The sequence below is a fragment of the Pezoporus flaviventris genome, unplaced genomic scaffold (genome assembly GCF_033815535.1).
Source record: "Pezoporus flaviventris isolate CSIRO_AGI_PZ_B2104156 unplaced genomic scaffold, CSIRO_AGI_Pfla_v1 ptg000007l, whole genome shotgun sequence".
Lineage (NCBI taxonomy): Eukaryota > Metazoa > Chordata > Aves > Psittaciformes > Psittacidae > Pezoporus > Pezoporus flaviventris.
The window spans coordinates 13,932,656-14,076,834 of NW_026892555.1; the positions used below are offsets into that span (position 1 = coordinate 13,932,656).

The 144,179-nt window shown below is 40.4% G+C and overlaps 1 protein-coding gene across 1 annotated transcript; it reads left to right on the top strand.

The window, feature by feature from the left end:
* Positions 1 to 9,928: 9,928 nt before the first annotated feature.
* EIF3H (eukaryotic translation initiation factor 3 subunit H) lies at positions 9,929 to 95,346 on the top strand. Its single transcript, XM_061447835.1, has 8 exons — positions 9,929 to 10,086; positions 30,060 to 30,216; positions 78,100 to 78,267; positions 79,770 to 79,869; positions 81,246 to 81,395; positions 89,818 to 89,938; positions 92,463 to 92,595; positions 95,086 to 95,346. The coding sequence occupies exons 1-8, from the start codon at positions 9,967 to 9,969 to the stop codon at positions 95,181 to 95,183; spliced, it is 1,047 nt and encodes a 348-aa protein (XP_061303819.1). The 5' UTR covers positions 9,929 to 9,966; the 3' UTR covers positions 95,184 to 95,346.
* The last annotated feature ends 48,833 nt before the right edge of the window (positions 95,347 to 144,179 follow it).

A 144,179-nucleotide genomic window follows, 5' to 3' on the forward strand; every position in this document is an offset into this window, starting at 1 on the left:
CAGGTGACTTCTCACATGCCCTTAACTCCCTACACTCACCAGCACACCCGCATTAGACATCAGCATGGCCCCTCGGTCTGTCTGATACCCATGTCTGGACCTTGGGTTCCTGAACTCCTGCTAACTGTCTTGGCCAACTTAAGTCTGCTAATGGATTACACATCCACAGGATTAAAGTCACTGGGGAAAGATAACTAATTAAGGAGGGTAACTAATTAAGAAAGGGGCTTAATAAGAAGACAGGATAGGCTGCTGTGCTCAGGCAGAGAGCTCAGCCAGGCAACTGTACTGACTGCTGCCGGCTCGTATGTGAGACTCCCTCCACCCCATTTTCCCACTCATCCTCCTAGATCCACCCTGGTCCTTCCCTACCTTTGGCCAGTTCCGTGTACATTCCATACAAAGTTTTGCATAGTCCCACAAGCCCATGCAGATATCCCAGAAAATGTTTTGCACAGTTCCATCTGCCTCCTCAAATACTCGCAATAATTGTGTTTCCCCCTTCTGACCAGAGACAAAGCCTGGTTGACCCCTTCAGGGTGGCTTTCTGGGCATCTTCTTTAATGGCCTGGAGAGTTCTGCTCTTCACTCTTGTCTTTGTTACCACCTGCTTATCTGGCAAGTTTTGTGTGTTTAATATATCACTTCCTTTCTCATTTCTAATTTCTTTCATACTGAATAGTCTTTAACCAGATGACTTAATGAACCAAATGCTCTCATATTCCACATACTCTTACAGAAACTGTCTGTAGCACAGCAAAGCTTGTCATAAAGCTCAGAGAAAGATACATTTTTGAAATTACTTGTTATTATATTTTTAATGAATTCATTTTCATCATGTGGCTGCACCATTAAAAGACTTTGGGGTTTTTTTTAAGCGAGCATTTTTTTGAAGAACGAAGAAACCACTTGCATTATCAGCAGATTGCCTGCCAGCAGTGTCACTGTGGAAGTGAGCTCAAGGAGGCGTGGAAGTTGTTGAAGCACCACTTTTGTTAATGTGACTTGTTTTTTCCAAAGGTATTTGAACTGGGGAGCTTCTTTTTCTCAAACAGAAGTCCTTGATTGCTGCTGGACAGGATACAGGTCTAGGGTTCAGTTCTGACCTAACAAAACTATTCCTCTGACTTTATCCATAATGTGAATACCTTGTGTGTAAATATACAGTATTTATGGAAAGGTGTCACTGAAGGAGACCTTCTGTATATCCAAAGTGGGAGGAAAGCTTCATGCTGCACTTCTCATACCTGCACAGAGATAAGCCAGGCACTACAAGAACTTGGGCTTCCCCAGTCACACTGCACATGAAACCAGCTCCAGCAGAGTATAGCTGTTTGCAGAGAAGACTGTCTCTTGGCCTGTGAGTTCAGCTCTGTTTTTGAGATGCTAGGTGATGCAGAAGTAGAATTAAGTAACATGAAATTGCTGTGACATGTGGATTACTTGAAGTGAAAGCCGTTCTTTATCAAGAGCTTTGATGAAGGCCTGGTAACAAAAATTTCCCTTAATAGCTGGCACTTGGTAAATGCTTGTAGCTTGGCAAGAAAAACATCTCAGCTCTCGATTATCCCAAAGTTGTCCTCTGTCAGACCTTTTTAATCTGAATGTGTTGCTTTTGGCCAAATCTTATGCTCTGTGGTTATCTGCAAAAAGTCTTAGCACCAGACACACTTAAATTTGAAAAAATGAACTGATTTAAAAAGAAGGGTAGGGTTTTCAATTACAAGATTTGGAAACAAACGCATAATAAACACAAGACAGTAACACCCCGTTAGAGTGTGTCTCAAAATACTTTTCTAGGTGTAGTTTTGAAATTTTCTGAGCTATGTACAGGCCACAGAAGCATTTAATATGCTAAATTATATTTGTCAGAATGTTTATTGTTCATTGCTGCCCCTTCCTTTCATTGTCTGGTTTTGAGCTTTTGAATTTTAGCCTTCACCATGTATGTTCATCTTTTACAGCACCTGCTTTTCTGGCATCTCTTAAGAATGTGGCAGCTGAATGTATAATGAACATGGCTGTGACAAGCTCTGTTCTTTATGGATTGGTATGAACTCAGCAGGTGAGAATTTTGTATGTGATAAAGCTTTCTGCACCTTTCTGGCTCTCCTGTTATCATACTCCTTAGTTAGAAAATTACTCCTGGCTTAAATACCATAACTGCCCATCACAGTATGTCCCATAATAACTATCTTTTAAATTGTATATTGTAAGAAGAACACATTTAATGTAGAGGTTACGATGCTTAGTTTTGCTACACACTGGTGGCTTTTATGGGTAAGAAATAGAATACAGGAGATACCTATACAGGCTTTTAAGTGACTGCTTATAGTAGCAAATACTTTGAGATTTGCAGGCAACTTCAGCTTTCTTACTAGAGCTGAAATAAATTATAGGGCTGAAAATAATCAGTGGGATTCTCAAATGTTATACCAGCTTTTCTCTCTTTTTTGTCCTCAAGGACAAAATTCACATGAATGATGAACAAAATGAGATCTTACCTAATTTAACTAAATCTTTTCTCTTGCTGAATAAACACACTGATACACATTATTTAGTTTATGCAGCATTTTTGGTTGATGCAGCTCTAAGAAACGCATGTTAAACAACTGGTTTCATGCTGCTGTAAGGACACACAATGGCACTCTTTAGGAGCAGTCTTTCCTCCCTGCACTGTTCATCAAGATCTGCACTCGTTAGTTGCCATCTGCACATGTAACATGCTGCAGTACTGCTCCCTCTGTACTTGCAGAGCTTGTAGAAGCTCCTGAGTGATGCAAGAGTGCCATAATCTAGGAAAATAGGAAGTATTTGCAGAGTTCCCAGGACTGGAATTGTAATTTCAATCTGGGGAGTGGGAAGAACACAGAAGACATCTTGCCAAACACTGATTATGTGGTAGTTGATGTGCTAGGTAGATAGAGGGGAAGAATGGAGTGATGCTTCACATCTTGTCTCCTATTATGCCTATGGAAGTATCTGTATTGTGTTTTTGTGGCAAGGTTTTGGTAGTGGGGGGCCACAGGGGTGGCTGTTGTGAGATGTCCGACAGAGCCAGTATCAGGCAGCTTCAAAACAGACCCGCTCATGGCCAAGGTTGAGCCCATCAGCAACAGGGGTAGATCCTTTGGGATAACTTAGTTGAGAAGGGAGAAAAACTGCTGTGCAGCATCAGCTGGAAGAGAGGAGTGAGAATATGTGAGAGCAAGAGCTCTGCAGACGCTAGATCAGTGCAGAAGGAGATCAGGAGGGGCAGAAGGTGCTCCAGGTGCTGGAGCAGATACTTCCTGTAGCCTGTGGTGCAGCCCGTGGTGCAGCCCATGGTGAGGCAGGCTGTGCCCCAGCAGCCGGTGGAGGTCCATGGAGAGGAGATCTCCACCTGCAGCCTGGGGAGGACCCCACGCTGGAGCAGGCAGATGCCCAAAGAAGGCTGTGACCCCATGGGCAGCCCACGCTGGAGCAGGTTCCTGGCAGGACTTGTGGCCTCGCTGGAGAGAGGAGCCCATGCTGGAGCAGGTTTGCGGCAGGAGCTGTGACCCTGCAGGAGACCTGCGTTGAAGCAGTCTGTTCCTGAAGGACTGCACCCCATGGAAGGGACCCACACTGGAGCAGCCTATTCAGGAAGGATGCACCCCATGGAAGGGACCGATGCTGGAGCAGTCTGTTCCTGAAGGACTGCACCCCCACTCCCTGTCCCCCTGTGCCACTAGGGGAGGAGGCAGAGAAAATCAGGAGAGAAGTTGAGCCTAGGAAGAAGGGAGGGTGGGAGGAAGGGGGAAGGTGTTTTAAGATCAGATTTTATTTCTCATTACCCTGCTCTAATTTGATTGGTATTAAATGAAACTGATTTCTGCAAGTCAAGTCTGTTTTGCCTGTGACAGTAACTGGTGAGTGATCTCTCCCTGTCCTTATTTCTCTCCCCTGTCCAGCTGAGGAGAGCAGTGACAGAGCAGCTTCAGTGGGCACCTGGCATCCAAGGTCAACCCACCACACTAGCCATTGCTTTTTTTTGAACAGAACATCCCTCTCCCCCTTTTAATATTTCTAAGTAAATATATCAGGTCTATTTTAGTTCTTTTAAACAACTACATGGTTTTACTTTGGAGATCACAGGAAGAAGACAAAACGGTTTGGATTTTTGGTATGCTTACTTTATTTGTTTCCTCTTTTCTTGTTCTCCTTAGAGAAGGTTGTTATATTCAGCATGTGATATATTCTTGATGATTGTGCATCATCAAGAATCAGAAGGTGCATTAGTTGATAATGAAGATAAGGCTGAACAAATTGACATCAAAAGAAAAATGACATGGGAAGCTATCTCTGACAAGGAATTAACTTCATGGCCAACATTCTGATTTGTGCAAGAGAATTCAGTTCAGTAGCCTGAGATGTGTCTTTTGTGTCTTTACACCCTTTCACTGATTTCAGGGAGAAGTCAGTTAACTGGGAATAGACAAGTGGAATCTTTACACTGTAGTGATAAAATGATAATCTACTCTCTATGCTTACGTAATTTTCTAACTTGATACTATAGGAAGAGACTGGCTTTGCTTAAAAGCATACCATAACTTTGGGCAAATAACTTTTCTTAGAAGTTTCACAGGCCAAAATTAGCACTTAAAATGCCAGTCTTTTTCATCAAATGCATTTTCAATTAGGCAATTTTATTGTAGTTCCTCTTTTTTTTTTGTGCCAGTTAGTTGTATCCTGAAGGTTTTGACGTGCCGCAGTAAATGATCCATTAATAATAAAAATACCTATAAGCACCAGGAATGTAAAAAGAGTGGATAAACTACAAACATGCATTGGAAAACAGTTACTGAAGAAAGCCATGAAAAAGTTAAGCACTGGAAAAAAACAAGCCCACCCTTCCCATGAGGAGAGCTTACATTTTTAAGTATCTCCTTCATGTGCAGAAATACCTTATTATGATACTGTCCAGGATACCTGTTCCATTTTTTAATATAATGCTTTTACATGTAGTCAAGCAATTGCTAAAAGGTTGCCTGTCTCAGTGCATGGCTGAAACCACGCATGGCCTCTGAAACCTCCATTCTTAACAGAAAAGAAATTGAATTTTCCAAGCTCACATTCTGGTCCTGTAGCTACTTTATTGCATTTGATGTTTGTCCCTGGGGGTTTTTCTATGCTGTTGCAGCTCCCACCTTTACCATTCTTCTATCACTCCCGCACCTTATTACTTTCTTATTTCAAATAAAAGAAAAACCAAAACCATAAAACCAGTCTCCTCACTTTGATTCTCTTGAAGAAAATTAGAAAAAAATGTGGAACGGAATTCAGTATTGGAACCAGTAACTTCCAAAATCACAATTAGCCTCATGAGAAATACTAGTAGTTAAAAAGACTTTGGCACAAAATGCCTGCAGTTATGTAGCCTGATCTTATATCCTCACATTGAGCTCCTCTGTGGAAAGTAGGATGGATGCAGTGGATGAAAGCACTGGATGAATATTTGACACTTCAGAAGATTATTATTTATCAGTAAAACAGAATGTTGTATGTGCTGTAGAAAGAAGTGCGCAAAGGGCCTTACTTTAGTGACTTGCATTTGATGATCAGTGGTATCTGAACACAGTGGGTGTACAGTGTGACCTCATTTATAAGGAAGGACCTTTGCTAACGTGGGTTGATAGGCCAGGGGATATTTCATTTCCTTTTGGCTAACAGTGCTGTGGTCAGCAGAACACAAATGGCTGAGATCCTTGAATAACACAAGGCTTACACAGAACACTGCTTCCTGAAGCTGTAGTGAGTATTAGGAATTGCCTGTGCAGGGCACACTGCTACTGAAGATGATCACAGTTAACAGTTGTATATAGTTATTCAAGTGTGCACTTAGCAAAACTGTCTGCTGGAGAGACCTGAGGGTTCCTGTTATATCTTCTTCTGACCCCCTTGTTTTTGGGGCATAGACGCACAAAAGAAATAAAAGAATGAGTATTTAAGAGATTGCATCTGTTCCATTGCTTCTGAAATGTGATGCACAAGTCTTCTCACTATCATTCTGTTTTCTCTCCATCCTGTGCAATGGGAGTGAACAAGAAGTGAAATAGGGGCTTGGCTATGGGCTGGGGTCAGTCCACCACATACCTTCACAGATAAACACAGGGACCTTGTTATCAAGACTTTCACTCTCCCTATGGGATATGAGAGTGGGATGTGAGAGGCTACTATTAAAGATATCCTGTGAATAAGAAAGTAATTTCAAAAGGAGCAAAGAGGCCATGCCATGTGTGGAATCACACAGAGTAAGCTTTTTACTCGAACACAGGGATTAAGTACAGCCTTGTATTCACTATCACAGTATCACAGTATGCTAGAGATTGGAAGGGACCTCAAAAGATCATCTAGTCCAATACCCCTGCCGGAGCAGGAACACCTAGATAATGTTACACAGGAATGTGTCCAGGCGGGTTTTGAATGTCTCCAGGGAAGGAGACTCCACAACCTCCCTGGGCAGCCTGTTCCAGTGTTCCGTCACCCTCACTGAGAAGAAGTTTCTTCTCAAGTTTAAGTGGAACCTCTTGTGTTCCAGTTTGTACCCATTACCCCTTGTCCTAGCATTGTTTGCCACTGAGTAGAGCCTGGCTCCATCCTTGTGACACTCCCCCTTTATATATTTATAGACACTAATAAGGTCACCCCTCAGTCTCCTCTTCTCTGAACTATAAGGACCCAGCTCCCTCAGTCTTTCCTCATAAGGGAGATGCTCCACTCCCTTAATCATCTTCATTGCCCTGCGCTGGACTCTCTCCAGCAGCTCCCTGTCCTTCTTGAACTGAGGGGCCCAGAACTGGACACAATATTCCAGATGCGGTCTCACCAGGGCAGAGTAGAGGGAAAGGAGGACCTCTCTCGACCTACTAACCACCCCCCTTCTAATACACCCCAGGATGCCATTGGCCTTCTTAGCCACAAGGGCACAGTGTTGGCTCATGGTCATCCTGTCATCCACTAGGACCCCCAGGTCCCTCTCCCCTACACTGCTCTCTAACAGGTCGTTCCCCAACCTGTACTGGAACCTGGGGCTGTTCCTGCCCAGATGCAGGACTCTACACTTTCCCTTGTTATATTTCATCAAGTTATTCCCTGCCCAACTCTCCAGCCTGTCCAGGTCTCGCTGGATGGCAGCACAGCCTTCTGGCGTGTCAGCCACCCACTATAGTTCCCCCAAACACTATAGTTGCCCAAAACACAAGCCTTACTTTACACAGAAAAGATACTAGATTCTTGCTTCGTTTTTAAGCAATGCACCTGCCTGCTGAACCAGAATAGGTACACTGCATGTAATGGCACCTGGAAAAATGTCAGTGACACATTCATATGGCAATGGGCCACATGCCTGTGTTTCTTGCTGTTTGAAAGTTTAAGCCTGAATATTTCATCTCTTTGAGAAAACTGAACTTTTCTGAGCCTGACACTTGTAAGGGCGTGGGATATTACAAAGGCAATTTAAAGTTTGTGTTAGGAGAATCTGCTGCCACTGGAGTTTTGGAGATTATTTTACTGGAAACAGTTTTTTTTTGTAGATAATTAATGTTGGTTTAGGCAGCTGTAGTTATTACTGCAAGTCTGCATTTGGGGCGGTCTGTCTCAGTGCAAGTAGAGACTGTTATATGTGTATCCTAAGTGATTCTTTCCTATTCCTCTACACTTTGTGATAATAAAATTAAGGTATTCATTATGGTTAGAAATATTTGGAATTGCTGAGAGGGTAGGGAGGAAAAACACAGAATTAAGACATGAGCCATTTACCAAGTGGTAACAAGTCACTGCAGGTTAGCCCATCTCACGGTAACTATTCATGTGCATGGTCTTAGCCTGCAGCATACACAAACAAAATTCAAGTTGGTTTAGCCCTTAAGGTAAAGACAGTCTGACAATTTGGAAGGGATTACATCTTTGAACCCTCAATCAGACGATTTCCACTTAGCAACACTAGTTCTGCTCATAGCACTGACATGGAGCAGCGCACTGTGGAGGGAAATAACACATCTCAGTTACAGCAAGCTTTTTACTTAGGCAGATCTTGGGAGTAAAAGGGTTTTGTTTGGCTCCAGCTGTCTTTTTAGAGTATAATTTAAAAATGATTAATGGAGTTTGTGTGCTGCTTGAATTTTTAAAGTATTTTGATGGAATTCTTCAGTTTTGTGGTTTTCCGGAGTAGCTTGGGCAATGCTCTTAAAATTCTTCAGTCTGACATCCTTTTTATGGCCTCCTTTTCAAGAATTCAGTATTTTCAATGCTGAATTTCTGTACGACCTCTTGCCTACAGTGATCTGTTGAGTTCTGTAAAGTAGAAAGTTGGTATTTGTGTTTTGTCTTTCATGTTAATAATAATTAACCAAATTCACTGAATTATTCTGGCAGTGCATTAAGTAATGTGAGCCCTGTGCCAGTCCCTTGAATAGGGCTATTTTGGGTGCCCACAGCAACCTCTTTGAGCATGCTGATGTTCTGTGCTGTAGCTACTTGTTGGTTTGGGATTTTTTCCCCATCTCTTTTAAAATTACATTGAGTTTCTGTTCAAAAGCTGATAGGCAGGAATAGTGTATCACATTGGTCTGTCTCATTCCTTTTATCCCTATTTCATTCCTTTTCAGATATCAAAGAATTTGCCAGTGGTAAAGCATTGTGCATTTACAGACAGAAGGTTATGTTTTTTTTCTATTTAAATACCTTTCAGCAGTATCTTCGAAGCAGCCCACAGATCTCCAGTTGAAAACCACTGTATTACCATAATACTGTTTCCTAATCTTATTTTTCTTTAATTAAAGCTATTTGATCATATTTGTAAATTAAAATATGTAAATAACAGAAAAGTGAAATACTAACGTTGAATCAAGCAACTGTGTTCTCTAGAAAAACTTCAAAAGGCAGTGATGGGCTGGGGGGGGAGTGCAGCATTAACTCATGGAAACCCGCCAAGGGTAGGACTCAAGTTTGCAACACAAACATGATGGCAAAGCTCACTGACCACAGCATGCTGCCCTGAAACTTGGGGTTGTTACTGCATCTGCCTCCCTCCAAACTTACGTTTCACATCAGTGCCCTAATCCTGTTGCATATGCACACTTCAGTCCGTTTGGGGCACAAGGCATGTCTGACATCAGCTATGCTGCAATTCCGAACTTTCCCTTCAATTTCCATTTGACTTCCCCCCTGCCCCCCTCCCCCGGGAAAATGAAAGTGGGATATATCTCATAGAATTATAGAATCACAAAATGGTTTGGGTTGGAAGGGACCTTAAAGCTCATCCAGTTCTAACCCACTGCCACAGGCAGGGACACCTCATGCTAGACCATGCTGCTCCAAGCAGTGCCTCACCACCCTCATAGTGAAGAATGTCGGCCTTACCATCTATCGTAAGTCTCCCCTCTGTCAATTTAAAGCCATTTCTTCTTGTCCTGTCACTACCAGCCTCTGTCAAAAGCCCCTCTCCAGATTTCTTGGTGGCTCCTTTAGGTACTGAGAGCTGCTCTAAGCTCTCCCCAGAGCCTTCTGTTCTCCAGGTTGAACAACCCCAACTCTCTCAGCTTGTTTTTAGGCTGAGGCCCTCTGATCATCTTCGTGGCCTCCTCTGGGCTCACTCCAACAGCACACGGCAGTGTGCTTTTTTAAAGGTAAAACCCAACACTCTTAGATCTGTTCTCTCCTGGAAATGTTTCTCTGTACTGAGCTGGTTCATAAGGCGCCAATGCTCCGTGAGCTGAGCCTCCCTCAGCCCTGACAGCAAACCCTCTCTGCAACCACTCTCTGCAACCACTCTGACCCCGAAGCATGGCGGTGATGCACATGCCCGCGAAGACCTGAACCGCCACGGGACGCCATGAAACTTCCACTCCGCGTTTCCGCCCGGAGCCGTTACCCATCGGACCGCCGCGGCCGCGCCGCCGCTTCCGGTGTTTCGCTTTTTTCTTTCCGGTCGGTGCGAGGGGAAAGATGGCGTCGCGCAAGGAGAGCTCCGGGGCTGCCGGCAGCGGGTTCGGCGCCTCGAAAGGCAAAGGCAAGGCCGCCGCCCCGGGTGACTCGGCCGTCAAGCAAGTGCAGATAGACGGGCTGGTGAGCGGAGGGGTCGGGGCGGCTGCTGGCGGAGGGCGGGCGGGGAGGGGCGGCCGCGTGGAGCCGCCGGCGGAGCTGCCTCCGTGTGTGGGGCGGTGCCGCGGCCGGGAGCCGTGTCCGTTCTGGGGCTGGGGCTGCACTGGCTTCCCGAGGGGCAGGAGCGGTTCCGTAGAGTCACAGAGTGGTTTGGGTTGGAAGGGGCCTTCAAGATCATCCAGTTCCAACCTCCTGTCACGAGCAGGGACACTTTCCACTAGAGCAGGTTGCTTCAAGCCCCGTCCAGCCTGGCCTTGAACACTGCCAGGGATGGGGCAGCCGCAGTTTCTGTGGGCATCCTGTGCCAGTGTCTCACCACCCTCACAATTTCGCCCTCCTCTCAATCTTCCTGACTCATGCTCATCTCTGGGGAGGGAAGCAACTTGCACCCTTCAGCAAGTGAAGGCTGGGTCAGGGCAGAAAAGAATTGCTTTTAAATATTCCCTTTCATTTTTCAGTTCCACTGCTGTGGTGCCTAGATGTTCTCTTTCGGGGTTTCATACACCAAGCTGGTGAAAGCTACACAGGTGTAAGAGATGGCGAGCATAGTGGGTTTTCCCCTTATCTGTTGCACTTTTTCCCTTCTTTGTGCTGCCCACAACTATTTTGTTTTCTTAATAAACAAACTGACGAATGGACTTAGCAGAGAATGGGGGCACCCTAATAAAGGCAGTCCATGCAGACTTTTAATGGAAGAGTGTCTGCTAAACTTGATTCTTGGCTTTGCTGCTGTCTCTTTGTGTTAGTATACATCTTATGCAGTTGGTAATGTTCATAATGACACAGAGTGGGAAAAGACATGGCTACTTAAACTTCTTAAGGGTAGAAGCATTGTTTGTTGCCTCATTATTTTTGGCAAGTGTCACCAGAACACTGTCCAGCTGAAGCATGAAGGAGAATGGATATACTGGTGATGAGAAGGAAGAGCATAATTTTGAGTGAAGCTTTGAAGCTTGCTTGGCATTTATTAGTCATAGTCCACAGTCATTATCCTGGAGTTACACAGTATAGTAAATACTTGTGAAGAGGAAGAATAACTTACTTATGTGTAGTTGTTCTTATGAAAGACTCCAATTCAGATTCTCTCTTTCTGCGATACTCTGTTCAGCAGTCTGTGTATCTGTGGTTTTCATGCACATAGTGTCTTCAAAGAGTGGTGAAAAATGACCAGTTGTGAAATGTAGCCATGAAAATATGGCAGCTGACAGCAGCCTGCTGCTGTTGCAAGCTGGGTAGCGCCAGATGGACAGTGGTGTGTGTGTGTGTGGCTTTTTAATAGCGGGATTGAGGGAATAATGAAAAAGTGAATAGTTAAGAGCAGGATACAGGTTAGCACCATTAATTTGATTTCTCTGGGTGTAAAACCTATTCTATCAGATTTGGACTTAACAACTGTTACATTTGATTTCTTTTGTTTTTCTTTTAATGAAATAAAAAGAACAGGTGTTTTAAAACTGTTCTCCATTAGATGTGTAATCGTCTTTGTGAACTGCTATTAATTCAAATCAGCTATGAGTAGCTCTGATGGTCAGCTTCCTTTTGCTTTATGCTTTTGGTTTTCTACCCTGTCCTTGTGTAATCTGGTACAGCACAGTGGTGCCTCTTGCATGGAGTCTGTGTGGAGGAAGGTGACTTACTGAAAACAGTTGAAAGCTTTCACCTTTCCACCTGCTGAAGATGTCTCCCAGTGGGTCTTATACAACGTGTTCTCAGGGCACTAACAATATGGTTCACAAACTTCCATGACACCTGTGGTGAAGAGAAGCATTGGCATAAATTTGCTTCATTTGTAAACAAAGTGACTCCTATTGGAAGTCCTGGAATTCTGCTAAAACATTTCTAATATCTTCCTGATTTAAATGTGTGGTCTGTGCTCTCACAAAGTAACAAGACTTTGTCAGTTGTCTTGGTGATAACAGGGTGATTATGTGCCAAAATCTGGGGTGGATTTTGGTGGGTGTCAGGGAAGTTGGTGATCTCTTTCCACTGGTGCCTTGTCTCCTGGCAGTGGCACAAGTAATCCTTACAAACGAGGCTGTTTTGAAGGCAAAGGAAAGGTATGTAGGTTGCTTTTGGATGTGTGTATGCGGAACAGAAGATGCATCAGTCTTCTCTGTATGTGCAGATGTGAAAGTAATTTTAGAAAGCTTGTTATTTCAGAGGACCAGTAAAGTAAAAGAAAACAATATTAGTAAGGAAGAGAAGTTCTAAATATCAGTATGTTGCCTTAAAATACATAATGATGTAGGAATACCTACTTTTATGGCCTCCTTTTTAATTTTGGTACAAGTAGAGCAATCTGTAGTTAACTTTCTTTAATCTGATTAAGTCCTTATTTTGTTATGTAATGGTGTAATTTGAGTTTAGATCAAGTTAGTTGTATTTCAGGTAACACTATAATAAATTATAAAGTGCTGCCATGGCAGGAGTAAAAGCTAACAATGAAACCTGAACTAATAGGATGGACTAAAATCACATAACTTGTTAAAATGTTAATGCTGTTAGAGTATTCCACAAAAATAATAGCACCAAAATTTGGGAAGACGGGGGAAGAACTGTGTCACATCGTAGACACTTGATAACTTGATTGAGCTACCTGAATACTTATTTATAAAATGCTTCTGAAATGAAGAGTGAATGTAGATTTCCAATCTTCACAGTTTGACAAAAGGAGAAGAAAAATCCAAGTCTGTACTTTTCCTATGAGCTTTCCTGCTAGATACTGAGGTCTCAGTCCTCAAATTATATGTGTGCCTAGCTACTGTATCGGCATGATCATGAGATTCCAAGTATTTTATTCTGTTTTTAATAGCTTGAACATGGTTTTGTTTTCTGATGCATTTTTGAAAGGTTTGCAGCAGACAGGTATTATATATCATATGGTTATATTGGCAGTTTTGAATTAAGAATGTCTTTTGTAAGGTGTGATAAGCAAAAGTGGGTGGTGTTATTCATCCAGCTCAGGAATACAAGGAATGACTGCAGTATCAAAGAAAATCGACTCTATCCAGTTGCTTTTACAGTGCAGTGAAAGACACTGATTGCACGTGGATTCAGAGCTATTGGTGTTGAGGAGGCTTATTAAGGCATCTTTGACGTGCTGTCTTTTCGAACTTGTCACCTCCTGTATTTTTAATTGAATGGGTATTGTGGTTTTGGCTATATGCTGAGTAGAAATATGAGATTTCTGTTAGTCCTTTGAAGGCGATACTGTGATTTTCTTTGGGTTTATTTAGCTTAAAGATTGTGGCAGTATGTGCTTGTTTTACAGATCACTGCATTTTAACTCATCCCTAGTGAGAAGATATGTGTAGTCTATGTAAGAACTTGTGTAACTCTAGGGGATAACACAGTTGTTGCATGCCGTGGAAAGTCCTAATATGTCACTGCTTTATGCCATCATGAAGTGCTTGGACTGATTCAGCAAACAGACTATGCTGTGTGTTTAAGTTTTTACCTGGAGATTTTGTTGATACAGCAGTGTGTTGGAAAAATTACAGGCTTGATGAATAAATCTGTAGTGAAAGCAGTTTACGATGTAGGTAGTCTAGTCTAAGAAATTAGAAATGGCAGGGAAAAAAACAACCCTCCAGAAACCTGGGTTTATAATGTGCATTTTCTTTCAGATAAGAAAAAGGTCAGCAGTTGAGTGCAGTACATCACATTTTGTTGTCTTTGCTTCCTGTTGTAGAAATCTGAATAAAAATTCCATTGTGTTCTCTCCAGTCAAGTAGTCCAAAGAAAACTTGTGTTCACAGTAGCTTTTAATATAAGAGCTGAAAGAGGAGGGATGAGGGAAAAAGCATGATTGGTTTTTTGCAGCTTGGTTTGCAGTAGGCTTTTGGACCTAATTAGAGCTCACACCTTCTTAAAGCTGTGTGTCCATTTGGAGTACCATAAGCTTTTTAGCTTGTGTGAATTGCTTTGTAAAGGCATTTTTTAGAAGGTGAGTGAGCTTATTCTTCAAATAGTCTTTTTACTGTGGTCAGATACATACTTGCATGGAGTCCATAGGAAGGAGAGCTTTCTTGAAGAAGTAGGTTTAGTTTCTGAAGTTTAGCAGTATCAGCAGCAGCTTTGGAAATATAAGTGGAAGACCATGGGCATGATTAAAGTTTTCCTTCTGTAGAAGAGAACTAGACTAACAATTCTACTGACTCAGTGTTTTCTCTTATTGAAACGTATCTGATGTGGTGGCCTCAACTGTTTTGTAGTTGTGTTTTAAAAGAAGTACAGATCACCTTATGATCATCTTTTGGTATTTGAGAATGTGTAAACAGTGTTCAGACATATAAAGACTAAAAATTACTTTGGTTTATTATTAGCTCTGGGGTCCCACATACTCTCACCTTTCTGGTGGTAGATCAGGGCAGCTAGTTTCAGGTGTACTGGATGCAGTCACAGTTGATTGCAACTGTATTTAACTGCAGGGACACCACTTGGAGATCAGAAAACTCTGACCAGACATCCAGGAGTCCCTCCTTGTAGATAATTAAATGTTGTCTCTATTCACTTTTTCATTGAAATAGAGGATACATAAGACATGAGTTTTCTAAGCTTTATATGTGGAGGAGAAAGGGTAGCACAGCTCTGATGTGTGTGCGCAAGGAATGCATGTAAGGAAAGAACATAATCTTTCTTCTCCGTTGCTCCTGTGGCGCAGATTGTCCGATCCCTTTTTCCTGCTGAATGGGGAATTAGCAGCAGATACAACAAATACCGTAATTTGTAGTTCTTACTACATGTGCTGGAGAGGCCCTTCTGATTTTCTGTGTAACTAATGGATTAATGCTAAAGATATTTGGACTTTAAGTAAGAGCCACTGTAATTGTAGAAGCAAGTATAATGAGCAATTCTGATCACTTGCATTCTCTTGCGTTTATTTATTATCTATTACAGTTTGGTGTTTGTTTGGTTTCCCCCAAGTTACTATTCTGCTGTTGCAATTTTTATTTGGCCTCTTACATCTGCACTGGATTATAGCCTTTAACTGTGTGACAGCTCTGCTCTGTAGTACCTTTGCATCCTTCATCTCACACAGCAGAGTGAGTAAATGGACAGAGAAACTGGTGCTGAAGTAATTGTGCTGTGTCTGTGAGAGCAGATGGAGTCAGTTAGTTTGTCACTGAAGTGTCTCGCTTCCAGTTTGTTGCATTATTACAGTGGAAGCTGCAGGGTAACCTTGTTTCATGTTTGTAAGCAACTCTTCAGCTTTTGCTTTTGCAATATTAGTGTTCTCTTCAACAAAGCCACCGTATGCATGGTAGTGTTATTTAGGCTCAGTATCACATTGCTTTACTGGAAGTAGCAGGTTGATGGCTGCAGGGTGTTACGATACTGATAGTTCTTCATTTACAGGCTCATTTCCCATTGCTGTGTAGCCTAATCTTGCAAACTTGTGCTCATGGGTAAACTTATTCCTGGGAAACCTGGAAGTTTAGTTTTGTGTAAGGAAGCAGTGTTAAGATTCTCCAGTTTCTAAATTGTCTACAGCTGGTAGTACTGGGAAATGGTGTAGTTCTATTAAGAGATTCTGAATTTCCATCAAAGCTTGGAGACTTTTCTAGACTGTTGTTCGGTGAAACTTCTAACCCTGCTCAATTGATACGAGTGATATCAGGCAAGATATAAAGCTGTGAAAGCAGAGATGAACTGATGCATCACTCGGAGATGTAAGGTCAGGCAGGGTAAGTAACATTTTTAGTAGATGAGCATGAAAGCTTATGTAATACAGAAATTGAACTAATATTAAGAAACAGAGTTACTCCATGTGGTAGACTGTGGGTTGTGTCTGACCACTGGTATGTAGATAATGGATATATGGAAACTTTCTTCTGGGAAAATAACAGCTGTGGGTTGGGAGATGGGGATTTTGTAGCAAGGCAAGTGTGCTGCTTGCTAGGCCAAATAAGTATTTCTTATTAATCAGGTTTGCCTTCAGAGTAGTCACAAGGAAATATGTTGTTAATGGGAAGCTGTTTACGTTCTTTGCAAATCTTCTGCATGAGGATACTCTAGGAAGGAGTGTAAAAGTAAAGGAAAATGATTCTCATCTAATTAAATTCTTAAGCACCGATATATGACTTTTTTGTTTTTCTTTTTAAAATCCTAATCTTTTGAATTTGTGTATACATTCAGAAAATTATAGCCATAAACACTTTTGTTGAGAGTCAAGTTTTCTTATAGCTTATTCTTGTATATTGATACAGCTGGAGCCTTGGCAATACACTAAAGCGTTAATATGTACATTGCTCTTAGTATTTCATTAGTGGGAATGATGTTTCCATTTTTATTAAATCTCTGTATGAATTCTTTTTACACTTATGCAATATTTCTACAGCATTTTGTATGTTTTAGATGTTAGCAAAAGTTATGTAGGCTTCTCAAAACAACTGTAAATTTCCGTTCCTTTATCTTCATAGCTGCTAATGTGGAAAGATGCAATAGTAGTAACAAATTGCCATTCTGTAGTTAATGAATATTGCAAGAGCTTTCAACAGAAGCCTTCATGGATAGCAGTGGGTGAGGGATACCTGAGTCCTTATGCCGTCAGACTCTGACGTGAGGGTTATAGGCCATGGTACTACTGAAGGTGTTTTTCTAATGCCAGGTGATGTTCGAGCTACTTAATTCTATAAATCTTTGAATGTATATATATATACGTATATATATGTGTGTGTGTATACTTCCTAAGGTTTGTATAGAACTTAAACTAAACCCTAAGACATCCTCGTCGATGTGTTGAATATAAACATACATTGGCTAAAACGTATGTCAAGAAGATGGTTAGAAGTTGTAGGCCTTTTCTGCATTTGTGTTTACACCAGTATGGCTATAGTGCAGATATTTCTCTTGTGTCAGAGATGACTGATTTAATCAAAGATTGTTACTTTAAACTTCATTATGTCATCCTTGGTTTGCTGATGGTAAAGTCTGCGTAATTGTATTCTCATCTATGGTATGTGTAAAGTTTATTTATTTTAAACATAGATGAAACCACATTAATTTACCTTTTTTTAAACACTCTAAGGTTACTGGATTGTTTTTAGATAGTTACTCTGCTCATAGTTGTGGTATTTAAGTTGTCTGTGTCTTGTATTCTTTACCAGCCATTTTTGCCCTGAAGGTGTAGGATAGACAGGATTGTATCCCCAGCTGTTAATAGGGAAAGTCTAGTTAGTTTCTTGGGTGAGGAGTTCTTTAGGTTGATAGGTTTGATCATAGTAATTGAAACAAGATACCATGTTTACTGAAAATCAATTTTTGAGATTCATCTTACAAATGTTTGTTTAAGCACTTTTTAAAATGACAGCTTTTGACAGTCTTGGAAAGGAAGCAATCCATTTCTGTAGTATTGAGTAATTTGTAGTAGCAATGAAGCCTGTATTGAACTGGCTAAAAGTCTTTCACATTTCTTAAATTGTGAAGATTGTGCTTTTCCTAGCTTCTGTTGTGGTTTCTTCCCTCCTTTATTACCCTTTTTGAAGGCTTTGCATGAGTGCCCAGACTGTGTGTTCTGCCTGCTGTTCTCTGTACAGCTTCCTGACATTGCAGACCTGTAGAACGGGGTTTTCCAACATAATGTCCTTCAGTCTCTATTTTGTTTTGTGTGTCCTCCAGAGGAGTTCAGATGGAGTTTTGAGTTTTAATCTCTTTAAGTTTTCCTTGACCTTTTTCCCTAAAAATTTAGATCATATTATGCTGGCACGGGGTTAGTGTGTGAATTGAATACTGGCTTGATGTGGTGTTCATGGATACCTTAAACCATGGAGAAGACAGAAGTGTTTTATGTTACTTAGGTGATATACATATACTTTCTATTAATTTTCAGGTACAGTGAGTTGCATGAATCTGACCGAGGGGAACTTCTGACATATAATCCATGCTTACATTCAGAAGAGGAAGCATTGATATGTACTAGCAAGTTGAAAGGGCAAGAACCTCCTTGCAGTATAACACTTTTCATGCTCAGTGCATATTTCTTTGCCTGAAATGGGTAAAGTACCTACATTGTGGTGGTCTGGGGATTAAAATTCTGGTGTGTTTTGTCAATGAATAGCAGGTATACTTGCTAACAGAGCACAAACTTCAGATAATTTATAAGGGTGCATTGGTGCACTCAGCATCTACTAAGTGTCGTGGTAAGTATACTCTAGTGAGGCATTTAAAACTAGAACATCTGGTATCACTTCATACCGTGAAACTTGTGTGCTGACAAAAGGAGTTAATCTAACTGTGGAGGTGACTTAAATGTGTTGAGCAGCATTATACTTCAAAACTTGAAGGGAAAAAAATTATTTCAAAACAGCCTTTTTTTTTTGTGCTGTGTGCAAGGAGAAATAATGTGTTGCATTCTGCACTACTGCTATTAACAGTTAAACTTCCTGTTTGTTTGTTTGTGTTATGTGCATATCAAACTATTCTTTTGCCTCGTACTATCTATGTGTAGCTGTTGAAAGCAGTAAGTCATGCTCTTGTGATACCTATTTGGCCATTAATGCCAAGAAAAAAGAGCATTTCCACCAAATACCTGTTGAGTAACGTACTACATTTTAATGATTAAAATACTACATGAGAAACAAAAAAAGATAATAAGTGTTACTTTTGCTATTCAGGTGTTAATTTCGACTCTAGTATCTATAAGTGGGGAAGGTGGCAGTTGCTGGCTTTGTTGCAGAGACAATGCATTATGTCCCCTGCACACTGAAACACTCTTAAATATTCTCCTTTGGTTTTCAGTTTATTGTAACAGAATTAGACCTGTGCAGCTGACATGCAGCATGATGTAGTTTAGGGAGGCATACAAGACACAGCAAGCCATGGACAGAAAACCAGCACATAGAGATGCTGAAAGGCCCTTTGTGGTATGTATAAAATGAGCATCTTTTATGCCTTATTATGTGTTAGGACCTCCACCTTTTAAATCTTACAGACCTTATAAGAGACTTTGTAAGAAGAGGAACAAGACTTGTCCAACAAGCCCTAGTGGATTTTCAGGTTATTGTTGCTATAATATTTTTTATTAATCTGTCCTTGTCAGAGACTGTTTTTGGATATGATTACTTTGTGTGCTATTTTTCTATGTATACACACATGCTCAAAATACATTCTCAGTGATGGTACAGTTTTGAGCGTGCTGTTCTTTCATATTCTTTTTTGATCTTCAGGTAGCGTTAAGATTGCAGAGATACGATGCTTGCTCCAACAGCAGTGCTTAGCAGTTTGATTATGTTAGCACATAGCATAACGGTATAATCTTAAAGGAAAGTAAATATATTGTTAATGTAATAAATTGGAAAATTTCTTGTATAGTTGTATACAAGCTTGTATAATTAAGTATTCTTGTTAGTATTTTGTAAGATAAGTCAATCTAAAATCAAGAGGGCAAAACGAAGACAATATAACTTATTTGACTTTGATAATAGCTTTTGTAACATGCATACACAGGATTCTCTAGGCATAAGAGTGGGAATATTCTTTGGTGGCTTTTATGTTGATACTTATTTCAGATAATCATTTTATTAACTTCTTTTGGCTTAATCTAATTTCCAAGTTAATGGAGAGGCTTATTTACTTACTGGAGTTTGAAGATGCACCTGAATTTTGCTGCATGCATACAATAATAGGCTAATTCTTTTATAAATATTTGATCTTTTACTGGAAAGAGGGTCAGGATTTTGCTTTGAGCATACAAGGCTTGTCAGTCTACCTTTGTTCTGCTTAAACATTGTATCCTGCTTTGCAGCCCATTTGCTTTACATCCTCTCCATTCCATGGAGCCCTGTATCAGTGCAATACGCAATATATGTACTTATTGGTGTTAAGCAAGTGTTATACCCATTTGGCATTTAGGAATTAGTTGGAAGTGTCAGTTCTTGCCAATGTTTGGGGGTTTCTTATGCAAATCTGAGGAAAATAAGCAATCTTGTTGCCAAAATTCCTCATTAACATAGAGCTGAGTTTTCTGCATTTAGGACTCAGTTATTTTTTTAATATTACATTATTTTCAATGCAAAAAAATAAACTTTTAAGGCTTTTTAAACTTCAGATGACATACAGGGTATTTACTGCAGCTACCATGTCACTTGTTGGGAGCAACCTGAAAGTGCATTGTTTTATCTATTGGTGCTCTCAGTGATAAAATTAGAATGGTGGTTTTTAATCTTACTGTTACAGCAGCTATTACTAGAAATGGAGCTCTTCTGGAAGTGATTTCACATGGCCATGTTCAGATGGTGATACCAAGACAAGTCCTATCTCTGTCTGAAAGATAGGGAAGCTGAAGATTATCACCAGCAATTGACTTTCATTCCCTTTCCTGAATTTTATACTTTAAGCAGGAAAACTGAGATTCAGCCCAGGCTTGGTTCTTTGAATTGCACTGCCTGTTACTAGGAGGATCTGTCCCTTAGCACATAACCGAGCATTTGCCAGAGAGGGTAAGTGCTTGAATGTGGAAAAAATTATTGCACAAAAGCTCATAAATCATGAAAATGACGTGGAAGTCATGTCCAGTAGGGATTTTACTGGTTACTTGGAAGCATCTGTTGAATGCATATGGAAGTCATGATTTTTTAAGACACACCCTTAAGTAGTATATGTGTTCCAGTTCTGCTGTGCCGGGTATGGCCTTTGAAAAGGATCAGTAGTCTCAGATGAGCCCCCACTCCCTCCTCCCCTCATATCTGTGCCCTGTTTTACTAATTTCTGAAGGTCAAATAGATAAGGGTTACTGTCTTGCAGTTTTTCTTCAAAATGGTAAGTTTGGCACAATCTGATTAAAATATAGGCTGTTAAATAAAATTTGCTGCTGCTGCTTTTGGCTGTCATCCTTAAATCTTTTTATAGGAAGCTGCTAGAAGTTGATGCTGAAGAGAAATCCTTTTATGTGCAAATACGCTACCAGCTCAATGAGCTATGTGGATATGTGAACGATGGTGACTCACTAATACATAGAACATACATATCAACTGTGTGTTGGAGTACAGTATAGGGCGGAAAATATTGAAACAGTGCCTGCCTTTACTTCTTCTATGTAATTTCCTTATGTTGTGCTCTACTAAAGGAGTATATTCATCAGCTTGCGTTCTTGAAGTGATGGTTAGGTATTGAATTCATTAAAAATAATAAATATAAATTGTATTTGCAGTTTGCAAAAATTGTCCGAAGTACTGAATGTGTTCAGAAAAGATTTGAGTTCCGTGAGATTTGTGAAATAGGAGAAATAATAAACTAAGTAGTCCTGGGGAAATGCTCCATCCCACTTGTAAGTAGCAGTATTTTGGACGGTAATCTTATTACAGCCCTATTGCTGCTTCCTAACAGTGTGCTAATAGCATCTAATGCCCTGCTGCTTGCATGATTGAAATCCTGGGGCTGCCTTACAGAAATGGTTCTACAAGGAAGTGATTCTGCAGTGCCTGTGGCCCTGTTGGTTTCCATGGCAATGAGCATGAGTCCGTGTACTGTGAAATGCGTTATGAAACTTTGTACTGGGGAGAAATACGTTATTCCAATGTGTGAACAGGGCAATGGAGAATTTAAATACACAAATGTAACTGTTCATTTTTACTGATACTGGGGGAGTATTTGAAGCGTACTAGTGGCTTGAGAACAATCATGGAGATGGCTGTTAACCTGACCTGTTGTGCAGTCCTAAAAAACCCAAACAAATGAAAATGTAGCAGAGCAAAAATCAGGAAGAGATTTTGTTCCATTTGGTAAAACACACCTTAATATTTGATGGTTTTCTGTGTTTTAATAAGCTTTGCTTTTCTCCACTGTTTAATGACTCTTTCCTTTGCACGAACAAGCAGCTCACTTGGACAAGCTTAATAAATGACTTGAACAGATGTTTCATGGTACCTACAAGACATTAGCTGATTGACTCTGTCAGGAACTTATGTTAAGGAAAACCAAAGCCTATGAAAAACCAGCAGGCCTCTAGGCCTCTAACCAAACTCTAGTAATCTACCCTTCTAGTGTTGTGTTTGTACAGATACAGACTTACTGTATCTACTATTTCAGTTCTTCAGGCTGAATTCCACCTTCTGATTTATGTCAGTCGCAGAACCTTTTTTATTATATATATTTTTAGGTAAGATATTTACCAGTTTTAATTCTGGGTATTAACTAATGGCTTATTCCATTTCTGTGTTTATTTTTATATAAAATCAGTGATTTTTATAATTTGGAATAGTTTTGTTTGTGTTTTTTTTCATAGGCTTAATGTTTTTGTTAAATCCCTCCAGCTTGTGAAGTATCCCGGTAATAGAATGAGGAGCTAACCCATGCATGCAGCATCTGGGTGTGCTTCCAGTAAATATGGTGTGGGTGTCAATCACTTGGCAGTGCCTTTAGTGAGCCTAGACTCTCACTGTGTGAACGACCACTGTTACTGGAAGACTGAGACTGTTAGAAGGTGCAGACAGGCTGTAGAGAAATGCCCTGGTCTTGTTAGACTGGGTTTCCCTCTTGTTTGATGGGCAACTGTAGAGCTGCTGAATTACAGTAGTGTGGAGGTGGTTCTTAGAAAGAGAAATAACAAAATAACAAAAGAGTGGATGCTTATGAAGTATTTTATGTGGTCATTTCCTAGTGATTGTTTAAGCTCTGCATTTATTTTACATTGCATGGGTCGCTGAGGTACGCATAGTCTGTGTAACAGTTACAGAAAGTGAAAAATGAACTGAATGTCTTCTTCAGGGTAAGTAAGGTGCAGCTCTTCTGGCCATGCCCCAGAAACTGCACATTACCAGTTAATGTTCAGGAAGGAGTGACAAAATGCTGCTTGGCCTGTCACTGGCTTTGAGTTGTGCTTTGAGTCAACCACTTGCTGAGATAGTCAAAGTGGCAAGGTATATTATAGCCAGCTTAATGCTGTGTATGGATATTACCACTTTCTTTGTCCTGTTGGGGGAGACCCCATCAAAAAAACCAAACCCTCCAAACCCCACAGGAAAACGTTGTTAGATGGCTGTAAGTACTTTATGAAGCACGGGATAATACTGTAAACCACTTAGATCCCTATAATTACAGGGTAATATGTTTCCTAAGCCAAGTAGAAGTGATAGAAAATACTATGAAAATAGTCAGTGACCTGTTATGATTGTTTTAGTTTTCTTCAGCCTAGCTTACATATTGTGGAGCTGCATACTTTTTGAAGTTTACTGATGTTCTCTTTTGTAGTTAAATCTTGGGGTTTACAGACTAAGCAGGTGACATGTTACCAAGCGATGTAGTAAGTCACCCAGGGAACAAAAAGCTTTGGTTGGTTTTCATATGCTTCTTTCTATTCAAAAGTATTTAAATAGTACTGAAGCATGTAATGTCCCCATCCCATTTTCCCCCAATCCCTACAGTTCAGGATGTAGTATCTTCCCTTCAGTTTAACATGGATTGCCAAAGTGATTTGGTAATCACCTTAGACCTGCATGAGACAAAACCAACAAAATCCTATGATTTCCAATTTCTGTGTGAAATTCTATGTAGTATCCCCTGCTTGAGGACCTCAGATCAACATGCCTTGATTACTCATAATAGTTGAATTTGGGCTCAGCTCCAGGAAACTTCCACTCTCGTGTCAGAAAGAGATTTTGATATTTGCATCTGATTGGGTTGGTATGAAATGTCGTGTATCATTCTGGTATGCCTCCTATATAATTATTGTTTTTTAAGCCCAAATTTTCTGTCAAGTTCAGAAATATGATTTTAACATTGGGTGTTTATTAGCTGTTGAGTGACATAAAATGTAAGCTTACTATTCCAAGAATTGTATTTTCAATGTTGGTGTTAGGGCTCTAGCCAGTCAAGATAAAGGTAAAATATTGTGGGCGTTTGAGGTCTTCTGTCCAACTTGCTAGACAGAAGAGTGAGGCCTAAGACTTGCTGTTTCTGAACAGCAAGTTCAGAAATCACGTTCTTCTGGAGTTACCTTGCTTTCAGGTCTATTCAGTCTTGGCCTTTTGGCCTTAGATTTTGAACAGTATGTTCAGATTAAGTATCCTTTTGGTTACTTGTCAGGGAATCAAAATAAGTTGCTTTTTCTTTTTTTTTTTTTTTTTTGGCCACCAGTCATACTTAGGATTGAAGGTATCTGTCAAAACAGTTCCTTTAAAATGTTGAAGGTCTTAATGGAAAACACTGGTGTTTTTTTTTTGTTGTTGTTGCATCTTCTTTTTCCTCACAAGATAAAATGGATCTAACAGTTGTAAGAGTTTTTATTCCGAAGTTCAGCATAAGGAAGAAAAGAATAAATGTTTAGACATCAGTCATAACAGGAATGGTCAAAAAATCAGCAATGTTAAATAGGAGAATCTAGAAAATCCTCACGGTTGGGCTGGGATATGCACATAAGTGAATTCAGTGTTTGACTCTAGAGATTGTCATATTTCTCAAGATTAGTACATAATGAAAAACTAAGTTTCACCTCAGATCTTCAATTCAATCATGCCACAACTTTCTGTGGTGGCAGTCTTGTGCTATAAAGCTTCATATCCAGCGCCTAAAAGACTAGGGCATCAACCTGTTGATGTCGTGCTTTTGACACATAATCTGTCAGACAGTGCTTTCTTTCTAGAACATGTTTCTGTGGACTGCTCTGATTAGGTTGGAATTTTTCATGTGTGTCTCTAAACATCTGTCTCCTTAATCATCTGGAGGAGAGTGTTATGTGTATTAGGCACACGTTTTCTTACTCTCAACCACTGCAGTGGTATCTCTAATTTGCTTCAGAGTTCCTTTTCTCCTGGCAGGAAAGTTGAGAGACTTTGTTACCATCTTAACCAAGTGCTGTAGCCAGGAGACAAGGCAGCTGAAGGCAAGTTTTTGCTTGGTCAGCTTCCAGAACATGTCTTTGTAACTGTAGGATAAGCGCTTATCTGTAGTGTGTAAAAACCTCATCTGGAACTATTAAAAAATGTTAACATTGCTGGTGTCTCACTGTATACTGCTCTAGTTTTCTCTTTTTTTCTTTTGAAGTTTCTGTTTAAAACCAAAGCCGTTCAGTGGTTACCTGAGGATTTCAGACCTGTGTAACTAAATTCCATTTTTGTGTAGCTAATAGGTTAAGTTTCAGCATGATACAGGTTGTACATTTGCTTTTGGTGTAGTGCGAGTTGGGGAAGCAGGCAGGGCCACTAACTTAGTATAAAATTTGATGTATAATGTTTACTATGGTTTTGGATATTATTAAAGAGATTAACACTTTTTCCAGAGGTGACACATACACATTTTATGTGTATCCAATAGATGTTTTGATTCTAGGCATCCTTGAGGTTAGCACAATTCAAGCTCAATTGCATGCCTCGTTGTTAGTAGTAGTTAATACCTATGCATTTACAAAACAACATTACCATTTCTCTCTTGAACTTTGTCTGTACTAAGAATTGAAGTAAAGTTGCTTATGCTGTAACACTTTAAAGTTCATGATTTGAGTTTTAAAAATACATATGGAGAAGGCACCATATGCGGTAGGGATGTATTCAGAATGTATCAGACACTATTAGTGATAATAACTTTCAAGACTCTTTTACCAAGATAAATATTGATCAGAGTTTCATTAGTGTTAAATATTGAGAGGATGTGGGTGTTGTGGCACCTTCCACATTTGGTGCCCTTGTTGGGTTTGCGAACGCCTACATAGCAGTGTTACTCTCTCTGTAGATGCTGGTAGTTGGTGCTAGTGGTTGTGCCCACAAAGCTTTCTTGGGTGGGAAAAAATGTTAAGCATTCCTAAATAATTAAATGTTTTATTTAGGACTTTAAATCGGCTTGTTACATCATGTATCCAGTGGGCTAACAGAAGCTCTCTTTTGTCTGATATCCCATCTGTAAGACACAGTACAGGTACTGGAAACCTGGTTTCAATGTGGCAGCTCTCAGCTCTCTGGAACACAATCATAAATGAAGCTTCAGTGCTTTGGTTTGCTATTGTCTCTCTTCGGAGAGATACAGAAACAGGCATCTTGGCATGTTCACGTCCCTGCAGCAGAATCTTCCCAAGACTCCCCAAGGCTTACAATACTTCAGCTGGTGGTTCATGTTACAGGTATTTCTGTAATGAAATACAAAAACAAAATGATGTCGGGATGTAGCCAAGGTTAGAATTTGGCACTACACTCCTGCAGCTAAAATATGTATCTTTAAAGTTTTTAATAGTTTCAGAATGGTTCTTTTTTGTAGTATGACTTAATTCTTAATGTCTGAGCAGTGCTTTGAAGTTCTTAAGATTAGAAGCACTTCTGAATTAATGACCATTAAAATCTGACAAGTGGCTACTTTGGTATTCTGAACACTAAATTTACAAGGCTGTAAGACTCTTGAGTTTTATTTAGGAATTATTTGTATATCCTTTAGAGTCTTAGTGTACCTGAATATTTCTTACATACTAATTGTATTTACTAGATCCAAGCTGCATGCAATTATTGTCTTGCGTGTTCAGAGGATCAGAATTTAGAAGTCAAATTACTTGATACATTTTTCTACTTGAGTACGTAGCCTTTCTTGGTTGGACAGCAGCATTACTTAAGAAGAATAGTTGGAATGTGGTTTGGTTACTCTTAATTTCATATAGCAGTGGTACAGCAGTGAAGGATGAAGGATGGGTTAGATGGTGTTTATTTAGATTTCCTTGGGATTTTTCTTTTCCTGTGTCATTTTGAAAAATTGTTTTGTATTTCTCTGTGTTGTTACTTGCATTATTTATAGTAAACTTTCTTACCTTTATTTTCAGAACAGCAAAAGTATTCTGATGTTGTTCTGATGCTTCATAAACATAATGTCTTTTTGAGGAAATGTCTAAATACAAGCTAGTGTTCATTTTTTGGCTGTGTGTGTGGTTTATTCAGTATGAAGTATCGATTTGTGTAGTCAAATGCCATGGTGTTGTCATGTTGTTGTATAGTGACCAGCCCTTCTTGCTGTATCTAGACTAGCAAATAAATGGAAATGACGTTTTTAATGTTTGAAACTGGTTATCTCCAGAGAAATAGTTCTACTTCACAGCTGAAGGTCTCCTTTTTAGTACTGAAACGCAAGCTCCAGTGCACATTTCCCTCGTAGTCATATGGTAGTTTTTTGATAACAGGTTTTTCAATCCATGTTTAAGAGCCTGCTATACTTGCGTGTTATATGTGCTAAATAGAACAAAGAACAAGCAGCCTTCCAGTATCTGATGGGGGCCTATAGGGATGCTGGGGAGGGACTCTTCATTAGAGACTGTAGTGATAGGACAAGGGGTAACGGGTTAAAACTTAAACAGGGGAAGTTTAGATTGGATATAAGGAAGAAATTCTTTCCTGTTAGGGTGGTGAGGCACTGGAATGGGTTGTCCAGGGAGGTTGTGAATGCTCCGTCCCTGGCAGTGTTCAAGACCAGGTTGGACGAGGCCTTGGGTGATACGATTTAGCGTAAGGTGTCCCTGCCCATGGCAGGGGGATTGGAACTAGATGATCTTAAGGTCCTTTCCAACCCTAACGATTCTATGATTCTGTGATTCTATGAAAATGTAAAACAAGAATGGTGTTTCAGTGGATGCATTTCTCAGACTTGTTAATTTATCTTTTTATAAATTATTTTGGTGGCTAATGCATTTTTCAGTTCAGTCATAAACCTCAACTTCAGCAGCTTGCTAATGGGTGTGAAATAGAGAGTTCCTGACCTTCTCTGCTACCTTTCTCAGACTCCGTTAGAAACAAAGCTTGCAGGTAGGCCCAAATACGGGTCTGTACCTCCCTGAATAACAACTGTGGTGGTCTTCAGGCTGGAGATTGAAAACTGCAGACTTGTGTAATAACTTCTTTGTACATTGGGGTATTTGATTAGCATTTAAGAGTTTTGAAGTCCTGGTTTTATCTCCCTGAAAAATCACTAATACTTTATGACGGCCGATGCTCATTTCATTTGCATCTGCCTTCTGTGAGCAGTTATCATCAGAAATGCTTCAATAAAATTGATGCCATGTCACGAATCTCCTAGAGTGGAATTAGAGGCAAACAGGATTCACGGTAACAAGGACAGTCAGTGTGCATGGAAAACTCAAGAGCAGATGAGGAGAAAAATACAGGAGAAGGTAAGGCTTACACAAATGTAAAGAGGTGAGAATAGTTATATAGTAGGCTGAGAGTATGCTGTGCTGTAATCTTTACAGTTATGGATTCCTTAACTGTGCAAGACAGAGCCCATGGCAAATATATGATAAACCTTAATTTTATACTAAATTCAGGTTGAATATTATTTATGTTCTGGCTATATGGTGGAAGACATCCCTCTTCTACATCCAGGTGATCTCAAACTGGTGTTTGCTCTATAGTCTTCAGCACTGTTAAATTTTACTTCACTGTCTGATCTTAATTTCCTTACTATATTCCCATGAAATGAGATTTATATCACCAAAGTGTATCTTAGTCTCTCTGCTCTGTAAATTTGCTTTAATAAATTGGATAAAAAAGTACAGCTTCAAGAGTCTTGAGGGACAGATGTGAATGTGTATTGGGGTGAAATGGCGTTACCCATCCGAGATTGAGGAGCCCTCAATGCAATTGTATTTAGATGCAAGGGAAAGCTTAAGTGAGTGATGCTGTGAATAAACAAGAAATCAAGTGGGTTTTAGTTCTGTTTGATACTTACATCCAGCTTTGTTGGGGAAAGGTATTTCTTTTCCATTCTCTGACACTTGTCATCTTCCAGCAGGTGGAAGGTCTTGGTTTTCCCATTTTAGCCCAAGAAGACAATGTATTTGTAAAGAATTTATTTTCTAGTCACCTTTTCTTCCTTTTAACCTACATAGTGGTGCTTTAATTCACTGACGGTGTTTTTAAAATTGTGACATAAAGTTCTGTGAAACAACCAATGGGAAAGCTAAGGCCAAATATGTGTTCCTGATGTGTGAATATGAACTTAATGTTATTTTCCTGCCTCTCTCCCCTGTAGAATGTTTAATAAATGCGAGCGTTTGTACAAAATCTGTTCTCAGGGTGGTTGAGCTGTAATCTATTAGGCTAGTCTGTTTGCCAATAGACATTAAAGTAGTATTGCTTTAATGACAATGTAGTCATCAGATGATTTCTGATGCTTGCTGGCTGGCTGAAGTATTAGTGAAATAAAACCTTCTTAAGCTGGACAAGGTGTAAGTTCTTTCAAGTCTGTGTTTGTGGTTAGTGTCTTAGCTTGTTCTGGTTCTTATTGTTAAGCATAAAATGTTATTTAAGTATAAAGTGTTTCTAGCAAATGACTGACTATTTTTAAGGGGTTTTGTTCATACTATTCCAGTTTACAGTATCACCTCATTAGAATTATTCATTGTAGAGTCCAGATTTAGGGAATGAAGTTAGAATTACTTTATTAAAAATATAATGAGTAATTTGTGCTTCTTTTACCATTATTCTGAAGTATCCTATGACACAGTTTACAAAATATAAACTGTCACCTGAAGTAAAACTGCAATGAGATGTAATTTTCAAGGTTGATGCAACTGAAACTTGGTGTATTTTGTACCCTTTAAAAACTTCCTACCAGTTTCAACGTAGTTACTTTTAAAGTGTTTTGTTAGTTTCTTGTGCAGTGTTTCCCTCAGGAGGGAGCTTACTGCCCCTGCAAAATAGCTTTTAACAGTTACAGCAACAAGGTAAAGTAAAAGAGATCAATATCTTATTTTACAAGGGTGTTTCAGCAAATTGGTTTGGAACTGTTTTGACCTGTTTTGATGTTTTGGAACATTTTGACCATTCATGTAGTTGTCTCTTTTTTAATTCTCCTGTAATATTAGAATTGCTACATGTTCTTCAACTTGCATTAAAATTGGTGGTGTTTAAGCCAGTAGCTGTCTTGGTTTGCAGCTGTAATTTATGCAGCACTTAAACAAATTCCAAATTCCGGATACGTAGTTTGAGGACAAAAAAAACCATTGCATGTTATGATTTACTTGTTTTGTGTTCTAGGTTGTGTTAAAGATCATTAAACATTACCAAGAAGAAGGCCAGGGGAATGAAGTAGTCCAAGGAGTACTGCTGGGTCTTGTGGTGGATGACAGACTTGAAATCACAAATTGCTTCCCTTTCCCTCAGCATACAGAAGATGATGCAGACTTTGATGAAGGTAATGGCTACAGTGTTGAAAAACTTTAAAAGAATATAAAATCCATATGTGCAAAAAATGATTTATTTTTTTCCACAGTGGCTAAGAACCTTGTATATGATCAGAGAGTGTTTTTGTTTGACTTGAGGCACCAGTGGGTTGCTTGCTATGCCATACTGAGTATCCAGCTGAAAGCTTGTCTGTATAAGGAAAGTTGTACAGATAAATACTGTATTATGTGGACACACTTAACTTTGGATTAAGACTGTCCACGCAGGAAGTTGCATTAGTCTCCAGTCTGTAATTCATACAGACTTTAAAGCTTTTTATGAAAATGGCTTTGTGTGTATGTGTCTGTATGCATACATACACCTATGTACATTGTCAGGTATATAGATTGCCTCTCTGTGGATTTATTTGTGTTAAGTACTCATTGAAAGCCTGGAGAGCAGAGCTTTGTCAATTTAATAGGCTCTGGTTAACTTGAGATCTGGGTGATCTTTTCTCCGAGGAAGCTAGAAGTAGCATCAGTGGTTTCTGTCTTGGTGTTTCCTTGCTGATCCTAGTGATATTTTGTTAGTGCCATTAAGTCAATATAATTGGCTTGAAACAGAATGATATAAAATTTATAAAGAAAGACTTTCAGTTCTAATCTTTGTAATGTAGATGTGTGTTAATGATGCTAGTAGAAGTGCTTCTTTGTTAGGGCTTGAAGAGAGTTTAACTTCAAGAGTAACTAAAGAGACAATATAGTCAAAATAGTTGTGGTTGGAAGCTTGGTTCTATCTAATTTTGGTAATTCAGTTTGAGCAAGATTACTTAATCTTTAAATATAAACTGCCTTTTCTTGCTTATAATGAGATTAGATGTTGTTCAGTTAATATCTTATTACAAAAGAATCTTCGGCCCTGCCTTTTAAAAGAGAGATTATTTTAAGAATTCTTTGCAACTCGGTAAGGTTTCTGAGCTGTTTATTTCTTCTGTTGTGGGATTATACAATTTGCTATATGGAAAAAAAAAGGCAAAACACAAGGGAATCTGAATTGTCTTAACGTTAATATGGTGCTTGAGTCAGAGCTATATTTTATTAAAGCCTAAAATATGTCTTAAAGATTCATTCTTTTCTGGAGCTCTTCAAAGGGTTGGAATAATGTGAATTTTTAATTATAGCCCATGCTTCAGTTCTTCCTGTAAAAAATGGCTGAATTATTTCCATGTAGCTGATAAGCAAGCAGGGAGTGAAATAAGTTTTAGTTTCAGAGGTGGATTCATCTCACCGTATGGGAATTACCATGCTGAAGCTGTAAGTCTGTGATCTGGTATGCAGGGTTCAGCTGTTCCTGCTTGGGAAGAAACTTTATTCTGGGAAAGAGGCCTTTGTTACTGCTCTTTGTTTTTCCCTTTTTAGCAAGTAGGCGATAATCTTATTGTTAATAATGTGCAAAAGGCAATGCTTGTGGAGATTCTCTCACCTGGATGGTATGCTAGAGGCATGCATCAGTGTCACTATGCTAGTTTCACTTCTGCTCTGGCTAGGGTTTGCTCTTCTTTCTGTGCCTTCATCTTCCCCAGAGGTGTTCTTTCTGTATTTTTCTCAGTGAAATACAGTTAAACAGGCTGAACCATTCGGAAAATACACCAAATCTTCATTCTGCTTTTTCTTTACTTAGGGCCTATTCAGCCCTTTGACCAATGTAATAGAGGCTAGGGAAGATGAAAACTCAAATAAAATGGCTCTTGAGGTTGCCAGCTTGAGCATTAGATACCTTTTTAGGCTGTATATGGAGTTGTTTTCTGTCTTGCCAATGTGAAAAACAATGTTTTATAAATGCTTCTTGTTTGTTTTCCCTGGAGCCATGTTTCCCTGTGCAAGCATCCTGCCAGATTTTCAAAAGCTTCTTTTTTTCTTCTAGATACAGGTATTCCAGTTGAGAAATCTTTTGTTACATGCCAGAACTTTCAAATTCAGGATGTTAAAAACCAAACCAAGCAAGGCATCTCCCTCCCTGCAAGACTTATATGTTATATCAGTATCGTAACTGGCTTTATAGATTTGCACAAATTCAGACCTAGAGATGTGGAAAGAAAGTATAAGGGTGTGACACTTCAGTGCCTCTGTCACCCAGAATGTTGCTTAATGTTGTTGTCATTGGTCAGAAGAACATTGTATTGGCATTTCTTCCTTAGTGTATTCCCCCTCTGCCTTGTCAAAAATTCTGGAATACGAACGATCCTGTTGAGATTCCAAGTTTTTGGGCCTGCAGAAAGCATTTTGCAGCAGGCTTTGGGCATACCTGATATTATGTTAATGCAGGGACTGTTGCATTGGCTGAGGGGCCACACTACACCAGCTGCCCTTCTCCTGAAGGGAGGAAACGGCGAGCGACTGTGGTATGGTTGTCTATTGGCAAACTCCTAATCTGCTGCACTGAGAACTGGATGGATAGACCCCAAAAAAGCATTTCTTCCATATCATTTTGCAAGAACTCTAGGAACAGGTCACCCAAAAATATTTGTTTGCCTTGTGGTCTCGAGGTGATCATTGTTAAGAGAATTGAGCTTACGTTCTGGAGAGTGTTATTTGAGCAAGCAAACTGTTGAATAATTGGCAAGATGCATTTAAGCTAATGCTTTCCTTTTTCAAACTGAGCAAATCTAATATAAACCACATTTTTGAGAGTGCTGAGAAAATATCCTTAATTTGAACTTGAACTAGGTATGCATGACATTTAAGAATCAGTTTGATAAACATGCATTTCTAACTTGTTAGCAGCAAACATTTCTTCTGATATGCTTAGGTATGCTTCTGTTAGGATCCCATTTTGTCTCACTGCTAATGCCTGAGGTAATATTAATTTTGACTACTTGCTGGAACAGAATTGCTTCAAAAATTACATTTTTGATTGCCCCCCCCCCCCCAAAAAAAAATACCCAGACTTGTTCTTTTAACTCAGGAACATTTTTTAGTGTACTTTGAATTGGACTATATCTAGATACTGCAAAAAACATGAAATATTTTTTTTAGCTTCAAGTAATTCTCATTACAAATCTGGGAGGATTGTCTACCATTTATGTGAATCCACAGGTGTTTTTCATCTTACAAAGTTTCTCCTGCAGTGTTGTCTTCTTATGATCCTTTTTACAAAGTGTCATTGTTTGGTAAGCTTTTGCTGTCAGGGAAGTCTTAAAACACTTTGGCCTGTTGCAGCATGAGATTTTTGGAGAGGGTGAGAAGGTTCAACCCAGCTTTCTGTGTTAGAAATCTGTAGGTGAAATTTGGTTGATGATGTGTGAGCTAATGGAGGAAAATCACAGAACAGGGGTATGTTGTTGAGTCTTCAGTAAAAGATGCTTCAGCACAAATGTTTTGGGTCTTCACTCTGGGCTTTTGTCAGGCATGTGTTTTTCAGATAACTGTGTTTCCTTATTACTAGTGCACTTAAATCTTCATAGGTATCAAATTTATTTCTCAAAACACAGGTATTTAATTTTAAGGACATACTTTGTTATCTACAGATACAGTCCCTATTCCCACGCACCTCCCTCCCATCCTCCAGCTGATGGATTCAGCTCTTGTTTACGGAAAGTTGAGTTTCTGCTGTAAGGATTTTTGGCTTAGGCATTTCTGTGAAATGATGCAGTACCCCAGTTCTGGTGGTAGTTTTCTGAGAATTGCTTTCACTTCAGGATTCTTGTAAGCTTTTTCTGAGCATAGTTTTGCTTTCTTTCAGTTGAGGTTTACATAAAAGGTGTAATGCATGAGGTCTCTTTTCTGTCTAAGAAATAAAATGTATTATTCTTGACTGTAAATTTTGTATCTAAGTGACAGGTGAAGTTCAATCCTTTGCACTTTGTTGTTTCTATCTTCAGTGCTGTTCACTGAGTAGCTCTTCTCCCTGCTTAATGGAAATTTATATTCCTTTCATGGAAAGCAACTGTTAAAAATGGAATATACATCTTGTAATTCATTATAGATCTTGAGACATTATTTTGATAAAGTATTTCAAAACAGATTTTATATCAAGCTAATATGTTTTAGAACCTTACTTAGAAAGCTGAGATAATAAATTAAGTGCTGCGGTAATTATGCCAATAGAAACTTTGAGATGGCTGTGTAATTATACATCAGAATAAGTTCTAGAAGGTTGTAACTTTTTCTTCTTTTATAACTATGCAGAGTTTTCATTATATTCACTCTGAAATGCTACGGATGAAAAGATGAGTCCACTTTCTACATACCTCCCCCAGCCCCCAACATGATTTTTACCTTCTTACCTGAGAAGGTTAATTTTTCAGTTTTCAGGTTAGAAGTATCTAGATGATTAAAGACTCCAGTATCTGCATTTTTCTGTGCTGTAGGCTGTGTTTAGTTGTATCGTCAGTCTAGCATCTAGAAGTAACATAATGCAACATTTCCACAAAACCACCATTTTCTTTACCCTCAAATGCAGTTGCATATGGAAAAACATGTCATAGCTCTTATATAGTACTTTTACATGGGTTTCATTGGCAAGGGGTAGTAACAGCTATGTTATACTGCTGAGCCTTGCCTCCGGTGTTGTCAGTACAGTGACTTGCGATATATGGCCCTTGCAAAAGCAGAAGGCTTCAGGTAGCTAAAAGGAACATGCTTAGAAAAGTTAATTTAAGGTAGAGCAATGAACTGAATGTGTCCTTTTGATCTGCTGCTTGTTGCAGTGAGAACTCAGCAGGTGTTGGCTGTGTTGAAGCCTCTTCTGTTTTATTGGAGGCCTTGTTCTTGGATATGTTTCTTGAAGCTGGTGGTTTGCACCGGTTTGGCATTATAGGGACTTAGGACCTCAGTCACATGAGTTCTTATGTTCCCAGCATACTGTGTCTCGGTGCAGAGGTGTTGTGGTGTTTACAGGACTGTTTTGGCTTTTAAAAACATCTTCAGAAAACAGACTTCAGTCTTGTAGACCCACATTTTTGCTTTAATAGTTAATAGTGTAGCTCCACAAACAGCCTTGTGAGTACAACCAGAGAGGTAGTTTGAAACCCCTGTATGGTCAAACCAGGATCTCTGAGACAATGCGCAGGCTGATTTCTTTTGCTAGCGTTGCTGTAGAAGTGCTGATGTCATTAGATCACAGCCCCCTATTTCTGTTGATTCATGTCCTTTCTGTAAAGGCTTCTATCAAGGCTAAATTCTGCCAGTTTTTCTTGGGAAAACAACTTTCAGTTATTCCCATTTTAAATCTGCTAGTGTAACTCAAAGCTTTATCATTGTAGGCAGGTCTTTTATTTCTCTCATACTGTTTCAGGACAGAACTTGAGCATGCTGTAACGGTTCTGAATAGGCAGATGCAATTTCAGCTGACAAATTCCTTGCTGTTTTCTTTTGTTCAGGTTTATTCTCTTTAGGTATCACAGTTGGCTAAAATAGAGGTGGTCATGTGTATTGCCTACTATTGTAGGAAAATGGAATGTTTATGATTTGCAGAAATCCAGTTATATGAAATCAAAGTTTTATTTCACTAGGACTGGAACAGATGATCCAAAAGCACCTAAATCACAGCCTTGGTTCTGGCTTGAGTTATAGTCCGTTTATCAGAATTCTTCACCTGTATTTTTCCTACGTTCCTGTAATAACTTAGGAAAAAAACATACTACATAAATGTTGACTTACCAGTTGCAAAGTGCTGGCAAAAGCCCATCAGGTTTGTGTGTGCATTTATGTGTTTCACTTTGTGCTATATGTAAAAAGGACATTGAATTCCAAGTTGCCTTTTTTTTTTAATTTATCATTTGTGTGTAAGGAATTAATGAAGTAGTCTGTAGACTTGGTGAGGATTAATTTGTGTGAGGAATTCAGGTGGTTGTGGCAGAAGGTGGGTGGTCATTTGTTAGACACGGAATTGTCTCATCTAGTCTTCCATGTTTTGGGTTTGTTTTTTTTTAATGTGAGCGGCCAGAACTGGTACTGGAAAATACTGATTGGCAGAGAGTTTGCTTATGTGTGCTTAATTGTCGTGTTATAAAATGTATCATATAACCAAGGTTCTTTAATAAAGCTACTAATCACACCTTTGTGCTTTACCTGTCACTAGTGCGAGTTCTTGATTTGTTTCCTAAAGGGAAGCTAATATCGACACTGTTTGCATAATTGTAATGGTTCAGTGGAGTAGCAGGCATGCAGCATGGTCATGTTTTGTTAAGTTTTCATATTGTGCTGACTTATCTCTACTGGGTTTGTCTTTATTGGGCAAAAAAGAATAAATTCAGATAAAAGGCTAATTTTCAGGGCACAATCTAAAGTGCCCTGTATGTACAGATACTTGGACATGTCTGTGTCACAAACAGCAGTATACTCCAAAGTATGCTTTTTGTGATAAAGCTCTAGGAAAAAGTGTTTTTAATTATCTTGAATATGACAGAGAAAGGTGAAGAGTACGTGTGTGCATCCTCATCTCCATTTTAAAGCTCTTAACTCAGCCTGTGGACTGGTAGCAGGCAGTCTGGAAGGAGCCCCCGTTAGAGGGCACTCGTACCCAGCATACCAGCTCCGGCTGGCTGCTGTTGAGCCAGGGGACCTGGGGCTTGCAGGCAGGAGAGGGATAAAAATTATTTTCATCTGATAAGGTTCATATAATCTTTTATACAAGTGAATTCCGAAAATGTTACAAAGTGCATTGAATTAAATACAGCTCTACTGACTCAGTAGTTTTTTGTTTCTTAAATCAGCCTAAATGTGCTGCATGTTCTAAGGAACCATATAGATAGCTAGAATTGGACTCAAACTTTTGTGTATGTACCTAAAAGCAGAACAGGAGCTTTCTTGTTTTGCAAGTTCTGTCTTTCGTGTCCCAGTTCTACCACCTGTAACTAAGGAAGAGGAGATAGCACTTGTGGTGGAACTTCTTGAGGTTATTTAAGAGGGGTTATACTACTGAACTGTGCAGACTTTCCGAAGATGTATATAAACTATTCCTTTTCTGACAGTATTGCACGAAATGCCTGAAATGCTGTGTTTATTGCATTTCTGGATTTTCAAGTTAATTTTTTACTATAGAGGCAACGCTTTAAAATGATGGGTAAATCCCATCATTCAACATCTAATTTTGAATAAGAAAAAGAGAAATAATTTTGCTCTTTAAAGCACCAGGCATATTGATGTTTTATTTAAATTCAATTCCATTAAAATTTTGTTGAAAAGGGGTTTGTGTTATTGGCTTTTAAGTGCAAAACTTTACTATGTGGTGTTTTTTATTTTTTTTTAAAGGAAAATATATTTTTATATTTAAAGGAAAATGGCATTTTTACTTGAGTAATTTTAAACATAAAAATCTTATGGTTGCCTTGATTCTGATAAATCCAGGCATAGTTTGTTTGATTATTATATTTTTTTAATAATCCACAATTGCAATGGATATTATTGCCGTATCTAATAACTTCCATGCTGAAGTTTACTGAAAATTATGCTTAAGAATACTTGTTTAGTAATTCTAAAAATGAAGTTAGACGAGCATCTATTTTCAGTGGTAGGTAGTTTGCTGTATGTAACTGTCTTCTATCGGCATTGGAATGAGCTGGAACATTGTATCCAGCTCAGTTTTGCATTTAACTGTTTCACTATTTGCAAGTTTTGCCGTTGAAGCTGGGAGATTTTCACTTCAGAGTTCGTGTTCTACCTTAGTTGTATTCTTTATTTATAATCATGATATACGATCATTTAGTTTGCTACATGAGTATTTCATATAGTTTTGTAACACTTGCAGGAACTCATTAATTTTTATGTAATCAGCAATATGAAAGCCCAATTTATTTTACCTGCAATTTGGGTAAAATATTACAAATGAGCTATTCTGAATTTGTTTTTTTTTTTTTTTTGCTAATATAATGAGTTCAACTTTGACTGAAGACAAAAGTGTATAGAGAGGAAAACCAATTAAATAATAAAGTATGTTCAGATGTTTAATATTTGTTCTTTGATTTCATGCATCAGTCTGAATTTTATGCCTATATTACAGTTTGTGATTTGAAAACCTTAAGCCTTATGCTTACTGTTTCTTAGGGGAGAGAAAATGTTCAGGTCATGTACCCCAAGTAGTCAAAAGTTTTAAAAATAATTGTTAATGAGTTACAAAAAATCTGAAGGTTATTTGTTTTTTACAGATTCATTTAATGTTTAATTTGCTCCATTTCGGGAATATGCAAGAACCCTGACATATGAAAATATTTTGTATTCCCCCACACTTTAAATCACACAGATGCAAATGACCGTGTGTTTTTATTTTATCATCAACTTGTGGAAATATCATGGTAAACACTGTCTAATGTGCTAGTTCCTGTTAAAAGCAGAGACTCCCAAGTAATTCTTTTAGCTGTTCTACTACAGATTAGTTTATGAGACGGTATTGCTGTGAGCATATGGCAAAGATGAAACCTGCTGGCTTCCTCCCTCCCCTCCCCAGATGTAATGTGTCTTTAACTTAGCATTTCAGTTTTACTGTACTGCAGTTCAGGAAAGAAGTCAGGGTATAACTGTTTGTATATTAAGGAAACAAAGTTTTTTCAGGCAATTACTATTACATTTAATAGATATCATGGTAGATCCTGTATCCATCTTACCCAACCGAGATAGGTGTTGCCTTGGGTGCCTAAAAGTTAGAAAAGTAGTAGCTTTACACTGCTTTGGAGGAAATAAACCTTCATCAAGAAGGAAGCTCAGACCACGTAAAGATGGTTCTGTCAGCTCTGCTAAGTTTTCATCTCTGGTTATGGTTCTTCAGTGTCAGACAACATGCTACAAGAGTAGACATTTCCATTGGGCTGCCTGGGTCGCTCTCACAGTGCTTTTTGCATGTCTTGTTTTGACCTGTTTTCTTAAGAGACTGATTGCTTGTGGTTCCTCTGTTCCCCCAAAGCTTTAGCCAGTTATTTTGCCTCTGCACTTGTTTGCTCTTTTGGTAAGACTTCTCCCAGTGTGACTGGATCAAGAGGAAGAGAATCTTCTTTAAACACCTTCTTACTACCTCTTTTCATTCCCCGTCTTTTGCTTTTTGCTAATGCAAGTATGTAGCCATTTCCTTCCCTGAAGGATGCTGCAATAAACTTGAGGGAGCTGTAGAAAAGCATGGCAAAATGAGGAAATCCTACATGCTGGTATTTTTTTCTGAGAGCCAAAATGAAGGAAATGCCTATAGTCCTATTGAACAAGTCAAATCCATACATCTGGGTGAAAACTTATATAAACTGGTTGAAATAAGTAATAGTAGTAAACGTAGAAAAATATTTTTGGTTCTTGTTTCTTGCTCCATAATGTTATGTTCTCCACTGCATAATCTGGAAAAATTATGGACCAGTGTTCTCTTCTGGAAGAAAATGCTACATACTAGAGGTATAGAACACAATAAACCTAAGCAACTTTTGCGTTTATAGCATTTATTTTCTTGATTGAAAGACAGATATGTTATTGGTCCAAGGTTCTGTACTGAATATTGAATTGAATACTTAAGAAACAGACTTGAAATCCATTTTGCTAACAGGAAACCAGCTGCAGCACTGCAGTAGAAGGGATAAGAAATTGATTCTCAAAGATTACTAAGCAGAAGGGATTTTGTAGAGAAATACTAGTCTTTGATAGAGAAGAGAAAAATCCTTAGTGAATTTTAAGTTGATGTCTATATTTTAGCATTACTTACGATTAATATATGTTAACTCCAGTGTTGTCATAAAAATATATGGAGAAACTGCAAAAGCTCAAGCTGAGCAGATCATGCATTTTGCTGTAGTCTGATAAGCAAGTGTATTGAATCTTAACAGAGGCAAAATGGAAATAACTTCTTTAAAGCTCTACTGAAGATGAGCAGGGTGTATGTAGCTGCACATGCCATAGTGCATAGTAGCTTAAATTTAAGAAACTCCTTATTGACTGTACCTACATATGTATTTATTGCAGATAAGATTGTTCTCACCCATCTAACTTAAAGACATTTACTATATTTTGGTTTGTGGTGTGTTGGTTGAAAAGTTGCTGTAGTTTGCAGCACTTTTGTTTTACTGTTTGCTGAATACACAGTTATTGGATTACATGCTTCAGTTCAGTGTAAATTCATGCAGTAGGAAAATACACATTAAAATAGATTATTTACTTTTCAGTAGAATACTTGTGTGTTTTTGTAGGTTTAGTATGATAAATCCTTGACGCACGTATTTGTAGCCAACATGAAGATGCAGCGTCGGGGAGTCAGTAATAGAAAAGGGAAGATTTAAAACTTGTTTAGAAAACAAGATAGGCATGTTCTGTGTGTGATATATTTAGGTCAGAAGGGACATCTGCTAAGGATAATTTTTTAACACTTGCTAACAATCCTAATATAACATGGTCTATTCATCAGTCATATTGTTCCTGAATTGGCTAGTGTGGATTTTAGTGATTCCCGATGTGCATTCAGACTCTCTTAATTGCTCATTTCTTGCTGTTCTATCTTATTGTTTTGTAAGACAATGCATAAGCGGGCACAGAGTAATCAAAATGGTTTCCCTGGCCATATTAGGCACCTAACAGGGATATGTTCGCTCTGCAGCGTGTGCATGTTTTTTGCAAGTGGAAGTCTCATAGAAACAAAATAAATCTTAACAGGGAAGCAATTCAACAAGGCTTGAACATGCTATTCAGTATGTGTCTGTGAATATATATATTAAAAATATATATTTATACTTATACATGTGTGTGTATGTATATATTTATATATAAAAGCCTAATCTGTTTGATGTATCTTGGAGCTTTTATAGTGTGCATTTATGCAGCAGAGAAATTTAGAGGGGGACGTTAGGGAGACACTGCAGGCACTGAACATCACAATTTCAGAATTCTCGATAAAACTGTTGAATTGTGCCAGTTTTGTGCCTTTGGTTGCAAAAGGAAAGCTGGTTCAGAGATATTTGCCATGTAACTGAGACCTAATCTTTCATGTTCACATGAAGTCAGAATTTCATTTAGCTGTGAGGCATTTGACTCCTGGAGAGGTGCATGTAATGTTCCTTGAACTAGCATATGCAAGGCAGATAGCAAGAAAGATGGGCACTGCTAGACTTTGTTGTTTGAGGGGAGAGGGGTTATGGTGGGTGTTAGATTTTGGTATTAGTGAAACAGGAAAATGACCAGCTGAAATCTGGCAAAATTACTGAAAAGGGTATTCGCAATTTGACTTCCACGTTTAAATGTAAATAGTTTTGTTCCCCCCACCCATGTTGTTTTTTTTTTTTTCTTTTTTAATTTTTAACAGTTTTTACCGCTCCATATTGCGTTCTTACCTACTGGTAGTTTAATAGCTGGTTAATGCTTTAGGATAATCATTCTAATCATTAAGTGGTTTAGTGCAGTTATGCAACTCTGATTTGTTTGTGATAGTGGAATAAAAAAAGAAAGTAGAAATAGTAGCTTTTGTAGCAGGTTGGGAGAAGCTTACTTTAGGGCTTATTCCAGGTGCTGAATCTTGTTTAAACCTAAGTCTTATCCTTCTGATCAATTTTGGGAGGAAACAAAAGGACTTTATTTGCTAGATTTGTTACTCTTATGTTCACTCAGTTGTCTTAGCCAAGCACAACAGATGATCTTTTAAGTCCTGCGTAGCTGCAAAACATGAATATAGGGACTTTTTTTCCCTAATTCTTTAAGTGATTTTTAGTTCTCCTCCAGCAAGGCATATTTAGGAAAACTGGCTTGGGCTATTAAAGCATTACCAATGATTGGGAATAAATCAGCTTGTGGCTGTTAAGTCAGTTGTTGAGTACAGCTGAAAGACCATAGTCTACACAAATGTTGATTTCATTCAGAGTTTAAATGCGTAGATGTATGGCTTAATTGAAGTATTTTATTGGACTTGATCGTTGTTCTCCACATTAAATAGTTGAAAACTTGATTCATCTATGCACTGTTGATTAAAACAGTTTGTCAAAAGCTTTATGTAAAGTGCTTTACTTAAAGTATGCTTTTTGAAACGTACAGTTTAAACATAGAGCCGCTGATTTTCTGTGGCTGAAGCCTGGGAGGAAGGAATGAGGGAAGATCGTTTGAAAAGGGAATTGAAGACACTGTTGTAAGGATGCAGTTTGGACACTGGGTGCCACTCCTGGTACACAGTGAGGCTCGAAAGCCTTTCTCATGCAGTGGAACAACAAGCACTCTTAAAAATGGAGGTCTTTGTTACTTGGGAAATTCTGAAGGTCTTCGTCCCCTGAGCCTACTGGCTCTTACAAGGAATAACTAATGCTACAAGGGTAGGATTTTTTTTAAATTCTGTTATTATATTATGAGGATAATTTTCTAGACTTGATGTGTTGCTCTCTGGTTATGTAGCTCCCATCACATACATAAAGGACAAATTCGCAGTGCCAGTTGCTCAGGAACTGGATCAAACATTGCAGTTCTCAGGAATAGGAAGAATAATTGCAAAGCAAAACAGGAATGAAGTGTCTCCCTGGAAGTACTTCTTTTTTTCTTGTAGCTTGTTAGGATAGTGCAGTATTAAAATCATTGGGTAGTGTGTTAACTAATGGAAGACTAGAGGAAGGGACTGTTGAGGATTGGTTTGGGATTAATCAAGTTATCGAAACTGGAATTGAAAACATAGCGATAATTTCCAGTGGGCACCAAGTGCTGAAGATAAGAGGAATACTGAGGTGATGGAGTGAGGAGTGGGCATAAGAAAGGCTTAAATGTAAACTGGAAGAAGGTTAGTGTTCCCATCCTGAAAGCTGTGTAGGCCTCAAACTAGGAAGCGCAACCTGATTTATACATTACTCTGCTCATGCCCAGAGGCGTCAGCTGGCTCTGGTTGTCCTAAACATTGTACAAATACATACTTGCTCAAAGAGTTTAGACACAGCGCAGGAGTTTGGGTGTCCAGGTCTTAATGGCTTTCAATGGAATATTGGCATCTCTACTTGCCTAATTTTGAAACTGAAATTACAGTTACAACTGAAAGGCAGATGGGGGTTTGGAAGGCTAAATGCCATAGCATTTTAAAAATCTAAAACGGATTTCCATGCAAAAATTTTATCCATTCATTTGTTTGAAAAGGAATTGAAATAGTGAATATTGAATAGGTGAGAAACGAAAATGCACTTGGAGGGGAGGGAAAGCAAGACACTGCTTGAAATAATGGATGGTAGGGTGAGGGATGAGGGAGTTCCTTCTAAAATCTGACTTTGATGCAGTGGTGTACAGTTAAAAGCAAAAAGTCCCTCTGTCCTCAAATGTAGGAATTCAAGCTCTTGGTTTTACTTTTAAAAATGACATTTGCAAACGGGTTCCTGTTATTCACAGTGCTCTGTTCTGTGATGCTTGACTGAATCTTCCAAGTCATTTTTCTTACAATGACGTTTCGAGCAAAAACTTAATTGATGTATTTGGATGCATAAAGCACAAAGTTAAAATGAAGAATAAATGTCAAATAAGCATTTTTTAATCTGTTTACTGTCAGAGCTTATACTCCTTTTAAATGTAAAGACTTCCAAAAGTAGTTAAAAATATTAACTGTTGTTTTAATTAAAACTTTCAGCTTAAGTGTCTTAAAGTTACCATTAATTTTTTTTACTTTCCAGGGCAAACACATTGGCCCACAGAAAACTATGGCAAACATGAGTCATTTGGTATCTCTTTTGTAATTAACTAAGCTTTGTGTAGACAGTGAATAATACAAAGCCACACTGGTTTCTGTGGTTTTGCCAACTGTGGCAAAAAGCCTGTCTCCTCAAATAAGTATTTTTTAACTTTTTTTTTCTTTTTGAAATTACACCTTCTTATCAGAAGGTGCCAGATACATAAGCAGAGCCAGAATGAAAGAACTGGCAACAAAAGAAGGTTTGTTGCCACCTGGAAATCTATTAAATGGGCCACTTGAAATAATAAATGTGGCGTGTGATAAGCTGGAGCCACCTGGGTTTTATTAGGCTACTTGATGCTTTGATCACAACTTTATTTCAAGAGATATCTGTTTATAGTGTCAGTGCATCACCGTGATTTAGATTTTAATCTGCCACAGTACAAAGGGATTGCAAAAACCAAGACAGTACTCAAATCAGAAGTTAGTATGGGAGAGATGCTGGTTCAGTGTGTCAGAGTTGGAACAAAAGCACCTGTTAAACAAGACCTGTAATCTGAAAGAGCAGTAGATGGTTTTCAGCAGATGTGAGACATCAGCATCACGCCATGGAGAGCAATGGCAACAACTTGGGTGTGCTGGGAGCAGGCAGAAGAGTTCACAGGGAGCAATGCGCTGCTGTCTCGGGTGGAGGGGTCAGGGTGGACATCATTAAGGATGTGTGTATGTTGACATGCTGCAGCCATGTCCCTTAGGAGCTTGTGTCAAGACTGTAGGTCATGTGCACAGGTCTACATTGCACTATGAAACACCCGAGTTTGGTCCAGCTTTGGGCTCCCAGTGCTGCTCTCTGTATGATGCAGATGCACTCTTTATGGTTTTCCTTTGCTTTCCCTTCCTGCATTTAAGTGGTACTTTAACATGAAAGAAGGAACACTTAGGTCAGTCCTCTGATCCTGCTCATTCTTGTTGATAAATTAATAAAATCTAATCCATCTTAACTTGAATATACTTTGTTCTTAATAAAACGGTGTGGTTTTGCAGACATGAAATAAAATTATCACTGTATACAAAATGCCTAGGTTGTAACTTCCTGAGGCTTTGCTGATTGGCAGAGTTAGGAGAACTGCTTGTTTCATGGCATCTGTGCATTTGGTTTGGTCATGGATAATTCAGCATATCATTTATCCTCTAACAATGCTACTTCTCTTGCTTACTTACCTGCTACTGAAAATTCACCCATCCCATCCTTTTTTTCCCCACCAGTATATAACAGAGTAGTGCTTAATAATAAGGATGGTCATAGTTCTTAATTGGGGTTGTCTTTGTTTTTGGACGTGTTTGGGGTTTTTTAGAGTCATTGGGGTGAAGGGACATTTGATTAAATCTTCATTAAGAGAAAAGGTTTCTGCAAAAGAAGAAGAAAGTATTTTTTTCCGGTGTCCCATCTGGCTGCAAGAAACAGCAGTTTATCAGGGTGAGTCCTGAGGAAAAACACTGTGAGTGAGGGTGGTGGTACGCTATGGCAGGTTGAGGGGAAGTCCGAGGAGGGCTCGAAGGACACGTTAGCCAAATGCTTGCCACAAACAGCGTATAATAGGAGGAAATGACTATCAAATGACTTTCAGCTCTGTCCCTATGATTTTGATATCCAATTTATCCTGAATTTGAAAGAAACTTTTAAATTACTGAAATGTATGCATTTCAACATCTCTAATTCGATCAACTTGGTTGTTAATATTTTCCACATCCCTCCCTATACGTGGAAGTCATCATTTGTGCAGGGATTGATGTGAAGGTGGTTTGATTTCACTGAGAGTATTTAGGGTTATGAAATGGAAAACTGGAGTTGGCTTGAAAACATCTCAAATGCTGTAGTTCAGGTATCTCAGAATGGAAGAAAAAATGGTTTACTTTTATTGTTTAGCAATTTACTCAGTTGTATGTGTTGCAGTTTTTTCTCTTTAGACGCAGAGGAAGGTAGTTTATATGGTGTATAATGCGTTCGTATCATGTCCAAATGTCTTTGACATTGTAAAATGAAACAGGTCATCTGGGGAGGATTATTGGGGTGGAAGTGAGGGAAATAAGGCAAATCTTCCCCACTTTTAAACATTTGATTATTATTTTTTCCAGATTACATATGAAACTTAAAGCTTACTTGTAAGTTATGGTTTATGTGCGCTGTTATTCCATAGGGATCTGTAGCCGAGCCCTTGCTTGTACAGGTGTGAACTGGAAAGTGCCATAGAAATGGGGATAGATCTGGGACTGCTTGAGGTTATCTGGTCCTAGCCCACATACCTTTTACAGCGAGTCTGTTTCTGTCAGGATCAGTTTTCAAATGTGGTACTGAGCTTAATGGTAAAAAAGGTATTGGCCAAAAAAAGCAAAGGGTAGCGGTCATTTTTATATTCAAGTGTCAAAGTATATCATTAACGTACACTCCCAGTCCCATTAACTCTTTTTTAAAGTTTACTAAAATAGTGCCACAACTTCCACCATACTCTAATTCTTTCTGCCAAATATGTGTGTGTTTAAGTATGGAAACTAATTGATCAAATGATTTGTTTATTGTAAAGCTTGGTAAAAATAGTGGTAGTTACTTTTAACTTTAACTTTGTATAAGCTGTTGTGGGCTGCTAAATTCTGGGCCTTCAGCTCAGGTGGACTTTCTTGTTTTCATTTCCTAGTCAGGTCTTGGCAGATCTTTGGCTTGGTTAAAGGCCCATCCTCATTTTCTTGAAAACTACAGGAAAGTGTTACGGGAATGTGATTCTATGATTCTGTGAATAAAGTAATACAGGTTCCCCTCTCATGAAAGATCCCTATCATATCTTGATAGAAAAAAGAACACCATTCTGGGTTTATCAAGAAATGGCTACAAGCATTCAGAGAACTGTGTATGTGGCTAAATAACTAAAGTTTTCACTGAATTTATTTATTAATACTAAATGGGTTTTGTCTATGAATCCATTCAAACTCTTGGAAGTTAATGAAACCCCCCATTTTGTTATGTAGGAATAGAATTAATATGTCATGACATGAACAACGTAATTGATCAGGTGTTTTTAAACACTTCGGCAGCCTTGTAATTTAAAAAGCATTAAATATGTAGAAGTGCCATTGGTATTTTTCTTCCCAGGATACTTTACTTCTCCAGTCAGGACCTCAGTAAATGGATATGCGTACTTTTTCTCTCCATATAGCAGAAAGGTGTATAGTGCACTGCACATCTATAAAACGCTATTGCTGTTGGCGCTGTGAAAAGGGAAAAATACTCAAAAGAGACTTGGAAGAAAAGAATGGAAAGGGACCTCAGTTTCAGGCCTGGGGAACTGCAAAGCACTTCTGAGCTGCTGGAAGGAAAGAAAAGGCTTTGTTTATGCTAGTAAATCATAACTAGAAGCTATAGTGAATGCAGAACTAAAGTGTATTTAGCCAGTGTTGTATAACTTTGATCATCATTATGGTTTGTTTTGCATTTCCTTTGCAGTGTCCCACCAGGCTGTCTTTGAATCGGCTTTGTTGTCATCATGTCATCCACACGTGCAGACTCCAAAACTGCTATTCTTCCGTCCTATCTGGAATCTTGCAAATGCTGTATTTTCTTTAACTTTCTGAAGTGTTTTGCTTTTTCTTCCATCTTTTTGTATGGAGTATTGCTTTATGGTAAATTAATTTTTACTGTTACCTCTTTTTCTAAAGTCTTTCCCTTCTCCCACCAGATTATGGCATTAGAGTAACAGTTGATTTATGGCTGTTTTCATCTCTCTCCTTGATCTTTCTCTTTCCTTCCCCCGGCTTGTCCTGTTAACATAGAGCAGATCTGCCCTTGCTCCCTCCACTGCTCTTTTTCCTTATACTTCCTGCTTTGAAACCTTTTCTCTACTTGATCTTCTGACCTGCAGACCAGACTGATAAAAGCACTATCTCTTTGCTTCACTGTTCTTTTTGCTGCCTTTGCTGGAGCCACATCACTGGTGAATCATGCCTGTGATTTTTTCCAGTGTTCGTGTTACTGCCTGCTCCAAACTTAAGATCGTTTTACTAGTTTAGAAGGAAGTCTTCATTTAATATATTATTTAAATAGCATTATGATGAGTCAAGTGTAAACATTTTGGCTGGTTATAGAACCAATGCACGTTTTGAAAAGTATGCAATTAAAAGTTAAATTTACAAAGATGGCCAGTTTTCCTTTTGCTCCCTGTGTGCTACTGCTCTTTATGCAAGTTAGATGGTATGTGGCAACATGTGTTACATGCAGCTGACAGGAGTTCTATGGATCTTGTAGTACTTGCAGCCAAAACCTCTCTCTCTTTATGCAGCTCGCAGGCTGTGTATTTGGGCAGTCTACCTGAAGCTGCAGATGTCCTGAACCAAATTCCCTGTTTTATGCAGGAAAGTGTAGGTAGCTGAACCACAAAAGTGTACTGTGTGTAAGATGTCTGCTCTAGGGAACTTGGCCAACATATGTAGCAGGGAGTTTTGGTGGTTGTAAAGCTGCCAACACTAGGTGGAAGGTGGGATAAGAGAATGATTTGTACCTAGAGTGTGAGATTAATACCCTGCACTTGCATAGCACCTTTCATTTGAGGATCTTGGCACACTTTATGATCAGTTAATTGCCTCATAACCTCTCTGTGAGGTAAACTATCACTAGTTTACAGTTAAAGAAACTGATACATAGAATAGTTTCAGTGAATTCTTTGGGATGCCTGGGTAGCTGTGGGAGAAACACGTGAAGTTTCTCATGCTAATTTTGAGATGTCTAACATCACAGCAGTTAATTTCCCTAAACAAAAGTCAAGAAGTGATTCTTACTTTTTCTTGCTTCTCCAGCTCCTCAGTTGTGTGGGTTCCTTTCCTGTGTTTTTCCCCTGTGGTCCTTTGAACTGTAGTCTTGCAGGTGGTAGCTGTAGGGAAGTGTTGGAACGGGAAATGAAGTGCTCTTTTACTTGTGAGTTGCAAGCACTGCAACTTGTCCATCTTTGTTAGATGCTGAAGCGCAGAATTTTACCATGAAAGGTCTTGACTTTCTTCGCATTTTCCTCAACATAGAGCTGTCTTCAATCTCCTCCCTGTGTTCCCCATTGCTCTTGTCCTTTAGCGAAATCATAAACTGTTAATCCTGTAGCGCCTGAGGTACCATGCTCCTTCGATAAATTCCTGGTGACATTCTAGCCATGCTGCGTGAGCCAGACACTACTAACTAGTAGTGCTCATGTTAAGGCATGGCTTTATCTCTATTAGAACATACAAGCATTAAATAAAATTGCATTTCTGTTTTAGTGTATGAATGCACCTCTCTGCCCCAAAGAAAGCGTTCATACTTTATTCCTAATTGGCCTGTTTTCATGTTAGGAATAAAATAATCAGAGCTATCTTTTTAATTGTTTTAACTATGTCTGTATAAAATTCTTGCTTGTCTATACTGGTTATAAAGACAGGAGTAAGTAGAAGTTAATATGTGCCGGGAGAGGATACGTTGGGTATTTGGTTGAGGAGGTGTTAGAATATGAAAATTTATCTTTCAGGAAGACACTGCTACACCAGGCTGCATCCTTTGTGGTAGGATGTATGTAAAGTCAGCTCTAGAGAGGTGACTGAGATTAGTAAGTAATGCTAAAGATGGAAAAGTACTTCAAGATTTCTTGGATCTGTGAAAATTTTTATTCTGATTTGAAGCACACAAGGATAAAAATGGACACTGCATATACACCCTACCCCCCACCCCCCAGCACTTAATGAAACTCGATTTCCTTATTACGTGTATTGGCTCGTGTTAATAGTGACTTCCTTCTGGTTTTAAGACACTGGACAGTGAGATGTGGTGAAAGAAAGCTGGTATTACCCATGTGCTCAATAACCAAAACACATTTTTTGACCTTGGCTTTGGAGAATAAAAAGAAGAAAGCAAACAGGATTTTCCTTTAAGATACTGCAGACTTGACAAGACTGATAATTGGTTTTAATCTTTCATTTCAGCTGTTGTTGCCTCATGAGATAAAGTATTTTTTCTTCTCCTTCTTGAAAGGCAATAATGCATCTCATGCTGCAAGGCAGAATCATAAGGTCAAGTAATCAAGATAGATGAAAATTGGTATTTACATAGTTTTTATCCCAAACCTACTTTTTAATTGTTCAGCTTTTCTGATCTGCATCTCATTTAACAAAGCTGTGCAGTACTTCTTCCTTAAAATAAGAACAGCTAGAGCTGAGCATCGTTTGACTAGTTTCTTAGCCATCTTTTGAAACAGATGGACAAAGCTTGTCTTTGTTATATGAGGCAATTTTAGAAACTTTTTAGATGGCACAAGGATGACTGTTGTGATGGGAAAGGTAATGGATAGTTTCCAGGGAGGAAACTTTAAGTTCAGAAAACAAGCTGAGTGGTTTTGAGCTAGATACATCTGCTGATTCTGTTTTTAAAAATGACGCTTCTACTCCTGTCATGTATTGCACACGTGTAACGTTAACCAGCTCTCTCTAGCTTATTGTAACTCGAAGAAAGTTAATTATGATCACACTAGGTATGTTACAAATTTCAGAGATTTATACTGGTAAGTGTTTGAACTTGCATGATGATAACTGAGCAGAATGAATCCCTTGTTATATAAGGGTACCTGGAAACCTTCTGACTATAGCTGTTTTCTTGTAGTGTTTAATGGTACTTGGTCTGCATTTGGGGTGTAATTAAAGAGTATGCATTACTGGAGTACCTGTTGCTTTAGCCTTAGTAAAGTTATGGTGGTCTTGAAGAAAAACAAACACCTTTGGTTGTTTCTCTTCTAAGTATGGTATAGTGGGGGTTTTATTAATTTACATACTCCTCTTGTGTGGCGTTTCTCTCCTGCCTGGCCTGTATGCATTTTTCATTGTGGAAATGGTACTGGTGCATCGCCCATTTTCAGTGCTCAGTTAATTTGTCATACAGAAGATAACTGACTCTGCTGGCCATAAAATCTGTTTTATTGCCAATACATTCAAATACTTCTGATTAACTTTACTGGGGTCATTTTATTAAATTTGATACCTGCAAGTATCATGCTGAGGTAAAGATTGCTACTTCAGATGCCATAAATTTATTAAATTGTTATCTGAGAGCATGGTGGTTCTTTGTTCCTGGCCTGGACATCAAGTTGATTGGGAATCTGGCAAAAGAGCATGTTGTTTCCTTCTTTTAAATTGGTATCATGAGAAGTAGGAGGGCCTCCCAAATGCTTTACACAATTATTTTTAAAAGATGCAGAAAAGCCCAGAAATACAAAGAGACTTCTTTTAGAGAAAATTGGATGGCTCATTTGAAGGACAGATTTATTTACTTTGCCTCTTCTACAGAAGGGTGCACAAAATAATAATGCCCAGAAAAACATACGTCTTTGCAGGTAGTTTTATTGTCTTTACAGAAAATAATCCAGCTGACCTGCTCAAAACACATACTTGATGTTACCCTTCACAGTGGGCTGGAAATGAAGTTTTTAGTATTTAGTGATTCAACCCTCGAGGAGATCTGTTTTTTTTTGTTTGGTGGTTTTTTTTTGTTTGTTTGTTTGTTTTTAACTGAACTGACTACTTTTAGTGCAAGTTGATTATACTCCTAAGAAGAGTAAGACAGTAGTGATCTCACCTGCCGCTCAACATAGATTTGAAGATTTTAATTTAGACTTTAAAAATATATTTTCATTAGTTAAGAAACACTGCTGTGAGAAGTAGATGTTCTTATTTTTATTGAAAAGAAATATTTTCTATATAACATAATCGATACAATGAGGTTATATGATTCCATATCATGAAGACTTTATGTGGTAATTAATTGATATTATAACAAATAATATTACAGATCCATTCTGCTGAGGAATAGAGGTGTGCCAAACAGTTGCATACTGTGACTTGAACAGGCCAAGTAAGTTATTAATTTTAAGTAGTAGGCAAACATTATCTAGTAGCCCATTTACAATTTATACTGGGAAAAAGAATGTGTTTAATAGGCTTTCAGATAAAATTTTAGATAGATTAGCCCTGGTCCCCAGCAGTAAATAGAAAGGCAAAGAAGGATTAGCAAAACATACTGGAGAGTAATGCTTAAAAGAAATGCAGACGATGATAGCTTACTACTTTTATGTTTGCGAGATGATAATTTACTACTTTTGTATTTACTCAGTGGGGATTGCGTAAGTAAACAGGCAAGGCTTAAGCAGCAGGGACAACGGAAAGAAATATGGGCATTAAATTGACTAAGAGAGATCACAGCAATAAGAAGTGGAGAGAGAGGCTGGGAAAGAGGAGGAGAATTTATATGTGAAGAAATAATGTATTTATTGTGGTGTGAGTTGTAATTTGGTGTTACTTGGAGTGAAATGGTGGTGGGAAGTAGAAGTAACAGAGCAAAGTATTGGTCTTTCTTTCTGAGTGTAGTCTGTCTTTTCATACAGATAAGGCTAAAATGGGTGAGTTTATTTCCTACATTGTAAAAAATCCAAGTATTTGATTCAGTGCATAAAACCAGCATTTGCAAAATTTGATGAACTGTGTGCTAAGTGATTATTTTACCTCCAGGAGAGACCTGAAGACCTTCGAGTTTTTGACACTGAGGGAAATGTGCAATTCTTTAAAATAACTCCTGCTGCTAACCTAAGTAAAGAGAGAACTTTTGCATGGAAGCCTAGCATATGTTCCCTTAGTTATGCCAGTAATACAGATAGGGTGTTTCATGTAGGCTTTGCTGTGGCTCCCAGTAACACAACTGCTGAACATCTGATAGTAATGAATGTATTTTACCATAAATTGGTAATAATCTGTTCTTTGGATGAGAAGAGGATAGTAATCTTTTGCCTTGTGTCACCTCATCTGATTTTCAGTTTTTTAGTTACATAAACACTACAAAATCAAAGTGTGGGCATCTGTTCTAGAACATTTGGTGATTTCTTTTTGTAACAGTAATTTCTGTTTTCAGTTTGGCTTCTGTTTAAAAAAGATTTTTTTAAATTTTAGTTTTCCTCAGTCTTTCATGGACTGATCTTCTCACTTGATGTTAAATCATATCTTTGCTTTTCTAAAAATGAAGAAATACCTCTGAAACATCTCATTTCTTGAGTATTTATTAGTTGTTCTTCATATGAAGAGCTAAAGCATACCAGCTCCCTCCCCTCTTTTCAGAGGAACATTCTTTGTTTGCTTTCTAAAAATTGCTAAAAATACTTTATCATTGTGTGCTTCATCATAGTAGACAGTATGTCATGATAAAAACATATAAGGCACAGATTACAAGAAGTTAGTGTACTGTATAGATGTTATGGAAGGTGATCTATCTACATACTAGGAAAGATGTTTGCTTCTACTCAACAAAACCAGATTATTTTCTTAAGCAAGAGATCTGTTTATACAAAATATTGTCACTTGAGTATACACACAAAGTTAATGACTAGATGAATCTGTTTGAGGTGCCATCAGATGGTGGTATGTGTTTTTGGCATGCCATACTTAGTCGTATTCTCATGTTTTGGGCCAGATTTTATTTTAAACATAATTTATCTGAAAACTGGGCATGTAAATAGTGCTCTCCCTTCCCCCTGACAGAAACACACTTCTCAAAAATCACCCAGGATGTTTAACTGTGTCATTGTGAACCCAGCTGCTGAACAAGACCTGAACAGATACCAGAGTCATGGCAGTTGAAGCTTGCTCTGCCTGCTGGTTTTTGTAGGAATATTTTTAATTCACAAGTAAGAAGAAAATAAATTGCAGCAAATGACTATAGCTGGATGGCCTTCATGGATGTTGAAAAAGAAAGAAAAACAGTTGACTTGCTAATAGATTGTATAATTTGCGACTGAAAAAAGGATCCTTCACAGCTATTAGAAGACAGTGGACAATACTATAAGGAGCTAGAAGAAAATGGGTTGTAAGTCATTCCAAAATACAGTTTGTGGTTCTTACTATGATACTAAAGGGGAGGAAGAAGTAAAATTTGTAGAAATATTTTAATGTCCTGTTTTTGTAAGTGTAATTAATTAATGACTCCAAAGTTTTTTCAGTTTAATTTGTGTAAGTCAATTTTGACTAATGGAAGTGGGGGAGGGAAAAAAACCAACAGATTTTCAGTTATTTTAAATAAATTTCCACAAAAGGTGATGAACAAAGCCTGGTGGCTGTGCTGTTCCTTGCAGTGGGCAGATTGAGCAAGATTTTTAAGCATCTCTTTAGAGTAAGACAGCTGCCTACCCAGTTCTGAAAATTTTAATAGATAATTGAGAGAAACAACACTGACAAATTGCGTTGACCCTGATCTGGTCACATTCAACACTTAACACTTTGGACAGAAGGAATCCTGTTTCTTAGACTCCTTTTTGACTTTCTTAAATTACATGAAAGTATCATGTAGTTTCTTCTCATACTTCTAGTGCTTTGGGTATCTTGGTGGCTGTAGTTGCCATGGAAGCGGTGGGCAATTGCAGACAAAGGGAACAGTTCACAGAGGTGGAGGAAAGATGGGGTAGTAGCTTGCTAAAGTCCCTTGACAATGTCTCAGAGGTCAAATTTGACACAGATCTTCCTAGTCTGGCTCTTCATTTCTGTGACGGAGAAGCTCAAAAGGAGTACCTGATTTGGTGGCAGGAAAGATCTCAACTGACATTTCACTCCAAAATGAGGAGGTATCTGTGATCTGGCCATAACAAAGGCACATCAATGAATGGAACTGAGCAACAAATGGTAAAAATAAATATTTGAATCAGTGCATAACTAAGCTGTTAAATGTTGAAAGTACTTACTGAAAGAGGTAATTTTTCATTCCAAGTTTATAAGGCAGTACTATGTTACACCCTCACAGAAACACCCAAGTGAAGAGAGGATAAGGTGAGATATCCTGTATTTTACTAGAGACAGAATTACTTTTCAAGGTATATAAAACAAATGGTGTTTCAGTGTAACACCATTTGTTTTAAAAGAAGGTACTAGCTTTTAATCCGTTTTTTTTTCCTGTGCTTTAGCTGATACATGTTGATTTTTTTGCAAAGCCCATCATGAGTTCTTTGTTTAAGCACATTCTAAACTGTAATTGAACTTAATGTTCTGGTGAGATGGAGGGGACTGTATCTGTGAGTGTTTTTTTTTAATTTTATACTGGATCAATTCTTAAAAAAATATTCTACCATTTGTGTCCTTTTGGTACCTCAGCCTTCCTAGTATGCAGTTTAATGAGCTGTCTCTGTTCAAACACAAGCATGTTTCTTACGTGCCTAAAAGCTGAGTGTCTCAGAGGATTTTGAGTCATTCAGAAGCTGTTCACTATTTTTTCACCCAATTCCCGTAAATTACATTTAAATGGCTCAGAAGTTGTAAATGGGTCCTCGGTTCCTAAATGTATAGGAGTGTCCTCCTCCCTGCAGCGTTCATTTGGTGGTGTAGCAGTTAAATCCTGTATTAGAAAAGAAGGCCCAAAGGGATTGCTACATGTTTGCTTATTTATGTGAAAATATTTATCAAACCAAAATGTGGTCACCTTGCACTAGTGGGATGCATAAACTCCCATGTTTACCTGCTTGGAAGTGTCAGCAACCTGAGCATGGCTATTAAAATAGAACTGATAAATTAATAGACTTCTTTTGAGTTTTCTTAACCTTCCTGACAGAGGAGTGGTTTCTCAAAGAGTAATGAGAAGGATTTGCGGCTCTTCATAAGCAAAAAGGGCAGTGTTTGTGCATTTCTTAAGTTTTAATTAAATACTGCAAAAAGTAAATGGGGATGGGGATGGGCTGTGGGAACAGTGAAAAGGAAATGAGCCTTTCATTCATTGTTGAATAGAATTTTACATGCGAAAAATGGGAAGGCAGACAAAAGCCTTAAAAGTGGAGAGATCAACTTACATTTGTTGTAACCAACATCTCTTTCTTTCTGTTCCAGTTGTCTTTATATACTGCATTAGAGTGGAGTAAAGGAGTTGTATAGAACTATCTGTATCAGCTTGTGAATTGATATGAAGAAAGTATTAGTATTCTGGTAAAAGCAAATGTCAGATGCACAGAATGGCTGTGTTTTAAGTTGTGATTGACTTCCTTGCGGAAGGGTCTAGGATGGAACTTGAGAGGATCTTCACGTGCTGCCTGTATGAAGTATATTTACTGAGCTTTATGTATCAATAAAAGTAGATGGTATTCCAAGGTGGGACTTTCCATGCAAAATAAAGTGGGCTTGGATTGACAAGAAAAGGAGCCTTAGGGAATGTCAAACTAAGGAAGAAGGCCAGCTAGAAAGAAGAAGAAAATACACTGTCTAGCTGTTATCAGCTTTCCTATTTAGAGATGAAATTGAGAGGTTTTGAGGAATGGGGATAAGGTGATTCAGACTGTTGGTATAAAGCCCGAACTGGTGAAGTAACATTCATTCAATATGAAGATACTCAAAGATGTCACTTCTCTAGAAAGGGCATGGATGTGTTAGCTGGTGCGGTGGGAAAACTCAGCTGTTGTGATCTAATCCGAAGGATCAAACTCAGTTTGGGGGCTTGATCCTGCATTTGCTGCAAAATTGAACATATGCTTCAGTCCTTTTAATTGCACCAGTCTCCCAAGAATAGAAATCACTCTTCTTTATCTTTCTCACAAGAAATGCAATTCACAATTGGAATGTGAATAATGCTCTTTGTGATTCATCTTGTCTGTATAGAGTTCTGCAGAGGGAAAGACATTCCTTTGATGGTTCCCATCTTGACTAATTTCATGTAATTGGTAATTGATCATAGAGTGAAATACAATATGTACCATTGCATCCTCTGCACAATTTGATCCTGCTTGACCTGCTGACAGCACCACAAAGCTATGTGTATGCGGGAAGCTGTTTGCATGCACTGCAGGATGGGCAGAAGAATATAGAATGACTTAAAGCAAGATATGTCAATGTTTCCAAGACCTATAACTCTACTTGGTGATACAACTTTTCAGAGACTATTTCCAAATAATGTAATTTTGTATAAAAATACTCAAATCAGTAATTCTAACTCCAAGCAGACAGGCGACCTTGAGTATTAATACAGTTTTCTGTTGCATGTTTTTTCTATTTCTAACTGTTTTGGAGTTTTCCTTTATTATTAGAGTACTTTCTGTATTGATACATACTACCACCAAAATACCTGTTCTGGCTGATGAAGCAAATGCTTATGCTTCAGACAGCTTTTTACACAGAAGACTTTTTTTTTTTAAAGAAAAGATTTATTGTTTTGGAATTCCAACACTCCTTTTTTTTAATCATTTGCTGCATAAATCCTGTTTCCATAAGCAGGGTAGTCTGAATATGTATTTGTCCAGTGTTAGTGAATTGAAGTTTCCAGTTAATGTCATAGGGCTTTTGTCTTTGAGTTTTGCAATCATTTTTTGGTTTCTCATAAGTGAAAACCAAAGTAAAGCATATATATTATTTGATAAATCCTGTAAGTTCTGATTGGCTTTAATCATTTTAATGCTGTTTAAGTTTCTTGTGATACTCCTAATGAGTTTTAGCTCTTGTTAGGGCACGCATTACTAGGAGCAGACCATTTCATTGCACTGCCATTTCTGAAGCAAATGATGGTTGTTACAGGGAGACCTTTGGAGGTAGTGTTTAATTCAAGTATATTCTTATAGTGGTCTCTTGGCTGTTAGATTTTGTAAGTCAAGCATCTGTCATTTGGAGCTCACTCCCTGGCAAAGCAAATCTTAGGTAACAGAGGCATTTATATTGCGGCCTGGAAGCAGCAGTGTATTGATTAGGTTGGATGGTTTCAAGAATGGTAAATTAACTGTAACATGTAATTTACCCCTTCTTTGTTATTTTATTAGGACATGTTTTAGATGATGTATTAAAAAAGAAAAAGAATTGATTGGGTGTTTCTAGTTACAATACTGTTCATTCTAGCAGGAGTGATTTGTTGTCTGCAGGTGAACTTTCATAGTATGTGCAATTGAAGCTCACAGCCAAGGGATGGGAGGGGTCCCGACTGTTTCTCTGTGCGCTTGGCTGCGTGTTTCTGCCTCCTCCCTTGCAATTGCATGGCCACAAAGTGAGTCAGATTAGTTTGTTGGTCCACTAGAGAGTGAATCCAACAAGTTGATCCAGCTCACGGAGCTGGAGGAAGAAGGGGAGGGACCACCTGTTTCAGCAGCAATTCGGGGAAAAGGATTGAGTGTAACATACAACAGTATCATTTTTGTTCTTGTCTTATTTCTGTTGTTGTCTATTAACACACTGGAGTTTATTTTATCATCAAATGATCAAGAGTGTGAGCATTATGGAGGTGAATTGTTTTACTCTTTGCTGAATATCTAGGTAACATGTCAGATACAGTAATTCTGAAATAAACCTGAGCAAAACATTATCTGTCTCACAGCTTACGTGTGAAATTGTGTGAAAAGCTGAGTAATTGTTGTGTCTGTCATTAAGGGAAGAACTACTTTTGAGCTCACAAAGAACGGGTAGCTAGGGGTTTATTTTTAAAGGATACTTTACTTTAGATTCCTCCAAAGGGCTGTACGTGGACAAGGTAGTGTAAACAGATAATGATTTATAGACCCTAGCATACAGATATCATAGGGCTATCCATGTCAGAATCATGTTTTGGTGATTTGCACTGGTTTTGTTTTTTGAGGGTTTAGGGTGGTTTTTTGGGTTCCCCCCCTGCCACCTTCCCCAGCTGATTTATGAAAGCCTTTTGCATCACACTTACATTCAAAGCATTTCAAAATTACATTGCAAGGTAGATTATTCCAGCAGTTATTTGGAACAGAAATTGAAGCTTGCTTGCTTTTTCTTAACAGCAAACAAGCACAAGTGCCCCCCCCCCCCCCCCCCCCCTTCAGGTTTTCATTATGTCACAGGTGGTCTCTTTCTTTATCCATTCTTCTCCTGGACCTTTCATCACTTTTCTGCAGGGTGTCAAGGGGCAGGACACAAGCTGAACATCAGCACCTAATAATTTAGTATGCTTGGTATTGCAATTCTATCTCCGCATGATAGATTCTCGGTATCATGCATGATTGATATCATGACACGATTCCCTTAACTTTCACGACCAGCTCTTAATCTGTTTCCCTCAGTTGACCACTTTGCATTCATCTGTTCCCTGTTTTTGCCTCATGTCTTGCATTAAGTTCATGTCAAATGTTTTTTGTTATAATAATAAAGGCTATTATCCAAAGGTAGGTGGGAGAAAAGGCCTTTGTACTGAGAGAGTTCTCTGCAGCACAGTTGATGCTAACATGTGGTCTATTGAAAAAGTCTCTGTTCCTATGATGGCATTAAACATTTTACTCAGTTCTACTATGAAATTTGTATCTGAGAAAAGTGAGTTTGGGTCTGGATATCACATCTTTGTCTTCCAAGTTTGAAAAATCAAATGCCCACAAAGGGTATTTATTCTTCCTATTTTTGTACCAAATTTGATGTCAGAATTCCAGAGTGTCAAGAGTGACCAGCTCTCTTGGTCGCTAACCATTGTTTAGTGACTAGTTTTGTTTCTACTGTCAGTAATGTTCCTACTATTTATAACACTTTGTAAAATCCAGCCTCTCTTTCATCAGTGCTAATGGAAGTGAATGATAGGATGAGGTGATGGAAACATTTTATTTCCTAAACACTTCTTGGTTTGCCGTTGATTTCAGTTACTCTGGAGGACTGATCTTTCACAGCTGTTGCAAAATGTAAGTGGATTTTTTTCCCTGCTGTGCAGATATCTGCCTTTTTCTAAACTCTTCCTGGCACAAAAGGGTCTTTTAAAAATGTCACAAATACAAAACAATTTATGTTGGCATTAAATGTAAACATTTTGCTGTCATTGTTTATGGAAGAAATTGAAAGTTTAGGAATGAATGGGTAAAAAATAAGATAAATATTGAGCAACCTTCTTATAGAAACAGGAATGCAAGTTTTATAGAAACAGGAATGCAAGTTACACATAGTTTATTCCTTAGAAAATATCTTAGATACAGTTTTATCAGTTACTACTTGAGAGTACTTGGGTGTTCGCTTTTCTGTAATTATAATAATTAAGCCTTTTGTTCTTTCCGAATAAGATTTGACAAATGCAATGGCATATGATGAATTAATTGTAAGTTTGCTTGTGGTCTAAGTCTAGTGAAAACTATATATACGTATGTAGATCTCATTTTACGTAGGTCGCATTCATCTGTATATAAATGTGCCTAGGTAAATGGTTGTACATGCATAAAACTGTCTAAGCCCCCCAGTGACATAAAATAGTAGGGTAGGTTTTAAATGGGACAACTCTGCTTTTGGAAATTATTTTCTGCTGAGGGTTAGTGCTGGACATTAGCACATACATATGGAAGCACAATGTTGATACAGATGGAAGAGGAAATATCAATTTAGATTGAGGAATGTGTTCCCTATAATCCTCCCTGTTCTCAGTTATTCTTCTAGAGCTTTGCATAGAGCTTGTAGCTATGGTGCGGGAATACTAACTTCAGTAGCAGATGTGAGCCTGAAGCTTATTACATATTTCACCAGATGTTTCATTTATCTTTAAGGCAACCTTCTGGTTTGTTTTTTATATCAAACACTGTAAGAAATGAAATTCAGAAGGTATTTTAAACATGTTATGGACATTTGGAGATAAAGGAATCCTTTTATAACCTGGAGAAGCATTGTAATGTCTCACATTAAGTATATTCTCTTTTAAACTTTTAAATATAAAGTTCTTTTAAACTTTATTTCAACAAGACACTTTATAGTATCATGTATTGATCCAATTTGATTTACACTAAGCTTGTTTGTAAAGATAATATAGCCCTAAACTGAGCAGGTTTTGTTCATTTATGTAAGCTCATTGTCTATTTTTAAATTTCTTCGTTAATAGCTAATGTGATTTAATATCTAACGTATTTGCTGTTAAAATTCATTTACAGCTTAAAATAAACTTTTGGTTGAAGAAGCTTCAGTATTTATTTTCAGCAATAATTGCGAGTGTCAAAAAGAGATCCCTCAGAGAGGATAGTTGTAGAAGAAAATTGATCCGTGGGACACTTCTGTGTTTCCCTGTCTGTGTCTTTGCACAGTCACCTCTGTGCCTGACAGGGTGTTAGAAATTCATCTTCTGTGTGCCTCCACCCTCTCACATGCCCGTGAAGCGCATGGAGTAAAAACGTGTGCTGTCCTTGCCATGTGCGAGTTACCAGATTGTCCTAAAGCTGATGCATGTTTGATGTCTGATAAAAAGTTTAGTACTTGTTACTCATGGTTCAGGAATATTAACGGAACCACATTTTGGAAACTTTTATCAGTGAAAATTGTAGAGGATGTTAAGTTTAATGTCTGTAAAGTCTGTTTAGTGATTTTTGTTCACAAAGCACATTTAATGGCATTGCTCATTGGGCACTGTCTCTGCTTTCTGCTTTTTCTTTCATTGTATCAGTTCCATGAACAGGAAATACTGTGTTCACAAACTTAGAAAGGAAACCTCAGGGTGAATTGTAAGTCTCCTTCAAGTAGAAGGTCAGTAGGAACCAAGTAAACACTTAAATCTGACCCTGTTCCCTAGACCTGAATATGACGCTTGAGTTCTGTAGAAAAGTTGTCAGACTTTGCATCGAGTGCAGTTCTTGTACTTGCAGTACTGGAAAAGAAGTTCTTTATTGCTCTTCTCCTTGAGAGGAGAAGTAAGAGAGAGACATTTTTAAAATCACTTTGGATCAAGAGTTTGTGAACTCTTGTGTAACATGGAGCAGGACTTAACAAAAGGCTCTTCTATGTACACGCTCCTCTGTCTGTGGATCTCTCCTTTGTGGCTGTGCAAGCGTCTCTCCCCTTTGGGACTTAATTACATAGCCTCCTTGTGACAGCTACAATTGCTTACATAAAGTAGTATCAGGAGAGTATTTCATGTATTTATAGCTATCTTTTAAAACAACAGCTGGCTACCAGAGCCAGCATGATGTGATCAGCATTTCTCTCCAAAATAGAATTTGGAAGTCTATCTTAAAAGCAAGTTGGCATGTCATGAAGTCTGGGGTAGTATTTTTGTTCTTCCTCATGCTTCCAACGTAATGCCTAAGAAAGGAGGCCTTGAGGATAGACTTTCATTGCCACATGGCTGTGTGGCAGTAGAGGAGCAGAGAACAGCCTGGGCTCTACTTCTCCTTTAAAAGACAACAGTGGAATAAGCAAATTTTCAGCTGTGTTGAAGTGATCATATCAGTAGTTTAGACAGTTGCCAAAAAAATCTCACTGAAGGATTGTCCATTGCAAATGCGGTGTGGTTTACCATGGACTGGGTTATGCTTAGTCTCTAGCGGAAGTCTTGATTTGTGGAATCATTTTGGATTCAGCTCTCCCACACTGAGGTTTTGGTAGTGCAATTGTCAGTTTATTGAGTGTTTCTAACACACAGGATTCTGGTGAAACCATTTTTCACACAATCTTCTTTTTCACCAGCCAGAGGAGTGGGACATGGTTTCCAACTCCCTTCAACTCTTAAGTGTAAAAACTCAAGAAAGATTATTTGTAGGAAGTGTGGCAGACTCTTAAGCTAAGCAGTAACTGAAACAACTTACTAGGTGGAAAAAAACCTTTTTTGTTGTACAGTGCTGTGGCTTGCAGTCTTCCTACAGAAAGAAGATTGGGTTATTTACTTTCAGCTTCATTGAATATATTCCTATGATAAAACATGAAGGAGGTGTTGGAAACACAAATTGCACTTTTATGTGGCTGGTTGGTGATTCTGAGAATGTTATAAACATATTTCTTCTGAGGCAGAGAAAACTTCTGACAAAGATTGCAGTATTTCCTGCTGGCACCTGGTACTATGATTGTGATATACAAAATAGATTGGGAAGTTAAAAATAGTTATTATAAGTAAACAAAAATTGAGCTTACTTTAATTGAATTATCACCTTCCAGATACCTCAGAGTTGTCACTGCCAGCTCATTAAATTTCTGTTATTCTGAACTGTTTTCTGATAGGAATGTATAACTGTGGTTTTCAGTGAAATACTTCACAAAATATCATTCTTTGTAATATCTTACAGAGGGATCTTCAGCAGTTTGTCTAGGTTTTTTTTCTGATTAAATTATTATCGAGGAGAATTTACTGACTTTGCTGTTGATGGCTGCAACAGTATTTCTCAATTTTCTTGATTTAAATGTAGTTTTAAACAGAGGTGATCATGGTCAGTGTGCTAAGATGCTTTTTAATCTGTATTTCTTTCTGCCATGTTTCCCCATCTGTTGAATAAAACGAATTCTCTAGGCCTCTCTTTTCAAGTCCTCTTGACATAGCAGTTCAGTGTTATTCAGTCCTTGGCTTTGTTTCCTTTCTGTCCTTTGACAGTTCTGTATTTTCATGTTTACTTACCATATTGAACGGCAGTTGCAAATTTAAGCACAGTTTGTGAAGCAAAATATTTTCGGACTGGCTTACCCTTGTTAATTTTTTGAATCCATTTGTGCTACATTTTTGACATTCAATGAGAGTGGGTAAAATAAATATAGTCTGTGGCTGTTAACCAGAAATTTTGTACCTATTGTAACTAGTATCTTGTTTGCATTTGAAAAAGTATTTAGGCTGAATCCTTTGAGAATTTATATACTGCTCTGCATAATTGCTTTTAACGTTTTCAATAACTAACAAAAAGATGAATGCAGAATGAAAATACTTTTCAAACACAAAAAGTCTCCTTTGGTGAAATTTCACACTATGGTTGGTTGTTTCTAAAAGCGTGTATTTAGTCAAACCAAACTCAGAGTATTTAGATTGCCATGATTTTTCTTTAGTATTTAGCAGAACTTTTGTTATCTTGGCCCTTTTCAAAGAATAATCAACAATGCCTTATGTGACTTGAATTAAGGTTTGGTGGGGTTTTTTTAGGTTTTTTTTTCTCTTTTAGTTTACTGTGTTCTAATTTACTAAGCCATCTTTTCTAGTCATAGAATCATTGAATAGCTGAGGTTGGAAGGGATGTCTAGAAGTCTGTGGTCCAGTCCCACTGCTCAAGGCAGGGTCAGCTAGAACAGTTTGTTCACTTGGCCTTTGATCATCTCTGAGGATGGAGGCTTTACAGCTTCAGTCTCCAGTCATCTTCAAGAACCTGTCCCATCACTCTCTCCAGTAAGCCCGTGGTTCTCTTGAACTGGGGAGTCTGTCATGGGATGCAGCACTCCTGATGTGTCTCACTGGTGCTGAGCAGAGGGAGGGGTCACCTTCCTCAGCCTGCTGGCAGTACTCTGCTTATTGCAGCCCAGGAGGCTGCTGGCCTTCATCGCTCCAAGGGGACATTGCAGGCTCCACCAGGACCCCAGAGCTTTTATGCAGTTTCTTTACAGCCGGTCAGCTTCAGCATGTTCTGGTGCCTCAGATTATTCCTCCTGAGGGGCAGTACTTCGTGCTTCCCTTCACTGAACTTTGAGATTCCTGTTGGCCCATTTCTCCGTCCTGTTGAAGTCGCTATGGATGTCGGTACAGATCTCTGGTGTAACAACTAGTCCTCTTAGTTTTGTGTCATTGCAGACTAGATGAGGGCATACTCTGTGCCATCATCCAGGTAATTAATCATAGAATAGTTAGGGCTGGAAACAACCTTAAGATCATTTAGGTCCAACCCCCCTGCCGTGGGCAGGGACACTTCACACTAGACTGTGTTCCCCAAGGCTCTGTCCAACCTGGCCTTGAACGTTGCCAGGGATGGAGCATTTACCACTTCTTTGGGCAACTTGTTCCTGTGCCTTACCACCCTCACAGTAAAGAACTTTTTCCTTATATCTGACCTTCTTCCTTATATCTAATCTGACCTTCTTCCTTATATCTAATCTGACCTTCTTCCTTATATCTAATCTGACCTTCTTCCTTATATCTAATCTGACCTTCTTCCTTATATCTAATCTGGCCTTCTTCCTTATATCTAATCTGACCTTCTTCCTTATATCTAATCTGACCTTCTTCCTTATATCTAATCTGACCTTCTTCCTTATATCTAATCTGACCTTCTTCCTCCTATCTAACATCTTCTGTTTTAGTTTAAACCCATTACTCCTTGTCCTGTCACTATAGTCCCTGATGAAGAGTCCCTTTCCTGCACCCTTATAGACCCCTTCAGATACTGGAAGGCTTCTATTAGGTCTCCACACAGCCTTCTCTTCTCCAGGCTGAGAAGACTAATGAATATGACAGGAGTGGGGCATACCACTAGTGACTGGCCTCCAGCTGGACTTTGTGCAGCTGATCACAACTATGACATTGTCACTGTGTCTTTTATCTGAAGTCTGTTTGGATAGCGTTAATCTTGATGAACTTACTTTTCCTCCAGCTATAACTCAGACTTGTAAATATAATTTAGTTACAAAAGCATTTTGGCAGTCAGTGAAACAGATAGGTAGAACCAACTGATCCAGTGATTCATGTTTTTCTCAAACAAGGCTATTTTGCTTTGGGGCTGTGTTCAGAGTAAATGGTGAATGCTGTCCCAAGGGTTTATAAGCTTCAGAGAAGATGCAAGAATGGAAAGAATTGACTTGTCCAGCCCCCCAACAGAGTCCTTCAGCCGAGCGAGCAGCAGAACCGCAGCCTCCTGCCTCCCGCTCTGATGCACTTTACACTGTGCTTTTCCTCTTGGTAGAGAATTGATTGGACTGGATCTGCCCCTCTGCTTCCCAGCTCATTTCCCATGTAGAAAACCTACTTGAAGTTTAAAACTTCCTCCTTGGCACAGAGCACTTTTTCTGCCTGTTTAAACAGGGTGTGAGTTTAGTTCTTGGCTACTTTAAAAGAACAAGCCACACTTGGGTATAAAAGTTGCAAGTGCTGTGTTGCTGAAATACTGGCTTTGGCTTGCAGACTCCTGCCATATGATGTTACAAGCCCTTGAAAGGGGAGAATTTCACCCCAACTTTTGTCTTGTGTAGCTTGATCTAAAAACCATGAGCTTTTATTTTCCAAATTTAATGTTCTGAAACTGTTGTGGGTTTTAGTTTTCTTTAAATTAACTGGTATCTTTTGTATTTGAACATAGTGCATGATCTTAAGTTGTTAAGATGCCAGAGGCTGCTTGTGAGAAGGCATGACTGTCTTCCACCTCAAGTATCTAACCACTCCTGGTTTTATTATTGATCTTGCTGTGCGATGGGAAAGACTTTTGAAGCTGGTCTGAATTCATTGTTTCTTTGAGGACACGTTGAAGAAGTTATATTAATGACAAGTATTGCTTGTGTTAGCCTGGGCCTTAGAAACTCGACTGAGTAATAGCAGTAGTAATGCCATTCAGTAGATACTGTGCAGTGCTATAGCTCCTAACTGCAGCACTAGCGCACAATGAAATTGTTTGAGTTGCCTTGGTCTGGATTCCCTGTCAGGTTATTATCTGGGCAGTGGTGTGAAATCATAAACTGGATTCTTCTTTTGGTTGGTTGGTTGTTTTTGTTGAGGAGGGGGTTAGAGATTAACCTTGTAATACTGCAAAGAACCGTGCTGTGAGGCTTCTGTGTCTTGTTTGTTGCTGAGAAGTTGCCTTTCCATTACTTGTTGCTGAACTTGCTTACAACATCCTTTTTCCAAGTGTATGAAAGTGGCCATGCGTGTTAACATTTACCATTGTGTCCACCTTGATTCTTGGTTAAATGTGTGTTTAATATGGGGGGAGTATACTCCCTCCCCCACTACCTCCCATGCCATATTTATTTGTGTATATGTACATATACATACACACGTGAAAATAAGCAGGAAGTGATTATGATAAATCTGATTTCCTTGGGAAGAAGGAATATGATAATCTGATAGCTAATTATTCAGCTCGGAAGTCTGATATAGAAATAGTTTGGGGATTAGGAGAATGCTTATGTGCCAACACAGTTGGGCTGGATCTGTCCCAGCCACTTGAAATGTCACTTAGTTGTACCAGGTTTACCGGGTTTACTTTTCACACCCATGTGGAAAGCCTTTGAAGACTGAACCATGCTTGTTTAAATACTTCTGTAGATTCTTGTATGTTAAAATAAGGACTGGGTTCCCCCCCTTCAAATATGACATGCTAAATTGTGGTTGTCTTCCCCCAGTTAAGGAGTGAGCATTCTGGTAGAAAGATAGCGAGAACTGGAAAAAATGACTTTCATGGTTCTTACGTCAGAAAGGCTCACTGACAGCAGCTACACCATTCTAAACTACCTCCTGGCTTTCTGTGGCACCTGTGTTGAAAGCTGCTAACCCTGTGTTAAAGCATCGTATTGGAACTGTTTAGAAATCTGTATTGTTATGCCTGAAACTGTATGCTTTTAAAGTGTTAAGTACCTTAAGACTGTTTCACTAATTAAATGTTTCACATGCTACTTAATTGATAGCTGTTGTGGCAGCAGTCACAAGGAGACAGTGCAACGGTATAGTAGTGATGCTCTTGATCATCTCTGTGTTGGAATTTGCAGAAGACCCAATGTTGCACCTAATGAAGCATAACACACTTCTTAGTTGATCAGCTCCAAAATTCTTAACACATTGTTTTTCTTCTAACATCGGTGCTTAACTGTGTGGAATGAGATGTGTTGAAAATTTGGTTGCCATCAGTTCTGGATGATGATTTTCTGGTCAGAATGTCATGTCTCTCATCACTGGGAGCTCTGGCTGCCTGCTAACACTCATGATCACTGAATAACTATTTGCATCTCCAGTACCATGCTAATGCTATTGCCTGTCCCGGTGACATTTACATAGTACTGTTTGGCTTCAGGAGTTGAAGGAGGCTAGTTTTTACATGCAGGAAGGGACTGCCTGTATCAGAATTTGATTTAAAATGCTGTTTCTTGGTGTAGCCAGCAGTTTCCAAAATGATTGTGCCATGGCCTTTGGCACAGGTAACTTAATAAAAAGGCATAGGTTTCATGAGATGTGAAAGTGTGTCATCATGTAATTGCAATAACTCAGGAGTCTTTCAAGCCAATTCTCTCACAAGTTCTGAACCACTGGTCATATTCTTCCTTCAAAATTGTATATTTCAAGCACTGTGGGAAATATTAACCAAGATCTTTTACTCTTGGGCCCACCTACAATCAGTTTCCTTGATGCTGTTTCACAAACTCTGAACTACCCTAAGTGAGAATTGAGAACAGCTCTTGGTAACCTTCATACTGCAGTAAAATAGCAGTGTAACATGTATCCCCGTGAATATTTTAATATATATTTAAATATAAAAGGAACAATTATTTCAGATAGTTCTGGCTGTCATTAGTCATCAGCTAAGTGTGGATCCACAGACTCCAGATGTGCCACACAAGCCTTTCACTTTGTCTATAGAAATGTTTAGGTGGAGGGGTGGTTTATTTATCCTTTTGGAAACCTGCATGTTAAGAACTTTTTGTATTAGCACTTGGATAGTAAAAGCTGATTTTCCCCCCCCCCCCCCTTTTTAAGTTGCCCAGTGGTGATAAGTAATGTTGAATATGTCTGTCTCCTGTGCAGTTGGATCTGTAGCTCAAGAGCTAAACCAGCAGGGAACCCCTCACTCTCAGATCTTTCTGTCTGCAAACTAAAGAAAGACAAAGAGGTTTATTATGGAAAGGATTGCAAGCAAGAGGGCTTGAGTAAGTTTATCTGAAAGTCAGTGCTTGGTAAAGCGAATGTCTTACCCTGGGTCTCATAGTGGAGAGATGTTTTCTCATCCATCTACTGGGTAGGACTTTGCCTGGATTCTTACTCGTGTGAATTAAAGTTATGTTGCTGCTCATGGCTTGAGGACCTTGCTGACAGCGGTGAGGAGTGCACACAGACGGTACTACAGCTGAGATCTGTGGAGCTGCTCTTGATTGGAGATTTCATACGGTTTAATCATTGCTCTTTAAGCTAGTTGATGGTATGTCTCAGGCTTTCTTTATGTCATGGACAGTTAAATGGCTCCCTGCTCAATGGGGATGTGTTACAGAAAAATGTCAGGTGGTGTTTTAAGAGTGTTGCAAGAGATATACTGAAATGTCCTTGTGACATTTTGTTCATCTAGGTATTATACAAAAGTCCTAGTTATTGCTTTAAATGAGGGGTGAGAGTTAAGTGTTTTTTTTACTGAAAAGAAAGAAGTGAACATGACATTTTACTGCTGTTTGATCAGTGAGTAACAGCACCTGGGCTAGATAAAACTGGTAGACTTTATAAAACCAATGTGAATTTTGAGGATTATGTGGGGTCCTCCTTGCTTCCATAAAGGAGTTGTAGATGTTAACTGCTTCAAGCCTTGCTGGTGCGTAGGGAGATCCTGCTCTGCGCAGATAGGCCCTCAGTGAAAGAAGCTGGAAGCCTGAGGCTCAAAACACACTCGTCTTTTTTCCAAGCGCATGTAGCACATTTGACAGCTATATGCCTGTGTAATTTTGATTCAAAAGATGTGTTTTGTTCAAAAGATGTTGTTGTTCTGTTTTGCCAAAAAGTAGAACTTTTCTTGGTGATTCTCCCTGCCAAATGTTTAGCAGTGTTATCCCTACATGATGGACTGATGCAGGTCACAGAAAACAAATAGCTTGTGTAACTTTAAATTGAAGAAGCAGTCTGTAGCAATGATTTTTCTTTTAATGAATCCTGATTTACCATAAGGACTATTCAGGAAAACTGTTGTATGGCGGCTATGTCTGCTACAGAGTATAGACCACATTTTTGTGAGCTTGAAACTGAAGAATAGTGTGAGAGATTCTTCAAAACAGACGTGTGGATATTTAATACTAAAGCATCAGAAAACCACTCACTATGTGGTAACAGAAGATGGGTGTTTTGGCTTTAAGTAAGCTGTTGAAGATGTCCCTCCTCTTCCCTCTGCCCTTTGAATTTTTGCAATGCAAACACTCAAGAGTGGTACAAGATACCCAAATTTTGAAGCTTTACAAAAATCCTTTTTCTGCTTTTCAAGGGGAACTGAGCATTTAAAAGCCCCCAAACCTCTTCTGTGAAGTTGTTATTGTTTTTCTTCACTTACTGAAAAGTTATTGACACAATGAAACTGACCTCCTTGTAGTATGTACTGTATGATACTGATTTTCAAAGCCCAGTGGTTGCTGAGCTGTTTCCATTTCAGTGCTTGTCCCCATTCTGCTTTCAGATTGTTTAGAATATGAAAATCTGTGTTAAATTAAAATAGCAAAAATGACCATGTAATTTGTTAATCTTTAAACATTTCCCAATTTTTTCCAGATAAATTAATAACTTCTCCGAGCATTTATGTAATATAAAATGCCATAAAAATACATTAATCTGATTAACATTTATGTAGGAAAGTAATTAGATTTTCACTATATATTTTTGTGTTAGTGTATGTTTGATTGCTTTGTAATGTGTAGCATTAAGGTAGATACTGTGTAAAGAAAGAGCTTTTATCTTTTGATGTAGCCTCACATTGTAGAGTAAACAAGAAAAAAATCAATGGCCACTAAAGAAACTTAAGGAAATTTTACTAAATTTTTGAAAATATATTTCTTTTTAAGGAGGTGCTTGGTCAGATATGAGGTTACTTTAACATACAGTTGGATTTTAACCGTGCTGATTCCTATTCATGCCTTTAATCCTGCTTTGTAATGACATTTATTGGACAAAAATTGTGTAAGTAGAGGCTTCAAGGTGCTGAGGTTCATGGGAATGCATTCCTAATAGAAAACATTTGATGCTTTCATTAGGCATTTGATATTTATTATGAAATGAGATAGTCTCTTCTTGCTGTTTTAAAAGGAAAGCAAGAATTAGTTTGCTCAGATGGCATTTTTAGTGATACCATCCACTGCTGTCGTGACAATGTAGGCTGGCTGGAAGTTTTTTTTCCTTTATAAAGATTTTGATTTTGTATCAAATCCATCTTCAGTCAACATTAAAATAGCACTGTAGTAAGCCAAATGAGTGCTTAGATATGGGTAATGTTTACCTGCAGTGTAGGAGGAGATTGAGGATTAAGTGATGAGTTTTTGTAAGGTACTGTGAAGATGGAGCTTTCTATATAAGTGCCAAGAAAACTCCTCCAAATAGATGGCAGAAAACCCTCAAAATAGGTTGCGTTCTCTTCTGGCAGTTGCTTCTTAAAGATCATCGTCAACCAAACAGGGAAATGACATCACTTGGTTTCTACTTCAGTTTCAAGATGTTACTTTAAAATGGATTTCTGAGTTAAAAAATGCTTTAGAAGACTCCAGGCTTATAATATTTTTTTAAGATAGTATTAAAATGCTTTTATCCTTTGAAATCATGTTGCATGCCTTAGAAGGCAATTTTGCAAGTTACCTTGACTGTCCTCTTTAGACTATTATTGAAGCTCCAGTGTTTTGTTTAAGAACAGCACAAGTTTCCATTATCTTCAGTTGCATAGAGAATTGTGTGGTCAGCAAATTTTATTTAGTCTGCCAAAGACTCATTGGTATGTTTTGCTCAGGTGTTAATAAAATGATACGATAGCTTGATTGGTTTGATTGCCTCCTAATTCAGTGGTTATGTGCTTAGACCAGAGCCCTAAGCTTGCTGTCAGAAAACACTGGGCGAGTGCCAGCACATGTGCAGGAAGTGGTGTGCTTCCCGTTGTCCTGTCACGCACATCCCCATGCTACCTCGTCCCTTGCTTTACTCCTTACCTCTGAAAACTTGTCTTCACCCTCCTTTATTCCCACTAATGAGAGAGCTACCTCCTTGCCCTGCTCTGGAAGGAGGTATGTCCTGAGGTTGGCCCATGTCTTGGAGCCCCCTCTGTAAAGCAGCAAGGAAGTGATGGGCAGTTACCACATGCAATAGTGTGTTTTCATGTCCCAGATGTGAAGACAGTTGTCTGCCTGGACTTGCCAAGCTTCTACCCATCAACTCTGGTGGATCTTATGCAGGGGCAACTGCTGCCTAAATTGGTAATAAATAACAGTCTAGAGATACATGCTTACGTCTTGAGCAAGTGTCTCCAGACAGAAGCGCTCCAAACATGTTTTTATTATGTTGCTGTTATTTTTCACCATTCGCCTGCTGATTGTGATACCTCCTCTGGGTGTCCCATACCTTTTTCTGCAGAGCACAATTAATACCACACAGTGTTGTAGTAAAACTAGTCTTGAATTGTGATCAAGGTTAAAAATGAGTGAGTTCATTGAACCTACACAAGGAGTAGTTACTTTAGAGTTTTCCCTTTTCTGTTTCTCCCCTTCTCTCTCATAAAATGAAGGACTTTTTCCTTTAGAAAGCATCAGGGCACTAGCAAAGCCTCAGTCATGGAAGACTGTTGGCTTCAGTCAGGACATCAGTACTGACTACAGCAGTAGCATCAGTAGCCTAACTGAAGGTGATTTAGTAAAGCATGGTTTTCGGATGGTGTGCAGTTTTTCCACCAGAGTGGCTAACTTATTAAAATATAACAATTCCTTAAGAAAATTCATGTACTTTGGACAAATATGTTCTGCCCTTTTTAAAATCCTTGAATTTAGCGATTAAAATGGAGTTGAATTAAGTCTTTTGACTTTTTTGGTTTTGTGGTCTTATGACTGACTATGACTCTTGGAATTCTGCCTATTTTCAAGTGATTTTTTTATTTTTTTATTTTTTTTTTTTCCCCATCCAGCTACTTACAGGCCCTGGTCTGCTTAGCCTCCAAGTTTAGAAGAGATCAGGTGCTTTCAGCCCAGTACAGCAGAAGTGCATAAAATAGAGTACTGTTTTGTAACCCTGACTTGATACTTCAGAGAAGGAAATGAATATTATTGAGGAAGGCAATATTTACTTTTAATTTTTTTCTCCCTGAATAGGAGAATTGTTGAGTTCCTGAGCTTGTGCATTTGTCTTGGTAGAAGTGTGTGGGGGTTTGGATATAGATAAAAATCTGCAAATATGTGCATGCCTTTGTTCTGCACACTTAAGGCTTAAGAAATATATTTCAGCAGTATCTAAAGTCTTTTTGAGATAAAATATTGCTTTTGCCAGAATTATCTCTGGATTCTTATTTCTTTTTGCCCATCCTTTTAACTTTTTAATCAGATAAGTTGGTTGTGGTAGTAATTATATTTGTATCCTCACAATTGGAATTGTTATCAATAGATGCAGTCATGATGGTTCACAATTTTTTAGGCAATTAATTGAGATTGTGTCTATGGAGGGAAATGAATGAATCTGTTGTCTCCATAATTCTCTGTGTTTAATTAAATAAATCGATTTTCCATCTTTTCAAATGCATACGCTGGTTCCTTGAACTAGCATCTGCTAACTTGTTTTAGTCATTGAAGATACTGTCTGAAGCATACATGTGGTTTGGCAAAGCTTAATATGTATAGAAGACCAGAATTTTTTGTGCTAAGTGTATCGCACTTGTTCAGTACGCATGCTACCACATGGTAGCACTTCAAAAGAAAGAAATTATTGCCTTAAAAATACTATCCACATTAGTAGTGGTGCCATACAAAGAATATTTTGGCTGTTTTTCAGTATAGTTTCACCAGAAAACCTGAAATTTGTGATGTTCATGTTGCCAGTTAAATTCAGGCAATTGCTAGCATGGAGGCTGGATGTTTCTTCTGATGGACTTTTGTGTCCCTTGGAAAACACGCACAGTCTTGAGTAAATTTTATTTAGTGACAACCCTAAGTTTTAGTTTATCTGTCTTCTGCATGCCCAGGGTTCTGCAAGGAAACACAGGTACTCCAAAGAATCTTTTTGAGGAGGCTGCTGTGGGTGAGGGAGCAGTAAAGGTCTGCCTTGTTCTTGAATCAGTGACTTGCCTTATGAAGACACGTGTAACTACTGGTTGAGCTCATAGTTAAACGACAAATTTGTGAACTGTGAGTCAAGACAAACACTTCACTGTGAAATCCAGACTGAAGGCTATGCAGATGTTAGTGGTTCCTAGCATAGAGTTGTTCATTACCTCCTTTGGCAGTGCTGCCTGTGTCCGCCATAGGCTGCAGTGAGCCGGGTGAGCAGCAAGGTAAAGCCAGGCTATGGCATATGGTACTGGGCATGAAGTTCTTCCACTTTGATGGGGCTTGGCTTTTTAGGAGCTGTGTTAGTTGCTGCTCTTAAAACCAGATTTCTTAAAACATACCAATTTAAAACACATTTTGAAAATTAATGACTTGAGCATCTGAGGTGCCATCGACCATATTGCTTCCAGGCCATCTTCAATCAGGGATTCATATATCATAATATTTACTAGCAGTCTCAATGAGCCAGGCTGAACTGTGTCTCACCTGATGGTAATGATAACTATTTAAGGACTAAATTTCAGCAACATGTGCATTGATATGTGACCTCCTGAGAGCTGGATTTTATGACTTGTTTATAAAGAAATACAGATAATACAGTTTTAATGACAAATAAACTTGCAGCATTTATCAGGTTGGTACAAGAGCACTTGCTTTGGAAGTGTTTCAGAAATAAACTGTAACTTCAAGCAGGATGTGAATTTGCCAGTTGTTTGTAGGCTCTGGTGTCTTAGATTTGCATTTTGAAATCATCACGTGGACCTTGTTTCTGTTTTTCAGTGTCTCAGTTGATTTGACCAATTATTAAAATAGGTTTTCAAATAGTGAAGTTATTCACTGAGGATATCTTGAGGTACTTAGAGAACATGGCTGAGTTGTCGCATTGTTGAATGGGTCATCACATTAGTGTTCAGTTCTTGGCCTTGTCTCTGATTTATTATGTAATTTTGGGTATGTTATTTTCTTACTGGTAAGGTAGGGTATATGCGTCCTTTATGTTAAAGCCCAGATAAAGTTTCTAATGTTGCCAGTGCTTTTTGCAGAAGGAAGATGTTTTTACATTATTTTAGTGTTTTCTTTAATCTTTTCCAAGTTTGTTAAAATGTAGCTGGATTCAGGGGAAAAATATCCACCAAGTTATTGTAACAGGTTTTACTGTTTTCAGTCAAGGGATTCTATTAGTACAAATTCACACAAGTCAGTCATATTTAAGCAAAACACTCATACTGTATAGTTTTGCACTTTATCTGCTTTAGACAAGTTATAGTAACACTTTCTAGCCTCATTAATTCCACCCCCACCCCCATCTGTTTGCAGACTAACAAAAAAATTGCCCTTTTAGAGGCAGGATTTTTATTTTATTTTATTTTTATATTTTAATAATAGCAAAAGAGAGAATCTTCTGTTTAAAAAGAAAAAAAAAAAGCCTCTGAGAGATGTTCAGGAGATGATGATGGCCCAGGAGACAGAGGCTGTATATTCTCAATGCTAGAAGCACACTAAAGAGAACAAGCGTGGCTGTTGGTTTTCCTCATCATAAGGACACTCCTGAACAAATAGCTTGCTTAAAAATGAAGGTACTGTCTAAATGATAGGGAGAGGAGAGAAGCTTCCTAATGTGGCTCTTCTCCTGCCTTTTGCCTTTCTAACCTCTGTTCTGGGCACTGTCAGGCTTAGTGGCACTGTTCGGTTGCACTTTTGCAGTGTGGCTTGGAAAGGGCTATTATTGAGTCAGTGAAGCCTAGTTAGAAGCACATGACTCTCCCAAGTCCTAACAGATTGAGGGATGTGTAGGAGAGCACCCTTGCCTAGTCTGTGCTAAACTCTAGGTAAAAACGTGTTCTGTAGTTTGGGCAAAAGCTGTAAAGAAACAGTGGTAACGATATCAATAAAAGCAACTTGGGGGCTGTTATCCATTTGTGCAAGTTGGCAGCTTGTTGGAGCTATCTAGCTACTAATATATGTTATAAAATATGTATGTTTGGTTAAAAGAGTTTCCATTTCTCCCTGGTGGGGACTGCATCATGTTCTAATTTCTGCAGTTGTTTTCCCAAGGCAGAGATGTTGGCTTTTGATGCTTTATTGGTTCTTTGAGATTTTTTCCGCTAGTGCCTTCATTATCATCTAACTGCTAACAGTCATGAGAGGAGGAATTGCTGACTTGAAATCTGGATGATTTTCAGTGAGTCCTTTTTCTTCTGGACAGTATCACTTACATTTATGTTCAGTTACATATTGCTGCTTATTCCATATTAAAGAAAATAAGTTGTCCTGGAATTTGGTTATCAGTTACCTCTCGGATGAACACTTTCAAGAGCATGATATACCTTTGTTCAAGTTTGTAAAAGATCTGGATGTAATCTTTGGCTATTTCCTCTCTTTAACATTACATCTCTTAAGGGAGAAATTATCTGAATGGGTCAATCACTAGATTTCATAGGAATCTAGATGTGTCTTTTTCCCAGTATTACATGACTACCTCTACTTTGACAGTATCCTCTATTATAAGAGAATTTCCACTGCAAGGAGCAGTCTAGCCTCAGCCATCTAAAATTCACATTTAAATTAATTCTCAAAAAAATCTTTTGTCTCTTTCAGTTCCTTTTGAAAATCCCTTTCTAGTTTTTCCTTTTCATAGCTTCATTTGGCTTGAAAGGATCTAGCCATAATTTCATGTTTTAGCATGTCGTGAAAGCAAGTCTTTCTTTCTTTCAGAGATATCTCTGAAAAGCTTCTTTAAACCTAAATAGTTTATTCTGCCTACATTTAATAAATAGATCATATGCTTTTTCAATTCAAAATTGTGGTCACAGCAGGAGGCTTTTAGTTTGTTCTGGGGAGGTCTTTGTTCTTTGTTTTCTGTTTTAATTGTAAAATTCAGTAACTTAGCATCTTCTCTTCCCCCCCCCAAAAAAAAAAAAAAACCAGCAAATCTTCAAGTTTAAGGACTGAGCTTCTTTGACAAGCTAGATCCTAGTTTTGCTGTTGTGAGCAACATTGGGGTGCTACCTGCTTGAGTATGGGGGTTGCTGTGTAAAGAGCGTGCTTGCAACACCAAAATGTTTCTGAAAGTTGTGCAATAAAAGCAGGCTTAAGATTTATTTTGATGTGGCAAGGGGGAAGGTTTTCATACTGACTTCAGAGCAGCTGATTGACCCGTTCTGCCACCTGGCTGTCCTGAAGTGTGCAGTGGCATCTTTAGGTTTGCCCAAATGGTGCAGGTCTTCTCTTTTCCTTGCTGTGTGTAACAGGATTTCAGACTGTAGCCTGGATGGATTTGCTGTATTAGTTTTGGGGCACTGTATTAGCATAGTGTTCTGGATGAAACACAAATTGCAAGTCATTTCCATCAAGATACTGTGAACTAGAATACAAGCACCAACATTTGCTGGTGGAAAAAGTCTGCAAGGGTTTGTATAAGTGTGCATAGATTACTTTAAAAATACAGTCAGTAAGATATGGCAGTTAAATGAAAAGGGCCAGCAGGCTGCAGAATGTAGATTGTGCTGAAAGGGTGATAAGCAGGAAAAATATTTGCTCAATCTTGAAAAATGTCTCCTCATATCTTTATGGAATATGGTTGGATTTTTATTTTGCTCTTGAAAGGATATGAAGTGGGGGTCTGAAAATGTAGTGTGTTCTGTCCCTTAATTTATGTTGCTTTCTTTTATAATGGGTATCATATTCGCAGCGGCAGACAAAATTTAAGGATTGTGCAGTGTTATTGCATATGATTTCCTGTCACTTGAGCGTTGCTTCATCTGATAATCGCACTGCAATCTGTTTTCTTAAATTTAACTAGCAGGCACAGTGTCTTGTCTGTTTAAAAGGTCTGGTAAGTGATAAGGTTGCTGATCTGCTTAATGGGATTATGCTAAACATTCCTGAATAGAATTCTGTTCCATCAAGGCAATCTGTTTGAATGAAGCATTTAGTAGAAATAGGATTTATGTGTTGGTACAGTGAAACATTACAGCTGTTGGTATAAAAAGCAAGACAAAAAAATATTCCCTACAGTCTAAGGTACCTTAGTGTATATAAATATGCATGCCTGTTATGTAGGATATATACATACATGCAAACTTATGTATTTATATACATCTAAAAAGAGGAAACTGTGTTGAAAAATTGCAGATAAATGCAGTCAAAACTATCTGACAGCTGTAGCAGGTCCCCTAAACTCTAATACCAAAATGTAGTTTTACATTGTGAAAAAGACATAAATAGTTTATCTTCTATATCACATACTCACTACATAATTTGCCTTTGGATTGAAAAAGCTATTTTAATTCCAGACAGTATTTCAACTTAAATCACAGTATTTCTTTGTCGCTGAATGGTAAAATGTTAGTGCTTAATGGAACCCAGTATCCAAATTATTATTTTTTTTATGAATGAGCAAGGTAATGCACATTGTAAATGACGTGTAACAGTTTGTTGATCACTTCAGCAATTAACTGCAGCTGAAAAAAGTCTGCTTACTCAGGCTTAGTCTTACTCTAATTCTCTGAGGAAGCTCTGGATTTTAATGAAGACAGTCCAGCAGTGAATAAACAAACTTAAAGGCTTTTGCAAAAATGAAACCAAAATAGAATACAATTTACTCATTTAATATCAAGCTGTCTCTCAAAATAGTACAGATTGTGTAATTTTACTTTTTAACTATACGTTTTATTTAACCTAGTTCAATACCAGATGGAAATGATGCGAAGCCTTCGCCATGTAAACATTGATCATCTTCACGTTGGCTGGTACCAGTCCACATACTATGGCTCTTTTGTCACTCGTGCCCTCCTGGACTCCCAGTTCAGTTACCAGCACGCAATTGAGGAGTCTGTAGTTCTCATTTACGGTTAGTATGAGGTTTCCTTTATTATTCTTTTCCCCTCTTAATATTATTACTACTATTTTTGTATTCTGTCTTTTGCCTGTAAGAGTAGCCTGGCAGGCCTTTTCAAGTAAATACCAACCCTGTGTCTACGGCAGCCTCAGCAGCAGCTAAGTCTAGACAGGGTTTCCTTCTTTCTGTTTATTTTTCTTGCTATCAGAGCCCTGATGTGTACGTTTTGGAATGCTGGAGTAGCTGCTTCATTTTTATTCCTTCATCTCCCCTCCCTCGTTGAAGGGGCTGGTGGAACCCGACCAGATGTCTAACAAACCCCGCTTGCTAGCGTGTCTGGCTCTGTACGTGACTGACCAATCATCACACGAATTGCCAAGTTTTTTTTATACCTCTGACAGAAGCATACAAAACCTGGACTGTTTCTTAGCACAAAGATTTTTTTCTTTTCTGCCTATTTAATGGTGTTTCCTCAAGCTCTCCAGACCAGATGTTCTGTGCTGTATCAGAACCGTAGGCAATTTAACAGCTTTATAGCCTCCCCCTCCCCAAACACTCACAGTTTGCCATATCTGGCAGACTTGCATATAGTTTCCAGCTGAGAAGTAAATGTAACGTCCTGAGTATCTGTCAGAAAAAATACTAATGAATACGATCAATCTTATGAGCTGCCCCAAAATTGTTTCAGTATGTTAACAATTGGATTACAGTAAAGAACAAGTTGTTAAAGTATACTTATATTGGCTGGAAACATTGCATCATCAGACCTTGATGAATTTTCCACTTGTTTCAGTCTATTTTGGTTTTCATTTTATCACCGATTGCTAAAAGTTTTACTGTGTTAAGTTTCAGACAACATGAATGTTAACACAGCTTTTATTCTCATGTTGGCATGCTACAGCCGTTATCATGCTGCAAGTGTTAAGCTTCTTTGTCCTAGGAATGTAACAGTTTGTTTAGAAAATTTCCCCCTAAATTCAGTAGAGTTTGTCAAGGCAAAGCTAATCTTTTTATACACCAGTTACATTGTTATGCACAAAGCACCAGGGCAACTTGATCTGAATTAGCTTATTGCTACTCTAAAATCACAGGTTTTTTGGTATAAAGTAGAGTTTAATGATTATTTTAATTTAGTGCATAATGACTGGAGGGATTTAGATGAGGTAGCTCTTACGTAAGTTTGTGGAGAGTTCATATTAAGAAAAGAAAATGTGAATTAGACCTTTAATAGGGAAATAATGTTGCAAGTAGAATGGGTCTAGATGCCCCCATGTTCTCCAACTTACGTTTATTAGTTATCTTTACTGTGTGTAATTGGATGTATTTTATGTTCCAGTGCAATAGGTTTACTTCTGCTGTAGTGGCTTTTCTGCGCTGCTTGTCTGAATTTTTTTTAATAGGACTACTCAGATATTTTCCTCCTGTTTATGTCATTTAGATATTAAAAAAAAACAAAACTAAACCCAACCAATCTGGGGTTAGTAATAATGCACTTCCTCTATTTAAAATTACAGATCCCATTAAGACTGCCCAAGGGTCATTGTCACTGAAGGCATATAGGCTGACTCCTAAACTGATGGAAGTTTGCAAAGAAAAAGACTTCTCTCCAGAAGCGTAAGTGACTTAAAAGAATGTTTTCTCGTCGGTTTTGCTGGATAATTTGAGAGGCAGAGGGCTACAGAGGGTGGTGAAATACTGTATTTTAAAATCCCATGTGCCTGGAAAACTGGCTATATATGGGTACCGACAGATGTGCACTGATACAGTGGGCTACCAAGGCATGAACATCTGTCTGGGCATCTGAATAAGAGCTGAAGTGATGGAACTTGAGCTGATTTTGGAGGTGGTCAGTGGACTGGCTATAAAGACCATGGTGAAAATGGCTGTATCTGGGAACAGGGTCAAGAATATAAAAACAGAAATGGAGAAGGAAATAGCTGGTCTGTCTTTAAAGCTCTTTTCTTTTTCCAGAAGGAAAATTGAACAGGTATTCTGGAATAGCTCCTGTTCTGTATTTATTCCAAATTAACTCCCCCGTGTGGACAGAGGCTTCTGGAGTAAAGTAGAATAATTAGTCTGTTATAAAAGATTAGCCACTTACAATAGATGTAGGCCTGAGTAGTCTTTTTCCTCAAACAGCTTGGTGTTCAACAGCAAAAGCACTTGTTAAACATTCTTTGTTGAGGAAAGATGGAAACATTTCATTGCTTGGAGTAAAAATACAGCATTTCCATGATAAACAAATCTGTGCTTAGTCAAAAAAAAAAAAGGCCGAGGGGGGGAGCAGAGAATGAAAAGCATAAAACCAATATGCATACAAAGAAGTTAAGAATATATTTCCTTAAAAATGTACAGATCATGCTTGCATTTCCAGATTTTTATGAAAGGTCTACTTTATTATAAAGCACTAATAGTAGTTTTTATGTGTATATTGTTAAAAAAATATACTCTGGAAACTTGTATTAATATCCACCATGGAATTTAGTTATTCCAAAGCACACACAGTTTTATTTTGCCAATCTAATTTTTCGTCAGTAAAAATTTTAATTATTCAGCTGTTGGGGAAATTGTTTTTCATTGTAGTAGTTACGATTTTAAAGGTATATCAGTGTCATGTGGTAACTAACTGCGTACTTCTGTTTGAGAAACCCTGATGGCAGGGAGATCAGTGAAATATTTGGAAGGGGCAGAGTTAATCCTGTTAGTACAGTCTTTTGCTGGAGGCTTTTTCATGTAACTGATGTATTAGCAAGCAAAGCGGCTGCTTGACTTCTGAGAGTTTTTCCTAGAACAGCTTTTCCTAGTCTTTGTAAATGTGAGATTTTGCCATGCAGATGCTCTCTTACCAAAACTTGACTCTTGCTTGATTATGGAACTATGAAAATCAAGAGTTTTTACAAAATTGACAATTGTTGTAACAGCAATTCAGCAAAAAGAACAAGGAAGCTACTGGTTATATTAATAAATACTTTTTAAACTTTTTTTCACAGCTTGAAAAAGGCAAATATTGCTTATGAAAACATGTTTGAAGAAGTGCCCATTGTAATTAAGAATTCATACCTGATCAATGTGATGTTGTGGGAACTGGAAAAGAAATCTGCAGTAGCCGATAGACATGAATTGCTCAGTCTGGCTAGCAGGTAAGTACTTGTTACAATAATGGATGTATTTTTATTCATTTTCCCAAACCACAGTTTAACACCTTGGGTGAAATCCCAGTCTCATTACAGTCCATGGGAGCTTTGCCTTGACTTTTAGTGGGGTTAAGACTTTACCCTTCATGTTCTTTTGCTGAAGGAAGAAACTGTGATAAAACTATAGCTTTAGATTGAAGGGCTAATTCAGTCTGTAATCTCTATATACGTGTACTGCTTGAAGTGTGTAATGTTTTCAGAAGTGTATGTTTCTTCAAGAAAATACTGACCTTGATAATTCGGGCAAATAGATCTGGAAATAAAAGTTGCTTTTAAAAAATATTCCTTAAGTAATTCTAGAAATTATTTTAATAAAAAATAAAGCACATTTGTTCTACTTTGGTAGCAGGATGCATTTGGAACTAAACTAACATAATAAAGTCTCTATCTGAGAAACTGGCAAAAATGCTCAGACTGATTGTCATGACAGCCAGCATTCATGATGTCAGAAATTGGTTTTAAGAGTTTTTGGAATGATCTTCTCATAACTTTATGTAAGAATAACTTTTTGTTCCTGTAGTATTTTTCCCCTGAAAATACATTTATGATAACAGAATAGGCATGACCTGTAGCAGTATGATTAGAAATTTGGTGGTACTTAAATCTTACACAACACAGTATAGTTAATTGTATTATTATTGGGCTGACCAAAATAACCAGATGCACAAAATGATGCAATGTCTTGCTGAATGTGGAAACTGGGATGTAGTCACCAATAGGTTTTTGGGGTGTAACACTTCTTTTTATGTCAAGACATTGTCTGCCAAGATTCTGATCCCCTCTGACTCTGACAACCAAGCTAGCTGAATACTAGTGGCCTCTTTAATTTTTCCTTTTTTCCACTCCCCTCTCCCCTTTCATGTGTAAGGCTAATACTGGTTAATGGACCAGGAGTGCTAGTGGTCCATATGTTGCCTGAGTTAGCAGAAATTTTCTACTCTCTTTACTCGAGCTTATGTGGATGTATTGAGGGATCTGATAGCTTTTAGAGAAATTGGTCAAGAGAGAGCAGAGATAGTGTTGAATGCTGCCAGGGAATTCACAAATTGCCAGAAGAGGTACTTACTCCCTAATTTTGTCCAGTCAAATTGTGACTTTGCACCTTGGAATTAACAATGTCGATAATTTTTTTCTGATGTGCTCAGTCTGCTTGACTTTGCAGGCTTTCTGTCAGGTTCTTTCCTTGGTCAAAGATCACAAAGCTTTCTCCATCTGAGGAGAGGGTGGGCACTGGATCTAAGAGATGACAGTGACTCCTAATGAATTCTACCACTTTACTGTGAAGAGGAGGATGGTGCTGAGCAAGTTTCCAGGTGACCTGACAGCATTTCCCTGGATTGTTCCTATGGGTTTGCTCCTGTAAAATAGGTTGGGGCTACCCAGCAGCTTGGATCCTAGCACAGGCTGTTGCTAGTTATGCAGTACAGTTTTGGAAATGGAAATTAATTTGAACAGATCACAAAGCACATTTGAAGTTTTTCATTTGCTTTACATCTTACATAGTAACTGTTCCGTAGCACTGCCCTGACTCAAGATAAAAGGTAAGAGCTGTACAAATTAATTTCCTTTCTGAAATGATGGTGTTAATAGCCTCGTGCAAGACGGGCTTTTATGTTGGTCCTTATGTACGTAAACAGGATAAGAAGTTAACAGGAAAAACACAAGCCCCAAAGAAAAAGGAAACATCATCGTTCGTGTGTAGGAATCCTTCACAACAGGAAAAAAAAGTGATAACTTTTTTCTTAGTGAATCAGATTTTCTTTTCAGTGGCTGTTTTTTGGAGCAGTGCAGTGCTGTTGTTGACAATGACACAAGTGAAATGGGATTCTTCATAAACCTGGTTAAAAGTGCCTTTTCAATTAAGTGTGTTTCTTTGAACTTAACCAGTTACTATCCCATATACTGGCAGCATTTTCTTGAGCTTATTGAAGTCTAGAATTTCCCACTAATGGGGAATTAATTCAACACATTCATCAGTTTTCAGAGGTGTTTTCTGCATTATGTCTCCTGAACTGATTTTCCTGGCAGAATTCTTCTGGCTTACCTGGTCTGTTTGAGGAACTTAAGGTGCTTAGTTTAGTTTGAAGGAGAGAAAACTTTGGGAATTACCCCAGTGGGTTTATTTCGATGTTTTTATATGGGTCCTTTTTATATTCATTTATTATTAATATTTGATAACTGCTTTTAGGTACTGGGCAGGTTACATTCAGTAATATCTTGCAGTGGTATAACTCAGCAGCTGGCAGATTAAAACATTTTAATGCTTGTTTATTCAAGGTAGAGTGACTTGTACTGCCTGTTGAAATACTTAACTAGTTTTTACTTGAATTCAACTACGAAGATTTCTCTATCAGAGCATATATTGCCTGAAGTAGCGGAGTTCAAACCCTTACTGTTTTGGAATTTTATTTTCGCTTCGTATTTCCTTATTTTTGTCTTTGAAGGGTTGTGGCTAAAACACTTCAGATACCAACTTTTAATTTTGGTGCATATCTTCCTCCCTTACCTTTGCTATTGTAGAAGTAGTTGGCAGTAACTTTAAGGCTACTTTTATTTTTGTCCTTTCTTATTCTTTTTTTTTTTTTTTCCTTTTCTAGGGTTTGGGTTTGGTTGGGCTTTTTTGGGGTTTGGTTGTGGGATTTTTTTTGGTCTTTTTGTGAGCATCCCTGAACCTTTTTTTAATCTTCTGAAGCAATGGTTTTGGCAATGAGATTATTTACCCATAGTTCTTCTCTGGAGAGTTTGTTTCATCAAGATTCTCATGTGTTCAGCCACCCACCTTGTCTGAGTTTGAAGCTGTACCCATTTGAGGTACTTTGTCTGCATCTTAATATCTTTCTTCTTTTGAAGTACATTTTGATAATTGTATAAAGCAGTTTACTTTTGGGGGCATAAATTTGTGTTTCTCTTGTGAAATCTGAATTAACTGGAATATTCTGGGGAAAGAAGTTGAAGGCAGAATAGCACAAGACTAGCAAGTAATAGCAAGCAAAGGCCTTTTGCTCAAACTGTTATCCTCCTGCTACCCTTAAGGACCAAAATGTCTTGAAGACCTTGGAGTACTGCCAGTCTTTTGATAGAGACTCAAGAATTAAAATCCTGTCAGATAATGTTCCAGATCTTCAGAGAAATAATTACAACCAACTTTCCCATTCTCATCCATCTCTTCCCTATTCTACTGATGATGTAGCTTAAATTAAAAAAAGCCTTTTTGTGGTCTAGCTTCATAATAGGGTTGTTCTATAATATCTCAATTTGTCTCAAGCAATTTTTCTAATAGTGTGCGTCAGTGGAAGCAAACATGTGCTGAACATTTACTGCAGCAACATCTACTTGGCAGATACATTTTTTTAAACATCAGACACAGTACATTTGCGAAAGTGACATAAGGAGGGTTCCTTTGGCTTTTGAAAACAATAGTAACCTTTATACATTGTACTGCTTATTCAGAAATCTCAATATGCTTAACGGATTATTAAGATAATTATGAAAATCTCTAATTTGCAGGTGGGGGAAGCTGACACAGAGAGGGTAAATGTGTTGCCCAAAGGCACACATCAAAGTCAGAGTAGAAAAGGGAATGGAACTCGAGACTCCTGACTTACATATCTCATTCAAACAAAATCCTCTTAAAAAGAGCACAGGTTGAACTCGGCCTGAAATGCTGAGATGTAAACAAGTTCTGCTAAGCAGTAGGAATGTTCCTTAGAAATACTTAATAAAAAAGATGTGCTTTGCCCAGCAATACCTCTCTAATCCACCCAAAGCTGTTCCCACCAGGAGGAGAAATACTGCACAGGGTGGCACCTTTCCCAAAAAACAGTGACTCTGAGAGGAACTTTGACGGAAAGCAGCAAAAATGAGCAGCAAATGCAGCATTTTCTTGTTTCCTCCTGCTGCTTCTTTTTCTCATCTTCCTTGGCCAGGGTGCGAGCAAAATAAAATGAAATCAGTGAGGGAATTAATTTATGGCAATTGTAGGCAAGTTTAGGGGGACCATTGTCTTTTTGGATACCTCCAGCTTCAGAATTGTTATACCCGAAAGTTAGGTGCCTGGGTGCAGCAGTGATTCAGATTTTAGAGGCTGGGTGCCTCTGCTCCCTCCCAGGCCAGCGCAGGTAGGTGGGCAGAGTGTGAGCTGGGGCTCATCAGCTGTGTGTAGAAACAGTTATGAGTAGGACATGGCAAGCTTAGCATGCTGTGAATTGCTGCCTTTCTTCGAAGATCTTGTGTCTGACTGGAGGCCACGTTTTGAGTATTTCAGACCTTTAGCGAGTGTGTGTCTGGAGTCCTTTCCTGATTAAAGATGCTGAAGTAAATGTGGGCTTCATGTGTAGTTCCCCATTATGAATCCTACAGAAGCAGAGCCAGTTTGAGGTTATAGCCCCAGCTGCTTGCATCATTTCTCCCCACTACCCCCATTTCATCTCTACACCCCTCCCACCCTCAAAAGATTTTTATTCCCTCATCTGTTTCAGAATACAGCTGTACAGATAGCTTCGTGGAATAGTCTGGTGGAAAAAGTCAGGGTCCCACTCTTCCCTTCCAGCCTTTCCCTCAGCCTCATTAAAAAAAAGAAACCCCAACAGAGGGTGTTTTTGCATTTACAGTAGGCTGTTTCACTGAGAGGGTTTGAAGTGTGCCCACGCAAACAGCTGAATCCATACAGCTGAGAGTGCTGTAATCCTTGGGCAAAGAGGGAGGGAGAGGCAGGAAGATGCTGATGCTGGAACCTCTTAAACTGGCTTTGCTGGCAACATCAGATTGCACCTTTGCTCTCCCTGCTGGTATTAGCCTTCCCTCAGGAAGGGGGACAAATGCATTCAGGTCCCTTAGCCAGATCCATATGCTAACAGGATGCCCCCACATAGGGAGTGATCAGTGCATGTAGTTAATGTACAGTTGTCACCCTCTCCTTCTGCGGATGCTAGACCATAACACCACCAAATGCAAGGCTTGCCAGTGGGAAGAAGAAGATGGAAAGGATAGTGGCTGTTACCTGCAGATGAGGCTACTCTGCTTGCAGGTTTCTACTTCTTACCATCAGAATTATTTGACCTTTGATAACTGCTAAACAAGGAGTCAAAGTAAACCATGTATCAAGGAGTCAAGTTCATATCTGCCCTTTTGGGTGAAGGATTGTAGCTCATCAAATATAAGGTTGTTACAGCAAAAATTCACAGCATGAGAAATTGCTTTGCAGGTTATACTCTCTAGCCTGTTTTGTTTTGGGTTTTTACTAAACAGACTCGAACAGTTTCCCTTTGACAGTTTGTATTGTTTGTCTGTTTTTGGCATTTTTGATTGTGTCATCCAAGCTGTATAGATAAGGCTCAAATGATAAATTTATGGAAGTTTTACATGTCACTCACTGCAGGTGAGTGTTCCTAATAATTCTGGTGAAGGAGTTCTCTCACATTACATTATTTCTTCATTAGATGTGTAAGAATCCGCATAATGTATTTTTTGACTGTCCTAACTGCAGGAAAAGCTCCCTTCTAGTTTTTTTCTCCTTTTGTTATCTACAGTTCTCCCCAAATAAGAACACAGTCCCCATGTGTTGGACTTCCTGTTGCTTATGATATCAGGTCTGCAGCTGATATTTTTCTCCCAGGAAGACTCACTGATACCTGAGGTTTGGTGGTGTCCTGGTGCTATGTTAAGGTGGAACTTTTAGTTCAACTCAGGACTGTGCTCTGATCATCATCACTGGCTGATCTCAGACCTGACTTGTTTCAGATGAAACTAAACTGGAAATACAGGCTTTAGCCACTGAAAAGGTTTAAGATCACTGGACCACATCCAGTGGACACATGTGGTGTGGACATTGGTTTCTTAGCACAGCTGTTCTGCTTCATAGATCTGTTCCTGTTGCTTCACACTACTCACTAATCTAAATGTAAACTTGATTTAATTGACTGTTTCACTGCATCAGCTGACTGAAATGCCTCCGTTGGAAATGCATGACTTTATTGCCAGTGCCTCAGAACAACTAATGCAGGTGCTGAGCTCCACCTTCTCTGTATGTGACTATCATGGAGACTTGTAGGAAAATGGGCCTTGATGGGGAAGTGAGCAGGATTTACTGGCACTCCCCTACCCTTCTTTTTTTTTTATTTTTTTTTACTTGTTTTCAGTTGCATTTACACATAGGGGGCATTTAGGTACCTGGCAGTGACCTCTTTGAGGTCTGCTTTAGGGGATTGCACAAGGTAAGGATGTGCAAAGGCTCTAAAAGAGCCTTTGGTCTAAATAAGTGCATGATGAGTCTCATGGGCTGGAGCAATGCAATTTAATTTCCTGAATCTCACCAGAATAAGCTTCAGCTGAACAAAACTTGCTTAAACATCATATCTGTGTATGTTTTTACAAATTACTTCCTATTGGGCTTTCTATTTTTTAAGAGATGAAGCAAGAAAGGGTATCAGTGACTTGAGAACTGAAGAAAAAACTGGTCCTGTATTTGCAGCATACTTATCACTTCATGTCTCAGTTCACATCTGTTTAAGTTATCTGGTTTTAGCTTTTTGTTTCCCTGGCAATGAGAGCAAACACTACACTACTGCTACTTCTAACAATAACTCTCTGTTTCTGTATTCTGCTGTACTAGGCTGGTCCCAAGGATATTCACATAAAATTATTCTTTGTAACCAGCTATATTTCATATGAACACTATCTGTAAAATAATTATGTATTCCTGATGTCCACATACTCTACAAGGCTATTAGTGTGTACCTACATAAGCATTGCTGATAATATCCAGTTCTAACATTAACTCTCTATAATATAAACTCTATAAAAACCTGAAAATATGCACACCCCTAGCCAGGGCAGTAATCCATAGTTCTAAATATTGTGTGCTTGAAACACTCAACCAAAAAAACCCAAGAAGTTTAAAAATAATTATTATAGTGGCGCCTTTCTTGCTGCTGTGTAGCTGAAGTCCTCCTCACCATCTGCCTCTGTATGCAACTGAGATTTAAAGCTCTGGCTTGTGAATAAATTATGGTCTGAAGTTACTGATACAGCCTTTTGTTCAGTGAGCAGACAGCTCAGATAGTGAAGTAGCTGTCCTAGTTCTTGGATATAGGGGTGTCTTTAGGTGCGTTCTCAGCAGGAAACCTCTAGTGCCTTAGTATGTTAGGAGCTTCTGTCTCCAGCTATGGCTTCTATGGATTTGGTTAATAACTCAGACTTTAAAAGTGATGTGCGTAGTACTACATGTGTGGTTCCATTTTCACTTTATGCCTGTCTCTTCCAGTTAGTTTCTCCAGTCCATAGGCTGTAGGATGGGGTAGGAATACATTGCAAACAATAGAAAGAATCTCAGATAACCTGGAGGAGCAGTGACTAAAGGGTATTGCTCTGACAGAGAAGTGCACCAGATTTCTTAGTTGAAAGAAACTCTTGTGAATAGTAGTGGATTTCGGCAGAGGAGGAGAAAGATGGAGTTTAGCTTTTGAGTCACTGGTCTTCAGCCAAGTAGGACTGGGTAGGACTTAAATCAGAGCCAACAAACTAGGTTCTGATCAAAGGGATCAACAGAGAGCAGTAAGTATCCTTCTTTTACTGTACTGCCCTCTGAACACAGTTTAGGATGAATACTGTCTCCATGGGCACCAACCTAGAAACTTCCAAAACTTTGACTTGGAAGGTATACGTTAAGTTGAACATTCCTGCAAAATACTGAATCCATTGCTAAAAATGGTTACAATAAAAGTTGTTTAACAGACAGCATTTGTCTGGCCAAGGCAGTAGATCGCATAACTGGAGCGGGACGCGCCCAGCCTAGCTGCTTCCATGTTGCCTATGGTATGGAATGTCAAGCTGGCTGGACTGGATGCAGCACTTCACTCCCTCTCAACAGCTAAGATCAAGCGATGTCTGCAGAAACTTCCAGGCATGGTTTGATAGACCAGTTAATGAGATTGAGTTCTGAAGAATATTTAACTATCCCTGCAGAGGGGTAGTTAAATATCTGTGAAAGAGCTAGCAGTAACTTGAAACCAAACTCTTTGAACACATCTCCTGGAACCAGGGTTGCATGTCACAAAAACATCAAGCTTTTCCTTTTAAGCATTTTACCTGCATCTGTAATACCAGTAAATCCATGCAAGGTGGTGTTTTAACTATGAGGTTCCCTGCAGAGACTGAAAGACTTAATTATGGCATTTGCAGTGTGGCAAAGTTGCTAGAGGATGTGCCATGTAAAGTATCATCAAATAAATATGTGAACAAAGATAACCAGGATCTTAAAAATTCGCAAACTGTGCCATTAGTGCAGAAATGCTGGTCAAGTGACTTGAAATGGATTTTAAATTTAAAATCTTTTTAATAAATTTAATCTTTCATAAATGTTGTATTTCAGTAATCACCTAGGGAAGAGTCTGCAGCTGCTGATGGACAGAGTGGACGAGATGAGCCAGGACATTGTTAAATACAATACCTACCTGAGGAATGTAAGCAAACAGCAGCAGCAGAAACACCAGGTCAGTTACATGGAAAACCTGAATGAGAAGATTTTTTCCGGCAGAATATGGTTTGGCTGGTGTTACGTAAGACAGATGAATTTGGATTTAAGCAAGATAAAATTCTCACAGAAACGTATCTATTAAGTAGCTCTATAAAATGTGCTAGTCCATGGGGAATGGATTCACTTCTGCTGACATGTAATGTGGATTGGTCTTCTTTTGCTGTTTTACATGTTTGTTAGTAATTTATGATAAACCAGAATCATTGATAAATATGCTGTGGACACAGGGATTAAGGGTTTAGTAAATGAAATGAAAGAGCTGAAACTACAAGTGAACTGTTCCAAAATAAACTGTTTTAATACCATCACATGTAGTTGTGCATCTAGAGATAAAGAAACACAGTCCGTATTTAAAAGACAGCAGACTGTTCTCTGATTAGAAATGACATTTTAGTCATGTTTTGTATCATTAGATAGTGATACAGATCAGGTGATGCCAGTTTATAATTCCTGATGCTTTAAGGGCCTTTTTAAAATGCAAAGTAGTATGAATAGAGAATACTAAGAATGGAGACCGGCTCTGGGTGGCCCTGCTTGAGCAGAGGAATTGGACAAGGTGACCTCCAAAGGTCCCTTCCACCCTCAACTGTTCTATGCTTTGGAGATGGTGTTACTTTATTTGCTGTTGCTGCATTTGATAAAGCAATACTGTGCCTAATTATGGAAGAATGCTGGTAAATTGGAAAAAAGCACTATCAGAGTGATTTAAAAGCTTGGAAAGCAGATCTTAGTGAATGCAATTCACTTCACATAATAAATTAAGTTAATGAGTGACTTGCTTACTCAAGAAGTACCTGCATGAAAAATAAATTGAACTCCTTAATCTTGCAGACAGAGATATGACAAGATTCACTATTGGCCAACTGAAAATGGGCCAGGCCACTTTAAAGATAAAATATTGCAGGTATTGCTACACAAAGTAGCTAATTATTAAAAAGAGCACCTGTGGTTCATGTGAAGTGCTTCATCACTGACTATTTTAAAATCAAAATTGGCTTTTCCCACTTAAGTGAAGTGTAGCTCGAACAAGGAGTATTAGGAAAGCAGCAGTGGTCAGTGGTCTCTTCTGGCTTTGTATTTCCTGAGGACATAAAAGTTTCATGGTTATCTTCAGAACATTTATTTTCCTTTGCTGCCTAATTTTAATAGAAAGATGGCATTCACTTCAAAGGCTTTTGCTAACAACAAGGGGGTCTATTTATTTTGAAGAGCAGAGCAAAGTAGGTTCCATGGTGTCTCACTTAATTTCTTTACTAACTATAGCTGCTTTAGTAGTGGCTCATTGTAGCATAGTTAGTGGTCTTAACTTCATTTTTAAAACAGAGCAACTGTGATTAAGAGCAAGCTGTTTCAATAGCGAATAATAGGCAGACTGCTGAGAAGTGAATGGGGTAATGCAAAGAAAGAAGAAACTACATGCAATTCACATACAAATATGGGCATTTAAGATTTTATTTTTAACACTGTCCAAAAACATGTATTTGTCGCTACTACTGGAAAAAAAATTACTTCATTTGAGTATGCCACCAAGTATGCCATGAACTGTTTTCAGGCTCTTATGCACAGATACATTTAAGTAAGTGAGAGAAAATACCTTGTACCCTTTGGCCTGTTTATTTTAAAGATATTTTTTCTGTGTGTTAAATATGAGGGCTTTGATAGACAAACCTTGCAACTAATTCCTGGCTGTGACGTACGGTACAGAATCTCACATATGTGTTTTTGAATGTGAGAAACTTCTGAAAGAACAAATATGTACCCAATAGCCGAAGAAACGGTCTGCTTTAATTTTTATGAAGTTTGAGTAATCTACATGGCAAAGGGAAGCACTGGAGACAGAGTAATTTCTGCAAGCTGCTACTGTAGTGTATCTTCTGGTAACCCACGAAGAAATGACATCAGAGTGGCAGAATAACTAAATAACTGGAATGGAGAAATGAACCATTATGCTTTGTTTCAGCCAGCGCTTTGTTCTCAGTTTAGAGTTAATATTTTGTGGCTTAGAATACCTTGTTTAATGAGGTTCTTTTCCCCTTTCGCACTAATATTGTTTTGACCTTTAACTGGCATAAAATTGAGTATTTCTGGTCTGTATAACTGTTTGAGGTAATGGCTTCTCATACCTACATATTCCAACCTTGTTTTCCTTTCTGTGTGGGGAAATAGAGGCCTTCATCTGTCATGCTGTATTCTTTCCGTAACCTACAGTATTTATCTCAATGAAAAACAATTTACAAATGAACCCCACATCTTCAGAACCACAGTTGTTTAAGGTGCCAGCTTGGGGAGGAAATGCCTGTTACCAGTGAATTAAAATCAGTTGTGAATTGCATTTGCATTATTTGAAATAAACTGAGTTGTATTGAATAAGCATAATTTTAAAATCATACTTGCTAGTTAGACAAGGAGCATCTGAAGAGAAAAGCTTTTTCCTGCTGTGGAAGTCCTGTTGCATTCTGTTTCTGTCGCTTTATTTTCAGTACCAGCAGAGACGTCAGCAAGAAAATATACAGCGTCAAAGCAGAGGAGAAGCCCCTCTTCCTGAGGAGGACATAAACAAACTCTTTAAACCACCACAGCCACCTCCAAGAATGGAGTCACTCCTTATTGCAGGTAATGTTCTAGAAGCTTCTTCAACTTGTCGTTTCATATATGAATTTTAGCTTGGGAAAAAGTGCACTTGTTACTTTAGAAAGCATCTTAATTTTTTCATTACCTTTGCCATTATGGTGTGATATTTTGGCATTGGTAGTATTCCAAATACCACCTTTTGTTTAGGCAAAGGCAGTGTTTTTAACCTGTGGTATACAGCCTAGTGTCCGAAGAATTAAATAAAGAAGCTAAAAACAACGTTATTGGTAGTAGGCAGCCCATGCCTCTGTTAGGAAGTAAGCTTCCAGACACAGTAGAATTTTTAACCATCCAGGTAAGTAACAGAGGCATTTTACTCATGCGTGTGTGGGCATATGTAATTTTTTGAAAGCAGTCGACTGTGTTTAACCAGAATGGCTGCATAAAGCTTTAAATTTTATATATGGACACTTTCTCCCTTTTATTTTACCATGGTACCTAGCTCCTGCTTGACCATCTGTGCCTCCTGGGTTGATGGGAAAGGGCAGGAGAAGCAGCCAGACTCTCTTCCCAGCTCCATTCTGAGAGGGTGAAGTAGGATTGTAAAGGAAAGCTGGAGAAGTGCCCCATGGAGCAGGTTTTCTGCACAAATGGGTATAGCAATTACTGAAGTCAGTATGCTGCTCCCTGCACTTATACCCCAGCTTGTCCCTCAACTCCAGAAGTCGGGCTGTACAGACAAGAGGCAGGAATAAGCTGTTTGGGCTGTAATTACTGATTGAAAGCAGAGCAGTTGTCTGCAGCCCTAAGTTACTGGTAACATCCCCAGGTGTTGAACTGAATTCCCAGCTTAGATTTTACTTTTAGTTTTTACTTTTAGTTTGTTAGATTTTACTGACTTGGGGTATTTTGTTTAATTTCTATGGCCAGAGTTTTAGGGAAACTATCCCCATCTTTCTGCACCCCAAGGGAAATGGAAGAATATAAGTGGAACAAAGCATAGGAATAGGTGTTTCCACCACCACCACCCAGTTTCTTCAGTTTACTGCTGTGATGCAGGATGTAGCCACAGTTTGGTACAGAAGCCAGTGCCTGTCCTGTGCCTCCTGCAAGGGTGAAAATATCTGGGACCTCACAATGGCAGCAGAGAGCAGTAACCTGGGATGCCCTGTTCAGTAATCTAAATTTGGAAAATGTCATTAGAAAGCAAATTAACTATAGCAGTCTTTTTGGATCAGTTAGCTGTTATCTCGTTTTGCACCGAGAGAAAATTAAACTCCTGTCATTTGCTGTACAGAAAAGAGTGCTTTGGCATTAAAAAAAAAAAGTGCATTTGAGTTACCACTCTTAAATCTTGGAGTAACCAAGAGATGATTATTTTAATATTAATACTGTTTCACACTGCTAAGAAGCTCTGCTTTTAGAAGAAATGAGGTTCTTGATTTATTGTTCCTTTCAGAGTCTTTCAAAAACCCTACTGTTTTGTTAGTTTTTACCAGTTAATGAATCCTAGCAGCACTGAAGTATTTAAACATTCAGCTTCAGCATAGCTTAAAAATGCAACAGAAGTGTGTATGTGTGTACACGTTTGTTTTATGAAAGTGATAGTTTAGGATGAATCATCTCTTATAAGAAGAGGAATTGAGAACTATTATACTTAAAAGAAAGAACAGTTTTCAGCCAAAGCACTCTCTCTGTTCTATTACCATAGTCAGGGGAAGAATTGAAAGCATCCACTTCAACTTAGATGAAGTAAAGTTTGTGGATAAAGAATAAAACTTAGCTCTTTTGTCCCTGAGGCATTTACAAACTTTTCAAATGGAGCATTAAATTGAGAGTTTATTGGCCTTCTAAACAGCCTTAATTTTGATTAAACTGGCTTCATGTTTTGCTATTCCTAGCTAACAAGGGAAATAACTTGTAGCAGTACGTGTATAAAAATATTTTGATGGGCACATTTGATTTGTAAAGCACTGACAAGTCTTCATACTCTGGTGATTCTTGAAATAGCTAATAAAGTGAAATATTAGGTGGAATAAAAGGCTAGGAAAATACCAAACAGGAGTACCACAATTCTCAATCTGCTACTGAAAAACCTTTGTTACAAATATTTTAAGAGGGACCATAGATGCATAAGAGGAGAACTCAAAATCAGTCTTGTAGTATTTTTAGAGCAACTACGTTGAACTGTTAATGTGATTAAGCTTCTAATACTGCAGCAAGAATTGTTTATTCTTTTTATTGTCATGGATCTTTTCAGAACTTGTACGTAATAGAATAATAGGGAAATCAAGGGGATTTTGAACGTACCAGCTTACCTATCCTGCTAATTTAGTTTCTTCTTCTTCCCAAACCTATTCAGGAATACTGAAAATGTAAAATTTCCATGTGTAGAGTAGTTGAGCTGTTTTGGTTGCTTCTCTCTATAATCCTGAATGATTCATGCACGTTCGGCTCTCTAAAATTTATGTTCTAGGACATCTTTCTGAATTTGAACGTTGACAAGGGTTTCCTCCTCTTTCCTGTTGACAGGTCAAATTAATACCTACTGCCAGAATATTAAGGAGTTCAATGCACAGAACCTGGGCAAGCTTTTCATGGCTCAAGCTCTCCAAGATTACAACAACTGAAGAAACTTTGCTGTTGCCCTCAACAGGAAAAGTTATTTACAGTTTTATACTGCTCATGATCCTCTTGAAAATTCAGTATACTGGGAAAAGAGTCTTGTAAAACAGTCACCTTGGTCTGTGTAGAATTCTGCTGTAAGAAAAATAAAGGCAAATTTTAATGATATTTTAGTATTTCCTTATTTGTTGGCCCTATTGGACTGGAATTTTCTGTGGTCACTCAGGTTTTCTAAGTGTTTGGCAGTTAATTCATGTTTAGTCATAGCAAATAATACAGGTTTTATTTAACTTGGAATCTGAAATGAAAACAAATTATTACAAATGTTCGGTATAGATGACTTCACAGAAGAAACCTGTGAAGATTTCCCAGTTTTGGTTGAGAACTTACAACCATAATGTGCTAGTAACTTGGAGCAGTTGCTTGTTTTTATTTTAATCTGTTTGGACAGTCTGGTGTGATGGACCTTCCGTATTTCATAGGCTTCACATTTGGAACATACAAAACTAGTTTTATGTGGAGAGTGATCCCCAAGCTGGTTAACAGTTGGACTCAGTCTTAAAGATCTTTTCCAACCTAAATGATTCTGTGAAATCCAGTGGTGCTACTGAAGTCTTCATGACAGAAACTAGAGAAGTAGCTAACCTGGAACAGCTAGTGTGGTGCTTATGGACACCGTGCCTACTCTGCATTAACTTTGCCATCTGGAGGTGGCTTTATTCCTGAAGTGAGGCTACTTATCTCTTTAACAAGAATGTTAGTTTAAAGGTTTAACATGTGGCATCTCGTGTGTGACTGTCATTGATTTCTTTTTTCTTCTTTTTTGAGTTCTTTTTTGCATCTCATCGTGTGATGAGTTCTGAGAGCCTAAAATGGCTGAAGGACTGTGGTTTGGTCTCTTCAAATAAATAATATCCTCTAAATGCTGTCCTCTCATGGGGTATTTCAGACTCTAAGGTGAATGTTTTGAAAAGGCAGAAGTATGTGAAAACTGGGGCTTAGACATAGAACTTATTATTTCCAGTCTAAACTATAGTGATTGCAGTATTTATGTAAATATGGGTGCAGATTTTGTTCAGACCTTGCATATCTTGTAAATTGCCAGTCTGACCTTTTGCCTTGGAAACTTCAGGCACCTGTGTGTTAGCTTTCATATAGTGAACATCTCTGAGGTGAAAGATTAGTTAAGGGTCCTGCTACAGTGCCACATGATTGAGTTTCATTTGCTATACAAATAATATTCAGCGCGAATTTTGTAGCTTTCTGAAGGACCAAAATAACCACCAGGGAACAGAAGTGGGAGCAGATAATTAGACTAAGATGAAACATCTGAGATAGAAAATCATCTGGATAACTGGGAATAGAAGACTGACTCTGTAGTGTACAGAAGGAAGCAGCAGTAACATTATATATACTAGAAGGTGTTAGCAAAAGAAATGCTTGGACTAGGTTAAAAACAAGCTGTGTGTTTTGAATTAGTTCTTTAAGATTGAGGATATAAATGCAAGAAAAAAGGCAGTAATATTCTAGAGTTTAACAAGATGGGTGAATTTTATACAGCTAGGTTGAATGGGCTGAGTGTCAGTTAAAGTCCATGAGGAAATATGGAAGACTTCAGTAGAGATTCATGGTTTCTAAAGGCATGGACCCAAGTCAGACAGGGGAATGAGATACAAAAGTAGGTGAGATGTAAGTAGACTTTGAAGATTATTTGACTATTCTGTTTTGAATCACGCTTTAGTCTTCTGTCATGGTGGAAATAATTGGAGGACTTGTCACTCTCCCTGAATGAGTGAGGGAGGTGGAGTCAGTTGAAGATGTTGCTCTAAAAATGGCCTGTGGAGATTAGGAATTAAAAGGGGCTGGGGCTGTGTCTTTGTGCTGGGTTCACTGTCTTTATATTCCTGGAACTTTGCTTTTACGTGTTCCTTCCGCAGCGTAAGTGAGCTGGCAGTTCATTCACCATAAGACATGTCCTTCCCATTTCTAATTATCATAGCCCTGCCTATTTCTTCTCCTTCCTTGGCTGTGAAGGGCTTTTCTGCATATTAATAAAAATGTAGTGACATGGAAGTCTTTAAAAATCACCTGTAAAGAACCTAGCACTGTTTTTGGTTGGCGATCCTGTTGGCGTTGCAGAGGCAAGAAAGGCCTCTCTCCTGTGGTTCCATCTCCATCGTGTATCCGAAGGTAACGTTATGCACACAGGAGACAAAACGTGCATGTAAGGGAAAACTGTCCCTGCAGTCGTTATACACACAGTCCAGTCAAGCCGTTGTCTCTTCTGTCACACTCCTGACCATGCAGGTGTGTGTTGAGATAAGCAGCTTGTAGTTGGTTTTTATTTGTGCAGAACTATAACCTTTGTAAGAGAAAATGTTAATTTAGAATCCAGCCCCAAAGGGTGTGAGTCTTACAGGCAAGTCTCCTAAGCTGAAAAGTGAGGTTTGAAAAGAGGAAAAAAAGGGGGTGATTATTTTAATTTTGATGCTGAAGAAAAACAGTATTTTAGTTGGTCGATACTTGGGATCTTCACAAGGATAGGTTCAGTTTTGTTGTAACATTTACTGCCTGTAATCCAAGCGTACTTGGTGTGCCCTTATCTCAACATCAAGATACAACATGCTATTTCCGTTTTCCTTTCTGTGTTCTCAAAGTTGGACCAAGCTCCATCTAATCGGGGACTGGAGCACCTCCCGTATGAAGACAGGCTGAGGAAGTTGGAGCTGTTCAGCCTGGAGAAGAGAAGGCTGCGTGGACACCTCATAGCAGCCTTCCAGTATCTGAAGGGGGCCTATAGGGATGCTGGAGAGGGACTCTTCATTAGAGACTGTAGTGACAGGACAAGGGGTAACGGGTTCAAACTTAAACAGGGGAAGTTTAGATTGGATATAAGAAGGAAATTCTTTCCTGTTAGGGTGGTGAGGCACTGGAATCGGTTGCCCAGGGAGGTTGTGAATGCTCCATCCCTGGCAGTGTTCAAGACCAGGTTGGATGAGGCCTTGGGTGATATGATTTAGCGTAAGGTGTCCCTGCCCATGGCAGAGGGGTTGGAACTAGATGATCTTAAGGTCCTTTCCAACCCTAACAATTCTATGATTCTATGATTCTGTTGGTGACTGACTGCACGGAGTAAGCCTAGGGTGCTCTCCCTCCTTCTCCACAGGTTATCACGGACTTTTTCTTCTCAGCTTCATGTGATGTTCACCCAAATAATTAAACATTGTGGAAGCTACTTTTCTACTCCACTGCATCTTGTCAGAGTTTAGACATCTGTGCAGAGCTGAACAGTGCGAGTGTAAGAATGGGTGTGTGTGCAGATGTAAACAACTGCACAGAGCATTGAAGGTCTGGGTGAGCTTGCAGATGTCCTTTTGGGTGCTAATGAAGATGTTGGATGGGATTGGCACTTGAAAAGAACATCTGACATCTTCACATTCATCCTTTTTATGCTTTGCACATTTCTGAGCACAGTCATTTATTAATGTTCTTGTATTGCCTCATTTTTTGCCTTCTGATGAATCTCTGATATGACAAATCACTGGTGACAATCTGAGACATCTTTAAGAAGTAAGTGCTATTTAATGGTTCTCACTTGATACTCAAAGGACTCCTGGTGCTCTGTTCAGAAGTCATTAGGAGCTGGTGATGCAAATAATATCCCCAGCCAAAATATGTGCAATTTGTGCAGTAAGAGGAGTTGAATTGCTCTCTGTAGAACTGCTTCTCATCCAGTTTGCCAGCCCTGGGGCGAGAGATATGTCCCTCATGATTTTCTGTGCCTGTGCATTTTCTTTCCATGGATTTTATGCCTCCTTTTAATTTTCTTCAGATTTTGCCCCACAGCTTGTTGATTTTTAAGCAAAAAGAGCATACTGCTCCTTATCCGGTGCCATCTGTCATTGTGTGCTTTATTTTTCTGTGAATTTCTCTGGAAGGCTTTGTCTGCAGTTGGAAATATGCTATAAATTTTGTGATCTGAACATCAAATTCATGGTGGAAGTAACAGTCATTTGAGTGTCAGGTATGGTCCTGCAACTTTATTGCGCCCCTCGTCTTCAGGTGCAGGGGACTGAAGGCGGTGGTGGTGCTGCTTCATGGGACTTGTGCAGAGGCAGTGATTCAGGAGTTTTTCATACCGACTTTACAACTGGAAGGCAGTTTATATAAAGCTGGGCCTGTGTTTTATTTTTTGATCTTTTAATTGACAGAGCAGATTGCTGTTGACACAACTCATTGTATGCTGAGCAGTAGTGAATTGCACAGAGCCGTAAAGGATGTCTTTAAAAACAACAGCTTTGGCAAAAGGCTCCTTAGCGGAAGAAAAGTTAATGTCTTATTTCAATTAAAGCAAACATTTATATGTGAGGAAAAATGGCCAGATCCATTTTACAATGATATTAAAAGACATTAGAGTGTCAGTAAAATAAACAAGGAAGGGTAGCAATGTATTTATCCAGCAGAAACACAGCTAAAATTTTCAAAAGCTGTATGAGACGAAAATGTGTGCAACAAGGACTTCCATTACGGTTTATATGATTGATTTATTAATCTCACTGAGGGTGGTGTTCCTTAAATACTGTATGGTACATCAGGCTTTTGATCTTATCTTTCCTCCTTATGGATTTGAGCAATATGCAATTGTGTATCCTGTTTTCATCATTTTCATCATTGTGTGTAATTTCATCTCTTGTATCTCAATAGAACCGATGGAGAGTCATATCCAACAGGGCAGAAAGTTGAAAGCTGCTCAAAAGATTCAGGGCCTCATCCCACATCCCATGTTGGGTGATATGGTTAGTGTGAGGTGTCCCTGCCCATGGCAGGGGGGTTGGAACTTGATGATCTTAAGGCCCTTTCCAACCCTAACTATTCTATGATTCTATGATTCTGTGTTTTCTTTCTTGCCTATCCTGATGTTGAAACCAGAGGATTTGAAGTAGATTTTGTCTGTGACAGAATTGGTTAACTTTTTTGTTCCTGAATCTTTTGCTTGGCTTCTTGAACATTAGCAGATTCAATTATTAGCTTGCAGATTGCATCTAAGGCAGGAAAACACATTATACAACTGGAATGCTCCAGTTGCAACAGACTTGCCTGTTTCAAGATGTGGTAATAAATAAGCCTAAAAGTGAAGTCTAATAATGACCAATTTATATATTTTAGGAGAAGTACTAAGCAATGTGGTGATCAAGGCTCGTCTGTCTTGGAATAGACTGTAACACTTGAGCAGTTTCTGCTTTGGACCAAATGTGTGACTTCACACATTTATTTTGGTGTTTTAGCAAAAAAAGCATAGTCACATTAATTGCCGTAACATTTAACACAACACAGTAGTCAGGCAAACCCCTTGTTTGTAGCTGTGGAAAAACTAGTTTCCAAAAGGATTAGCAGTTACGAGCTTTGATGATGTTAGCAGCTGGTTTACACGGACTACAAGGTCATGTTCCGTTTAATTTGTTTTTAACATGACTCCTGAAGTCATGTTCTAAGGCTATCTAGGTTTCTAGTACAGCCGAGGGGTGGGGGGAACATCAGTTTGTACAGTGATGTATGTGAGCACAAGCCGTGGTGGACATGGTTTCTTGTGGCTTTTTGGTCTCTTTAGTTCAACCACAAATAGCTGTTCACAATGACTCCTACGCACAACAGCCACATTGTATCTTCAGCTCCCTCCAGCAGTTTCTTACTGCCTGCTCCCAGCTCTGCTTGGCCTGTGTGTTGTGCAGCTCTGCTCTGGGACCTCGGTGCCTCAGCCCACCCATCTTGTTGCACTTGACCTATGAGTTTGGAAGTTGTCAGAGAAGAATTAAGAGGCTGTATAAGGTCTGCTTCTTTAGAAGAGCTCAACATTAATGCACCGAGTTCTGTCCAGGGACAGATGACGAGCGAGTTGAGAGTCTGTGGGTGAGAATTAAGGGGCAGGCTGGCAGGGGGGATACTGTTGTAGGTGTCTGTTACAGACCACCAGATCAGGGTGAGGAAGTTGACGAGGCCTTCTACAGGCAGCTGAGAGCGGCCTCACAGTCACAGGCTGTGGTCGTCGTGGGGGATTTTAACTTCCCTGATGTTTGCTGGAAGGACCACTCGGCAACCCAGCCACAGTCCAGGAGGTTCCTCCAGTGTATGGATGATAACTTCCTCCTGCAAATGGTGGATGAGCCAACCAGGAGAGGAGCGCTGCTGGATCTCATCCTCACTAACAAGGAGGATCTGGTCGAAGCATTAAGGGTTGAGGGCTGCCTTGGTTGCAACGACCACGAGATGGTGGAATTCAAGGTCTTGTGTGGTAGGACTAGTAGAATACCAAGTAGAATTGCAACCCTGGACTTTAGCAGGGCAAACTTTGGCCTTTTCAAGCAATTGCTAGGGGAAATCCCATGGGCAAGGCTGTTTGAAGGTAAAGGGGCCCAAGATAGTTGGTTGGCATTCAAGGATTGCTTTTTCCGAGCTCAAGATCGGAGCATCCCGACACGTAGGAAGTCAAGGAAGAGGGCCAAGAGACCTGCGTGGCTAAATAGGGAATTGCTGGGTATGCTCAAGTGGAAGAGGAGAGTTTACAGGTCATGGAAGGAGGGGCTGGCCCCTTGGGAGGCTGCTGCTAGAGGATGTAGGAAGGCAGCTAGGATGACTAAGGCCTCCTTAGAATTAAACCTGGCGAGAAGGGTCAAGGACAGCAAAAAGAGCTTTTTCAAATACATGGCAGACAAAACTAACACCAGAGGCAATGTAGGCCCACTGATGAACGGGATGGGTGCCCTGGTGACAGAAGATACAGAGATGGCAGAGTTACTGAATGCCTTCTTTGTCTCTGTCTACTCTGCTGCAGGCAGTCCTGAAGAGCCCTGTCCCCCTGAGACCTTAGATGAAGTCAGGTCAACGGAGCGGTTTGCCTTAGTCGATGAGGAATGGGTTAGAGACCAGTTGAGCAATCTGGACATCCATAAATCCATGGGTCCAGATGGGATGCACCCGCGGGTGCTGAGGGAGCTGGCGGAAGTCATTGCTAGACCACTCTCCATCATCTTTACCAAGTCTTGGGAAACGGGAGAGGTGCCTGAGGACTGGAGGAAAGCAAATGTCACTCCAGTCTTCAAAAAGGGCAAGAAGGAGGACTTGGGTAACTATAGACCAGTCAGCCTCACCTCCATCCCTGGGAAAGTGATGGAACACCTTATCCTTGGTGCCATCTTAAGGCATATCAAGGATAAGAGGGTTATGAGAGGCAGTCAACATGGCTTCACCAAGGGGAAATCATGCTTGACCAATCTCCTAGCCTTTTATGAGGAAATAACACGGTGGATGGATGATGGCAGAGCGGTGGATGTGGTCTACCTTGACTTCAAGCAAAGCATTTGACACAGTCTCCCACAGCATCCTCACAGCTAAATTGAAGAAGTGTGGACTGGATGATCAGGTAGTGAGGTGGACTGTGAACTGGCTGAAGGAGAGAAGCCAGAGAGTTGTAGTCTGTGGGGCTGAGTCTAGTTGGAGGCCTGTAACTAGTGGAGTGCCTCAAGGGTCAGTACTGGGACCAGTATTATTTAATATATTCATCAACGATTTAGATGAGGGAATTGAGTGTACTATCAGCAAGTTTGCTGATGACACTAAGCTGGGAGGAGTGGCTGACACGCCAGAAGGCTGTGCTGCCATCCAGCGAGACCTGGACAGGCTGGAGAGTTGGGCAGGGAATAACTTGATGAAATATAACAAGGGAAAGTGTAGAGTCCTGCATGTGGGCAGGAACAACCCCAGGTTCCAGTATAGGTTGGGGAACGACCTGTTAGCAGTGTAGGGGAGAGGGACCTGGGGGTCCTAGTGGATGACAGGATGACCATGAGCCAACACTGTGCCCTTGTGGCTAAGAAGGCCAATGGCATCCTGGGGTGTATTAGAAGGGGGGTGGTTAGTGGATCGAGAGAGGTCCTCCTTCCCCTCTACTCTGCCCTGGTGAGGCCGCATCTGGAATATTGTGTCCAGTTCTGGGCCCCTCAGTTCAAGAAGGACAGGGAGCTGCTGGAGAGAGTCCAGCGCAGGGCAATGAAGATGATTAAGGGAGTGGAGCATCTCCCTTATGCGGAAAGACTGAGGGAGCTGGGTCTCTATAGTTTGGAGAAGAGGAGACTGAGGGGTGACCTTATAAGTGTCTATAAATATATAAAGGGGGAGTGTCACGAGGATGGAGCCAGGCTCTACTCAGTGGCAAACAATGATAGGACAAGGGGTAACGGGTACAAACTGGAACACAAGAGGTTCCACTTAAGCTTGAGAAGAAACTTCTTCTCAGTGAGGGTGACGGAACACTGGAACAGGCTGCCCAGGGAGGTTGTGGAGTCTCCTTCCCTGGAGACATTCAAAACCCGCCTGGACACATTCCTGTGTAACATTATCTAGGTGTTCCTGCTCCGGCAGGGGGATTGGACTAGATGATCTTTTGAGGTCCCTTCCAATGTCTAAGATACTGTGATACTGTGAACATACCCCATCATTTATGCTGGTTTCACTGGCTGTGGATGGTACAGGCTGTGTGTGCATGAGGAGGAAGCTGTGCAGATCTGGGTTCTTAGGGACCACCAGCATCTGTGCTGGGCTGGATAACCAGCTGCAATCGAACAAGCTACTTGAAATGAAAAACTTTCCCATTTACTATCGATTTTCATAAGATTTCAATGAAATTTCTACCTGGGGAGGATATCTAGAGATTTTATGTATCTGTAAAAGGGAAATAAGGTGATTTATAAGAAGAGAGGCTTCTGAATTGAGCACTTAAAACTAGTTACCTGGTCATGAAGTGACTGGATGGTGGCTGCAAATTGCACACACTGGCATAAACATCAAATCTTATATCATTTGTTGATGTGACTATTTCTTAAGGTATTTTTCAGCTATCTTAAATGACTGAAGAGGTACACATCAGGCATCTATCTGAATTTTCTGGTCTGTTTTGTAGGCAGCTGCTGCTTCCTCTCTTGAGACAACCAAAGCTTTGCTTCTCTTCAGCAAAATGTAGGAGGGCTTTCCTCACTGCAAGAGGTGAAAGGGGACCTGGGCTATGGGCTGAGCAGTCCCAAAGGAGAAAGCCACAATGCCTAGCGAAACTCATCCCTGTCTTGTGGCCCATTAGCCACGAGCTCTCCTTGCCACCTCCTCTGCCTGCCACCCAGGCAATATCTGGGAATTTACCACTCCTGTTACTAGAGTGAGTAGTTCTGTTGGTAGACACAGGGGAGTAATGTCCTTATATTACATATCAAGAACAGCTCTTCTTGATATGAGACATGAGCTGCTTCACCGTTCACAACTGCCTGCCAATGTAGACGTGGGCCTAGTGGGAATCCTGTGTCTAAACTTGGATACAGTAGGTCCAGATAAATACCCTGAGCAGGTCCTGGAATCCCAGTGCTTCCTCCTCCAATGCAATAAGCAATGATTCTTTCTCTTGTATTTTCAGAGTGTGAGCTCCTTAAGATGGATGCTGTCAGTCATGGGCATTTAAAGTGCTTCATGTGCTCAATCCAGCCCATGCTCAGCAGGTCCTTGATATGATTTTGGAGTATAATTGCCTGATTATTACATCTTATGGAGAAAATAGTACATGATTAGGCCATTAAAAGGTTGTGTGCTAAGAAACTGGATGAAGGTTGCACTGACAATTCAAGTTCTGCCTGTCTCAGGATATCTCAGATTTCCAAAGTGAGTAAAGATTTTACTTTATGAATCTGTGTAGACTGTCATGCCAGGGGTATTCTGAGGTTGTATTGGAAGGACAGGTATCCTGTCAGAGCCAAGAGAATGGAAAGCAGCAGCACAATGCAACTACTTGCTGTATGTACCTGACAGCAGAGATGTTAATAGGCTTCTTTGCCACTTGCCAGACAGCAAAGCAGTGTTCAGGCCAAAATATGTAGATGTAACCCTACCAGCCAAATAAGGCTGTTCCGCCTAGCCTCTTCTTAGCACCTGCTTTTCATTTCTTATGTCTCTTAATTCTGTAACTAGCTCATCACATTCATTTTCAGCCCTCCTCTGTGCTCGTTTTCAGCCTTCATCCATGGTCATTCTTTGAGCTGTCAGCAGGGTGATCAGAACTCTGGTAGGGCTCTATGGAAGCACCGCAGCCTTTCACATAAAACTGTAGTTTTCCTCCCTTTTTTTTCCTCTTCTTTTCTGTAACCTCAGTCTTGGAAATAGCTGAATCCCTTGAGCAAAAGCTTCCCAAAAAAGATCCTATTAGTCAGACAGCTAACATCAGGAATGTTGAGCCTGAATTGTTCAAAGTTATCCTGAAGCGGAGTATTACAATGGAAAATGTTAAGTAGCCTCCACATAAATGTGGCCACTTGTGCTGCCATTAATAACCTTGGCCTTGTAGAGAATGTTCTTGTGTTAGCTAAATTAGATTAGTGAGTAAATTTTCTCCATCTTTAATGTCTATCAGATTTAAGACTTGTGGCCTTAAGGCTGCTGCCACTAAAACTGATGGTAAAACTGTTGGATTGTGTGTGAACATGGACTTTACAGGAATAATGTCTGAATCGTGCACTGTTGAAATCTGTGAGCATTAAGAATACAAGGATACAGACATTACAATGCAAAACTGAAGTTATCAGCTTTCAGACCAGACTTAAGTGCAAACATTGCGTGGCATTTGAGTCAGTTTTAACATTAGCTTGTAAAAACCCGTAAGAACATAGGAGTCCCCGTTGTTTCTGGTAAAATTACATTTTTAATATTGTAGGGGGGAAAAAAAGTGTGATGAAGGGTTCAATTCCACTTTTCTGAATGCTTCATATATCTGGAGATTTACAACTCTCAGGAGAGCATAATATAATATCCAAAGTCATATTGGTATTTAATGTTTTATCATTGTAGTTCTGCTTGCAGCCTCTGCACCTTATTCCATCACCCTCAGATATGCTGTGGTGTTATTCAGATTTAAATAGCTTTTACCACTCTCTGTCAAGAAAGCCATTCCAGAGATATTGCTTGCATTGCTTGCTAAAAAACCTGGTAATTCAAGCTGCTGCCCTTTTCAGCTGGTGATCACTGCCACTATTAAATAGCAGGTAAACAAGCACCATCCCAAGGTCTCAGCTGGCACATTGTCACTTAGGCATAGCAATATGTGCTCTGCTCCTAAGTACAGGTGAGACATACAGAGATCTAAAATACTGAGCTGTTTTGTCCTGTGTTTTGTATGCGCGAGGCAATTTTTTGTCCCCATGCAAGTCTGCAGTACCTTCAATGCTGTTTCATGTTGGGTTTCAGTTCCCAGAGGGTTTTTTTGTCAGAGCTCAGTACTGCTGCATGAGGGCATGGGGCAGAGCGGAGCTGGCTTTGGGAGAAGCAGTTCTCTTTGCCTGAGAGAACTCTCCTCCTGGCCTGCTGTGATAACCCAGCTAGCTGAAGTGTTTTCTCACTGCACTGCCATGCACAGTACATAGTCTGAGAGCCCTGTAGGGCAAACATGCTGTACCTGTGAGCTGAACCACTCTGCTCAGCCTGTACTTGATCCCTCACAATGTGCCAGGGAGCAGACAGGGAGATGAGAGGATTCTATGTCACCACAATGGGAAAGTCTGTGCTGCCTCTTTCCCAGTTTGAAAGCAAGAGGTGATGGTGACTGAAGCCAAGGGTTTTATTGAGCATTCCTGGAGCCTGTTCCCAGCAGAGTGGAGCTGATGTCCCATGAAATGTGCAGAGACAGGCCTAACATCTGACCCCCAAAACACAGACTGTCCACCAGCTCGTATCCACCACAGAGATCTCCCAGTGAATGCTCTTATTTTACCACCTTGCAAAGTGATCAGATCAGCTACAAATGAGCATCTCTTTTGGATTGCTCTGCTGAGCTACTAAAAGGGAGAATATCTCTGAACCTTGTTTGTGGCTGATTTTAATAGCAGCAGCAGCAGCATCTTGGTGTGTGGGGTTTTAATTGTGCACATCCCATTAGTGCTAATAGAGTTACACACCTGAAGTCCTGTGCATGGAGATGAGACTATCAATCCAGGGTTACAACCTCATTAAAGTTGTTTATTTCATGTGTAATAGCCTTTTTGCCACCAGGATACTTCAATTCATGACTTTATTTGTCCCTTTGAATGAAGTCTTCTCATCTCAAGATCATAACTGCTTCTTCTCACTGTGCCCTGAGATGACCACTCGTACTTTTCTCCATCTCTATTGCTCAACATGGCAATAAAAAGCCAGGACACATCTCCTGAGAGCTATTGGGACCCTTACACAAAGAATCTACATTATTTCTCTATCTTTTAGGCCTCACCAATTCTGTATTATTTTTCATTAGGAGTGCTGGAAGGTGCTGCCTAAGTGATGCCATTTCCCAGCACAATCTTGGTTTTGGAAATCCAGCTGTACTCCACACTTCCCTATGGGCAGTGAGCACAGGGTGCAGTGGAAGCAGTATGCAGCAGCAGCTAGGCTCATGCTGGAGAAGGTACATGTGCCCATTAAGGAATGAGGTTTTGTCACCCATGGGGCCTGGTAAAGGCTCTTGGAGCAGGGGAGAAAGAGAAGGTGGGAAAGCCAGGGGAGGATTTGTGCATTCAGAACCAGAGGGAGCTTGCTTTCCTGAAGAGCAAGTGCCAGCAGCACATGGGATAAGAAGATGGGTTTCCCCAAGTGTCAGAAGTGGGCTCAGGTGAGGCCATCTGTAAAAAGGGGTGGTATGTGAAGAGATGGAGTGTGCTGATGCAAGCATCCCATGAGGACCAGCGGGCAGAGGACATGGCTGCTCCAGTCCCACAGGAGAAGACACTTCTGACAAGGAGGTACCTCTTCCCTTGTGCCCATCTTAGGAAGATGGATGCCTTTGTCTTCTGCTGTCTTGTGGCCTTTTCAGCCATGAGCACTGTTTGGCTCTGAAGGGTGATACATACAGGAACAACAGGGCCTTTTCCAATCTGTCACACAGAGCAGGTGACAAAAAAGAGAAAAGCTGTGTTCTAATGGCCTTTGTTTTAAACTTGTTTTGTTTCAGCACAAGTGATTTTGTTCATAGTGGTCATGAAGAGTTTTGCCATCTCTCAGCCAAGACTTTCTTCAGCCCTGAATGCCCATCACAGACTGGTTTGCCAAAGACATGAAGTCTGAACTCTCTTTAGAGAGTATAAGAAGTTTGATGGTTATTTGAGAGTATTGATCTTTTCTGGCATAGAAGGGTTGAAAAACCTGCTTTAGGCCTTTGTTTCTCAATTTGGGTTTTCATGAGTGTTGTGCTTTTGGCAGGAGGACACTGAGGTTACCGGGGGGGAGTGGGAAGTGAGTGCCTGTGTTTTGGCCAGCCCAGTATGCTGGGATCAGCTTGGAAACGGGTGATGTTTCACAAACACAAGTAGGAAGGTGATCATTAACAGGATATTCAAAGGGTGGATCATATAGAAAAGTCTTGGTGGGGGAGAGGAAAGGGGAGCAATTAGGAAGACACAGAGCTATTTCCCTGCCCTAGCAAACTAGCTGGCTTGAAGAAATACCCATGTGTGAGGAAGCCATTAAAGTCAGATGCAAATGTGGGTTTTCATATTACTGAGTGGGAAGAGTGCCGCATGGAGAAAGCTGAAACTCCATAGAAAAATCATGAATGGGAGCAGACTGGAGCCAATGATGAGCAGTGTGCTGCGAGCAGTGGGACAATGACAGTGAGCTGGGAAGAGAAAGTAGAGATTTGAGTAGAGGCAAAGCTAAATAGAAGTGAAATCGGCAGAAAAGGAAACTTTCTTAAGTATTAATTATTCTCAGGTATTAGTTCACAGTTGACTCTTCTGGAGAACTGGTGTGTGTCCTTGCCAGTTAGCCCTTCACCAAAGCTCCTGTCCTCATTGCATCCCCCAGCACTGTCCTGTGTTGTCCAGTGATTGCAGTTTCTGTTCATGGTTTCTCTGTTTAGGAATAAACTTTAACAGCATTGCAGAGCTTCCATTTCACTTTTGCATTCGGTTTTCACTATGCAGCCCTCTATGTTAATTCTCAAGGGTAGTTATCATGGTTTGAAATACCTCATTTGGGGATGGATCCAGATGAGACAGCAGCAAATATAAAACTCCATGTTGTGCATCAAAATAATAACCAAAATGGAACTTCTTTAACTTGTTCTTTCCATTTCCATTTTATTTTCTTATTCATTTAAGTGAATAATTCAGATAAGGTTGCCCCCAAGCACTTGCTTCACCTGAGGTTGCATGGTGCCCTGGACCCACAAAAGCCACCTTAAAGGTGTCTAGATTATGATTATTAGAGAATGCTTTGAATTCATTCAAAGACTCAGTAATCTGAGATAGCTCTGAGATTTCAGGTGTACTGAATGTTTTTGTCTGCTCCACCATATTGAGCAGCTACAGCTGCCATAGGCACGCGTTCAAGCTATAGCCCTGCACACACAGCCAGTATCCAGCTCTCCCCCTCCATAACCAAGGCCATCATTTCTCAGCCATCCCTTGGTGCCCTGCAGGCAGATGAGCCTGCCCTTGCATTCAGTTGTGTGGAAGCTGATGGAGAGCAAGGACCCTTCAGTGAAACTGCGGACTCTACCCCTTTTGTGATAATCACAGACATTTATCTATTAAAAGAAACAAATCCAGTCTGTGCTGACATGTTGTTCTTCGGTGCTGACCTGGTTGGTCGTTCCAGAGCTGTGCCAGTTTTTGTCGTTTTTCAGGGGTTTTATTTTTGACCAAATCAGCACAAAGTAGTAGTGGCAGTAAAAATCAGGCCATTTTACTTTAACATCTGTCTCTAAGCCATGTGTGACATTGGCAGGAATACACAAAGGGATTCTGCTGTTTCCCTGTGAAAAGAGATTTTACTTTTTCCTGGGCACTTAGGTGTGTGCTGTGCTCACAGAAAGTCCATCCCATAGTTCCTCTTGAAACTTTCCTAATCATGGGCTGGGTAGGATAAATGTTTGGCAATTGACTTGGAGCCACCACCCAGGGAGCACCCCACCAGCTACTGCTAGACCAGATCCAGCAGTACCGGTACCACCAGGATCCAGGCTGCCATGCCACCTGGGTAAGCCCTTTGATGAGGCCACACAAGCTGGCTTTCATCTAGAGGCTACCGCCTGCAAAGGGCTTTTGAGTATTGTTCACCCACAACTTGATTCATCAGCTGGCTTCTGCTGCCTGCGTTGGACCTGATCTTCCGAGCACCTCTCAGGGCAGTGTGTGATGATCAGGGCACCGTGTGATGATCAGGGCACCAGATGTCAGCACCTCTTTCAGATGAGATGTTTGTGCCCTGAGCTCTGCTGACTGCAGAGAAGGCACAAGGTTACCTGCTCAGGTGCACACAGACCGTCAGCCAGATGAATATAGCCCCTGGTACCTCCGGTGAGAACACTTTAGGATTAAGGGTCCCACCTTGTTTGTCATGGCTCATCTGTGTCTTCTGCATGCCCTTTGTATGGAAGGGAGCTTAAAGCTCATCCAGTTCCAATGCCCTGCCATGGGCAGGGACACCTTCCACTAGACCAGGTTGCTCAAAGCCCCATCCAACCTGGCCTTGAACACTGCTAGGGATGGGGCAGCCGCAGCTTCTCTGGGCACCCTGTGCCAGCGCCTCACCACCCTCACAAGGAAGAACTTCTTCCTCATATCTAATCTAGATTTCCCTTAGCCATCCTCTTTTAGTTTAAAGCCATTTGTCCTTGACCCATCCCTACATGTACTTGTATAAAGTCCCTCTCCAGATTTCTTGTAGCCCCCCTCTAGGTACTGAAGGCTGCTCTAAGGTCTCCTTGGAGCCTTCACCAGGCTGCACAACCCCACCTCTCTCATCCTGTTTTCATAGGAGAAGTGCTTCCATCCCCTGCTCATCCTCGTGGCATCCTCTGGACCTGTTCCAACAGTTCCATATCCTTCTTACATTGAGGGCCTCAGAGCTGAACACAATACTTCAAGTGAGGTCTCACAAGAGCAGAGTAGAGGGGCAGGATCACCTCCTTCAACTTGCTGGTCACGCTCCTTTTGATGCAGCCCAGGATACGGTTGGCTTTCTGGGCTGTGAGCACACGCTGCCAGGTCATGTTCAGCACCCTACATCCTTCTCTGCAGGGCTGCTCTGAATCTCTTCTCTGCCCAGTCTGTATCTGTGCTTGGGGCTGCCTCGACTCCGGTGCAGGACCTGCACCAGTAGACAAGATCCATCTCTTCATCTTGCGCATGTGCGACTCTGAACTTCTACCTGGAAGTGGGACTGGAACTCCAGAGTGTCCTTGCTCAGCTAGGCCACCTTCAGCTCTATCAGCAGGTTCTTTGCATGTGAGCTCCTGCATGCACTGATTTCCCACTGGTAATCGTGCTTTGAAATACAGTACGTGCTTGTCTGAGTGGGACAGTCATGTTGGTTACACGCAGTGTATCGTGTTGCCGGCTTTGTCGATATTTTTGCATAGCTACAAATATTTCCTATCAAGTTTTATTAAGTGAGACCCACATACTTCTTCCAGCTGTGACTGTGCGGTCTGTTCCTACATAGCTGTTCACCCCGCCCTTGCTCAGCAACACTCCGCAGTCATGCTGTGGTGCAGATGAAGAATTTGGGTTTGAAGTTGGCAATCTGATTCCCATTAAGGCTGTATGGAAATTTGCCACACACCTGCCTAGGAAGCTGGAATAAATAATTCAGTGCTGCACAGTGATACCTAATGGCAAACAGATAACTTGAATAACCTTGTACTGGGTTAAGCTCCTCAGTGCTCTGTCCTTTCAGGACAAGAGAAAGGGGAAAAACCCAAGACAGACATGGAGAGGTTAGAAAGGGCTGTGAACTTTCTCTCTCTCTGAATGCTCTTTCAGCCCTTCTGAAAGGAAGGGACTGACATCTGGTACATCTGAGGAATGTAGTGAGGAGAGCAAGCTCCGAGACCCAGCGTTGCTTGCTGGGGATAGCAGCAATGAGAACGCAGCCGAGTTAATTGCTATGTGTTAATAACCATACAAGGCAAAAAAAGAGCATGTAAATCTTTGTGTCTGACTCCCATTTTGGGAAACACCTTTGGTCTTTAGGACCAAGTGTCGTAAGTAGAATTTAGAATCTAAATTGCATGGATCAGTTTCGCAGGGAAGGGCATCTCCATTACATACATCTATTAACCATTAACTGTGGGAGTAGTTCTTCCACAAGCAGGACTAATTTACTCTCTCTTGAATGCAGCTAGGCATGCAGGAGCTGTGTGAAGAAGCTTCTAGGTTTAGGTCCTGTGCTGCTTAGGAAGTCAGTTGGTTGCACTGGTTTCCTAGTGCTTCCTCACTTTTTTTGCTACCTACATGCTTATGGACACCTGGTGATTGGTATCTGGAGTTAACATTGTTGATATAACTGCTGTTGTTTCATTTCAAATTTTATAGCTGTGAAAGGCTGGGCATCTTGCATAAGAGGAGAATGTTTTCTTTCAGAGTTCACAAACTAATCCATGAGAAAATATTCTTAACAAATAGTGGTTTACATTTAAAAAACCTTGATTTGCATAAAATCATATTACCCTTTTGTCTGCAAAATCTTTTAAGTATAATTTTTCCTTATTCTTGAAAGTGATATAATCCCTGCCTCCAGGCTGCTGCTGATCTGTAAGTTACATTGAAGATAACATATCCCACTCAGCAAGGATGATGCACTAACTCCAATACATGGTGCAGCCTGTTAAAAAACATAATCTAATCTTCCTAAATATATGCATAGCTTAAGAATGCAGTAGCTTGAACAACTGACCTTTGTGGCTCTGGGATCATGACAGCTCTCTCCCTCCTGCCCTCTTGCCAAGAGAGCAACTACAACTGCCCCTTGTGCGCAGCAGATTGCTTCTGCTCTTTCTCACTAAACCCTAAACCGTATCAGCTGCATAAAGATACCTGTTAATCCTCAGCAGTTCTTTTATCTACAAAATTGCCATTGCAGGCCTCATCTTGAATAGGGGATGGGAAATAAATCTTGGATGGCATCAGATATGTCAACCCAAGCTGAAGATGTGCCTCATTGCAGACTGTCCTACCCCAGTGGTGGTGGGCTCCTGTCCCCATTGTGATGCTCCAGGTCCCTTGCAGGGAACAACCCCCCTGGGTGGAAAAATCTGCGGTAGCTCTGAACACAGCCTTGCTTTCAAAGCAAGCAGAACAACTGTAGCTGCAGACAGGGAGAACTGCTGCACAGGAAGGTGTCACTCTCATAGCATCGCTTTCCAGAGCACTGAATTCTGGGCTCATGTAAATAATATCAGTGAATTAAACAGAAGTGGTTTCTACTATTACATAGTTATTGTAATTATTTCCAAGTTGTATGGCAAAGAGATTTTACCGGCATGTCTGTACTCAGAGGGAAACTGTAGGTAGGTCTGTGCGCTCTATTTCAGCATTTAATCTTGGGACAAGTAGGTTAACAAGTAGTCTCTCAATGACATTACAGTATATTGTGTTTACGACGTCAAACTAAGGCCATTCTGATTTTTTGACTTCAATAAAACACCCTATATACTATACTAGGAAATAGTCACTTTTTTACATATGATGTGCCAGGTTGGTATAGCGAGACAGTTTTGGTACATTTCCAAAGAAACTAGACTTCTGGGATTTTTTTATTTCATTCCGCCCAATGCAATCTGATCTACTGCTGGTCCCATGTGAAGCCAGTTTATGTACCTTTGGCCACACAGCCCCACATGATTACTAGCTGACTTTCTTGGCTCTTAGGAAAACTGTCAGGCAATTTTTTGATGTTGGCTCCAAACAAGCAGGAACAGGGAGCTTGCTGGTGCTGGTTCTGCACATAAACGGTGGGGAAAAATCCACATCTTTTATTTAAATACGAGGTAATTAAATAATATCCCTGAACAACATTTTTATTATGAGATACTGGTTTCTCTGCTGGGGAGAAACAACAGTTTCATACGTCTAAACAGGTCTCGAAACAGAAAAATTTGCCTTGCTAATAAAATCCATCAATCAGCTAAACATGTATACCCAGTAACTCCTATCAGGCCATGCTAACTACTCACTGGAAAGTGATGGGGTCTGTAGTACCTGAAAATCTTTTTTATATGCTATGATTTCTCAATCTTTGTTTTCATTTGGTGAAAACAAAGGTAAATAATGGGGTCCTTTCACCTTTTATTTAACTACTGAATGAGCTGCATGCCTCCGGCTGCAGCTATGGTTTATCTCCATTGCACTGGAGACCCTTTGGGGTCAGGCATTTCTCATCCTGCTCCCCGACCAGGGACCATGGTGGGTTGCAGGTGCGACGCTGAAGTCACAGCTCTGTCCTGTTTCATAGAAGCTAAACAAACATTTCTCAATCTTTTAAAATCAAAGGACCTCCAAGTCCTCTTTGATGTGAACACCAGCAGCCAGGGAGTGATCGGTGCCTGTAGGCAGGCACTGACATAAGCTCCTGCCAACCGCGTGGGATGGTGTGTGTGTGTTTTGGTTTGGTTTCTTAATTATACTTTTGCAATCGGTTCATGGACCACCTTCTGGTGCCTTATGGATTGCGGGTTGCCCATGGGCCCCACGGAGCAACGCTGAGCTGGATGACTATTGCTTATGAACTTAGGCTGCACTGGAGGCATTATAGATGAAGGATTTATGTGCTGTTACATATATTCCCTGAAATAATCACCTGTCTCAGGTACATTGATACTGACAAGCAACTGAGGTACAATCTGTGTTCCTATCTAGTCCTACATGCCTTGTTTTGAAATTATCCACCTTCACTGCTGTCCTCATATAGGCTTAAGTTTAGCAATTATTTCTTTGCAATGCTCTACATTAATTCAGATGTTGCATCCAAGGGTTTAATCTAATGTGTGCGTTTCAGGTGAAACATTAGAAACCTTCCAGCCTCTGTAATAATAATTTCTGTATTAAATGAAGGAATTTTTTAATTTAACATTTAAAAAAATACACTTAAATAATATAAGCCAACTTCAAAGTGCCTGCAGACAGGAAATTGGAAGGTGGATGCTCTCCTTTTAGCCCCATCTGAACATAAAAATAAAGTGCCACAGGAGCTGGGCTTCCAGGCCAGCTCAGTGTGGTCTTGGTTTGCTGAGCTTGCTGCTTCACAGGGAACATGAGGTGCTTCCTGGGGATGAATGAAACTCTGGCAGGAGGCTGGCATGAGCTGTGTGCTGCCCTGTACCCACCTTGGCTGGGTCCTTCTGGGGAAATTTTTAATGCTGTGTCAAATCGGAGCCTGTGGACATTGGAGTCAGTAGGTGTTAGCTGGTGGCCAGCAGCTTAAACTGAAAATCATCTCTTCCCTGAGGAGGAGTTGACAGATGCAGTGGGGGTCTGGCAGGAGAATGCATGGCCGCAACAGAGAGTGGGAAGTGCCTGATTTATACCACTGCATTAACTGCCATTAATCCCTGTGACCGAGGCTTCGGGTAAACACTAAGAAAAAGCTGCTCTTGCCTCAAAAAGACACCATGTACTAGTGTTTAATGCACGGTTTGTGACTTCAGGCTGAGACATATGGTGGTCCTGTAACAATGGTGGGTTCCACTCCTCGCATCCACCTACATGTGGGGCAGTTCCCACAGCAATAAAGGGTGAAGATAGCCCAGGAAAGGCAGGTAATGATATGATAATGATAAAGAACAGGTAAATCAATTATTATGTGTGAAAAGGTTAATAGGCAGGCAGGTCACAGCTTAGCAGCTGGGCTTTCAATCTGCGTGGTCAGGCCGAGGTTTTCGGGAGCGGCTGATAGGCTGTACTACTTGATCTCTTGGGTACATACATCTCACTCTGTGGGTAACTGGCTGAAGTGATAAATCTGGCTACACCGCAGTAGAGCTCAACCCTGCTTCTGAACAGCCACTGTAAAAACACTTGGGGCATGTGCTGCATTTTAGGCATTGATGTTGTGGCTGGTGTTGTTGCTGTTTCAAAACACTGGAAGAGACAAGGCAACAGGATAATATAGTTCTCCGGCTCTCTTTTGCTTGCTCCTAATCTTAAAGTGATTTTTTTTCAGTCATAAATAGCATTCTTTTCATTTTCTTCTAATTTTGTCTGCCGCTTTGGATGTCAGATCTCATTTATATACTCAGCGTAAACACACATTCCTTAAAATAGAGGGATCCTGCTATTTTGCCTCAAGCACTTTGCAGCCCATTCCTGGTTATAGCAACAGCAAATCTACTTGAAGAGCAATACCCTGCTGCCCTGCCAAGTATATGACCTGCAGCAGAGCTGGTGCAGGCAGCACTGGGCTGTGCTGTCCTTGTACCTTGCCTGTATGTACCTAAGCAGAACCAAATAGAAGTTTTTTGGCCAAAAGAGGGGATGGGGAGGGGAAGCTTCCTCGCCTGCCCTGTAGGAACATGGACACTCCTGTAGTCAGTTGGAAAAATGATGGTGCAGCAATTTTCTTGCATGGCTCTTGATGCAGATTATTTTCTTTAAGCATCATTTCCTGTGGGTGCAGAAGAAACTCATGGCAATTTTCTAAGTAATGCTTTGAGTTTGTGGAAGAAAAGCTCAAGAGGAAAACTTCAAGGCTTAAAACCCAAAAGGTGAACAAGAAGAAACCCACGGGGTATTATTATTAAGACAAACAAACAAGCTAACCAACCCAGCAAATAGAGGCTGTCTGGCCTGGTTTCTGAGCAGGGCTGGCAGTGGTGTGCACGTCTGTCTCTTGTGCTGACGCTGTCAATACTCCCTCTGTTCCTCCTCCTTGTCTTCTAAATTTGTGAATGATATTTTTATAACTGCCTCTTCTTGGACGTGTTTGGTGAAGGTAGAGATGAGGAGAACACCATCATCCGACCCACCCTGGGCTCGGCTGTGTTTCTCTGTGCATAGTTCTTGCTTGCTGTCCATGCTGCATGCCTCCCTGATTGCCTCTGTTCTGGGTCAGTGGGTGTCAGTGGCTTGGGAGGGTGCCAGGTCCTCTTAGGGCTGCTCTGCCTGGGCAGGACACTTCCACATATGCCTTACATCGATCTAATTGTCGTCTGCCCCAGCAGAGCTGACAGCCTGCAGACCTCCCAGGGTGTCCACTTCCTTGCTCTGTGGCTTTCCTTCCATCATTTCCTATCCCATGTCTATCTCTTTCACTGCTAGAAGAGCTCAGGACGGAGTTGGAAATGGAGATACTGTGGCTTTATTAAGAGGATCTGGTATTGTTATTTACTTTCCCCATGGCTCCTATACTAATGGCTGTCGCAGCTCATGTTTTATTTCAGTCTGACATTTGACAATTTATTTAAGAATAATGGATGTTTAATTTCAGACTTTGCCTGAAAATATCCACAAGGTCTGTCTACGTTAGAGTTGCCAAAACCAGTAGCCCCATGGAAAGGAGGCTGCTGCAGCTCCTTGTCCCACATACGTATGTACAAAGCCTAAAAGTAACACCAAGTAAAGCAGATAGAAATATGCAAACACAGATAGCACAAATAACCTAATCCTGTCCCCTTGTCTGGCTCAGCAGGATTTGAGATCCATTAGTGGGAATATATAGATATACATATATACAAGATGGACCCATCCAGCAGCTGTGCTCAGACCGGATCTCAGCCTCCCTAGTTGCTGGCACCTGCACATGTGAGGTCCAAAGACCACAGCCCCACTCCAGTTGCTGTGCTCAGACCCCCTTGCACACACATGCACACAGAAGAAAGAGTCCCACACCAGTAAGAGAGTTAGAAATGGAGTTGTGTAGGAAGATAGGACAGACTGCTGTATGGCCAGACAAACATATTGACCAGACACCTTTTTATATGCAGCCCCTTCAATGCCGTTTTCCCTCTGTTTTCCCATATCTGTTCCTCCACAAAGCACACTAATCCCTCCCTTTCTCAGTCTTTGGTTCCTCCTTAAACATCCCATAATAAGTCTTGCACAATGCCAGCATGCTTTTCCCCTGCATCTCATAATGAGCACTGTCTTCCCAGAGCAGGGACCCCCCAGTCTGTGCAATACTCCAGAGAGCTTCCCCCATGGACACACAGTGCTGGGTCTCACCTAACCCATGGGACTGATGCTCCCCTGGGACAGCACTGGGTGCCTGGAAGAGGGTATTGTGTCTCTGACCAGGGCTTCCCTACTGCCTCTGTGCTCTTTGGTGTGGGTGGGGTGAGCCTTTCACCATATCCAGAAACATGAGAGATTAGCCCTGGGTCAGCCATGACTAAGGCATGTTCAGAAATGCCTGCGTGACTTAGCAGCCTTGTGTCCATCCTTGATACTTAGGAACATAAACTCATAAAAAAATGGTTGCTGTTTGTGGTTCCAAGTTGCTTTCCAACAGGGGGCTGAGGTTTTCTCTGCATTATTTATTCCTGGTATTGTACAAGCCATCAATATTGTACTATGAAAACTGCTCCCCACATAACAATTTATGGTGAAACTGCAGCACAAAGAATTGTAGAATGGTTAGGGTTAGAAAGGACCACTTATTTTAGAAAGATAGAGAATTTGAGTCAAGATTTGATAAATAATGGAAAATACATCACACCATTTAGAAACTTGTTCCAATAGCAACTTTGTTCTAACAGACAGTGATTTGTCAAAACCCACTGTCTAAAACCTGATTGAAATGGGTTGCGCTGATTGACAGAGTTGTAGTCAACAACATTCAACGTAGAAATAAGAGGATATTTTCTTCCCTGTGTGCATGTTAGATTAAAGAGCTCTCAAGGATCAGAAGAAGTGTCTCTGTCTAAGGAACAGAGGCATCTGTGAATAGTAGGGGTGTAATTTTCTACCTACCTCCAGTTACGCTCTCTTGTGATCCATCTGTCTGGAAAGCTAGCAGGAATTGTGTTTTATAATTACTGCTTGTTAAAAATATCATCTTCTTTGGAAGTTTAAAAAAGGAAATCTCAAAAGGCCCTCAGAAATGAAAGCAAAGCTACCTTTAGAAAAACTTTTAATGAGAAGAAGATTAAAAATGGGAACACTTTACAGAAGGAATTGATTTGAAAGAAAAAAACAACCCCAAACAACTCATGTAAAGCATTTAAATGATAAAAGAAATGTGCATACTTATGAAAATGTTTTCTGTCAAGAAAGTGCATTAAATGTTTAGGTGAATATGTCTCAGTATAATTGCAGGTTTGCATACAGAGGTGTCCTTTGCCTGTTCAGGAGCAAGAGTGGAGTCCAAGTTTGACCTTCAAGGCAACAGCTGTGCTCAGCTCCCTTCATCTGTGAGCAAAGCGGTGCATCTAATTGACAGGAAAGATGGATGGATTTGCCAATGGGATATGGATCTCCTTAAATAAGTGCCTAATTTCCTCATAGAGCTGGATTTAGGCAGGAAGAACAGGTGCCTCACAGTCCCAGTTTTCCCTTTGGCCAGGTGAGAAGGGACATGACTACCCCCCTTGCAATCTTGCATACCTGGATTTCCCTCCCACAGGAAGAATAGGTTGTGGCTGAGTTACATGTCTGGACCTAGGACCTGGAAGCTGTTCCTTGGCTCCTGCTATGGATATAGCCAGGACTCACATTCTGGATTTCTCTGAAGGCACTTCATTTTCATAATAAATATGTAAGGAATTAGGAGAACCATTGCAATATGCACTATAGAAGCCTTAATTATGTGGATTTGATCCCACCTGTATCAGTCTTCACCTCAGTGCCACTGTGAAATATTTAAGCAAGAAAGAGCATTATCAGGTAGCAGGGACTGAAATCTCATGTTCTTAGTGATTGCAGTGGCACAACTCAGTATACATGTTGATTTAACATCAGAATTTGTCCTCTATTTATTGATGAAGTTATGGTATTTTGATACGTATCCTGTTCCTTATCCTTGTTCTGATAATCACCACTTACTTCTATGAAAACCTAGGTGGCCCCAGCCCAGTTGAAACATATGTCTGAGAAGACTGATTCAGTTGATTCTGTCTACTTTTCCCAGTTTATTCCTAGTTGCTTTACCTTTCCTTTCTTGGCTTCTGGTCACTCAGGTTAGGAATTGGTCATTGTGAGTTGCAGAATTACAACATTTTTTGTGTGCCTTCTGTTGCAGGATCTGACCCATCTATACCAATAACAGCCCGAGAAGACACTTAAATCCAGTTGGACTTGCCCCTTCTTGTGGTGTTACATGCCAAAGACGCTCTCTGGGGTGAGCAAGCTCACGCTTCATGTCCAGGCATATACAGATAGACTGGCAGATGCTGGGCTGGCATACATTGCACCACTGCAGAGGTCTGGATTAATGCAACCAAAAATGGGAGACACAGAAGTGAAATGACCATGGGCTAATTGTTGGTTTTAAACTAAGGCCACAAAAGCCCTGATGTTACATGTCTTCAGCATGGCACCTTCAATGAAGCTGTACAAATTTCCATGGCCTAACGATGTAGTCTAGTAACTGCATGGTTATTCCTTGCTCTGCAGATGGTCAACATGGGAGGGAAAAAAGGTGGATCGGGTGGACTGGAACTGGAACAGGTTGCCAAAAGAAGTGGTAAATGCTCCATCCCTGGCAGTGTTCAAGACCAGGCTGGACAGAGCCTTGGGTGAGGTGGTTTAGTGGGAGGTGTCCCTGGCCCATGGATGATCTTAAGCTCCTTTCCAACCCCTAACTATTCTATGGTTCTATGATTGTAAGATTTTCAGACCAGAGTTCAAGTTGGCATGTCAGCATTAAAAAGAATAATCTGAAGCCTGCATAGGCAGGGAAAGAGTTAAAAGCCGGAATTCCACTTTGGACATTGACAGAAATCAGGGCTTTTACTACATCCTTCTGCCCAGCAAGTATAGTAACAAACTGGGTGGATGAGGATCTCTCTCTGTTTGTAGAGACTGAAAATTATTGTATTTGCACAGCAATAAACTGCTGTGGAAGTAAAAACAGCTCTCAGATGTTTACTGCTGGCAAACAGGGGGATCCTGAAAAAAAGGATCACATAAGGATTTATGCTTTGTGGTGGACATACTGACAGTAAAATGTATTTTTAAGAAGGCCACTATTCTTACCTGATTCCATGGGCAGGCTGTGCTTCATGCTTTCACCCGCTGGACTGTATTTCATACTCTCTGCAGAGGCAGTGCACTTTCTTTGCAGAATGAGAGCATGACAGCTTCTGTCTCATCCTCTGCCTTGGTGGTTCATTAAAAGGAAGAAGAAGAAGTACATCTGGAAAGTGACTGGCTAAATCAGCCAGGAGCCAAAGAATTGGGGGTGAGGGGTTGTGGTAAAGTACAACTTGTGGGTTACTTTACTAATATCTCTAATTGCTCATCTCATCCCAGTTATGATGGAGTAACAAGAAGGGTACTCCACTTTTAGACACAATTCAGGTGTCACCCCTGGGGATCCCTGTGCACTGAATGGGCTGTCTTTCCTAAGGAAAGTCTATAATTAAATGCTCCTTATGCTGTCCTGTATGTTTCTTGAGACCCTGGGGAGCCTCCAGAGGCAAGTGTCCGGCTGTAACACTCTTGGGATTTCCTCCTCTGGGCCATGAGCACGTGTTTCTCCCAGGGCTCTGTGTGGTTTTTCAGGCTGTGAGGGTGTGGGATGATGGGAATGGGCACACTGCCCCTTGGGGACACTGAGCACAGCATGGTCCACAGCTGCCAAGTCTTTCTGGTGGTCAGGGTGCCAGAGGAGGGTCTGTAAGACCTCCCTGTGGCAGTGGCTGGAAGCAGAGGGGCAATTTCTGCATCCAGAAGGGAGACAGCTTTGCACAAGGAAATAATCTCGTACGACAGAGTGATGAATTTGTGTGTATGTGTATCCCTGCTCGCTGCTGGAGGCAGTCCAAGCTACGTGTCTGTGTGCCATAGGCCCTTTGCGGCTCAGAGCAAACAGAAGATCCCTTTCAGCATATGTGGTAGGGAACCGTCCTCCTGGCATGAGGCATCCCCAGGTCATGGGTTGTTTCCCAAGCTAGGTGTTTTGACTTAAGAAAGCTTAGGAATGAGACTTTGATTTTTGCTGTTTTAAGCTAGCAAAAGCTCTGGAGAAGAAATAGTTGATTTTGTGCTGTTATGTTAAATTAATTCAATTAGCTAATGTCAGAGCTTTATTGGTGAAAGCCCTCTTTTTCTAGTGTAACCCAGGCAACCTGCCTGTGCTGCTCTCATCTAGCAAGCTTCCTTCTGCACAAGTGAGACCTGATGTGACGGGGTGCTCAGGATCCATCCGGTGCCTTCGGCTCTTGCATGGAGGGGTCTGGCAGAATATATCCATGTGCTTCAGCCCAGGGATGTGCTGCAATGAGAAACAGATCAGGAGCATGTGGGTGACCATGCCAGCACCATGTGCAGCAGGGGTGAAGCTGTTTGCCCCAAGCAGGCAGCAGGAATAGAGCGGCTCCCCACAGGAGAGCTGCTGTGGGGCAGTGGGACAGACTGAGCCATCTCTGTTCCCCACACCGCAGCCACCCCAGCCTCTCTCTTTCCCAGTAGTTACGTCAGAGCTTGTGCACTTTGCCAGTAGGTTTGATAGGGCTGACTAAAAGCACCATTTTCCTGGTAAAACAAACACAGACTCCTTTTTAAAAACACCTTTTGATACTTTATGAGTGGGGCTGGTATATGTAACCTATCAAGCCCAACATATGGCTTATTATGACATTTAGCTGATTAAAATAGTCTAGACATAAACTTGAGATTTCAGAAATGTTTAAGCTAAGTCCGAAATACATTTTAATGTACAGTAGATGTATACTGCAATTTGGGCCACCTGTGTCCCTGTAGGAATTATGGAGCAGGAAGTACTTTTGACTCAAGAAGTGTGTCTGAAAATTGAGGCTGTAAATTAACAACAGCTTGTCTATTAGATTATTTCACCCATAAAAGAGTCTGTATATTTCTAAATGCCTCATGATTTTCAATACCTTGCTGTTGTTGCTTTTATTAAAGAAGGAGTTTGGCAACAGTCCGGGCTTCTAGGTTGGGGCACATTTTTAGAATATTGTGGAATAAATAGCAGCCAGACAGTGGTGAAGCATACCTGTGGCTGCAACAGGAGGAAACCCCAGGTTGGTCTGTTAGTGGGCACAGTGGTGCCGGAGTCCCCTGGTACCCAGGAGACTCAGCCCGGCTCACTTCAGACTCTGGGTCTCCTGCTTGTTGGCCATTTCAAAGCTGAAGGCAGGGCACAGTGTGTACATTGCTGTTAGCCATGCCTGCAAAAGGCCACATAATTTACCTCTTTGTCAGCTTCCTGGTCATGCTGCATAACTTCACGTCATCAGCTTACTCAACCTGGATTTCTTCTTTATTTTAACACTCTTCCAAGAGTTCAGTCTATTTACGGTTGTTCGGTTGTCTCTGGAAAGGCCAGAATGGGAAACCTAGGCAAAAAGAAGTAAGAATCCTGCCACACGATCTGTCCCAAGCTTCCCTGCAGTAGTTCTCAAAGAGGGGGGAGTAATGAATCTTGAAGACTGTGGATAGGGAGACATCTGTGCAGACTCTTAGCAAGGGGCATGAGAGTAAGGCTGAATAGAACGTTGGCAGTGGGGAGACAGGGCTGGGGCAGAGGGAGAAATGCCTACAGGGAAATTTCCATGAGAAGGAAGTCGTCAGACAGAATATGCATCCTAGCCCCCATAAATTGCTATGTAATTCCCATTTTGCTGAGCAGTTCTGCCACATAAGTTAGGCTTAATGACTTGCACAGAGCATGAGAAAGTGGCCTACATGGGGGTGATTATTTTGGCAAAGAGCTGTGTTATGTTTAGGCTGGTCATTATGGAGAGGGCTAGATACATTACCCCTCTGTGGTTCATCCTCGGGAGAGGTCTGTACCCCCTGCTTGGACATCCCCCTCCTGCTGAATGAAGAACACATTGGCTGAGGTACAAGATCCTGTGACACGAACAAATGTTTGGTCCACAAGAAAAATGAAACCTTGGGTGACAACTCATGGAAACTCTTGGAGAGCAGAGGTCTGTGATTTAGTAGCTAGTACTCCCATGGTCCTGCAGTGACCTATCTACAAGGTGGGTCAGTAGGCAATGAGCAATTGGAGGTGGCGGAGGATGTGTCCTTGCTCTGGACCAGGGCTAAGGTACAAGTATCATTAATCCAGCCAGTGTTACCTGATGGTGGAAGGGTCTTGCCTGCCTGCAAAGAGGTCTCCCTGTTGCATTAGAGTTAGTGACTGCCTACAACACGGACATCTTGTCCAGCAGCCCTTCCAATATGCACGAGTATGCTGAGTGCAGAACCCAGGTTATCTGAGGGGCTGCGGACAGAAACCTACTGCAAGCTGAGTCATGGCAGACACACATGCACAAACTCAAATCTCAATCTCCCCTCCTCTTCCCTGGTTTCTCCCTTTTGCAATCCCCTTGCCTTGCTGGCTTGGCGTTGCCCCCATCCTTGCTCTTCTAGGCTTGGTCCATCTGGCACGCTGGTTGCTAAATCACTGGTGGGCAGGCTTGCCAGGACGCCTGGCTCCGGCTGCCTGCCTGAAGGCCTCTTGCTTGCCTTTTAATCCATGAATGAAAGCGAGCCAGGCAGAGGGGAATATTCTGGCTTTGCTGCAGGGTGCTTGGTGTGCCTGTGTCAAGCACATAACATAGTTCCTTCTTTGCACGTGCAGAGTTGGGTCAAACGGGCCACTGCAGGCTGCATCCGGAGCCTGCTCGAGCCATGATCCTGGTGGGATGGGGCCACCAGGCAGGCAAAGGACCCCCATGCCAGGGGTGAGGCTGGGGAGCGGGGCAGCACTGGGGAGAGGGAGCAGTTGTCACTCTGGATCAGCTTCTCCTGTCCCAGAATGCAGCATATTAAAGCAATTAAGAAAAGCTCTGCTCAATGTGGGGATTTTGAGGGGAAATATGAATGTAAGGATACAGCATTCCTCGATCAGAGGGGAGAAATAGCAGAGGGTAAATTAAACACAGCTGGAATGAGCATAAGAAATAGATTAATTCCAAGAGAATTTTTTTTCTTTCCGTTCTTTACAAATTATAGGAGCTAGGAAAACTAGCACTTCTTAATTCCACTTGGTATGCAACCCTTTAATCCTCTAGCCTGCCAGCCAGCATGCACCGCATTCAAGTGCAAGCCATTCACCCCACAAACCCTTAACTGGGGACATCTCTGCTCTCCCCTATGGCCCCTGCACATATCCTTCTCACCTCCTCTTGTGCTGCAGTGAGAACAAATACTGTGGGCAGGAGAACACTGGAAAATATTATCAGGAAATTATATTGCTGGTAATGTCGTGACACTGGTTCAGCGCAATGAACAGTGCTTATTTGCAACAGCAAAGCCAGATTTTCCTTCAAATATGCTTGTCAGGGTGAGGATTGTCCCTCAGTTCTGATGCTGCACAGCGCCCGATAAAACAGTGCGTTGGTGCATGGCACAATGAGGTGTTGGTCTGTGGCTCAGGTTTAGTTTCATGCAATATATATGATAAATAATAGTGGGGTTTGCGGACTGAGGCTTGCAAGCTGCTGGTGCTGTGGCGTGTGCTCCGCTCCTCTTGGTTTTGGGCACCTTATAGCAAGGTTATGCAGGACTTGTGAAATCCTGAGCTTTGCATGAGTGCTCCTGGCTTATAGGAGAAGAGAGAAACTAGGGCAAACAGGGAAAATGCAATTGTGTTGGTGTCACTGTTGCTTGCTTACTACTTCTGGATACCAAGTGGCTGGGAAAGCCCATCTGACCACTGCTTCAGGACAGGGAGAAGGTCCCTTCAGTGCCCTTAGTGTATGCTGGGAGGGTAGCTGAGCCCAGGGATCTGAGTCCAGAGATGCTGGGAAGAGGTAGCTGGTGCCTGGAGCTGCCCAAGTATGGACATGGTCCCCTGCCCTCTGCATAAGGGCAGCCCTGGGCACTCCCCGGAGCAGAACGCATGGGTCTTCCAGCTCAGCCAAATGCCGGCCCCCATCCTACTCCTCCATCCCTCCGTCTTCTGGGGGTTTGCCTCTCCTGGAAATGTCTGTCCTTGGGTTTGCAGCTGGGCTGTTAGATATTGCCCCACTGCTGTGGGGAGGGTCAGCCCCAAGGCTCTGCCTGTGGCACCCTCCTGGGGACGGCTGGGCTGCAGCGGCTTTGGCTTAAAAAAGATGGAAGATAAAAGAGCCAGGAAGAGGAAACTGCTGGGTGCTTATTGTGGGCACTACAGAAGCAGGAAAGGGTTTGAAAGGACAGATGGAGCCTGTTTCTATAACGTACAAATTGGTACATTAACCAGTGCTGGACAAGAAATGCAAGTTATGGCTGGCACTTGGCTCTTACCTCATATAGCTGCTGGGTAAAAGCATAAAGGATAGCCTTGACTTTGAATCTCTTGGCTTCTTTTAACTTGTATTGCAGCCATTCTATTAAGTAAATACATGTTTTCTTCTGGGAAGATATTTTCCTTTTTTTTTTTTTTCCTCTGGCAATGACAGTTTTTTTGTTTTGTTTTTTTTTATTTAATAAAGTAACACATGGCCATAAATTGTGTATCGTTTACCTCAACTACATGGACGACTTTGTTGGAACTTGTCCAGTCGTCAGTTAAAGATATATTTAAGCAGGTTTAAAATACAGTATGTATTTAAAATGAGGTGAATAATCCTTGAGGCATTTTGAAAATGATGTTTAAGAAAAGTCTATTCACAGTGTATTTTGGTACCTTCTCCCTCACCCCACAGTGAAGTATAATGTCTTCAGTGATGCGCTGAGGTTATCATAAATGTTAAACTCAGCAGGTATATACAGAGTTCCGTGCAAGAGTACACTGTGGATAAAATGCCCTCTGTGATGTCTGGAGCCACAGCTCATTTCCCAGTGTTCCAGGGCACCTCATGGGCTCTCCTGGTTTTCTGGAGCATCATTTTTGAGCTGTGCTGTGGTATCCAGGCACCCTCATGCTCTCCATGCTGCCCTCTTCATACATGCCTCTCCCCTTCCTTGTCCTTTGCCCTGGCCTTCCCATTACTACTCTCCCTTCCCTCCAGGGCTACTGCCTTAAGAAGGGCAGAGTCATTGCACTATTCCAAGCCAGCTGGCAAGCTGTGTTATGCACGTATACATACAGATGATATTTCCTAGCGGAGGGGCTCTGATGCCTTAAAGCTGTTTTCTGGGTGTTTTTTCCTATCAGCTGAGCAGTATAAAGTAGCATTGAAGGAGGAAAAGAACTGAGACTACACTTCTGGAGTGAATGGATATAAATGTGATGTGATGTAGCAACTGCTGAATCTTGGCATGTTAGACTCTGTCTCTTCCACTTCCCTGAAGATGCTGATTTTGCTGCTTCCTGCTCAGTATGATGGGAGACCCAGAACCCTTCCAGAGCAATCAGAGGAAGATTTTGCAAGACCGGCAGGAAGTTTAAATGATGTTCAAAGCATGTATTATGGACTTCAAACAAAGCTGTGCAGATAATCTAGGCTGCAGGACTGTAATTAGATAGAGGAAAATGTATGCTGTGATAAACCGAGCTGCTGTTCTCATAGCATGTGATTGACACAATGGGCACAAGACCGGCACCAGAGAAGGTCATAGCCATGGCTAAAATGCCGCCTTCTAAAGTGTATCAGATACGATGGGCTTCTTCAGGATGATGAAACGCTGGTTTGAATTCTCTTCACATTTCATTTGAAGAGGCCAGGGAAGATCTGTCCTAAACAGGTTGCTTGTTTTCCCTGCAAAACCTAGTTAGAGGCTTTCCAAGGCCATGGCTGACTACAAGCTGAGCAAAATATGGGTAAACAGAAGAGGTCGTCATGATATGACCCATTGACAGCAGCATAAATTCTGCATATTTTATCTAAAAAAAAAACTTTCTATGGTGGCTAAAATAATTGAATGGATCTTGATCAATAGCACTTCTAAAGCCTGGACCTTGCAACTCCTTCATGACCTTTTTGATATAAAATGGAGACCTCCAAATAGATGGGGTATGTCCAATGTTTAAGACGTACTATAATATACACTCTTGTAAAGAACAGGCAAAAACTCCATCCCTGGCAGGATTTTGGTCTAAAATAAATGTGAGAGTCACAGTGAGATCACTGAGAGATTTTCAATTTGAAGATCTTATTTCTCCAGTCAGACTTACGATTGTTGCCAGGTTGCAGTAAAATAGATTAAAAAGAAAAGCTTGACATTTAGCATCAGAACTGAAAATGAAGCAGTCACGGTCTTATCTCTGATGTAGGCTTGCCTTGGCAAACTTGACATGTCATCTAGTGTGCTGATGTCTCAGTTTTGCCATGTGCAAAATGGTGATTTCTATTCTGTTTCCTGAAGGGGCATGCTGATAAATGTAAAATTTGTATTTTGAAAAAACACACGTTTAATTGCATAAAAATTCAGTGATAAAGCAGTGAATTAAAAAAATCTGGTTACCGGGAAGTCAAGGGCTGTGTGAGACCTGCATGCCTTAGGTCAGCAGTGAAATGAGATGGTAGGACTTTATTTCTGGTTTTAAACTTTTTTTCCCCCCTTTTCTCTGATACTCTCATTTTTATAAAAAAAAACCCTAAATTATATCTTAGGGTTTTGAAATAGCATCAAAGACCTAGCTGGAACACTTATAAATAGCTGTATCTTTTCTTGAAGGTGGTGTCGAAGTTTATTTCAGGTTTTGAGGTAGGGAAGCACTGCAGGCCACAGGCTGTGGATGCTGCATGATCCTGGCTCCTTGGAAGGGTCTGTATTTGTCCTCCTCACTTTCCCACATACCCAGACCCTCCATGGTCACCCCACTTTGTTGTTTCACCCCCTGGTAGCCTGTGCTACCCACCCTTGGGATGCTGATGTGTGTTATGGCTTGTCCCTGTGCCTCACACCTCTGCCAGCCACTGTTTGGTTCCCCAGCCCTCCTCTTGTTGCTCCCATTGGACTCTCCCTTTCCCCTGGCTTTAGAGCCACAGGCAGAGCCCAATTCCCTCGCACGTGTCTCCTTAGAAAAGACCTAACCCCTCTGTGGGGGTCTGGGGGCTCCATAACTCCATGCCTAGGCATCACTGCAAGGGGGGCAGATACCTCTGTGACCAGCACACTGCCTTTGTGCCGCACACGATCTTGCAGCGAGCTATGAGTGGAGGCAGATGTCGTGCCAGACAGCAGGGCAAGGCCTCTCCTTTGAAGAAAAGCACTGGAGAGCCATGGATGTTGATCTGTAGAAGGGCCTTGGATGCTCCCTGTAGCCTGGGGTAAGGCAGGTCCCTGGGGATGGATCAGGAAGAGCAGTGGGATGGCATCTCGTGGTGTGGCAGCACAGGGGACGAGCTGCTGAGACTAAAACCCAGCATTTCTTGGCTCCGAGTTCACGGAATGAACTGTAACCACCAGCCTATAAATGAGAACATCCAAACAAACAAACAGAAATAAAACCAAATGCAAAAAGAAAAAAAAAATATACAGGATGGTGCTGCTTTGACTCTGGGCCCTGTCGTCTTCTAGGACTGATGAAGCGACTGGGTGGTTCTTCAGATTCCTGTGGTCTGAACACACACCCTAGTCATCACTGAGATGAGCTCGGAAAAAAACAGTAATGAAAGAGGGCTCTGATTTATTTCCTGATAAAATAACCTTTGCTCTCAAAGGCTAACATTTCAGCTCCAGCTTGCAGAGAATGATCTTTTATTTCCATCCATCAAAGCCTACGTCGTGCTGGATAGCCAGAGAGTATTCTTCACACACAGCCATGTGTTGGCCAATGAAGGAAAATTACTACCTATAATATTTTTTTTCTCTGAGGGAGGAGAAAAAGGAGGGGGGCTGAAGTTTGTATTAAAGGCTGGAATAATTGCCATCCATTGCAAACTTATGACTACAGTATGAAGAAAATTGCTTAAAAGTACTGTGCGAGCCAAAATTTTTCCCTGCAGTGTAAATAATCTTTGCGCTTTTTGCGGCCTTTGATCTGATTATCATCCAAATAATTCCTTTTTATTTTTGCCCAGGTAGACAACTTGAATGAGTATTCAGGGGCTTTCTGTTCTGCCATTGTGTTAGACATATACCAATGTTTTTGCCTATTACAGTTGTCATTTTAGTGTGAGGTAAGAGCCTGCAGTCTTGATTGAGACTGATGAGAGTAAAAGTTGAGATTTCCAGTTCCCATGTGTCGTGGTTTAAACCCAGTCAGTCAACTAGTCCACTCACTCCCCGCCTTCTTTCCCTCCCCCTACTCCCGGAGGGATGGAGAGGAGAATCGAAAAGAATGCAACTCCCACGGGTTGAGATAAGAACAGTTTAGTAACTAAAGTATAACACAAATCACTGCTGTTACCACCAATAATAATAATAATGATAAAGGAAATAACAAGGGAAGAGAATACAACACCTCAGCACCAGCTGACCAATAACTCGCCCCATCCCACCAGACCGAACACCCACTGATACCTCCTCCAACCCTGCAGTCTCCCAGCCCTTCCGGCTAACTCCCAGTTACATCCTGGGCATGACGTGCTGTGGTATGGAATACCTCTTTGGTCAGTTTGGGTCAGGTGTCCTATCTCTGCTTCCTCCTGGCTTCCCCTCCTCCCTGGCAGAGCATGAGGCTCACAAAGTCCGTGGCCAGACCAAAACATCATTGTTATCAGCTCTGTTCCCAGGCCGAAAGTCAAAACACAGCTCTGCACCAGCTACCAAGAAGGAGAAAAATGACTGCTACTGCTGAACCCAGGGCAGCATGGCAATTTTACATATAGCAAGTGGCTATAGGGAACAGTCAGCATCAGGGAGTTAAAAGCAAGGCAGATATTTATTTGCAATCAAAACCTTAGCTGAGCTTGATACATGAAGACCCAGGGGCACCTGCTCTGTAAAGGAACTGGTTGAAATAATGGTGTTTTTATTTTCCATGAAAAAGAGCTTGATTAATCTCATTTTTCTGAAAGTATATTTTTTTCTGTGTCAGTGGTTTAAATACGTACTTAGTATTTAGGTGTGACAGAGCAGAGGGTCTTGCAGTTTTATGTGATCACCAGAACTAGCAGTGCTGAGCAGCAAGCCCTAGTGTGTGATGGATCAGCATCGATGTGGCTCAATGCCTCGGTACTCACTACATCTGAGACAACTGGCTGAGAGTGCCAGCTTACAGCCGAGGGTAATGCCAGGGTTTCCTCTAGGTTATGATGGTGGATTTATAGAGGGTTTGGAGCCCTCTGTGATGGCAGATTGCACAGAGTTCTGCTTTGTTAGCCTCAAGTCTTTGCTGGGTTGGCAGAGCCTCTCTGTCACACGGGTTTGCTGGTGTTTACAAAGCTCTGTGAAGAGGCAATGTTGTGAGAAGCAGCTTGTGTGGGTGTGAAAAGCACCAAGGGACTGTTTTGCTGTGAAGGTGGATAGCGGATGTCCATGCGTGCGTGCACTGCATTGCCATACAGCATGTATGAACAAATGTTTCTATATACAGAGATCAGCACACAGAAGTGAAAGGCAAAAGGAGTGCAGAGGCCATGACCCAAGTCCCTGGAAGTCAGCAGGGATTTCCTTTTTTGCTTGGACCTAATCTTTGCTTTTCCTGGGATAGCTTATGCTATCACAGGCTCACAAAGGAGGTCCAGAAAGGATGGGATGAAGGGGAGGGAAAAGACTTTAGTGCAGATGACTGGAGTGCTGCTTCCACAGGTCATCAGTAGGGACTGACACAGCTGCATACACACACACACTGCAGAAAGCACAAACTTATTTTCTTTGAGCTAAAAAGAGTAGCACTTCAGCATCTCATAGCTGGCATGTATTATAGAGATGTTTCCCATAGGGACCAGCCACTACAGAGAGGTGATCAGAGTTACTGACTAAAGGTCAGCCTCCTGTGTGGGTGTCTCTAGCACCAGTCAGTGGAAGTTTTAAGGGCTGAGTATCCTGACTGCAGTCAGTTAATGCTTTGATAAGGCAAGCTAATGTTGGTTTTATTATGAGATAATATAACAACAGAATAGGCCATCCAGCCATTAGTATATCTACTTTGGCTGTAAGGAAACATTCATGGCCCAAAACAGGAGCTGGAAAAGAATTGCAGAACAGCAGTAAAGAGCTATAATTCCCTCATTTTCAAGTTCTGGTGTTAAGGACCTCCAGGATTATTCTCCAATTCTTAGCTAACTAGTCCCCCCAGCTCTTGCTGTAAGCAGTTTTCACATAGCCTGACTTTCCCTCTAAGTGTACCCTTCATCCACAAGGACCCCATAAAAAGTATTAGGCAAAGATTAAACATTATAAGCATATAACCAGCTCATAAAATGAGTTTTAAATGCTAAGCATGAAAGGGTGAATTTGCCTAAGGGGGTTGCTCTGAGCTCCGTTGGCTCAGGGAAACTTGTTTCTCAAGAGACATATTTATCGCTATGGTTTATTTGTATTACAAGAGGCACCACTGGAGACTTCATTGTGTGAAGTGCAGCTCAGCCATCCAGTAGGAAATCAATTGCCCTTGAATACTTATATCAAAACTGATAGGAGAGGCCTAGGCCAATAATAAAGGAAGGCTTTCTATCCCAATTTCACAGCTGGGAAACTCAGGATCTACAGGATGAATGGGTTTGCCCAGTGCATGGTGGTGGTCATGTAAAAGCCAAGGAGCTCAGTCCAACCCTACAGCATGTCCCACTGCCAGCCCTTAGCAGGATCAGCCTCTGATTTGACTTGCAGGTGATCAGTACAAGGCCTGAGCCCTCTGCACTGTTGCCACCATAGCCTTCCTATGACAGACTGCTTCTATGATCTAGATCAAATGCAGACAAGGTAGAATAAAGCTCCTGAAATATATTCTTCCTCCACAAGTGCATCTGATGACCTACCTATTAGCTGGAGAAGCAAAAATGCTGTGGTGTTTGTGTGGTTTACACAGCCTGAAAAGAAAAAAAGGCCACAAAAAGATTACCAGAAGGCAATGCATTTTTTTCATGGATGATTTGAGATCAAGGGGGGGGGGGGGGGGGGGGGGGGGGCAGGAGAAAATCCCAAATGGAAAAAGACCTGTTTATAGTCCTTAGTAACTGACCTGATTTTTCAGGCCTGCCCAACATGTGAGAGCTTTCCCAGAATAATTTTTTTTACACCTGACTCCTCAACAAATAGCCTTTATGTCTGTAGCGTTTGCAACCAGAGAAGCACTGAAAACTGCATGTGTCAAAAGAAGAGTTAAATTTTGCATTAAATTTCAAGTCTCTCCTTTCCTCTAGGCTAGCTAACATTTTCTATCGTCATCTAAGCAGAGTTTGTTTTCATGTCTCATTTTCTTTTTGTATTGATGTATTAGTCTGGTAGGCTGAGTGTTCTCAGAGGGTGGACTTTGTGCAAGTTTCATTAAAAATATTTCACAATACGTCTCTAGAATGTGATCTGTGCTTTTGTGCTGATTGAAAATGGTACAGCAGCCTGTTAAAGCATATTCTTTTATATTTCATCAGAACTTATATATTTTAAATGGAAATCTCAACTATTATGTTTCTCTGTGGAGATTAAAGAGAGGGTTTTTCAAACTGTCAGTACAATTGCTTTGTGCCTGCTTCTCTTGTCAGATGTATCTCAGTAAATAAGGAGAAATTCTTCTGAAATCAGTGGAATTATTCCACTGAAAAACTTCAATGCATGATTTAGCAAGGGCCCTTGTTTTTATTATGGATCAGCCAGGCTGTCTGAGCTGTCCCAGAGCTGCCCTTTAGTAGCATATATTTAACCAGAATATTAATGAAGGGAAAAGTCTAAGTATTTGCAGCTAATGTATTTCTTTAAAAATATACAATAGGAAACAACATGTTTCACATTACTGCTTACCTCCTCTAAGGCAAGAGTTGTTCTAATGGGTAGACTGTGTGAGAAATTATGTTACATACCACCACGGAGCCTCATGTATCTTTAAGCAATGTGAAATTCTTTACATGTGCAAAGCAAAATGTTGTGTATTGTAACAAGCTGTGCTGTACCATAGCGACCCCTCTCAAGTCACAAAGAGATGAATAATTCGCTAGGGTGTTTTTTAATTTCTAAAATAAATACTTTAGTGCTGTTCATTTTAATAGATATTGCAGAAGATGTTTGGTATCCACGTGTTCTTATCATTGCATCTGAGTAGGTACTTTGCTTGTTTTGTCTCCCTGATTTCTGTTGTTTGGTTTTTGTTTCTGAAGCTGTCCAGAATCTTGAGATTTCTTACACTTGTCTACTGCCATGTCACCTCAAACCTCATCTTTTTCCTTCTGCTGGATAAGCAGACTTGTGCCTGCTCATTACATGTATGGAAATCTCCAAAAACACATGTGGTAGGAAACACTGCCATGTACTCAGGTCCTGACACTGCCCTCCCTAGTTTAGCCTGGAACCAAAGGGCTTTTGTAATGCTGGAGAAAATTTTCACTGCTGGACTTTTCTCAGGAGCTGGATTGCTTATTCCAGCTTCTTGATTAAGTCATAATTATGGTGACTATGCTCAGCTCATCCAAAATTTTCCTATAGAAGAGCTTAATCTGAGAGCAGTTGGCTTTCCTCTCCTTTACCAATATGCAAATATTAGAACAACCTGCAGGTGCAACCTTTTGCTAAACCAATCTTAAAGGAAGTGGGAACTTAAAAGATAATGCAAAGTCTCCTCTGTCTATTTCTCCTGTATTAAAAAAACAGCAGAGAACAAAGGCTTTGGGCTCATTATCTTTGTCCTGATCAATTTGCTGAGTAGATCTGATTGGAAAATAGAATTTCTTTTCATGAGATATTTGACTTGTCCAGCCTTTGGTGTCAATGAAAAACTTAGTTTTCCACTTTCTCACAGAACATTCATGAAAAAATAAAAAGGAGAATAATTAGGAAATGTCACATTGTTTCATTTTCTTTATGGGAAATGTATTTTGCTAATATGGATATATTTTGTTTCGATATGATGAAGATGTTTAGCTCTTCAGAAAGAAACAGGAAGAGAGGCTGACTTCTTTCTGATCTCTTTGGAGACTGGCTTGTTTGTCCAAACGAAATTTTTTTATTAAAACAAAGCCCATTTTTCCAAAGAAAAGTGTTCTTTGGAGATGTTTATTAATCCCAACTTGCTTTTGCTGTTGCTGACTATTACTCAAACTGCATCATGGCCCCAGTTTCCAGCCAGTAGTGAGCTGATCTTTATACCTCTACCTGAATGTGTGTATATGTGTTGCACATGTACATACGTGTACGGACAGGACTAACTTCTGCCCTCAGCTACGTATGTAAATCCCAGTGGAGATTTCCATCAACATTGTGCGTGCATGAATGAAAGCAGAATTTGGCTCAGGATTTGTAATCAATATATAAGGCTTACTGAGTGATTTGAGATGCTTGGAGAAAGCTGTTACATAAATGTTAGTCATTATTATTTGTAATAATTACCTACAGCTGTAACTATGGCAAACCTCCATATAAAAACATCTAAACCCTGACATATGGCTTCTGTGCTTCGGCTCCAGATTCCACCAACGTGCACAATAAACTCTTTCTTTAAAAGCATGCGCCTAAAGGGAACATGTAAACCCTGGCACATGATAGCAGCCACAGCGATGAGGAGAGAATTATGCCATCCTTATTAGCAGCAGCAGTCTTGACTCTCACAGAAAGGAATGGGTGTTGGATTGGACCCTATCATGTGAATAACATGCTCCTGAGATGCATTACAGCCATGGGCAATGTAGGCCGTAAATTAAATTCAGGTTGTAACTGGGTCAGGGCTGAAGACCATTTTGTAACCACATTTTTCCAATGTGGCTGCAGATTAGCCAGATCCTTATTTTGGGGATGTCTTCATTCTCCTCGGTCTTACTTTTAAACTAAATAAATAATAATTACAAAAAAAAAACAACAAACCCAAACCAAAACAACAAAAAAACCCCACAAACATCCTCCCAAGGCAAATAAAAACTTCCAAGTGTCCTCACCTTTTCTAGCTTTTCCTATATCTGACATGGCCACTACAGCCATTTAAAAGATGAAACACAGAAACTGTTGAGCAGCACACAATGCTGCTACTCAATAGTCTCAGGAGGAAGTGAGGAATATGGCATCTGACTGAAACTGCTTGGGAATTTAGGCAAACAGCCTGTAATTGCCAAATTGATTTTGGCCAGGAGGCCAGGGCTAACACCCACAATAAGTATAAAGTGCCATGGGATCTTTAATGACCCCACTGCTTTGGATACAGTTTTACGTTTATTTAATGCACATTTTATGTTTGTGAATAATATACTCCATAAAATATATACAGTCAGGAAATGCCAAACATTGCCAGTTTCCCAAAGGCAATTCCAGAGCTTGCAGAGAGCACTCAGGCCTCGATTCATGATCGTGTTAAACTTTGCTTATATGAGGTAATCCAATATTTTATTCATTAAAATGCACCATGCACCTAAGAAGAATTAAACAAATGCTTTACTGTGCACTAAAATTGTTCTTCCCCCTTCAGTGAGGATGAAGCAGGAAGACTTCCTGGACCCCTGGGTGTTGTGCAGTCAGGGAAGCTGTGGATGCTCACTCTGCTGGCCTCGCAGCAGCCCTCTGGATCAGCAGCTGGGTCCTTGCTGAAAAAGTCAGAGCAAAGACTCCTGGAGAGGGAAACTTGTGTAATGAGCTACCTGGGATTCTGAAAGCCATTGGGGTCTCCTTCACTGCTGAGGAGCTTTTATCCAAAGACAGGGAGTGGAGATCCTGCCTTGCCTTTTGATGCTTTGAGGCTGGCAATAGCTGAAGAGAGATGGTGAGTGCCATACTGAGGAGGAGCAGCACATGGCAGTCAGTCACCCACTGTAACATAGCAATAAGTAATTAGCAATGAAATGGGGGAAACATCTGCATCTCTGCATTCAGAGTGGTATCTTCTAGAGGCTGGTTGGCTTGGGGGTAAATTGCCACTGAGTAACTATGACGAGATTTCAGGTTTTCCTCTGTCTTTAGGTCAGCTATAACAGCCCTTTGTGTTATACTGATGGTAATTTTGCTTGGGTGCAAACAGACCAAGATTTTCAAAAATAGGTCACTAAACTTAGGCTCCAAGGAGTTTATATGTAGACACTTAACTCAGTGATCTGATTGAAAAAAGAGAAATCTGGGTGCCCAAGGTCTCCCAAAGTTGTCAGATCTGTAGCCAGGCAAACACAGAAAGCTATAATCAGGTCAGTGCAATTATGTACATATTTGTAATTTTAAAGATTATGCTTCTATTCTGGTTATGACTGGGGTTTAAAACAGTCTTTTGTATTTGCTTTTTTTATAATTTTTTTAAGGAAAATGATGGTGATGGTTTCCAGATCAGGGAAAGACCACAGTCTAGCTCACCTATAACATCCTGATCTGTATGCTGCTCAGCACAATGTGCGGTGTCTGGAGTCAGTGTCAGAAGTAGATCTTCATCTGTTTCTAAATAGCGAACCTCCTATCAGAGCCAAGAGGTGCTCAAACAGTCTGCACTCAACAGATGGGTCAGATGTGACTGCAGACACCAGAATAAGGTTTCATACTTCCATATAATTTTTGATGCATGAATTCCAGTGCTTCTAGAAGAATATTAGCAATGAGATGTGCAATATTTTTGGGACACAAGTGAGCACTGTCCTGAGAGGCACCCCAATATGGGTAACCTAAACTTTCTCTGTGAGATTTCTCTTGTAAAAAGGATTCTGAAGAATGATGAAAATGTCTTCTTGTGGCTTGGATTAATGACAGTAAAGAAGGGTCTTTTTTTCCCCCCTCTGGGGGGTACTGAGTACAGGTTTTGCTTGTCAGCCCCCATTACTGGCACAAAACAACTGTGGTCTTTGAACACCATTTGTAGTTTTCAAGGATCACAGGCTTGCAATACCTGAGGTTCACTCCTGACGTGGATGTGCCATTTGGAAGATATCTGTCCTGCAGAGCCTCACCATCTGACCTTTCACTGAAGACTTTGTTGTCTGATAACAACTGTATCCAAACCAACCTGATACACACAAACATGTATGTATGTATCATCCATTTATGCCCATGTTTTGCTGTTGGTCTTTGCAGCAGCTCCTTGCCCACCCAGCTCTGTGGGCTGCTGGGCAAAGGGGGCATTGATAGGGCCTCCTCCATGGCCAGTCCCTGGAGCAGCTCTCTGATGGAGGCTTGCTTCTCACACCTCCTTTCTAAGGAAACCTTCTTGTGTTGGACTCAGTCTCTGGTTAGGACTCTGTGGCATGCAGCACAGAGGAGGTCAGGGTAGGTAATCTTAATAACTCATTTGGCCTAAAAGTCTATTACTCTCCTCTGTTTTGTTAGTCACTGCCCCAGGAGCATTAAGATGGGGTGTTGCCATGATGATGTCTGGTGTCAGGAGACTCATACCAGGAAATGAAGGCCAAGACTGTCAATTTCTAAATTTGATATAAAGCAAAAGGGTGTTTCTGTAAAAAGGATCAAAGCAGGGACTGATCTGGTGTGGGTATTTAAAAAAGTGCCTTTGGAGCAAGCAGGCTGCAGGCACCCCTCACACGGTAGTGGTGCTTGGAACAGATCATTCCCCTTTCTTAAATGTCAAGTCTCCAATATATCATTCAGCAGGAGATCCTCCTAATTAGTTTAGACTTTTCTCTCATGGGTCACACCCTTTATCACTTCCCACTCCGTATGACTTGACTTATGGAACACTTGGCTTCAGATGCAGTCTCAATCCTGCTCTTTGCATGCTATTTGCACACAAATTGCTTACATCCCCGTATTAGTCATTCTTCTGTTTCAGTGATACATTTTTTTGTATGTTGTGAGTCTGAGGCAGACGGAGTATCATTTGGCTATGTGAAATCACTCCCAGTGTGGGAATAAGTCCTAGCTCTTGATTAAAAAGTAACACTTCAATGCATGTCAAATACTATGGCTCAAGTCAGCTCAACCTGAGCTGTTTTTGTTCCTCTGTGCAACCCAGGTCTCCGTATGAGCATGTTTGTTCCCTGAAGAGTTGGAAACACAGTATGAAAAGGCACATTCAGTGTTTCTTATATCATTTGCATGAAGTGTCCTGGGACAGGGGATAATACCTGTGTCTTTCCAAGGGAATGCCTTAATCACTACACTGAAGCACCAATTTCCAAAACAGAGCATTGTCAGCAGTGGGATGATTGGAAGACCCCCTGTGCCAACCAGCCCTTAGTCGGTTGGATGGGGTGTGTGCTGGGGTATGAGTTTGAAGATTTTTGGCTACAAGGCTGGGTGAGAACCAAGGTAAGTGGACAAAACAGCTACTACTGAAAAAAAAGACACTACTTCTTTCCTTTTTTTCCTTCTGCTTTGTTTTGGTGTAGAGCCAAAAACATCAGCACACTGTATCAAGCTCATCTATATGGTCAGAGCATTGCAATTAACATGGCTATGAGAAGGGTCATAGCCCAGGTGATGACAATATTAGGATCCTAGCTGGGCTTAGGAAAAAATGTGCACACACACAGAGACAGATCCTGAGAAAGCAGAAGGTCTTCCAAGCAAATACAAGATTCCTGGTAGCCGTGGAGCTCTATTGTCAGTAAAATCATTTACATCCAGGACAGGGGTATCACGTCAGTGGAAGCGCGTGCCTGACTTATCGGGAGCTGAGGGGCAGCAGAGATGAGACTCACTGTGTTAAGTGCTATGCTACAGCCCCAGCATCTGGGCCTCTGCTTTTCTGAAGTCCTGTGGTACAGGGCTCAACCCAGCCCCTGCGTGTGGGGAAAGGCTTGGGAATGTGAACAGAAAGTACCACACTTGCAGCGCCGTAAATCTAACAGGAACATAAAAGGATTTTAAAGTGCGGGGCTTTTCATACTGTGATTTTGGGGAGCCCTTACTGGAGGTTTTTAAGCACTCAGGCTGACAGTGCTGGTAACACTATGTAACAGAGACTGGAAATGGGCCTTACAAAATCACTACTTTGAGATAGCTGTTCACCAGAAACAGCTGGAGGTAATTCTTCATCTTTCACTGGAAACAGCTATTCCAGTTTAGAATGAGTGCATGGAGGGGAAGGTGGATCCACAGCTCCTTTCTTCTTGCTGTTCACGGCTGACTGCAGAGCAGCAATGGGCTCTTCTATGGCATCCAGGTGAAATTATAAGGAGGTAACTACATCCAAAGGCTTGGTGGATCTCTGCTCTGCCTGCAATGCCAAGACTTGCCTGAGGCTCAGAGGTTTCATCTCTGGGAAAAATTAGGAGGTCTTGACAAATAATTGTAACATGCTGTTATAGAGAATCACAGGAAGGAATGACAAAATCCCCAAATGATTGGGTATTCTGTTCCTTTGTAACATTTTGCTTTTATTAATGAAAATTGTGTGCACATATGTTATTCAGTGGCCAGTTTTCTGCGTCCTATGTTTTAGTCCCTCGTAACATACATAAGAATTAATATATTTTTCTGCTTTCACCTCTTCTGTCTTCACACACAAAAAATTTCTGGAAAAGAAGAGAGGCGTTAAGCTATAGATAATCTGCATAAATTCATGCAAATTTTTCTTATGTTTCAACTGATGAGGGTCTCTATCATACGAGTTTACCTTCTGTTTTGGCTTCAAATGGATCCCATAATGCAGAGCAAAACTCAGCAGAAAGAATGAAGTTTTCCACCCCAGATGGTAAATTGGTCCAGTTTCACTTGAAACTTGGCTTCTTTGCAAATGTTGTTGCACTTGGCCTTGTAGATTATAATGAAATTTCAAACTAGGATTGTTTCACTATGTGAATTAAGTATTGGGCATATTCCATTCCTGGATGGAGTAGGAATTTCCAAGCAATTACTTCTCTTATCTCCAGGGGCTACTGTGATATTTGGAGCTTAAAGCATAGAGATTGTCTCTATTGGGCTTTCACTCTTCCCACTACTGGCACTGAGGTAATGTGGAAGGGAAGGATTGAAAACTTCCCACCCCTAACACCATGTGGAACAATGCTAAGCCTCTTGGATGGGAGTGGGGACACTGGATGAAGGGGCTGGTGCAAGAGCTGGCTTGGAAAGTGATGGGGTGGAGAAAGGAAGGTGGACATCCAAAACTTTTGGGAGTGAGAATGGGAGGAGCAACTGGGATGGGGGTGGAGGTGGGATAACTCCTGAAATGAATTACGTGGAAGGTGGGGTGAGGACAGCATAGGGTGAGCAGTGATCTGAATGCAGAGGTCTGAATGAAGGTCTGCAGGAGCCGCAAAGTGTGTTGCCCTTGCGTCCCAGCACAGCTCTGCCCCAGGAGGTATATGCTGGGAAATGGCTAGCAAAGGTGTGCTGAATGCTCACCATGGTGGCACGCATAGGGTGACAACGCACTACCACCAGGCACTGCCAGCTGAAACAGCCAGGCCTGTGTGGGAGCTCTCAGCCTTCTCTGCTTGCACCCCTCACGGTACGTAGTGCCTCTGGTTTCCGCATCTCACTGGGACACACAGAAGGACTATGTTTAGAGCCAGTATGGACTGGTGAAAGAGCACAGGTCTTTGTTTTTATATGTAATAATTTATACACAATAGTTGCATAGTAGCCTGGAAGAAGCCTTGATCCAGGCCACACTTTTGTTTGCTTGCAGGAATTTCATCCCTGCCTTCAGTGCCAGAGATGATAGTAATTTTTTCTTGACTTTTGCATCAGCAATTCTATGTTTTGGGATAGGAAATTAGGTCTTGTTCTTCTTGGACATTGAGGAGCCAGAAGATGCCAAGATATTTCTAAGCCCCAGAAGTAGAGGCTATAGAAATGAATCAGAAGCCAAGCCAAAAGCTTCTCTTTTGGACAACTGCAGCTGCTGCTTTCCTTGAGCCCGAGCAGACACTTCTGAATAGGCTGTCCTGAGCACTTTCCGTTTCATCTGGCATATGGGGTCGAGATTTTGTACCACAGTTGCACTGATTTTGGCCAAAGTTTAATATTTTTTTTGCCAAGATTAAGATCCATTCTGAGATTCTTATCCAGCCAGCTCTCCTGCAGGTGCCAGGACATGACTGGTTGCTTTAAAGCCTTACACTTTCTTATAAATGACATGCTGGCCAAGCTCCATCGTTGCTCCAAGAAGTCCAGAGGAACTCACAGCATCTTAGGGAAAAAAAGCTGAAGGGATGTGAGGTGACTCAGTGCATCTCCTGCCTCAAGCCACTGTGGCTGTGCTGTTCACAAGGGGTAATGTTTTCAGAAGCATTGAACTCCCATTTTTAGTCACCAGCTCCCTTTGTTACATTGGAAGTAGAGACTTGGGCAGGTTAATCTTCTTGAACAAGTGTGTGTTCATCAGCTGCTGAGGCTACTCACGCCTCTCTTTCTTTTCAGGGGATTTTTTGCGCAGCCACATGCAGGATTCAAAGTACTTCTCTTTAAAATCAGAAATGCACATTGCATGCCCTATATTTAACTATAAGGCAGTTCTGTTTGGATGAGATAAATCAACCTCAAAGCTCCTGTAAATTATCTCCAATAAAATGGTGAGTTATGTCATTAAAACCATAGGACTGTGTTCTTATTTTCTGTTGTTCATAGTTCAAGTTTTAGTTATTTGCCATCGAAACATGCCCAGAGATTCAGTCGTTAGCTGCCTACTTGTTATTTGAAGTTATATTCATCCTGCTGCTTACAAACGTTAAATGTTTTTAAGTGCAGGGAATACATAATGCAATGGAAAATTTCACATCCTATCTGACTAATACCCAAAACCTTTTGATTTGAAAGGTCAGAGAACAAGTGTGGTGCAAGGCACCTCTCACAGATTCTTCAGTGTTTGCCTGCGGTTTAACTTCCAGCCTCTCTATTGTTGTGCTACTTTCTAAGCACCATGTCCCCAGTGCCTCTGGAAGACACTCCCTCTGCAGCCTTACTCCTGCTCCTCCTTACCCTTGCTTCCTTGAAAGCCTTCAACTCACTTGGGTTGAGGTGACAACATAATGGAGCTGCTGATGGTCAGGTTTCAGAAAACTATCAAGCACGTTATGAGAAACAATCACTAAAACGCAAGCACTTAGAGGAGGCAGAGATAAAAGAGTCTCGTTTTCTTGGCTGCCGGTGTAGATGTTCCGCAATGACTGATGATATGACTGTTATCTTGACACCATACTCTCCCATGTTGAAACTGTTTATGGGAAACAAACACCATGTGAAAAACAGATTGCCAGACACTAAGTAAATCACTCTGATGAGGAACGAGTCAAGTACTGCCAGTTTTACCCACACTGTCATTGTTATGATGTAACACATTCCTCATGACTGATATTGTATCCAAATTAGGGCACAAAACCTTCTCTTGATCAGTTAACCGAAATTCCCTGCCTTGTAACAACAACTGCACACACACACGCACATGCTTGCTCACTCACACATGCACACACACAACGTGAGTTGGTTCAACTGACATTCCATGTTAGAGGAGGATTAAGAAGGTGGGCAGTAATAACACAAACTGTAAATTTTAGCCCCTGCCCTCTTTCATAAGTTGTTGCAATGTTCTAAGTAAGTTCTGCTCATAATGATTAATAAACATTTGGTGTGCTAAACATATGGAAAAATCATCCCATCTGGACCATTTAAAACTAGGACGTAGACTTTATCTTTGTTTATTTCATCCTTAGCTAAAAGGCTTACTGTGAATTGCAATAATCCAAGAAGCCAACCGTGGAAGACAGACAAGCTCTTTAGATAAAACCAAAAAGGCAAGTTTTCTAACCAAGGACCAGATGTACTTTTGGGTATTGCCCTTGTACATATTTAGCTGAGCTTTTCAAGTGGTGAAGATTTGCATGTTTGTTTTGCAATACTAATGAATATGTTTTAGATTTACATTTTAGAAAATGGAAACTTTTATCTTCTTGGGGCTTTGTAAGTTAATGATTTCCAGAAGATAGTTTGGTATCCTCTTTTAACCCTTCACCATTGAAAACGTATCACTTTCCGAGGCACAAGGATCCAGGGCAGGCCTGCTGAACTAAACCCGGGAGATATATGTGACTCTTTCTATTGTTTATTTCTGGAATTACATAAAATGTGGGTTTTTAATTTTAAATCTAGTGAAAACATATGTAAATGGCAAATTATTTTAAAACTAACTTAATGTGAATTGTGGGGTAGGCATTACCGTACACATGATCCTTTCATTAGATAAATAAGGAAAATACTTTTGGAAAAATA

What these genes read in the sequence shown, in the direction of transcription:
- EIF3H (XM_061447835.1), top strand. Translation starts at nt 9,967, where the DNA reads ATGGCGTCGCGCAAGGAGAGCTCCGGGGCTGCCGGCAGCGGGTTCGGC. An exon ending in AAGTGCAGATAGACGGGCTG is followed by an intron (nt 10,087 to 30,059) that starts GTGAGCGGAGGG and finishes TTTGTGTTCTAG; the next exon opens with GTTGTGTTAAAGATCATTAA. An exon ending in TGATGCAGACTTTGATGAAG is followed by an intron (nt 30,217 to 78,099) that starts GTAATGGCTACA and finishes TATTTAACCTAG; the next exon opens with TTCAATACCAGATGGAAATG.